The sequence below is a fragment of the Oncorhynchus clarkii genome, chromosome 28 (assembly GCF_045791955.1).
Source record: "Oncorhynchus clarkii lewisi isolate Uvic-CL-2024 chromosome 28, UVic_Ocla_1.0, whole genome shotgun sequence".
In the NCBI taxonomy this organism is placed as follows: domain Eukaryota; kingdom Metazoa; phylum Chordata; class Actinopteri; order Salmoniformes; family Salmonidae; genus Oncorhynchus; species Oncorhynchus clarkii.
In genome coordinates this window covers 38900068-39044246 of record NC_092174.1, presented here as the reverse complement: position 1 = coordinate 39044246, position 144179 = coordinate 38900068, and the positions used below count along the sequence as shown (strand labels likewise).

The following is a 144179-nucleotide window of genomic DNA, read 5'->3' as shown; positions in this document are numbered from 1 at the left end:
ATCCTCATGACCCTGATCTCTACTACCTCATCCTCATAACCCTGACTCTGTTACCTCATCCTCATAACCCTGATCTCTGTTACCTCATCCTCATAACCCTGATCTCTGTTACCTAATCCTCATAACCCTGATCTCTGTTACCTCATCCTCATAACCCTGATCTGTTACATCATCCTCATAGCCCTGATCTGTTACCACATCCAAAGGACCCTGATCTCTGTTACCTCATCCTCATACTCATGATCTCTGGTCCTCATCCACTTGACCCTGATCTCTGTTACCTCATCCTCATAACCCTGATCTCTCTGTTTCCACATCCTCATGACCCTGATCTATGTTACCTCATCCTCATAACCCTGATCTCTGTTACCTCATCCTCATAACCCTGATCTCTGTTACCTCTTCCTCATAACCTTGATCTCTGTTACCTCATCCTGATAACCCTGATCTGTTACCTCATCCTCGTAACCCTGATATCTGTTACCTCATCCTCATAACCCTGATCTCTGTCACCTCAGCCTCATAACCCTGATCTCTGGTCCTCAGCCACATGACCCTGATCTCTGTTACCTCATCTTCATAACCCTGATCTCTGTTACCTCATCCTCATAACCCTGATCTCTGTTACCTAATCCACATGACCCTAATCGCTGTTACCTCATCCTCATTACCCTGATCTGTTACCTCATCATCATAACTCTGATCTCTGTTACCTCATCCTCATAACCCTGATCTCTGGTCCTCATCCAAATGACCCTGATCTCTGTTACCTTATCCTCATAACCCTGATCTGTTACCTCATCCTAATAACTCTGATCTCTGTTACCTCATCCTCATAACCCTGATCTTAGGTCCTCATCCACATGACCCTGATCTCTGTTACCTCATCCTCATAACCCTGATCTCTGTTACCTCATCCTCATAACCCTGATCTATGTTACCTGATCCAAAGCACCCTGATTGCTGTTACCTCATCCTCATAACCCTGATCTCTGTTACCTCTTCCTCATAACCTTGATCTCTGTTACCTCATCCTGATAACCCTGATCTCTGTTACCTCATCCTCGTAACCCTGATATCTGTTACCTCATCCTCATAACCCTGATCTCTGTCACCTCAGCCTCATAACCCTGATCTCTGGTCCTCAGCCACATGACCCTGATCTCTGTTACCTCATCTTCATAACCCTGATCTCTGTTACCTCATCCTCATACTCATGATCTCTGGTCCTCATCCACATGACCCTGATCTCTGTTACCTCATCCTCATAACCCTGATCTCTCTGTTCCCTCATCCTCATAACCCTGATCTGTTACCTCATCCTCATAACCCTGATCTGTTACCTAATCCACATGACCCTGATCTCTGCTACCTCATCCTCATAACCCCGATCTCTGTTCCCTCATCTTCATAACCCTGATCTCTGGTCCTCATCCACATGACCCTGATCTCTGTTACCTCATCCTCATTACCCTGATCTGTTACCTCATCATCATAACTCTGATCTCTGTTACCTCATCCTCATAACCCTGATCTCTGGTCCTCATCCACATGACCCTGATCTCTGTTACCTCATCCTCATTACCCTGATCTGTTACCTCATCATCATAACTCTGATCTCTGTTACCTCATCCTCATAACCCTGATCTCTGGTCCTCATCCACATGACCCTGATCTCTGTTACCTCATCCTCATACTCATGATCTCTGGTCCTCATCCACTTGACCCTGATCTCTGTTACCTCATCCTCATAACCCTGATCTCTCTGTTTCCTCATCCTCATAACCCTGATCTCTGTTACCTCATCCTCATAACCTTGACCTCTGTTACCTCATCCTCATAACCCTGATCTCTGTTACCTCATCCTCATAACCCTGATCTCTGTTATCTAATCCACGTGACTCTGATCCCTGTTACCTCATCCTCATAACCCTGATCTGTTACTTCATCCTCATAACCCTGATCTGTTACCTCTTCCGCATAACCCTGATCTGTTACCTCATCCACATGACCCTGATCTCTGCTACCTCGTCCTCATAACCCTGATCTCTGTTACCTCATACTCATAACCCTGATCTGTTACCTCATCCTCATAACCCTTATCTGTTACCTCATCCTCATAACCCTGATCTCTGTTACCTCATCCTCATAACCCTGATCTATGTTACCTGATCCAAAGCACCCTGATTTATGTTACCTCATCCACATGACCCTGATCTCTACTACCTCATCCTCATAACCCTGATCTCTGTTACCTCATACTCATAACCCTGATCTATGTTACCTCATCCTCATAACCCTGATCTCTGTTACCTCATCCTCATAACCCTGATATCTGGTCCTCATCCACATGACCCTGATCCCTGTTACCTCATCCTCATAACCCTGATCTCTGTTACCTCATCCTCATAACCCTGATCTGTTACATCATCCTCATAGCCCTGATCTGTTACCACATCCAAAGGACCCTGATCTCTGTTACCTCATCCTCATAACCCTGATATCTGGTCCTCATCCACATGACCCTGATCCCTGTTACCTCATCCTCATAACCCTGATCTCTGTTACCTCATCCTCATAACCCTGATCTCTGTCCCCCATCTTCATAACCCTGATCTGTTACCTCATACTCATAACCCTGATCTATGTTACCTCATCCTCATAACCCTGATCTCTGTTACCTCATCCTCATAACCCTGATATCTGGTCCTCATCCACATGACCCTGATCCCTGTTACCTCATCCTCATAACCCTGATCTCTGTTACCTCATCCTCATAACCCTGATCTGTTACATCATCCTCATAGCCCTGATCTGTTACCACATCCAAAGGACCCTGATCTCTGTTACCTCATCCTCATAACCCTGATATCTGGTCCTCATCCACATGACCCTGATCCCTGTTACCTCATCCTCATAACCCTGATCTCTGTTACCTCATCCTCATAACCCTGATCTATGTTACCTGATCCAAAGCACCCTGATTTATGTTACCTCATCCACATGACCCTGATCTCTACTACCTCATCCTCATAACCCTGATCTCTGTTACCTCATACTCATAACCCTGATCTATGTTACCTCATCCTCATAACCCTGATCTCTGTTACCTCATCCTCATAACCCTGATATCTGGTCCTCATCCTCATAACCCTGATCTGTTACATCATCCTCATAGCCCTGATCTGTTACCACATCCAAAGGACCCTGATCTCTGTTACCTCATCCTCATAACCCTGATATCTGGTCCTCATCCACATGACCCTGATCCCTGTTACCTCATCCTCATAACCCTGATCTCTGTTACCTCATCCTCATAACCCTGATCTCTGTCCCCCATCTTCATAACCCTGATCTGTTACCTCATCCTCATAACCCTGATCTGTTACCTCATCCACATGACCCAGATCTCTGCTACCTCATCCTCATAACCCCGATCTCTGTTCCCTCATCTTCAAGACCCTGATCTGTTACCTCATCCTCATAACCCTGATCTGTTACCTCATCCTCATAACCCTGATCTGTTACCTCATCCACATGACCCTGATCTATGTTACCTCATCCTCATAACCCTGATCTCTGTTACCTCATCCTCATAACCCTGATCTATGTTACCTCATCCTCATAACCCTGATCTATGTTACCTCATCCTCATAACCCTGATCTATGTTACCTGATCCAAAGCACCCTGATTGCTGTTACCTCATCCTCATGACCCTGATCTCTACTACCTCATCCTCATAACCCTGACTCTGTTACCTCATCCTCATAACCCTGATCTCTGTTACCTCATCCTCATAACCCTGATCTCTGTTACCTAATCCTCATAACCCTGATCTCTGTTACCTCATCCTCATAACCCTGATCTGTTACATCATCCTCATTGCCCTGATCTGTTACCACATCCAAAGGACCCTGATCTCTGTTACCTCATCTTCATACTCATGATCTCTGGTCCTCATCCACTTGACCCTGATCTCTGTTACCTCATCCTCATAACCCTGATCTCTCTGTTTCCTCATCCTCATAACCCTGATCTCTGTTACCTCATCCTCATAACCTTGACCTCTGTTACCTCATCCTCATAACCCTGATCTCTGTTACCTCATCCTCATAACCTTCATCTCTGTTATCTAATCCACGTGACTCTGATCCCTGTTACCTCATCCTCATAACCCTGATCTGTTACATCATCCTCATAACCCTGATCTGTTACTTCATCCTCATAACCCTGATCTGTTACCTCATCCGCATAACCCTGATCTGTTACCTCATCCGCATAACCCTGATCTCTGTTACCTCATACTCATAACCCTGATCTTTTACCTCATCCTCATAACCCTTATCTGTTACCTCATCCTCATAACCCTGATCTCTGTTACCTCATCCTCATAACCCTGATCTATGTTACCTGATCCAAAGCACCCTGATTTATGTTACCTCATCCACATGACCCTGATCTCTACTACCTCATCCTCATAACCCTGATCTCTGTTACCTCATACTCATAACCCTGATCTATGTTACCTCATCCTCATAACCCTGATCTCTGTTACCTCATCCTCATAACCCTGATATCTGGTCCTCATCCACATGACCCTGATCCCTGTTACCTCATCCTCATAACCCTGATCTCTGTTACCTCATCCTCATAACCCTGATCTGTTACATCATCCTCATAGCCCTGATCTGTTACCACATCCAAAGGACCCTGATCTCTGTTACCTCATCCTCATAACCCTGATATCTGGTCCTCATCCACATGACCCTGATCCCTGTTACCTCATCCTCATAACCCTGATCTCTGTTACCTCATCCTCATAACCCTGATCTCTGTCCCCCATCTTCATAACCCTGATCTGTTACCTCATCCTCATAACCCTGATCTGTTACCTCATCCACATGACCCAGATCTCTGCTACCTCATCCTCATAACCCCGATCTCTGTTCCCTCATCTTCAAGACCCTGATCTGTTACCTCATCCTCATAACCCTGATCTGTTACCTCATCCTCATAACCCTGATCTGTTACCTCATCCACATGACCCTGATCTATGTTACCTCATCCTCATAACCCTGATCTCTGTTACCTCATCCTCATAACCCTGATCTATGTTACCTCATCCTCATAACCCTGATCTCTGTTACCTCATCCTCATAACCCTGATCTATGTTACCTGATCCAAAGCACCCTGATTGCTGTTACCTCATCCTCATGACCCTGATCTCTACTACCTCATCCTCATAACCCTGACTCTGTTACCTCATCCTCATAACCCTGATCTCTGTTACCTCATCCTCATAACCCTGATCTCTGTTACCTAATCCTCATAACCCTGATCTCTGTTACCTCATCCTCATAACCCTGATCTGTTACATCATCCTCATAACCCTGATCTGTTACTTCATCCTCATAACCCTGATCTGTTACCTCATCCGCATAACCCTGATCTGTTACCTCATCCACATGACCCTGATCTCTGCTACCTCGTCCTCATAACCCTGATCTCTGTTACCTCATACTCATAACCCTGATCTGTTACCTCATCCTCATAACCCTTATCTGTTACCTCATCCTCATAACCCTGATCTCTGTTACCTCATCCTCATAACCCTGATCTATGTTACCTGATCCAAAGCACCCTGATTTATGTTACCTCATCCACATGACCCTGATCTCTACTACCTCATCCTCATAACCCTGATCTCTGTTACCTCATACTCATAACCCTGATCTATGTTACCTCATCCTCATAACCCTGATCTCTGTTACCTCATCCTCATAACCCTGATATCTGGTCCTCATCCACATGACCCTGATCCCTGTTACCTCATCCTCATAACCCTGATCTCTGTTACCTCATCCTCATAACCCTGATCTGTTACATCATCCTCATAGCCCTGATCTGTTACCACATCCAAAGGACCCTGATCTCTGTTACCTCATCCTCATAACCCTGATATCTGGTCCTCATCCACATGACCCTGATCCCTGTTACCTCATCCTCATAACCCTGATCTCTGTTACCTCATCCTCATAACCCTGATCTCTGTCCCCCATCTTCATAACCCTGATCTGTTACCTCATCCTCATAACCCTGATCTGTTACCTCATCCACATGACCCAGATCTCTGCTACCTCATCCTCATAACCCCGATCTCTGTTCCCTCATCTTCAAGACCCTGATCTGTTACCTCATCCTCATAACCCTGATCTGTTACCTCATCCTCATAACCCTGATCTGTTACCTCATCCACATGACCCTGATCTATGTTACCTCATCCTCATAACCCTGATCTCTGTTACCTCATCCTCATAACCCTGATCTATGTTACCTCATCCTCATAACCCTGATCTCTGTTACCTCATCCTCATAACCCTGATCTATGTTAAAGCACCCTGATTGCTGTTACCTCATCCTCATGACCCTGATCTCTACTACCTCATCCTCATAACCCTGACTCTGTTACCTCATCCTCATAACCCTGATCTCTGTTACCTCATCCTCATAACCCTGATCTCTGTTACCTAATCCTCATAACCCTGATCTCTGTTACCTCATCCTCATAACCCTGATCTGTTACATCATCCTCATTTCCCTGATCTGTTACCACATCCAAAGGACCCTGATTTCTGTTACCTCATCCTCATACTCATGATCTCTGGTCCTCATCCACTTGACCCTGATCTCTGTTACCTCATCCTCATAACCCTGATCTCTCTGTTTCCACATCCTCATGACCCTGATCTATGTTACCTCATCCTCATAACCCTGATCTCTGTTACCTCATCTTCATAACCCTGATCTGTTACCTCATCCTCATAACCCTGATCTGTTACCTCATCCTAATAACTCTGATCTCTGTTACCTCATCCTCATAACCCTGATCTTAGGTCCTCATCCACATGACCCTGATCTCTGTTACCTCATCCTCATTACCCTGATCTGTTACCTCATCATCATAACTCTGATCTCTGTTACCTCATCCACAGGACCCTGATCTCTGGTCCTCATCCACATGACCCTGATCTCTGTTACCTCATCCTCATAACCCTGAAGTGTTACCTCATCCTCATAACTCTGATCTCTGTTACCTCATCCTCATAACCCTGATCTCTGGTCCTCATCCACATGACCCTGATCTCTGTTACCTCATCCTCATAACTCTGATCTCTGTTACCTCATCCTCATAACCCTGACCTCTGTTACCTCATCTTCATAACCCTGATCTCTGTTACCTCATCCTCATACTCATGATCTCTGGTCCTCATCCACATGACCCTGATCTCTGGTCCTCATACACATGACCCCGATCTCTGTTCCCTCATCCTCATAACCATGATCTGTTACCTCATCCTTATAACCCTGATCTGTTACCTAATCCACATGACCCTGATCTCTGTTACCTCATCCTCATAACCCTGATCTGTTACCTCATCCTCATAACCCTGATCTGTTACCTAATCCACATGACCCTGATCTCTGCTACCTCATCCTCATAACCCCGATCTCTGTTCCCTCATCTTCATAACCCTGATCTCTGGTCCTCATCCACATGACCCTGATCTCTGTTACCTCATCCTCATTACCCTGATCTGTTACCTCATCATCATAACTCTGATCTCTGTTACCTCATCCTCATAACCCTGATCTCTGGTCCTCATCCACATGACCCTGATCTCTGTTACCTCATCCTCATAACCCTGATCTGTTACCTCATCCTAATAACTCTGATCTCTGTTACCTCATCCTCATAACCCTGATCTTAGGTCCTCATCCACATGACCCTGGTCTCTGTTACCTCATCCTCATAACCCTGATCTGTTACCTCATCCTAAAAACTCTGATCTCTGTTACCTCATCCTCATAACCCTGATCTTAGGTCCTCATCCTCATAACCCTGATCTGTTACCTCATCCTCATAACCCTGATCTGTTACCTCATCCACATGACCCTGATCTCTGCTACCTCGTCCTCATAACCCTGATCTCTGTTACCTCATACTCATAACCCTGATCTGTTACCTCATCCTCATAACCCCGATCTCTGTTACCTCATCCTCATAACCCTGATCTATGTTACCTCATCCTCATAACCCTGATCTCTGTTACCTCATCCTCATAACTCTGATCTATGTTACCTGATCCAAAGCACCCTGATTTATGTTACCTCATCCTCATAGCCCTGATCTGTTACCACATCCAAAGGACCCTGATCTCTGTTACCTCATCCTCATAACCCTGATCTCTGTTACCTCATACTCATAACCCTGATCTGTTACCTCATCCTCATAACCCTTATCTGTTACCTCATCCTCATAACCCCGATCTCTGTTACCTCATCCTCATAACCCTGATCTATGTTAACTCATCCTCATAACCCTAATCTCTGTTACCTCATCCTCATAACTCTGATCTATGTTACCTGATCCAAAGCACCCTGATTTCTGTTACCTCATCCTCATAGCCCTGATCTGTTACCACATCCAAAGGACCCTGATCTCTGTTACCTCATCCTCATACTCATGATCTCTGGTCCTCATCCACATGACCCTGATCTGTGGTCCTCATACACATGACCCCGATCTCTGTTCCCTCATCCTCATAACCATGATCTGTTACCTCATCCTTATAACCCTGATCTGTTACCTAATCCACATGACCCTGATCTCTGTTACCTCATCCTCATAACCCTGATCTGTTACCTCATCCTCATAACCCTGATCTGTTACCTAATCCACATGACCCTGATCTCTGCTACCTCATCCTCATAACCCTGATCTATGTTACCTGATCCAAAGCACCCTGATTTATGTTACCTCATCCACATGACCCAGATCTCTGCTACCTCATCCTCATAACCCCGATCTCTGTTCCCTCATCTTCAAGACCCTGATCTGTTACCTCATCCTCATAACCCTGATCTGTTACCTCATCCTCATAACCCTGATCTGTTACCTCATCCACATGACCCTGATCTATGTTACCTCATCCTCATAACCCTGATCTCTGTTACCTCATCCTCATAACCCTGATCTATGTTACCTCATCCTCATAACCCTGATCTCTGTTACCTCATCCTCATAACCCTGATCTATGTTACCTGATCCAAAGCACCCTTATTGCTGTTACCTCATCCTCATGACCCTGATCTCTACTACCTCATCCTCATAACCCTGACTCTGTTACCTCATCCTCATAACCCTGATCTCTGTTACCTCATCCTCATAACCCTGATCTCTGTTACCTAATCCTCATAACCCTGATCTCTGTTACCTCATCCTCATAACCCTGATCTGTTACATCATCCTCATTGCCCTGATCTGTTACCACATCCAAAGGACCCTGATCTCTGTTACCTCATCCTCATACTCATGATCTCTGGTCCTCATCCACTTGACCCTGATCTCTGTTACCTCATCCTCATAACCCTGATCTCTCTGTTTCCACATCCTCATGACCCTGATCTATGTTACCTCATCCTCATAACCCTGATCTCTGTTACCTCATCTTCATAACCCTGATCTGTTACCTCATCATCATAACTCTGATCTCTGGTACCTCATCCTCATAACCCTGATCTCTGGTCCTCATCCACATGACCCTGATCTCTGTTACCTCATCCTCATTACCCTGATCTGTTACCTCATCATCATAACTCTGATCTCTGTTACCTCATCCTCATAACCCTGATCTCTGGTCCTCATCCACATGACCCTGATCTCTGTTACCTCATCCTCATACTCATGATCTCTGGTCCTCATCCACTTGACCCTGATCTCTGTTACCTCATCCTCATAACCCTGATCTCTCTTTTTCCTCATCCTCATAACCCTGATCTCTGTTACCTCATCCTCATAACCTTGACCTCTGTTACCTCATCCTCATAACCCTGATCTCTGTTACCTCATCCTCATAACCCTGATCTCTGTTATCTAATCCATGTGACTCTGATCCCTGTTACCTCATCCTCATAACCCTGATCTGTTACATCATCCTCATAACCCTGATCTGTTACTTCATCCTCATAACCCTGATCTGTTACCTCATCCGCATAACCCTGATCTGTTACCTCATCCACATGACCCTGATCTCTGCTACCTCGTCCTCATAACCCTGATCTCTGTTACCTCATACTCATAACCCTGATCTGTTACCTCATCCTCATAACCCTTATCTGTTACCTCATCCTCATAACCCTGATCTTTGTTACCTCATCCTCATAACCCTGATCTATGTTACCTGATCCAAAGCACCCTGATTTATGTTACCTCATCCACATGACCCTGATCTCTACTACCTCATCCTCATAACCCTGATCTCTGTTACCTCATACTCATAACCCTGATCTATGTTACCTCATCCTCATAACCCGGATCTCTGTTACCTCATCCTCATAACCCTGATATCTGGTCCTCATCCACATGACCCTGATCCCTGTTACCTCATCCTCATAACCCTGATCTCTGTTACCTCATCCTCATAACCCTGATCTGTTACATCATCCTCATAGCCCTGATCTGTTACCACATCCAAAGGACCCTGATCTATGTTACCTGATCCAAAGCACCCTGATTTATGTTACCTCATCCACATAACCCTGATATCTGGTCCTCATCCACATGACCCTGATCCCTGTTACCTCATCCTCATAACCCTGATCTCTGTTACCTCATCCTCATAACCCTGATCTCTGTCCCCCATCTTCATAACCCTGATCTGTTACCTCATCCTCATAACCCTGATCTGTTACCTCATCCACATGACCCAGATCTCTGCTACCTCATCCTCATAACCCCGATCTCTGTTCCCTCATCTTCAAGACCCTGATCTGTTACCTCATCCTCATAACCCTGATCTGTTACCTCATCCTCATAACCCTGATCTGTTACCTCATCCACATGACCCTGATCTATGTTACCTCATCCTCATAACCCTGATCTCTGTTACCTCATCCTCATAACCCTGATCTATGTTACCTCATCCTCATAACCCTGATCTCTGTTACCTCATCCTCATAACCCTGATCTATGTTAAAGCACCCTGATTGCTGTTACCTCATCCTCATGACCCTGATCTCTACTACCTCATCCTCATAACCCTGACTCTGTTACCTCATCCTCATAACCCTGATCTCTGTTACCTCATCCTCATAACCCTGATCTCTGTTACCTAATCCTCATAACCCTGATCTCAGTTACCTCATCCTCATAACCCTGATCTGTTACATCATCCTCATTGCCCTGATCTGTTACCACATCCAAAGGACCCTGATTTCTGTTACCTCATCCTCATACTCATGATCTCTGGTCCTCATCCACTTGACCCTGATCTCTGTTACCTCATCCTCATAACCCTGATCTCTCTGTTTCCACATCCTCATGACCCTGATCTATGTTACCTCATCCTCATAACCCTGATCTCTGTTACCTCATCTTCATAACCCTGATCTGTTACCTCATCCTCATAACCCTGATCTGTTACCTCATCCTAATAACTCTGATCTCTGTTACCTCATCCTCATAACCCTGATCTTAGGTCCTCATCCACATGACCCTGATCTCTGTTACCTCATCCTCATTACCCTGATCTGTTACCTCATCATCATAACTCTGATCTCTGTTACCTCATCCACAGGACCCTGATCTCTGGTCCTCATCCACATGACCCTGATCTCTGTTACCTCATCCTCATAACCCTGAAGTGTTACCTCATCCTCATAACTCTGATCTCTGTTACCTCATCCTCATAACCCTGATCTCTGGTCCTCATCCACATGACCCTGATCTCTGTTACCTCATCCTCATAACTCTGATCTCTGTTACCTCATCCTCATAACCCTGACCTCTGTTACCTCATCTTCATAACCCTGATCTCTGTTACCTCATCCTCATACTCATGATCTCTGGTCCTCATCCACATGACCCTGATCTCTGGTCCTCATACACATGACCCCGATCTCTGTTCCCTCATCCTCATAACCATGATCTGTTACCTCATCCTTATAACCCTGATCTGTTACCTAATCCACATGACCCTGATCTCTGTTACCTCATCCTCATAACCCTGATCTGTTACCTCATCCTCATAACCCTGATCTGTTACCTAATCCACATGACCCTGATCTCTGCTACCTCATCCTCATAACCCCGATCTCTGTTCCCTCATCTTCATAACCCTGATCTCTGGTCCTCATCCACATGACCCTGATCTCTGTTACCTCATCCTCATTACCCTGATCTGTTACCTCATCATCATAACTCTGATCTCTGTTACCTCATCCTCATAACCCTGATCTCTGGTCCTCATCCACATGACCCTGATCTCTGTTACCTCATCCTCATAACCCTGATCTGTTACCTCATCCTAATAACTCTGATCTCTGTTACCTCATCCTCATAACCCTGATCTTAGGTCCTCATCCACATGACCCTGGTCTCTGTTACCTCATCCTCATAACCCTGATCTGTTACCTCATCCTAAAAACTCTGATCTCTGTTACCTCATCCTCATAACCCTGATCTTAGGTCCTCATCCACATAACCCTGATCTGTTACCTCATCCTCATAACTCTGATCTGTTACCTCATCCACATGACCCTGATCTCTGCTACCTCGTCCTCATAACCCTGATCTCTGTTACCTCATACTCATAACCCTGATCTGTTACCTCATCCTCATAACCCCGATCTCTGTTACCTCATCCTCATAACCCTGATCTCTGTTACCTCATCCTCATAACCCTGATCTCTGTCCCCCATCTTCATAACCCTGATCTGTTACCTCATCCTCATAACCCTGATCTGTTACCTCATCCACATGACCCAGATCTCTGCTACCTCATCCTCATAACCCCGATCTCTGTTCCCTCATCTTCAAGACCCTGATCTGTTACCTCATCCTCATAACCCTGATCTGTTACCTCATCCTCATAACCCTGATCTGTTACCTCATCCACATGACCCTGATCTATGTTACCTCATCCTCATAACCCTGATCTCTGTTACCTCATCCTCATAACCCTGATCTATGTTACCTCATCCTCATAACCCTGATCTCTGTTACCTCATCCTCATAACCCTGATCTATGTTAAAGCACCCTGATTGCTGTTACCTCATCCTCATGACCCTGATCTCTACTACCTCATCCTCATAACCCTGACTCTGTTACCTCATCCTCATAACCCTGATCTCTGTTACCTCATCCTCATAACCCTGATCTCTGTTACCTAATCCTCATAACCCTGATCTCTGTTACCTCATCCTCATAACCCTGATCTGTTACATCATCCTCATTTCCCTGATCTGTTACCACATCCAAAGGACCCTGATTTCTGTTACCTCATCCTCATACTCATGATCTCTGGTCCTCATCCACTTGACCCTGATCTCTGTTACCTCATCCTCATAACCCTGATCTCTCTGTTTCCACATCCTCATGACCCTGATCTATGTTACCTCATCCTCATAACCCTGATCTCTGTTACCTCATCTTCATAACCCTGATCTGTTACCTCATCCTCATAACCCTGATCTGTTACCTCATCCTAATAACTCTGATCTCTGTTACCTCATCCTCATAACCCTGATCTTAGGTCCTCATCCACATGACCCTGATCTCTGTTACCTCATCCTCATTACCCTGATCTGTTACCTCATCATCATAACTCTGATCTCTGTTACCTCATCCACAGGACCCTGATCTCTGGTCCTCATCCACATGACCCTGATCTCTGTTACCTCATCCTCATAACCCTGAAGTGTTACCTCATCCTCATAACTCTGATCTCTGTTACCTCATCCTCATAACCCTGATCTCTGGTCCTCATCCACATGACCCTGATCTCTGTTACCTCATCCTCATAACTCTGATCTCTGTTACCTCATCCTCATAACCCTGACCTCTGTTACCTCATCTTCATAACCCTGATCTCTGTTACCTCATCCTCATACTCATGATCTCTGGTCCTCATCCACATGACCCTGATCTCTGGTCCTCATACACATGACCCCGATCTCTGTTCCCTCATCCTCATAACCATGATCTGTTACCTCATCCTTATAACCCTGATCTGTTACCTAATCCACATGACCCTGATCTCTGTTACCTCATCCTCATAACCCTGATCTGTTACCTCATCCTCATAACCCTGATCTGTTACCTCATCCTAATAACTCTGATCTCTGTTACCTCATCCTCATAACCCTGATCTTAGGTCCTCATCCACATGACCCTGATCTCTGTTACCTCATCCTCATTACCCTGATCTGTTACCTCATCATCATAACTCTGATCTCTGTTACCTCATCCACAGGACCCTGATCTCTGGTCCTCATCCACATGACCCTGATCTCTGTTACCTCATCCTCATAACCCTGAAGTGTTACCTCATCCTCATAACTCTGATCTCTGTTACCTCATCCTCATAACCCTGATCTCTGGTCCTCATCCACATGACCCTGATCTCTGTTACCTCATCCTCATAACTCTGATCTCTGTTACCTCATCCTCATAACCCTGACCTCTGTTACCTCATCTTCATAACCCTGATCTCTGTTACCTCATCCTCATACTCATGATCTCTGGTCCTCATCCACATGACCCTGATCTCTGGTCCTCATACACATGACCCCGATCTCTGTTCCCTCATCCTCATAACCATGATCTGTTACCTCATCCTTATAACCCTGATCTGTTACCTAATCCACATGACCCTGATCTCTGATACCTCATCCTCATAACCCTGATCTGTTACCTCATCCTCATAACCCTGATCTGTTACCTAATCCACATGACCCTGATCTCTGCTACCCCATCCTCATAACCCCGATCTCTGTTCCCTCATCTTCATAACCCTGATCTCTGGTCCTCATCCACATGACCCTGATCTCTGTTACCTCATCCTCATTACCCTGATCTGTTACCTCATCATCATAACTCTGATCTCTGTTACCTCATCCACATGACCCTGATCTCTGTTACCTCATCCTCATAACCCTGATCTGTTACCTCATCCTAATAACTCTGATCTCTGTTACCTCATCCTCATAACCCTGATCTTAGGTCCTCATCCACATGACCCTGGTCTCTGTTACCTCATCCTCATAACCCTGATCTGTTACCTCATCCTAAAAACTCTGATCTCTGTTACCTCATCCTCATAACCCTGATCTTAGGTCCTCATCCACATAACCCTGATCTGTTACCTCATCCTCATAACTCTGATCTGTTACCTCATCCACATGACCCTGATCTCTGCTACCTCGTCCTCATAACCCTGATCTCTGTTACCTCATACTCATAACCCTGATCTGTTACCTCATCCTCATAACCCCGATCTCTGTTACCTCATCCTCATAACCCTGATCTCTGTTACCTCATCCTCATAACCCTGATCTCTGTCCCCCATCTTCATAACCCTGATCTGTTACCTCATCCTCATAACCCTGATCTGTTACCTCATCCACATGACCCAGATCTCTGCTACCTCATCCTCATAACCCCGATCTCTGTTCCCTCATCTTCAAGACCCTGATCTGTTACCTCATCCTCATAACCCTGATCTGTTACCTCATCCTCATAACCCTGATCTGTTACCTCATCCACATGACCCTGATCTATGTTACCTCATCCTCATAACCCTGATCTCTGTTACCTCATCCTCATAACCCTGATCTATGTTACCTCATCCTCATAACCCTGATCTCTGTTACCTCATCCTCATAACCCTGATCTATGTTAAAGCACCCTGATTGCTGTTACCTCATCCTCATGACCCTGATCTCTACTACCTCATCCTCATAACCCTGACTCTGTTACCTCATCCTCATAACCCTGATCTCTGTTACCTCATCCTCATAACCCTGATCTCTGTTACCTAATCCTCATAACCCTGATCTCTGTTACCTCATCCTCATAACCCTGATCTGTTACATCATCCTCATTTCCCTGATCTGTTACCACATCCAAAGGACCCTGATTTCTGTTACCTCATCCTCATACTCATGATCTCTGGTCCTCATCCACTTGACCCTGATCTCTGTTACCTCATCCTCATAACCCTGATCTCTCTGTTTCCACATCCTCATGACCCTGATCTATGTTACCTCATCCTCATAACCCTGATCTCTAATACCTCATCTTCATAACCCTGATCTGTTACCTCATCCTCATAACCCTGATCTGTTACCTCATCCTAATAACTCTGATCTCTGTTACCTCATCCTCATAACCCTGATCTTAGGTCCTCATCCACATGACCCTGATCTCTGTTACCTCATCCTCATTACCCTGATCTGTTACCTCATCCTCATAACCCCGATCTCTGTTACCTCATCCTCATAACCCTGATCTCTGTTACCTCATCCTCATAACCCTGATCTCTGTCCCCCATCTTCATAACCCTGATCTGTTACCTCATCCTCATAACCCTGATCTGTTACCTCATCCACATGACCCAGATCTCTGCTACCTCATCCTCATAACCCCGATCTCTGTTCCCTCATCTTCAAGACCCTGATCTGTTACCTCATCCTCATAACCCTGATCTGTTACCTCATCCTCATAACCCTGATCTGTTACCTCATCCACATGACCCTGATCTATGTTACCTCATCCTCATAACCCTGATCTCTGTTACCTCATCCTCATAACCCTGATCTATGTTACCTCATCCTCATAACCCTGATCTCTGTTACCTCATCCTCATAACCCTGATCTATGTTAAAGCACCCTGATTGCTGTTACCTCATCCTCATGACCCTGATCTCTACTACCTCATCCTCATAACCCTGACTCTGTTACCTCATCCTCATAACCCTGATCTCTGTTACCTCATCCTCATAACCCTGATCTCTGTTACCTAATCCTCATAACCCTGATCTCTGTTACCTCATCCTCATAACCCTGATCTGTTACATCATCCTCATTTCCCTGATCTGTTACCACATCCAAAGGACCCTGATTTCTGTTACCTCATCCTCATACTCATGATCTCTGGTCCTCATCCACTTGACCCTGATCTCTGTTACCTCATCCTCATAACCCTGATCTCTCTGTTTCCACATCCTCATGACCCTGATCTATGTTACCTCATCCTCATAACCCTGATCTCTGTTACCTCATCTTCATAACCCTGATCTGTTACCTCATCCTCATAACCCTGATCTGTTACCTCATCCTAATAACTCTGATCTCTGTTACCTCATCCTCATAACCCTGATCTTAGGTCCTCATCCACATGACCCTGATCTCTGTTACCTCATCCTCATTACCCTGATCTGTTACCTCATCATCATAACTCTGATCTCTGTTACCTCATCCACAGGACCCTGATCTCTGGTCCTCATCCACATGACCCTGATCTCTGTTACCTCATCCTCATAACCCTGAAGTGTTACCTCATCCTCATAACTCTGATCTCTGTTACCTCATCCTCATAACCCTGATCTCTGGTCCTCATCCACATGACCCTGATCTCTGTTACCTCATCCTCATAACTCTGATCTCTGTTACCTCATCCTCATAACCCTGACCTCTGTTACCTCATCTTCATAACCCTGATCTCTGTTACCTCATCCTCATACTCATGATCTCTGGTCCTCATCCACATGACCCTGATCTCTGGTCCTCATACACATGACCCCGATCTCTGTTCCCTCATCCTCATAACCATGATCTGTTACCTCATCCTTATAACCCTGATCTGTTACCTAATCCACATGACCCTGATCTCTGTTACCTCATCCTCATAACCCTGATCTGTTACCTCATCCTCATAACCCTGATCTGTTACCTAATCCACATGACCCTGATCTCTGCTACCTCATCCTCATAACCCCGATCTCTGTTCCCTCATCTTCATAACCCTGATCTCTGGTCCTCATCCACATGACCCTGATCTCTGTTACCTCATCCTCATTACCCTGATCTGTTACCTCACCATCATAACTCTGATCTCTGTTACCTCATCCTCATAACCCTGATCTCTGGTCCTCATCCACATGACCCTGATCTCTGTTACCTCATCCTCATAACCCTGATCTGTTACCTCATCCTAATAACTCTGATCTCTGTTACCTCATCCTCATAACCCTGATCTTAGGTCCTCATCCACATGACCCTGGTCTCTGTTACCTCATCCTCATAACCCTGATCTGTTACCTCATCCTAAAAACTCTGATCTCTGTTACCTCATCCTCATAACCCTGATCTTAGGTCCTCATCCTTATAACCCTGATCTGTTACCTCATCCTCATAACCCTGATCTGTTACCTCATCCACATGACCCTGATCTCTGCTACCTCGTCCTCATAACCCTGATCTCTGTTACCTCATACTCATAACCCTGATCTGTTACCTCATCCTCATAACCCCGATCTCTGTTACCTCATCCTCATAACCCTGATCTATGTTACCTCATCCTCATAACCCTGATCTCTGTTACCTCATCCTCATAACTCTGATCTATGTTACCTGATCCAAAGCACCCTGATTTATGTTACCTCATCCTCATAGCCCTGATCTGTTACCACATCCAAAGGACCCTGATCGCTGTTACCTCATCCTCATAACCCTGATCTCTGTTACCTCATACTCATAACCCTGATCTGTTACCTCATCCTCATAACCCTTATCTGTTACCTCATCCTCATAACCCCGATCTCTGTTACCTCATCCTCATAACCCTGATCTATGTTAACTCATCCTCATAACCCTAATCTCTGTTACCTCATCCTCATAACTCTGATCTATGTTACCTGATCCAAAGCACCCTGATTTCTGTTACCTCATCCTCATAGCCCTGATCTGTTACCACATCCAAAGGACCCTGATCTCTGTTACCTCATCCTCATACTCATGATCTCTGGTCCTCATCCACATGACCCTGATCTGTGGTCCTCATACACATGACCCCGATCTCTGTTCCCTCATCCTCATAACCATGATCTGTTACCTCATCCTTATAACCCTGATCTGTTACCTAATCCACATGACCCTGATCTCTGTTACCTCATCCTCATAACCCTGATCTGTTACCTCATCCTCATAACCCTGATCTGTTACCTAATCCACATGACCCTGATCTCTGCTACCTCATCCTCATAACCCTGATCTATGTTACCTGATCCAAAGCACCCTGATTTATGTTACCTCATCCACATGACCCAGATCTCTGCTACCTCATCCTCATAACCCCGATCTCTGTTCCCTCATCTTCAAGACCCTGATCTGTTACCTCATCCTCATAACCCTGATCTGTTACCTCATCCTCATAACCCTGATCTGTTACCTCATCCACATGACCCTGATCTATGTTACCTCATCCTCATAACCCTGATCTCTGTTACCTCATCCTCATAACCCTGATCTATGTTACCTCATCCTCATAACCCTGATCTCTGTTACCTCATCCTCATAACCCTGATCTATGTTACCTGATCCAAAGCACCCTGATTGCTGTTACCTCATCCTCATGACCCTGATCTCTACTACCTCATCCTCATAACCCTGACTCTGTTACCTCATCCTCATAACCCTGATCTCTGTTACCTCATCCTCATAACCCTGATCTCTGTTACCTAATCCTCATAACCCTGATCTCTGTTACCTCATCCTCATAACCCTGATCTGTTACATCATCCTCATTGCCCTGATCTGTTACCACATCCAAAGGACCCTGATCTCTGTTACCTCATCCTCATACTCATGATCTCTGGTCCTCATCCACTTGACCCTGATCTCTGTTACCTCATCCTCATAACCCTGATCTCTCTGTTTCCACATCCTCATGACCCTGATCTATGTTACCTCATCCTCATAACCCTGATCTCTGTTACCTCATCTTCATAACCCTGATCTGTTACCTCATCATCATAACTCTGATCTCTGGTACCTCATCCTCATAACCCTGATCTCTGGTCCTCATCCACATGACCCTGATCTCTGTTACCTCATCCTCATTACCCTGATCTGTTACCTCATCATCATAACTCTGATCTCTGTTACCTCATCCTCATAACCCTGATCTCTGGTCCTCATCCACATGACCCTGATCTCTGTTACCTCATCCTCATACTCATGATCTCTGGTCCTCATCCACTTGACCCTGATCTCTGTTACCTCATCCTCATAACCCTGATCTCTCTTTTTCCTCATCCTCATAACCCTGATCTCTGTTACCTCATCCTCATAACCTTGACCTCTGTTACCTCATCCTCATAACCCTGATCTCTGTTACCTCATCCTCATAACCCTGATCTCTGTTATCTAATCCATGTGACTCTGATCCCTGTTACCTCATCCTCATAACCCTGATCTGTTACATCATCCTCATAACCCTGATCTGTTACTTCATCCTCATAACCCTGATCTGTTACCTCATCCGCATAACCCTGATCTGTTACCTCATCCACATGACCCTGATCTCTGCTACCTCGTCCTCATAACCCTGATCTCTGTTACCTCATACTCATAACCCTGATCTGTTACCTCATCCTCATAACCCTTATCTGTTACCTCATCCTCATAACCCTGATCTTTGTTACCTCATCCTCATAACCCTGATCTATGTTACCTGATCCAAAGCAACCTGATTTATGTTACCTCATCCACATGACCCTGATCTCTACTACCTCATCCTCATAACCCTGATCTCTGTTACCTCATACTCATAACCCTGATCTATGTTACCTCATCCTCATAACCCTGATATCTGGTCCTCATCCACATGACCCTGATCCCTGTTACCTCATCCTCATAACCCTGATCTCTGTTACCTCATCCTCATAACCCTGATCTGTTACATCATCCTCATAGCCCTGATCTGTTACCACATCCAAAGGACCCTGATCTCTGTTACCTCATCCTCATAACCCTGATATCTGGTCCTCATCCACATGACCCTGATCCCTGTTACCTCATCCTCATAACCCTGATCTCTGTTACCTCATCCTCATAACCCTGATCTCTGTCCCCCATCTTCATAACCCTGATCTGTTACCTCATCCTCATAACCCTGATCTGTTACCTCATCCACATGACCCAGATCTCTGCTACCTCATCCTCATAACCCCGATCTCTGTTCCCTCATCTTCAAGACCCTGATCTGTTACCTCATCCTCATAACCCTGATCTGTTACCTCATCCTCATAACCCTGATCTGTTACCTCATCCACATGACCCTGATCTATGTTACCTCATCCTCATAACCCTGATCTCTGTTACCTCATCCTCATAACCCTGATCTATGTTACCTCATCCTCATAACCCTGATCTCTGTTACCTCATCCTCATAACCCTGATCTATGTTAAAGCACCCTGATTGCTGTTACCTCATCCTCATGACCCTGATCTCTACTACCTCATCCTCATAACCCTGACTCTGTTACCTCATCCTCATAACCCTGATCTCTGTTACCTCATCCTCATAACCCTGATCTCTGTTACCTAATCCTCATAACCCTGATCTCAGTTACCTCATCCTCATAACCCTGATCTGTTACATCATCCTCATTGCCCTGATCTGTTACCACATCCAAAGGACCCTGATTTCTGTTACCTCATCCTCATACTCATGATCTCTGGTCCTCATCCACTTGACCCTGATCTCTGTTACCTCATCCTCATAACCCTGATCTCTCTGTTTCCACATCCTCATGACCCTGATCTATGTTACCTCATCCTCATAACCCTGATCTCTGTTACCTCATCTTCATAACCCTGATCTGTTACCTCATCATCATAACTCTGATCTCTGGTACCTCATCCTCATAACCCTGATCTCTGGTCCTCATCCACATGACCCTGATCTCTGTTACCTCATCCTCATTACCCTGATCTGTTACCTCATCATCATAACTCTGATCTCTGTTACCTCATCCTCATAACCCTGATCTCTGGTCCTCATCCACATGACCCTGATCTCTGTTACCTCATCCTCATACTCATGATCTCTGGTCCTCATCCACTTGACCCTGATCTCTGTTACCTCATCCTCATAACCCTGATCTCTCTTTTTCCTCATCCTCATAACCCTGATCTCTGTTACCTCATCCTCATAACCTTGACCTCTGTTACCTCATCCTCATAACCCTGATCTCTGTTACCTCATCCTCATAACCCTGATCTCTGTTATCTAATCCATGTGACTCTGATCCCTGTTACCTCATCCTCATAACCCTGATCTGTTACATCATCCTCATAACCCTGATCTGTTACTTCATCCTCATAACCCTGATCTGTTACCTCATCCGCATAACCCTGATCTGTTACCTCATCCACATGACCCTGATCTCTGCTACCTCGTCCTCATAACCCTGATCTCTGTTACCTCATACTCATAACCCTGATCTGTTACCTCATCCTCATAACCCTTATCTGTTACCTCATCCTCATAACCCTGATCTTTGTTACCTCATCCTCATAACCCTGATCTATGTTACCTGATCCAAAGCACCCTGATTTATGTTACCTCATCCACATGACCCTGATCTCTACTACCTCATCCTCATAACCCTGATCTCTGTTACCTCATACTCATAACCCTGATCTATGTTACCTCATCCTCATAACCCGGATCTCTGTTACCTCATCCTCATAACCCTGATATCTGGTCCTCATCCACATGACCCTGATCCCTGTTACCTCATCCTCATAACCCTGATCTCTGTTACCTCATCCTCATAACCCTGATCTGTTACATCATCCTCATAGCCCTGATCTGTTACCACATCCAAAGGACCCTGATCTCTGTTACCTCATCCTCATAACCCTGATATCTGGTCCTCATCCACATGACCCTGATCCCTGTTACCTCATCCTCATAACCCTGATCTCTGTTACCTCATCCTCATAACCCTGATCTCTGTCCCCCATCTTCATAACCCTGATCTGTTACCTCATCCTCATAACCCTGATCTGTTACCTCATCCACATGACCCAGATCTCTGCTACCTCATCCTCATAACCCCGATCTCTGTTCCCTCATCTTCAAGACCCTGATCTGTTACCTCATCCTCATAACCCTGATCTGTTACCTCATCCTCATAACCCTGATCTGTTACCTCATCCACATGACCCTGATCTATGTTACCTCATCCTCATAACCCTGATCTCTGTTACCTCATCCTCATAACCCTGATCTATGTTACCTCATCCTCATAACCCTGATCTCTGTTACCTCATCCTCATTACCCTGATCTATGTTAAAGCACCCTGATTGCTGTTACCTCATCCTCATGACCCTGATCTCTACTACCTCATCCTCATAACCCTGACTCTGTTACCTCATCCTCATAACCCTGATCTCTGTTACCTCATCCTCATAACCCTGATCTCTGTTACCTAATCCTCATAACCCTGATCTCAGTTACCTCATCCTCATAACCCTGATCTGTTACATCATCCTCATTGCCCTGATCTGTTACCACATCCAAAGGACCCTGATTTCTTTTACCTCATCCTCATACTCATGATCTCTGGTCCTCATCCACTTGACCCTGATCTCTGTTACCTCATCCTCATAACCCTGATCTCTCTGTTTCCACATCCTCATGACCCTGATCTATGTTACCTCATCCTCATAACCCTGATCTCTGTTACCTCATCTTCATAACCCTGATCTGTTACCTCATCCTCATAACCCTGATCTGTTACCTCATCCTAATAACTCTGATCTCTGTTACCTCATCCTCATAACCCTGATCTTAGGTCCTCATCCACATGACCCTGATCTCTGTTACCTCATCCTCATTACCCTGATCTGTTACCTCATCATCATAACTCTGATCTCTGTTACCTCATCCACAGGACCCTGATCTCTGGTCCTCATCCACATGACCCTGATCTCTGTTACCTCATCCTCATAACCCTGAAGTGTTACCTCATCCTCATAACTCTGATCTCTGTTACCTCATCCTCATAACCCTGATCTCTGGTCCTCATCCACATGACCCTGATCTCTGTTACCTCATCCTCATAACTCTGATCTCTGTTACCTCATCCTCATAACCCTGACCTCTGTTACCTCATCTTCATAACCCTGATCTCTGTTACCTCATCCTCATACTCATGATCTCTGGTCCTCATCCACATGACCCTGATCTCTGGTCCTCATACACATGACCCCGATCTCTGTTCCCTCATCCTCATAACCATGATCTGTTACCTCATCCTTATAACCCTGATCTGTTACCTAATCCACATGACCCTGATCTCTGTTACCTCATCCTCATAACCCTGATCTGTTACCTCATCCTCATAACCCTGATCTGTTACCTAATCCACATGACCCTGATCTCTGCTACCTCATCCTCATAACCCCGATCTCTGTTCCCTCATCTTCATAACCCTGATCTCTGGTCCTCATCCACATGACCCTGATCTCTGTTACCTCATCCTCATAACCCTGAAGTGTTACCTCATCATCATAACTCTGATCTCTGTTACCTCATCCTCATAACCCTGATCTCTGGTCCTCATCCACATGACCCTGATCTCTGTTACCTCATCCTCATAACCCTGATCTGTTACCTCATCCTAATAACTCTGATCTCTGTTACCTCATCCTCATAACCCTGATCTTAGGTCCTCATCCACATGACCCTGGTCTCTGTTACCTCATCCTCATAACCCTGATCTGTTACCTCATCCTAAAAACTCTGATCTCTGTTACCTCATCCTCATAACCCTGATCTTAGGTCCTCATCCACATAACCCTGATCTGTTACCTCATCCTCATAACTCTGATCTGTTACCTCATCCACATGACCCTGATCTCTGCTACCTCGTCCTCATAACCCTGATCTCTGTTACCTCATACTCATAACCCTGATCTGTTACCTCATCCTCATAACCCCGATCTCTGTTACCTCATCCTCATAACCCTGATCTATGTTACCTCATCCTCAAAACCCTGATCTCTGTTACCTCATCCTCATAACTCTGATCTATGTTACCTGATCCAAAGCACCCTGATTTATGTTACCTCATCCTCATAGCCCTGATCTGTTACCACATCCAAAGGACCCTGATCTCTGTTACCTCATCCTCATAACCCTGATCTCTGTTACCTCATACTCATAACCCTGATCTGTTACCTCATCCTCATAACCCTTATCTGTTACCTCATCCTCATAACCCCGATCTCTGTTACCTCATCCTCATAACCCTGATCTATGTTAACTCATCCTCATAACCCTAATCTCTGTTACCTCATCCTCATAACTCTGATCTATGTTACCTGATCCAAAGCACCCTGATTTCTGTTACCTCATCCTCATAGCCCTGATCTGTTACCACATCCAAAGGACCCTGATCTCTGTTACCTCATCCTCATACTCATGATCTCTGGTCCTCATCCACATGACCCTGATCTGTGGTCCTCATACACATGACCCCGATCTCTGTTCCCTCATCCTCATAACCATGATCTGTTACCTCATCCTTATAACCCTGATCTGTTACCTAATCCACATGACCCTGATCTCTGTTACCTCATCCTCATAACCCTGATCTGTTACCTCATCCTCATAACCCTGATCTGTTACCTAATCCACATGACCCTGATCTCTGCTACCTCATCCTCATAACCCTGATCTATGTTACCTGATCCAAAGCACCCTGATTTATGTTACCTCATCCACATGACCCAGATCTCTGCTACCTCATCCTCATAACCCCGATCTCTGTTCCCTCATCTTCAAGACCCTGATCTGTTACCTCATCCTCATAACCCTGATCTGTTACCTCATCCTCATAACCCTGATCTGTTACCTCATCCACATGACCCTGATCTATGTTACCTCATCCTCATAACCCTGATCTCTGTTACCTCATCCTCATAACCCTGATCTATGTTACCTCATCCTCATAACCCTGATCTCTGTTACCTCATCCTCATAACCCTGATCTATGTTACCTGATCCAAAGCACCCTGATTGCTGTTACCTCATCCTCATGACCCTGATCTCTACTACCTCATCCTCATAACCCTGACTCTGTTACCTCATCCTCATAACCCTGATCTCTGTTACCTCATCCTCATAACCCTGATCTCTGTTACCTAATCCTCATAACCCTGATCTCTGTTACCTCATCCTCATAACCCTGATCTGTTACATCATCCTCATTGCCCTGATCTGTTACCACATCCAAAGGACCCTGATCTCTGTTACCTCATCCTCATACTCATGATCTCTGGTCCTCATCCACTTGACCCTGATCTCTGTTACCTCATCCTCATAACCCTGATCTCTCTGTTTCCACATCCTCATGACCCTGATCTATGTTACCTCATCCTCATAACCCTGATCTCTGTTACCTCATCTTCATAACCCTGATCTGTTACCTCATCATCATAACTCTGATCTCTGGTACCTCATCCTCATAACCCTGATCTCTGGTCCTCATCCACATGACCCTGATCTCTGTTACCTCATCCTCATTACCCTGATCTGTTACCTCATCATCATAACTCTGATCTCTGTTACCTCATCCTCATAACCCTGATCTCTGGTCCTCATCCACATGACCCTGATCTCTGTTACCTCATCCTCATACTCATGATCTCTGGTCCTCATCCACTTGACCCTGATCTCTGTTACCTCATCCTCATAACCCTGATCTCTCTTTTTCCTCATCCTCATAACCCGGATCTCTGTTACCTCATCCTCATAACCTTGACCTCTGTTACCTCATCCTCATAACCCTGATCTCTGTTACCTCATCCTCATAACCCTGATCTCTGTTATCTAATCCATGTGACTCTGATCCCTGTTACCTCATCCTCATAACCCTGATCTGTTACATCATCCTCATAACCCTGATCTGTTACTTCATCCTCATAACCCTGATCTGTTACCTCATCCGCATAACCCTGATCTGTTACCTCATCCACATGACCCTGATCTCTGCTACCTCGTCCTCATAACCCTGATCTCTGTTATCTCATACTCATAACCCTGATCTGTTACCTCATCCTCATAACCGTTATCTGTTACCTCATCCTCATAACCCTGATCTCTGTTACCTCATCCTCATAACCCTGATCTATGTTACCTGATCCAAAGCACCCTGATTTATGTTACCTCATCCACATGACCCTGATCTCTACTACCTCATCCTCATAACCCTGATCTCTGTTACCTCATACTCATAACCCTGATCTATGTTACCTCATCCTCATAACCCTGATCTCTGTTACCTCATCCTCATAACCCTGATATCTGGTCCTCATCCACATGACCCTGATCCCTGTTACCTCATCCTCATAACCCTGATCTCTGTTACCTCATCCTCATAACCCTGATCTGTTACATCATCCTCATAGCCCTGATCTGTTACCACATCCAAAGGACCCTGATCTCTGTTACCTCATCCTCATAACCCTGATATCTGGTCCTCATCCACATGACCCTTATCCCTGTTACCTCATCCTCATAACCCTGATCTCTGTTACCTCATCCTCATAACCCTGATCTCTGTCCCCCATCTTCATAACCCTGATCTGTTACCTCATCCTCATAAACCTGATCTGTTACCTCATCCACATGACCCAGATCTCTGCTACCTCATCCTCATAACCCCGATCTCTGTTCCCTCATCTTCAAGACCCTGATCTGTTACCTCATCCTCATAACCCTGATCTGTTACCTCATCCTCATAACCCTGATCTGTTACCTCATCCTCATAACCCTGATCTCTGTTACCTCATCCTCATAACCCTGATCTATGTTAAAGCACCCTGATTGCTGTTACCTCATCCTCATGACCCTGATCTCTACTACCTCATCCTCATAACCCTGACTCTGTTACCTCATCCTCATAACCCTGATCTCTGTTACCTCATCCTCATAACCCTGATCTCTGTTACCTAATCCTCATAACCCTGATCTCTGTTACCTCATCCTCATAACCCTGATCTGTTACATCATCCTCATTGCCCTGATCTGTTACCACATCCAAAGGACCCTGATTTCTGTTACCTCATCCTCATACTCATGATCTCTGGTCCTCATCCACTTGACCCTGATCTCTGTTACCTCATCCTCATAACCCTGATCTCTCTGTTTCCACATCCTCATGACCCTGATCTATGTTACCTCATCCTCATAACCCTGATCTCTGTTACCTCATCTTCATAACCCTGATCTGTTACCTCATCCTCATAACCCTGATCTGTTACCTCATCCTAATAACTCTGATCTCTGTTACCTCATCCTCATAACCCTGATCTTAGGTCCTCATCCACATGACCCTGATCTCTGTTACCTCATCCTCATTACCCTGATCTGTTACCTCATCATCATAACTCTGATCTCTGTTACCTCATCCACAGGACCCTGATCTCTGGTCCTCATCCACATGACCCTGATCTCTGTTACCTCATCCTCATAACCCTGAAGTGTTACCTCATCCTCATAACTCTGATCTCTGTTACCTCATCCTCATAACCCTGATCTCTGGTCCTCATCCACATGACCCTGATCTCTGTTACCTCATCCTCATAACTCTGATCTCTGTTACCTCATCCTCATAACCCTGACCTCTGTTACCTCATCTTCATAACCCTGATCTCTGTTACCTCATCCTCATACTCATGATCTCTGGTCCTCATCCACATGACCCTGATCTCTGGTCCTCATACACATGACCCCGATCTCTGTTCCCTCATCCTCATAACCATGATCTGTTACCTCATCCTTATAACCCTGATCTGTTACCTAATCCACATGACCCTGATCTCTGTTACCTCATCCTCATAACCCTGATCTGTTACCTCATCCTCATAACCCTGATCTGTTACCTAATCCACATGACCCTGATCTCTGCTACCTCATCCTCATAACCCCGATCTCTGTTCCCTCATCTTCATAACCCTGATCTCTGGTCCTCATCCACATGACCCTGATCTCTGTTACCTCATCCTCATTACCCTGATCTGTTACCTCATCATCATAACTCTGATCTCTGTTACCTCATCCTCATAACCCTGATCTCTGGTCCTCATCCACATGACCCTGATCTCTGTTACCTCATCCTCATAACCCTGATCTGTTACCTCATCCTAATAACTCTGATCTCTGTTACCTCATCCTCATAACCCTGATCTTAGGTCCTCATCCACATGACCCTGGTCTCTGTTACCTCATCCTCATAACCCTGATCTGTTACCTCATCCTAAAAACTCTGATCTCTGTTACCTCATCCTCATAACCCTGATCTTAGGTCCTCATCCTCATAACCCTGATCTGTTACCTCATCCTCATAACCCTGATCTGTTACCTCATCCACATGACCCTGATCTCTGCTACCTCGTCCTCATAACCCTGATCTCTGTTACCTCATACTCATAACCCTGATCTGTTACCTCATCCTCATAACCCCGATCTCTACTACCTCATCCTCATAACCCTGATCTCTGTTACCTCATACTCATAACCCTGATCTATGTTACCTCATCATCATAACTCTGATCTCTGTTACCTCATCCTCATAACCCTGATCTCTGGTCCTCATCCACATGATCCTGATCTCTGTTACCTTATCCTCATAACCCTGATCTGTTACATCATCCTAATAACTCTGATCTCTGTTACCTCATCCTCATAACCCTGATCTTTGGTCCTCATCCACATGACCCTGATCTCTGTTACCTCATCCTCATAACCCTGATCTGTTACCTCATCCTAATAACTCTGATCTCTGTTACCTCATCCTCATAACCCTGATCTTAGGTCCTCATCCACATGACCCTGGTCTCTGTTACCTCATCCTCATAACCCTGATCTGTTACCTCATCCTAAAAACTCTGATCTCTGTTACCTCATCCTCATAACCCTGATCTTAGGTCCTCATCCTCATAACCCTGATCTGTTACCTCATCCTCATAACCCTGATCTGTTACCTCATCCACATGACCCTGATCTCTGCTACCTCGTCCTCATAACCCTGATCTCTGTTACCTCATACTCATAACCCTGATCTGTTACCTCATCCTCATAACCCTTATCTGTTACCTCATCCTCATAACCCCGATCTCTGTTACCTCATCCTCATAACCCTGATCTATGTTAACTCATCCTCATAACCCTAATCTCTGTTACCTCATCCTCATAACTCTGATCTATGTTACCTGATCCAAAGCACCCTGATTTCTGTTACCTCATCCTCATAGCCCTGATCTGTTACCACATCCAAAGGACCCTGATCTCTGTTACCTCATCCTCATACTCATGATCTCTGGTCCTCATCCACATGACCCTGATCTGTGGTCCTCATACACATGACCCCGATCTCTGTTCCCTCATCCTCATAACCATGATCTGTTACCTCATCCTTATAACCCTGATCTGTTACCTAATCCACATGACCCTGATCTCTGTTACCTAATCCTCATAACCCTGATCTGTTACCTCATCCTCATAACCCTGATCTGTTACCTAATCCACATGACCCTGATCTCTGCTACCTCATCCTCATAACCCCGATCTCTGTTCCCTCATCTTCATAATCCTGATCTCTGGTCCTCATCCACATGACCCTGATCTCTGTTACCTCATCCTCATTACCCTGATCTGTTACCTCATCATCATAACTCTGATCTCTGTTACCTCATCCTCATAACCCTGATCTCTGGTCCTCATCCACATGATCCTGATCTCTGTTACCTTATCCTCATAACCCTGATCTGTTACATCATCCTAATAACTCTGATCTCTGTTACCTCATCCTCATAACCCTGATCTTTGGTCCTCATCCACATGACCCTGATCTCTGTTACCTCATCCTCATAACCCTGATCTGTTACCTCATCCTAATAACTCTGATCTCTGTTACCTCATCCTCATAACCCTGATCTTAGGTCCTCATCCTCATAACCCTGATCTGTTACCTCATCCTCATAACCCTGATCTGTTACCTCATCCACATGACCCTGATCTCTGCTACCTCGTCCTCATAACCCTGATCTCTGTTACCTCATACTCATAACCCTGATCTGTTACCTCATCCTCATAACCCTTATCTGTTACCTCATCCTCATAACCCCGATCTCTGTTACCTCATCCTCATAACCCTGATCTATGTTACCTCATCCTCATAACCCTGATCTCTGTTACCTCATCCTCATAACTCTGATCTATGTTACCTGATCCAAAGCACCCTGATTTCTGTTACCTCATCCTCATAGCCCTGATCTGTTACCACATCCAAAGGACCCTGATCTCTGTTACCTCATCCTCATAACCCTGATCTCTGTTACCTCATACTCATAACCCTGATCTGTTAGCTCATCCTCATAACCCTTATCTGTTACCTCATCCTCATAACCCCGATCTCTGTTACCTCATCCTCATAACCCTGATCTATGTTAACTCATCCTCATAACCCTGATCTCTGTTACCTCATCCTCATAACTCTGATCTATGTTACCTGATCCAAAGCACCCTGATTTCTGTTACCTCATCCTCATAGCCCTGATCTGTTACCACATCCAAAGGACCCTGATCTCTGTTACCTCATCCTCATACTCATGATCTCTGGTCCTCATCCACTTGACCCTGATCTCTGTTACCTCATCCTCATAACCCTGATCTCTCTGTTTCCACATCCTCATGACCCTGATCTATGTTACCTCATCCTCATAACCCTGATCTGTTACCTCATCCTCATAACCCTGATCTCTGTTACCTCTTCCTCATAACCTTGATCTCTGTTACCTCATCCTCATAACCCTGATCTGTTACCTCATCCTCGTAACCCTGATATCTGTTACCTCATCCTCATAACCCTGATCTCTGTCACCTCAGCCTCATAACCCTGATCTCTGGTCCTCATCCACATGACCCTGATCTCTGTTACCTCATCCTCATAACCCTGACGTGTTACCTCATCCTCATAACTCTGATCTCTGTTACCTCATCCTCATAACCCTGATCTCTGGTCCTTATCCACATGACCCTGATCTCTGTTACCTCATCCTCATAACTCTGATCTCTGTTACCTCATCCTCATAACCCTGACCTCTGTTACCTCATCTTCATAACCCTGATCTCTGTTACCTCATCCTCATACTCATGATCTCTGGTCCTCATCCACATGACCCTGATCTCTGGTCCTCATACACATGACCCCGATCTCTGTTCCCTCATCCTCATAACCATGATCTGTTACCTCATCCTTAAAACCCTGATCTGTTACCTAATCCACATGACCCTGATCTCTGTTACCTCATCCTCATAACCCTGATCTGTTACCTCATCCTCATAACCCTGATCTGTTACCTAATCCACATGACCCTGGTCTCTGCTACCTCATCCTCATAACCCCGATCTTTGTTCCCTGATCTTCATAACCCTGATCTCTGGTCCTCATCCACATGACCCTGATCTCTGTTACCTCATCCTCATTACCCTGATCTGTTACCTCATCATCATAACTCTGATCTCTGTTACCTCATCCTCATAACCCTGATCTCTGGTCCTCATCCACATGACCCTGATCTCTGTTACCTCATCCTCATAACCCTGATATGTTACCTCATCCTAATAACTCTGATCTCTGTTACCTCATCCTCATAACCCTGATCTTAGGTCCTCATCCTCATAACCCTGATCTGTTACCTCATCCTCATAACCCTGATCTGTTACCTCATCCACATGACCCTGATCTCTGCTACCTCGTCCTCATAACCCTGATCTCTGTTACCTCATACTCATAACTCTGATCTGTTACCTCATCCTCATAACCCTTATCTGTTACCTCATCCTCATAACTCCGATCTCTGTTACCTCATCCTCATAACCCTGATCTATGTTACCTCATCCTCATAACCCTGATCTCTGTTACCTCATCCTCATAACTCTGATCTATGTTACCTGATCCAAAGCACCCTGATTTATGTTACCTCATCCTCATAGCCCTGATCTGTTACCACATCCAAAGGACCCTGATCTCTGTTACCTCATCCTCATAACCCTGATCTCTGTTACCTCATACTCATAACCCTGATCTGTTACCTCATCCTCATAACCCTTATCTGTTACCTCATCCTCATAACCCCGATCTCTGTTACCTCATCCTCATAACCCTGATCTATGTTAACTCATCCTCATAACCCTAATCTCTGTTACCTCATCCTCATAACTCTGATCTATGTTACCACATCCAAAGGACCCTGATCTCTGTTACCTCATCCTCATACTCATGATCTCTGGTCCTCATCCACATGACCCTGATCTCCGGTCCTCATACACATGACCCCGATCTCTGTTCCCTCATCCTCATAACCATGATCTGTTACCTCATCCTTATAACCCTGATCTGTTACCTCATCCTCATAACCCTGATCTGTTACCTCATCCTCATAACTCTGATCTCTGTTACCTCATCCTCATAACCCTGATCTCTGGTCCTCATCCACATGACCCTGATCTCTGTTACCTCATCCTCATAACTCTGATCTCTGTTACCTCATCCTCATAACCCTGACCTCTGTTACCTCATCTTCATAACCCTGATCTCTGTTACCTCATCCTCATACTCATGATCTCTGGTCCTCATCCACATGACCCTGATCTCTGGTCCTCATACACATGACCCCGATCTCTGTTCCCTCATCCTCATAACCATGATCTGTTACCTCATCCTTAAAACCCTGATCTGTTACCTAATCCACATGACCCTGATCTCTGTTACCTCATCCTCATAACCCTGATCTGTTACCTCATCCTCATAACCCTGATCTGTTACCTAATCCACATGACCCTGGTCTCTGCTACCTCATCCTCATAACCCCGATCTTTGTTCCCTGATCTTCATAACCCTGATCTCTGGTCCTCATCCACATGACCCTGATCTCTGTTACCTCATCCTCATTACCCTGATCTGTTACCTCATCATCATAACTCTGATCTCTGTTACCTCATCCTCATAACCCTGATCTCTGGTCCTCATCCACATGACCCTGATCTCTGTTACCTCATCCTCATAACCCTGATATGTTACCTCATCCTAATAACTCTGATCTCTGTTACCTCATCCTCATAACCCTGATCTTAGGTCCTCATCCTCATAACCCTGATCTGTTACCTCATCCTCATAACCCTGATCTGTTACCTCATCCACATGACCCTGATCTCTGCTACCTCATCCTCATAACCCTTATCTGTTACCTCATCCTCATAACCCCGATCTCTGTTACCTCATCCTCATAACCCTGATCTATGTTACCTCATCCTCATAACCCTGATCTCTGTTACCTCATCCTCATAACTCTGATCTATGTTACCTGATCCAAAGCACCCTGATTTATGTTACCTCATCCTCATAGCCCTGATCTGTTACCACATCCAAAGGACCCTGATCTCTGTTACCTCATCCTCATAACCCTGATCTCTGTTACCTCATACTCATAACCCTGATCTGTTACCTCATCCTCATAACCCTTATCTGTTACCTCATCCTCATAACCCCGATCTCTGTTACCTCATCCTCATAACCCTGATCTATGTTAACTAATCCTCATAACCCTAATCTCTGTTACCTCATCCTCATAACTCTGATCTATGTTACCACATCCAAAGGACCCTGATCTCTGTTACCTCATCCTCATACTCATGATCTCTGGTCCTCATCCACATGACCCTGATCTCTGGTCCTCATACACATGACCCCGATCTCTGTTCCCTCATCCTCATAACCATGATCTGTTACCTCATCCTTATAACCCTGATCTGTTACCTAATCCACATGACCCTGATCTCTGTTACCTCATCCTCATAACCCTGATCTGTTACCTCATCCTCATAACCCTGATCTGTTACCTAATCCACATGACCCTGATCTCTGCTACCTCATCCTCATAACCCCGATCTCTGTTCCCTCATCTTCATAATCCTGATCTCTGGTCCTCATCCACATGACCCTGATCTCTGTTACCTCATCCTCATTACCCTGATCTGTTACCTCATCATCATAACTCTGATCTCTGTTACCTCATCCTCATAACCCTGATCTCTTGTCCTCATCCACATGATCCTGATCTCTGTTACCTTATCCTCATAACCCTGATCTGTTACATCATCCTAATAACTCTGATCTCTGTTACCTCATCCTCATAACCCTGATCTTTGGTCCTCATCCACATGACCCTGATCTCTGTTACCTCATCCTCATAACCCTGATCTGTTACCTCATCCTAATAACTCTGATCTCTGTTACCTCATCCTCATAACCCTGATCTTAGGTCCTCATCCACATGACCCTGGTCTCTGTTACCTCATCCTCATAACCCTGATCTGTTACCTCATCCTAAAAACTCTGATCTCTGTTACCTCATCCTCATAACCCTGATCTTAGGTCCTCATCCTCATAACCCTGATCTGTTACCTCATCCTCATAACCCTGATCTGTTACCTCATCCACATGACCCTGATCTCTGCTACCTCGTCCTCATAACCCTGATCTCTGTTACCTCATACTCATAACCCTGATCTGTTACCTCATCCTCATAACCCTTATCTGTTACCTCATCCTCATAACCCCGATCTCTGTTACCTCATCCTCATAACCCTGATCTATGTTACCTCATCCTCATAACCCTGATCTCTGTTACCTCATCCTCATAACTCTGATCTATGTTACCTGATCCAAAGCACCCTGATTTCTGTTACCTCATCCTCATAGCCCTGTTCTGTTACCACATCCAAAGGACCCTGATCTCTGTTACCTCATCCTCATAACCCTGATCTCTGTTACCTCATACTCATAACCCTGATCTGTTAGCTCATCCTCATAACCCTTATCTGTTACCTCATCCTCATAACCCCGATCTCTGTTACCTCATCCTCATAACCCTGATCTATGTTAACTCATCCTCATAACCCTGATCTCTGTTACCTCATCCTCATAACTCTGATCTATGTTACCTGATCCAAAGCACCCTGATTTCTGTTACCTCATCCTCATAGCCCTGATCTGTTACCACATCCAAAGGACCCTGATCTCTGTTACCTCATCCTCATACTCATGATCTCTGGTCCTCATCCACTTGACCCTGATCTCTGTTACCTCATCCTCATAACCCTGATCTCTCTGTTTCCACATCCTCATGACCCTGATCTATGTTACCTCATCCTCATAACCCTGATCTGTTACCTCATCCTCATAACCCTGATCTCTGTTACCTCTTCCTCATAACCTTGATCTCTGTTACCTCATCCTCATAACCCTGATCTGTTACCTCATCCTCGTAACCCTGATATCTGTTACCTCATCCTCATAACCCTGATCTCTGTCACCTCAGCCTCATAACCCTGATCTCTGGTCCTCATCCACATGACCCTGATCTCTGTTACCTCATCCTCATAACCCTGACGTGTTACCTCATCCTCATAACTCTGATCTCTGTTACCTCATCCTCATAACCCTGATCTCTGGTCCTCATCCACATGACCCTGATCTCTGTTACCTCATCCTCATAACTCTGATCTCTGTTACCTCATCCTCATAACCCTGACCTCTGTTACCTCATCCTCATAACCCTGATCTCTTGTCCTCATCCACATGATCCTGATCTCTGTTACCTTATCCTCATAACCCTGATCTGTTACATCATCCTAATAACTCTGATCTCTGTTACCTCATCCTCATAACCCTGATCTTTGGTCCTCATCCACATGACCCTGATCTCTGTTACCTCATCCTCATAACCCTGATCTGTTACCTCATCCTAATAACTCTGATCTCTGTTACCTCATCCTCATAACCCTGATCTTAGGTCCTCATCCACATGACCCTGGTCTCTGTTACCTCATCCTCATAACCCTGATCTGTTACCTCATCCTAAAAACTCTGATCTCTGTTACCTCATCCTCATAACCCTGATCTTAGGTCCTCATCCTCATAACCCTGATCTGTTACCTCATCCTCATAACCCTGATCTGTTACCTCATCCACATGACCCTGATCTCTGCTACCTCGTCCTCATAACCCTGATCTCTGTTACCTCATACTCATAACCCTGATCTGTTACCTCATCCTCATAACCCTTATCTGTTACCTCATCCTCATAACCCCGATCTCTGTTACCTCATCCTCATAACCCTGATCTATGTTACCTCATCCTCATAACCCTGATCTCTGTTACCTCATCCTCATAACTCTGATCTATGTTACCTGATCCAAAGCACCCTGATTTCTGTTACCTCATCCTCATAGCCCTGTTCTGTTACCACATCCAAAGGACCCTGATCTCTGTTACCTCATCCTCATAACCCTGATCTCTGTTACCTCATACTCATAACCCTGATCTGTTAGCTCATCCTCATAACCCTTATCTGTTACCTCATCCTCATAACCCCGATCTCTGTTACCTCATCCTCATAACCCTGATCTATGTTAACTCATCCTCATAACCCTGATCTCTGTTACCTCATCCTCATAACTCTGATCTATGTTACCTGATCCAAAGCACCCTGATTTCTGTTACCTCATCCTCATAGCCCTGATCTGTTACCACATCCAAAGGACCCTGATCTCTGTTACCTCATCCTCATACTCATGATCTCTGGTCCTCATCCACTTGACCCTGATCTCTGTTACCTCATCCTCATAACCCTGATCTCTCTGTTTCCACATCCTCATGACCCTGATCTATGTTACCTCATCCTCATAACCCTGATCTGTTACCTCATCCTCATAACCCTGATCTCTGTTACCTCTTCCTCATAACCTTGATCTCTGTTACCTCATCCTCATAACCCTGATCTGTTACCTCATCCTCGTAACCCTGATATCTGTTACCTCATCCTCATAACCCTGATCTCTGTCACCTCAGCCTCATAACCCTGATCTCTGGTCCTCATCCACATGACCCTGATCTCTGTTACCTCATCCTCATAACCCTGACGTGTTACCTCATCCTCATAACTCTGATCTCTGTTACCTCATCCTCATAACCCTGATCTCTGGTCCTCATCCACATGACCCTGATCTCTGTTACCTCATCCTCATAACTCTGATCTCTGTTACCTCATCCTCATAACCCTGACCTCTGTTACCTCATCCTCATAACCCTGACGTGTTACCTCATCCTCATAACTCTGATCTCTGTTACCTCATCCTCATACTCATGATCTCTGGTCCTCATCCACATGACCCTGATCTCTGGTCCTCATACACATGACCCCGATCTCTGTTCCCTCATCCTCATAACCATGATCTGTTACCTCATCCTTAAAACCCTGATCTGTTACCTAATCCACATGACCCTGATCTCTGTTACCTCATCCTCATAACCCTGATCTGTTACCTCATCCTCATAACCCTGATCTTTGTTCCCTGATCTTCATAACCCTGATCTCTGGTCCTCATCCACATGACCCTGATCTCTGTTACCTCATCCTCATTACCCTGATCTGTTACCTCATCATCATAACTCTGATCTCTGTTACCTCATCCTCATAACCCTGATCTCTGTTCCTCATCCACATGACCCTGATCTCTGTTACCTCATCCTCATAACCCTGATATGTTACCTCATCCTAATAACTCTGATCTCTGTTACCTCATCCTCATAACCCTGATCTTAGGTCCTCATCCACATGACCCTGATCTCTGTTACCTCATCCTCATAACCCTGATCTGTTACCTCATCCTAAAAACTCTGATCTCTGTTACCTCATCCTCATAACCCTGATCTTAGGTCCTCATCCTCATAACCCTGATCTGTTATCTCATCCTCATAACCCTGATCTGTTACCTCATCCACATGACCCTGATCTCTGCTACCTCGTCCTCATATCCCTGATCTCTGTTACCTCATACTCATAACCCTGATCTGTTACCTCATCCTCATAACCGTTATCTGTTACCTCATCCTCATAACCCCGATCTCTGTTACCTCATCCTCATAACCCTGATCTATGTTACCTCAACCTCATAACCCTGATCTCTGTTACCTCATCCTCATAACTCTGATCTATGTTACCTGATCCAAAGCACCCTGATTTCTGTTACCTCATCCTCATAGCCCTGATCTGTTACCACATCCAAAGGACCCTGATCTCTGTTACCTCATCCTCATAACCCTGATCTCTCTGTTTCCTCATCCTCATAACCCTGATCTCTGTTACCTCATCCTCATAACCTTGACCTCTGTTACCTCATCCTCATAACCCTGATCTGTTACCTCATCCTCGTAACCCTGATATCTGTTACCTCATCCTCATAACCCTGATCTCTGTTACCTCAGCCTCATAACCCTGATCTCTGGTCCTCAAGCACATGAACCTGATCTCTGTTACCTCATCCTCATAACCCTGATCTGTTACCTCATCCTAAAAACCCTGATCTCTGTTACCTCATCCTCATAACCCTAATCTGTTACCTCATCCTAATAACCCTGATCTCTGTTATCTCAATGTCATAACCCTGATCTGTTACCTCATCCTCATAACCCTGACGTGTTACCTCATCCTCATAACTCTGATCTCTGTTACCTCATCCTCATAACCCTGATCTCTGGTCCTCATCCACATGACCCTGATCTCTGTTACCTCATCCTCATAACTCTGATCTCTGTTACCTCATCCTCATAACCCTGACCTCTGTTACCTCATCTTCATAACCCTGATCTCTGTTACCTCATCCTCATACTCATGATCTCTGGTCCTCATCCACATGACCCTGATCTCTGGTCCTCATACACATGACCCCGATCTCTGTTCCCTCATCCTCATAACCATGATCTGTTACCTCATCCTTAAAACCCTGATCTGCTACCTAATCCACATGACCCTGATCTCTGTTACCTCATCCTCATAACCCTGATCTGTTACCTCATCCTCATAACGCTGATCTGTTACCTAATCCACATGACCCTGGTCTCTGCTACCTCATCCTCATAACCCCGATCTTTGTTCCCTGATCTTCATAACCCTGATCTCTAGTCCTCATCCACATGACCCTGATCTCTGTTACCTCATCCTCATTACCCTGATCTGTTACCTCATCATCATAACTCTGATCTCTGTTACCTCATCCTCATAACCCTGATCTCTGGTCCTCATCCACATGACCCTGATCTCTGTTACCTCATCCTCATAACCCTGATATGTTACCTCATCCTAATAACTCTGATCTCTGTTACCTCATCCTCATAACCCTGATCTTAGGTCCTCATCCACATGACCCTGATCTCTGTTACCTCATCCTCATAACCCTGATCTGTTACCTCATCCTAAAAACTCTGATCTCTGTTACCTCATCCTCATAACCCTGATCTTAGGTCCTCATCCTCATAACCCTGATCTGTTACCTCATCCTCATAACCCTGATCTGTTACCTCATCCACATGACCCTGATCTCTGCTACCTCGTCCTCATAACCCTGATCTCTGTTACCTCATACTCATAACCCTGATCTGTTACCTCATCCTCATAACCGTTATCTGTTACCTCATCCTCATAACCCCGATCTCTGTTACCTCATCCTCATAACCCTGATCTCTGTTACCTCATCCTCATAACTCTGATCTATGTTACCTGATCCAAAGCACCCTGATTTCTGTTACCTCATCCTCATAGCCCTGATCTGTTACCACATCCAAAGGACCCTGATCTCTGTTACCTCATCCTCATAACCCTGATCTCTCTGTTTTCTCATCCTCATAACCCTGATCTCTGTTACCTCATCCTCATAACCTTGACCTCTGTTACCTCATCCTCATAACCCTGATCTGTTACCTCATCCTCGTAACCCTGATATCTGTTACCTCATCCTCATAACCCTGATCTCTGTTACCTCAGCCTCATAACCCTGATCTCTGGTCCTCATCCACATGACCCTGATCTCTGTTACCTCATCCTCATAACCCTGATCTGTTACCTCATCCTCATAGCCCTGATCTGTTACCTCATGCTCATAACCCTGATCTCTGTTACCTCATCATCATAACCCTGATCTGTTACCTCATCCTAATAACTCTGATCTCTGTTACCTCATCCTCATAACCTTGATCTTAGGTCCTCATCCACATGACCCTGATCCCTGTTACCTCATCCTCATAACCCTGATCTGTTACCTCATCCTAAAAACCCTGATCTCTGTTACCTCATCCTCATAACCCTAATCTGTTACCTCATTCTAATAACCCTGATCTCTGTTATCTCATTGTCATAACCCTGATCTGTTACCTCGTCTTCATAACGCTGATCTCTGTTACCTCATCCTCATAACCCTGATCTCTGTTACCTCATCCTCATAACCCTGATCTCTGTTACCTCATCCTCATACTCATGATCTCTGGTCCTCATCCACATGACCCTGATTTCTGGTCCTAATAAAAATGACCCCGATCTCTGTTCCCTCATCCTCATAACCCTGATCTCTATTACCTCATCCTCATTACCCTTATCTGTTACCTCATCCTCATAACCCTGATCTGTTACCTCATCCACATGACCATGATCTCTGCTACCTCATCCTCATAACCCTGATCTCTGTTACCTCATCCTCATAACCTTGACCTCTGTTACCTCATCCTCATAACCCTGATCTGTTACCTCATCCTCGTAACCCTGATATCTGTTACCTCATCCTCATAACCCTGATCTCTGTTACCTCAGCCTCATAACCCTGATCTCTGGTCCTCATCCACATGACCCTGATCTCTGTTACCTCATCCTCATAACCCTGATCTGTTACCTCATCCTAAAAACCCTGATCTCTGTTACCTCATCCTCATAACCCTAATCTGTTACCTCATCCTAATAACCCTGATCTCTGTTATCTCAATGTCATAACCCTGATCTGTTACCTCATCCTCATAACCCTGACGTGTTACCTCATCCTCATAACTCTGATCTCTGTTACCTCATCCTCATAACCCTGATCTCTGGTCCTCATCCACATGACCCTGATCTCTGTTACCTCATCCTCATAACTCTGATCTCTGTTACCTCATCCTCATAACCCTGACCTCTGTTACCTCATCTTCATAACCCTGATCTCTGTTACCTCATCCTCATACTCATGATCTCTGGTCCTCATCCACATGACCCTGATCTCTGGTCCTCATACACATGACCCCGATCTCTGTTCCCTCATCCTCATAACCATGATCTGTTACCTCATCCTTAAAACCCTGATCTGCTACCTAATCCACATGACCCTGATCTCTGTTACCTCATCCTCATAACCCTGATCTGTTACCTCATCCTCATAACGCTGATCTGTTACCTAATCCACATGACCCTGGTCTCTGCTACCTCATCCTCATAACCCCAATCTTTGTTCCCTGATCTTCATAACCCTGATCTCTAGTCCTCATCCACATGACCCTGATCTCTGTTACCTCATCCTCATTACCCTGATCTGTTACCTCATCATCATAACTCTGATCTCTGTTACCTCATCCTCATAACCCTGATCTCTGGTCCTCATCCACATGACCCTGATCTCTGTTACCTCATCCTCATAACCCTGATATGTTACCTCATCCTAATAACTCTGATCTCTGTTACCTCATCCTCATAACCCTGATCTTAGGTCCTCATCCACATGACCCTGATCTCTGTTACCTCATCCTCATAACCCTAATCTGTTACCTCATTCTAATAACCCTGATCTCTGTTATCTCATTGTCATAACCCTGATCTGTTACCTCATCTTCATAACGCTGATCTCTGTTACCTCATCCTCATAACCCTGATCTCTGTTACCTCATCCTCATAACCCTGATCTCTGTTACCTCATCCTCATACTCATGATCTCTGGTCCTCATCCACATGACCCTGATTTCTGGTCCTAATAAACATGACCCCGATCTCTGTTCCCTCATCCTCATAACCCTGATCTCTATTACCTCATCCTCATTACCCTTATCTGTTACCTCATCCTCATAACCCTGATCTGTTACCTCATCCACATGACCATGATCTCTGCTACCTCATCCTCATAACCCTGATCTCTGTTACCTCATCCTCATAACCTTGACCTCTGTTACCTCATCCTCATAACCCTGATCTGTTACCTCATCCTCATAGCCCTGATCTGTTACCTCATGCTCATAACCCTGATCTCTGTTACCTCATAATCATAACCCTGATCTGTTACCTCATCCTAATAACTCTGATCTCTGTTACCTCATCCTCATAACCTTGATCTTAGGTCCTCATCCACATGACCCTGATCCCTGTTACCTCATCCTCATAACCCTGATCTGTTACCTCATCCTAAAAACCCTGATCTCTGTTACCTCATCCTCATAACCCTAATCTGTTACCTCATTCTAATAACCCTGATCTCTGTTATCTCATTGTCATAACCCTGATCTGTTACCTCGTCTTCATAACGCTGATCTCTGTTACCTCATCCTCATAACCCTGATCTCTGTTACCTCATCCTCATAACCCTGATCTCTGTTACCTCATCCTCATACTCATGATCTCTGGTCCTCATCCACATGACCCTGATTTCTGGTCCTAATAAAAATGACCCCGATCTCTGTTCCCTCATCCTCATAACCCTGATCTCTATTACCTCATCCTCATTACCCTTATCTGTTACCTCATCCTCATAACCCTGATCTGTTACCTCATCCACATGACCATGATCTCTGCTACCTCATCCTCATAACCCTGATCTCTGTTACCTCATCCTCATAACCTTGACCTCTGTTACCTCATCCTCATAACCCTGATCTGTTACCTCATCCTCGTAACCCTGATATCTGTTACCTCATCCTCATAACCCTGATCTCTGTTACCTCAGCCTCATAACCCTGATCTCTGGTCCTCATCCACATGACCCTGATCTCTGTTACCTCATCCTCATAACCCTGATCTGTTACCTCATCCTAAAAACCCTGATCTCTGTTACCTCATCCTCATAACCCTAATCTGTTACCTCATCCTAATAACCCTGATCTCTGTTATCTCAATGTCATAACCCTGATCTGTTACCTCATCCTCATAACCCTGACGTGTTACCTCATCCTCATAACTCTGATCTCTGTTACCTCATCCTCATAACCCTGATCTCTGGTCCTCATCCACATGACCCTGATCTCTGTTACCTCATCCTCATAACTCTGATCTCTGTTACCTCATCCTCATAACCCTGACCTCTGTTACCTCATCTTCATAACCCTGATCTCTGTTACCTCATCCTCATACTCATGATCTCTGGTCCTCATCCACATGACCCTGATCTCTGGTCCTCATACACATGACCCCGATCTCTGTTCCCTCATCCTCATAACCATGATCTGTTACCTCATCCTTAAAACCCTGATCTGCTACCTAATCCACATGACCCTGATCTCTGTTACCTCATCCTCATAACCCTGATCTGTTACCTCATCCTCATAACGCTGATCTGTTACCTAATCCACATGACCCTGGTCTCTGCTACCTCATCCTCATAACCCCAATCTTTGTTCCCTGATCTTCATAACCCTGATCTCTAGTCCTCATCCACATGACCCTGATCTCTGTTACCTCATCCTCATTACCCTGATCTGTTACCTCATCATCATAACTCTGATCTCTGTTACCTCATCCTCATAACCCTGATCTCTGGTCCTCATCCACATGACCCTGATCTCTGTTACCTCATCCTCATAACCCTGATATGTTACCTCATCCTAATAACTCTGATCTCTGTTACCTCATCCTCATAACCCTGATCTTAGGTCCTCATCCACATGACCCTGATCTCTGTTACCTCATCCTCATAACCCTAATCTGTTACCTCATTCTAATAACCCTGATCTCTGTTATCTCATTGTCATAACCCTGATCTGTTACCTCATCTTCATAACGCTGATCTCTGTTACCTCATCCTCATAACCCTGATCTCTGTTACCTCATCCTCATAACCCTGATCTCTGTTACCTCATCCTCATACTCATGATCTCTGGTCCTCATCCACATGACCCTGATTTCTGGTCCTAATAAACATGACCCCGATCTCTGTTCCCTCATCCTCATAACCCTGATCTCTATTACCTCATCCTCATTACCCTTATCTGTTACCTCATCCTCATAACCCTGATCTGTTACCTCATCCACATGACCATGATCTCTGCTACCTCATCCTCATAACCCTGATCTCTGTTACCTCATCCTCATAACCTTGACCTCTGTTACCTCATCCTCATAACCCTGATCTGTTACCTCATCCTCGTAACCCTGATATCTGTTACCTCATCCTCATAACCCTGATCTCTGTTACCTCAGCCTCATAACCCTGATCTCTGGTCCTCATCCACATGACCCTGATCTCTGTTACCTCATCCTCATAACCCTGATCTGTTACCTCATCCTAAAAACCCTGATCTCTGTTACCTCATCCTCATAACCCTAATCTGTTACCTCATCCTAATAACCCTGATCTCTGTTATCTCAATGTCATAACCCTGATCTGTTACCTCATCCTCATAACCCTGACGTGTTACCTCATCCTCATAACTCTGATCTCTGTTACCTCATCCTCATAACCCTGATCTCTGGTCCTCATCCACATGACCCTGATCTCTGTTACCTCATCCTCATAACTCTGATCTCTGTTACCTCATCCTCATAATCCTGACCTCTGTTACCTCATCTTCATAACCCTGATCTCTGTTACCTCATCCTCATACTCATGATCTCTGGTCCTCATCCACATGACCCTGATCTCTGGTCCTCATACACATGACCCCGATCTCTGTTCCCTCATCCTCATAACCATGATCTGTTACCTCATCCTTAAAACCCTGATCTGCTACCTAATCCACATGACCCTGATCTCTGTTACCTCATCCTCATAACCCTGATCTGTTACCTCATCCTCATAACGCTGATCTGTTACCTAATCCACATGACCCTGGTCTCTGCTACCTCATCCTCATAACCCCAATCTTTGTTCCCTGATCTTCATAACCCTGATCTCTAGTCCTCATCCACATGACCCTGATCTCTGTTACCTCATCCTCATTACCCTGATCTGTTACCTCATCATCATAATTCTGATCTCTGTTACCTCATCCTCATAACCCTGATCTCTGGTCCTCATCCACATGACCCTGATCTCTGTTACCTCATCCTCATAACCCTGATATGTTACCTCATCCTAATAACTCTGATCTCTGTTACCTCATCCTCATAACCCTGATCTTAGGTCCTCATCCACATGACCCTGATCTCTGTTACCTCATCCTCATAACCCTGATCTGTTACCTCATCCTAAAAACTCTGATCTCTGTTACCTCATCCTCATAACCCTGATCTTAGGTCCTCATCCTCATAACCCTGATCTGTTACCTCATCCTCATAACCCTGATCTGTTACCTCATCCACATGACCCTGATCTCTGCTACCTCGTCCTCATAACCCTGATCTCTGTTACCTCATACTCATAACCCTGATCTGTTACCTCATCCTCATAACCGTTATCTGTTACCTCATCCTCATAACCCCGATCTCTGTTACCTCATCCTCATAACTCTGATCTATGTTACCTGATCCAAAGCACCCTGATTTCTGTTACCTCATCCTCATAGCCCTGATCTGTTACCACATCCAAAGGACCCTGATCTCTGTTACCTCATCCTCATAACCCTGATCTCTCTGTTTTCTCATCCTCATAACCCTGATCTCTGTTACCTCATCCTCATAACCTTGACCTCTGTTACCTCATCCTCATAACCCTGATCTGTTACCTCATCCTCGTAACCCTGATATCTGTTACCTCATCCTCATAACCCTGATCTCTGTTACCTCAGCCTCATAACCCTGTTCTCTGGTCCTCATCCACATGACCCTGATCTCTGTTACCTCATCCTCATAACCCTGATCTGTTACCTCATCCTCATAGCCCTGATCTGTTACCTCATGCTCATAACCCTGATCTCTGTTACCTCATCATCATAACCCTGATCTGTTACCTCATCCTAATAACTCTGATCTCTGTTACCTCATCCTCATAACCTTGATCTTAGGTCCTCATCCACATGACCCTGATCCCTGTTACCTCATCCTCATAACCCTGATCTGTTACCTCATCCTAAAAACCCTGATCTCTGTTACCTCATCCTCATAACCCTAATCTGTTACCTCATTCTAATAACCCTGATCTCTGTTATCTCATTGTCATAACCCTGATCTGTTACCTCATCTTCATAACGCTGATCTCTGTTACCTCATCCTCATAACCCTGATCTCTGTTACCTCATCCTCATAACCCTGATCTCTGTTACCTCATCCTCATACTCATGATCTCTGGTCCTCATCCACATGACCCTGATTTCTGGTCCTAATAAACATGCCCCCGATCTCTGTTCCCTCATCCTCATAACCCTGATCTCTATTACCTCATCCTCATTACCCTGATCTGTTACCTCATCCTCATAACCCTGATCTGTTACCTCATCCACATGACCATGATCTCTGCTACCTCATCCTCATAACCCTGATCTCTAGTCCTCATCCAAAGGACCCTGATCTCTGTTACCTCATCCTCATACTCACGATCTCTGGTCCTCATCCACTTGACCCTGATCTCTGTTACCTCATCCTCATAACCCTGATCTCTCTGTTTCCACATCCTCATGACCCTGATCTATGTTACCTCATCCTCATAACCCTGATCTGTTACCTCATCCTCATAACCCTGATCTCTGTTACCTCTTCCTCATAACTTTGATCTCTGTTACCTCATCCTCATAACCCTGATCTGTTACCTCATCCTCGTAACCCTGATATCTGTTACCTCATCCTCATAACCCTGATCTCTGTCACCTCAGCCTCATAACCCTGATCTCTGGTCCTCATCCACATGACCCTGATCTCTGTTACCTCATCCTCATAACTCTGATCTCTGTTACCTCATCCTCATAACCCTGACCTCTGTTACCTCATCTTCATAACCCTGATCTCTGTTACCTCATCCTCATACTCATGATCTCTGGTCCTCATCCACATGACCCTGATCTCTGGTCCTCATACACATGACCCCGATCCCTGTTCCCTCATCCTCATAACCATGATCTGTTACCTCATCCTTATAACCCTGATCTGTTACCTAGTCCACATGACCCTGATCTCTGTTACCTCATCCTCATAACCCTGATCTGTTACCTCATCCTCATAACCCTGATCTGTTACCTAATCCACATGACCCTGGTCTCTGCTACCTCATCCTCATAACCCCGATCTTTGTTCCCTGATCTTCATAACCCTGATCTCTGGTCCTCATCCACATGACCCTGATCTCTGTTACCTCATCCTCATAACCCTGATCTGTTACCTCATTCTAATAACTCTGATCTCTGTTACCTCATCCTCATAACCCTGATCTTAGGTCCTCATCCACATGACCCTGATCTCTGTTACCTCATCCTCATAACCCTGATCTGTTACCTCATCCTAAAAACTCTGATCTCTGTTACCTCATCCTCATAACCCTGATCTTAGGTCCTCATCCTCATAACCCTGATCTGTTACCTCATCCTCATAACCCTGATCTGTTACCTCATCCACATGACCCTGATCTCTGCTACCTCGTCCTCATAACCCTGATCTCTGTTACCTCATACTCATAACCCTGATCTGTTACCTCATCCTCATAACCCTGATCTCTGTTACCTCATCCTCATAACTCTTATCTATGTTACCTGATCCAAAGCACCCTGATTTCTGTTACCTCATCCTCATAGCCCTGATCTGTTACCACATCCAAAGGACCCTGATCTCTGATACCTCATCCTCATAACCCTGATCTCTCTGTTTCCTCATCCTCATAACCCTGATCTCTGTTACCTCATCCTCATAACCTTGACCTCTGTTACCTCATCCTCATAACCCTGATCTGTTACCTCATCCTCATAACCCTGATCTCTGTTACCTCAGCCTCATAACCCTGATCTCTGGTCCTCATCCACATCACCCTGATCTCTGTTACCTCATCCTCATAACCCTGATCTGTTACCTCATCCTCATAGCCCTGATCTGTTACCTCATCCTCATAACCCTGATCTCTGTTACCTCATCCTCATAACCCTGATCTGTTACCTCATCCTAATAACTCTGATCTCTGTTACCTCATCCTCATAACCTTGATCTTAGGTCCTCATCCACATGACCCTGATCCCTGTTACCTCATCCTCATAACCCTGATCTGTTACCTCATCCTAAAAACCCTAATCTGTTACCTCATCCTAATAACCCTGATCTCTGTTATCTCATTGTCATAACCCTGATCTGTTACCTCATCTTCTTAACCCTGATCTCTGTTACCTCATCCTCATAACCCTGATCTCTGTTACCTCATCCTCATAACCCTGATCTCTGTTACCTCATCGTCCTACTCATGATCTCTGGTCCTCATCCACATGACACTGATCTCTGGTCCTAATAAACATGACCCCGATCTCTGTTCCCTCATTCTCATAACCCTGATCTCTATTACCTCATCCTCATTACCCTGATCTGTTACCTCATCCTCATAACCCTGATCTGTTACCTCATCCACATGACCATGATCTCTGCTACCTCATCCTCATAACCCTGATCTCTAGTCCTCATCCACATGACCCTGATCTCTGTTACCTGATCCTCATAACCCTGATCTGCTACCTCATCCTCATAACCCTGATCTGTTACCTCATCCACATGACCCTGATCTCTGCTACCTCATCCTCATAACCCTGATCTCTGTTACCTCATACTCATAACCCTGATCTGTTACCTCATCCTCATAACCCTGATCTGTTACCTCATCCTCATAACCCTGATCTCTGTTCCCTCATCTTCATAACCCTGATCTGTTACCTCATCCTCATAACCCTGATCTCTGTTACCTCATCCTCATAACCCTCATCTCTAGTCCTTATCCACATGACCCTGATCTCTGTTACCTGATCCTCATAACCCTGATCTGTTATCACATCCACAGGACCCTGATCTCTGGTCCTGATCCACATGACCCTGATCTCTGGTCCTCATCCTCATAACCCTGATCTCTGGTCCTCATCCTCATAACCCTGATCTGTTACCTCATCCACATGACACTGATCTCTGTTACCTCATCCACACGACCCTGATCTCTGGTCCTCATCCACATAACCCTAATCTGTTACCTCATCCACAGGACCCTGATCTATGGTAATCATCCACATGACCCTGATCTCTGGTCCTCATCCTCATAACCCTGATCTGTTACCTCTTCCACATGACCCTGATCTCTGGTCCTCATCCACATAACCCTAATCTGTTACCTCATCCACAGGACCCTGATCTCTGGTCCTCATCCATATGACCCTGATCTCTGGTCCTCATCCTCATAACCCTGATCTGTTACCTCTTCCACATGACCCTGATCTCTGGTCCTCATCCACATAACCCTAATCTGTTACCTCATCCACAGGACCCTGATCTCTGGTCCTCATCCACATGACCCTGATCTCTGGTCCTCATCCTCATAACCCTGATCTCTGGTCCTCATCCTCATAACCCTGATCTGTTACCTCATCCACATGATCCTGATCTCTGGTCCTCATCCACATAAACCCTAATCTGTTACCTCATCCACATGACCCTGATCTCTGTTCCTCATCCACCTGACCCTGATCTCTGGTCCTCATCCACATGACCCTGATCTATGTTCCTCATGCACATGACCCTGATCTCTGGTCCTCATCCACATGACCCAGATCTCTGGTCCTCATCCTCATAACCCTGATCTGTTACCTCATCCACATGACCCTGATCTATGTTCCTCATCCACATGACCCTCATCTATGTTCCTCATCCACATGACCCTGATCTATGTTCCTCATCCACATGACCCTGATCTATGAACAGATATAGCCCTTGGTTCTCCCCAGACCTGACTGCCCTTAACCAAGACAAAAACATCCTATGGCGTTCTGCATTAGCATCGAACAGCCCCCGTGAAATGCAGCTTTTCAGGGAAGCTAGAAACCATTATACACAGGCAGTTAGAAAATATCCAAGGCTAGCTTTTTCAAGCAGAAATTTGCTTCCTGCAAAACTAACTCAAAAAAGTTCTGGGACACTGTAAAGTCCATGGAGAATAAGAACACCTCCTCCTAGCTGCCCACTGTCCCCACTGATAAATCCACTATAATTGAGAATTTCAATAAGCATTTTTCTACGGCTGGCCATGCTTTCCACCTGGCTACCCCTACCCCGGTCAACAGCACTGCACCCCCCACAGCAACTCGCCCAAGCCTTCCCTATTTCTCCTTCTCCCAAATCCAGTCAGCTGATGTTCTGAAAGAGCTGCAAAATCTGGACCCCTAAAAATCAGCCGGGCTGTTGATTGGAAAGCAGCTGCGGTCATCCCCCTCTTCAAAGGGGGAGACACTCTTGACCCAAACTTCTACAGACCTATATCTATCCTACCCTGCCTTTCTAAGGTCTTTGAAAGCCAAGTCAACAAACAGATTACCGACCATTTCAAATCTCACCATACCCTCTCTGCAATGCAATCTGGTTTCAGAGCTGGTCATGGGTGCACCTCAGCCATGCTCAAGGTCCTAAATGATATCTTAACCGCCATCGATAAGAAAGATTACTGTGCAGCCGTATTCATTGATCTGGCCAAGGCTTTCGACTCTGCCAATCACCACATCCTCACTCGACAGCCTTGGTTTCTCAAATGATTGCCTCGCCTGTTTCACCAACTACTTCTCTGATAGAGTTCAGTGTGTCAAATCGGAGGGTCTGCTGTCCGGACCTCTGGCAGTCTCTATGGGGGTGCCACAGGGTTCAATTCTTGGACCGACTCTCTTCTCTGTGTACATCAATGATGTCGCTCTTGCTGCTGTGAGTCTCTGATCCACATCTACGCAGACGACACCATTCGGAATACTTCTGGCCCTTCTTTGGACACCGTGTTAACAACCCTCCAGGCAAGCTTCAATGCCATACAACTCTCCTTCCGTGGCCTCCAATTGCTCTTAAATACAAGTAAAACTAAATGCATGCTCTTCAACCGATCGCTGCCTGCACCTGCCCGTCCGTCCAGCATCACTACTCTGGACGCATCTGACTTAGAATATGTGGACAACGACAAATACCTAGGTGTCTGGTTAGACTGTAAACTCTCCTTGCAGACTCACATCAAACATCTCCAATCCAAAGTTAAATCTAGAATTGGCTTCCTATTTCGCAACAAAGCATCCTTCACTCATGCTGCCAAACATACCCTTGTAAAACTGACCATCCAACCAATCCTCAACTTCGGCGATGTCATTTACAAAATTGCCTCCAATATCCTACTCAACAAATTGGATGCAGTCTATCACATTCTTCCACTGCAAATCTACCATTCCAGTGTTTTATTTGCTATATTGTATTTACTTCGCCACCATGGCCTTTTTTTGCCTTTACCTCCCTTATCTCACCTCATTTGCTCACATCGTATATAGACTTGTTTCTACTGTATTATTGACTGTATGTTTGTTTTGCTCCACTTGTAACTCTGTGTCGTTGGATGTGTCGAACTGCTTTTCGTTATCTTGGCCAGGTCGCAATTGTAAATGAGAACTGTTCTCAACTTGCCTACCTGCTAAATAAAGGTGAAATAAAAAATACAAATGTTCCTCATCCACATGACCCTGATCTATGTTCCTCATCCACAGGACCCTGATCTATGTTCCTCATCCACAGGACCCTGATCTATTTTCCTCATCCACAGGACCCTGATCTATGTTCCTCATCCACAGGACCCTGATCTATGTTCCTCATCCACATGATCCTGATCTATGTTCCTCATCCACATGACCCTGATCTCTGGTCCTCATCCACTTGACCCTGATCTCTGTTACCTCATTCTCATAACCCTGATCTCTCTGTTTCCACATCCTCATGACCCTGATCTATGTTACCTCATCCTCATAACCCTGATCTGTTACCTCATCCTCATAACCCTGATCTCTGTTACCTCTTCCTCATAACCTTGATCTCTGTTACCTCATCCTCATAACCCTGATCTGTTACCTCATCCTCGTAACCCTGATATCTGTTACCTCATCCTCATAACCCTGATCTCTGTCACCTCAGCCTCATAACCCTGATCTCTGGTCCTCATCCACATGACCCTGATCTCTGTTACCTCATCCTCATAACCCTGAAGTGTTACCTCATCCTCATAACTCTGATCTATTTTCCTCATCCAATGGACCCTGATCTATTTTCCTCATCCACAGGACCCTGATCTATTTTCCTCATCCACAGGACCCTGATCTATGTTCCTCATCCACAGGACCCTGATCTATGTTCCTCATCCACAGGACCCTGATCTATTTTCCTCATCCACAGGACCCTGATCTATGTTCCTCATCCACAGGACCCTGATCTATGTTCCTCATCCACATGACCCTGATCTATGTTCCTCATCCACATGACCCTGATCTCTGGTCCTCATCCACTTGACCCTGATCTCTGTTACCTCATTCTCATAACCCTGATCTCTCTGTTTCCACATCCTCATGACCCTGATCTATGTTACCTCATCCTCATAACCCTGATCTGTTACCTCATCCTCATAACCCTGATCTCTGTTACCTCTTCCTCATAACCTTGATCTCTGTTACCTCATCCTCATAACCCTGATCTGTTACCTCATCCTCGTAACCCTGATATCTGTTACCTCATCCTCATAACCCTGATCTCTGTCACCTCAGCCTCATAACCCTGATCTCTGGTCCTCATCCACATGACCCTGATCTCTGTTACCTCATCCTCATAACCCTGAAGTGTTACCTCATCCTCATAACTCTGATCTATTTTCCTCATCCAATGGACCCTGATCTATTTTCCTCATCCACAGGACCCTGATCTATTTTCCTCATCCACAGGACCCTGATCTATGTTCCTCATCCACAGGACCCTGATCTATGTTCCTCATCCACATGACCCTGATCTATGTTCCTCATCCACATGACCCTGATCTATGTTCCTCATCCACATGACCCCAATCTATGTTCCTCATCCACATGACCCTGATCTATGTTCCTCCGGCTAAAATTTATATTTATTCAATAGAGGTTGTGATGATGATGCAGAAGGATTATACTAACGCAGCCCATCACATACACACACAGCAAAACACACACACACACACACACACACACACACACACACACACACACACACACACACACACACACACACACACACACACACACACACACACACACACACACACACACACACACACACACACACACACACACACACACACACACACACACACACACACACACACACACACACACACACAGAGTAAAACACAAGCACATCTTCATGTGAGGCTCTTGCAAATGAATCTGTGTGCTCACGTCAGAGAGGCTCTTCAGGCCCTCTCCCTCGAGAACAGTCAGCTGACGGAATGTTAAAGCAAAACACCTCCAATAGCAGCCAAGTGAAACGTGGAGCACCTCAGGACGTGTGGAGGGAGGAATTAGTGGGTACTTGAATGGCTACAACCTTGGTGGGTATGTAAAAAGCTCAAGTTATTGTACACGATGACAGCAAGTCATGTGATGTGATGGTTATGTGAAGTGTGGAGGGCATTTCAAGGGTGAATTGTAAGAGCACTTCTGAGTGAATGCTGTGAGTTTATTGAGCTCTGAGGGAATAGTTTGAAGCACTTTAGAAGGTAGAAGGACAACGAGAAGTACTGTAGTTTGGGCATCAATGCAGGTTATATAATTGAAATGACTCAATTTGCTGAGTTTAATGAGGATCCTTAAGGTTTCAATTAATAAAAGTGTGAATACCATTAAATCATACATTACATGACCAAAAGTATGTGGACACGTGCTCGAACATCTCATTACAAAATCATGGGCGTTAACATGGAGTTGGTCCCCCCTTTGCTGCTATAACAGCCTCCACTCTTCTGGGAAGGCTTTCCACTAGATGTTGGAACATTGCTGAAGAGACTTGCTTCCATTCAGCCACAAGAGCATTAGTGAGGTTGGGCACTGATGTTGGGCGATTAGGCCTGGCTCGCAGTTGGTGTTCCAATTCATCCCAAAGTTGTTAGACGAGTTTGATGTCACTCGCTTTGTGCACGGGGGAATTCTCATGCTGAAACAGGAAAGGGCCTTCCCTAAACTGTTGCCACAAGCTGTAAACACACAATCGTCATTCTATGCTGTAGCAATAATATTTCCCTACACTAGTACTAAGGGGCCAAGCCTGAACCATGAAAAACAGCCCAAGACCATTATTCTTCCTCCACCAAACTTTACAGTTGGCACTATGCATTTGGGTAGGTAGCGTTTTCCTGGCCTACGTCAAACCCAGATTTGTCTGTTGGACTTTCAAATGGTGAAGCGTGATTCATCACTCCAGAGAAAGCTTTTCCTGCTCCAGAGTCCAATAGCGGCAAGCTTTACACGACTCCAGCCGTCGTTTGGCATTGCAAATGGTGATCTTAGGGTTGTGTGTGGCTGCTCGGCCATGGAAACCCATTTCATGAAGCTTCCGACGAACAGTTCTTGTGCTGATGTTGCTTCCAGAGGCTGTTTGGAACTCGGTAGTGAGTGTTGCAACCGAGGACAGACGATTTTCACGCGCTAAGCGCTTCAGCACTCGGTGGTCCCGTTCTGTGAGCTTGTGTGGCCTACCACTTTGCGGATGAGCAGTTGTTGCTCCTAGACTTTTCCACTTCACAATAACAGCACTTACAGTTGACCAGGACAGCTCTAGCAGGGAAGAAATTTGATGAACTGACTTGTTGAATGGTGCTACATTGAAAGTCATTGAGCTCTTCAGTAAGGCCATTCTGCTGCCAATTTTTGTCTATGGGGATTGCATGGCTGTTTACTCGATTTTATACACCTGTCAGCAATGGGTGTGGCTGAAATATAATCCACTAATTTAAAGGGGTGTCCACATACTAATGTATATACAGTGTATCTGAAATAGCGGTATTAAATTCCCTGTATACATTCCCACCAATACATATTATTACATGTCTGTAACTGGGTAGGCCTGTTGACATGTTGTTGATACGCAGCGTTATTATTTAACGCCTGCCACTGCTTTGGCGTTGACATTGCGTGCCACCAGGTCCCTGACCTGCCCGTGACGTGTTGTGATGGGCGTCCTGATCAATGGCCCGATTTTAAAAATCACTATGCCAGGAGGAGCGCGAGCCATGCCAGTAGATGCATTTACCACCGGCGGCGTCTCTTCTCTGCAGACCATAAGCGAGACAGAGAACTGCGACTGCTACTAAGATTCTGCGGCTCCTCAGTGGTGGGTTCAGGGCGTGAGTCATCACCGGTGGTTTTAACCTCTTATCTTCCGCGAGAGACGGATGTAGTAGGATAACTCCCTGTTACGCCTTATTGTTCTGATAATTCCATTAGGCTAATGCAAATCACTGCAATGCATGTCAACAGACATAGGTGATTTCTATGGGTGTAGTTTTAATGGTTAAGCTATTGCTTACTGCTTGAGTAAAGTGTGCCTCATTAGCAAATTCATATTTACAAGAACTGCAATCTGAATAGGGTGGTAAATGAAGCTATACAATTAAATGCTGTAAGAATTGATGTCACAGTGATAACTATTGGCCTTCACAAAGCTAATTGGGACAAGCCCAAAAATAACCCACCACTTTTCCAAAGGGAGTTATGAATAGCGCTTGAATAATAATTGATACAGCTAGAAACAGACAATATCCATCTCTATTTTAAGCACACTGCCTTTTCTTAGCATGCTATATCATAAGCCTAAATCATGTATTATGGATTTCCAAAGGCTGGGTATTGCGTGCGTACTGCTGTGATGACGCGCGAGTCAGGTGTTGCCATATATCACCCGGAGCTGTCCTGGTGCTGAAAACAGAATCGCTCGCGCTACGACTGGGAGGAGATGCTATACACGTTTACTACTGTCGTCTGAGCTACTTACCAAAAGGTACAAACTCATGCATGTCTTTTATTTCTCAAACAAAGATTACGATGTTTGTAAGTTATTTGTGGGCTTTCCAGCATTCCGTGTTTAGATTTTCTCTCTCAAGTTCTCATCTCTTATCAGATCTCGGCAATGGCTTGGAATTGATTTGAATAACTGATAGCCTGATAGCTGTGCGCATGTTGTTGTGATGCATGTCAAGTAGTCTGATGCATTTTGACATTGGGCAACATTGAGATGAATGAATTATTATTATATCCTTCAGGAAAGTGTTTCATCGAGATGGTTTGGAGAAAGGCAGCCACAAGCAAAAAAGGTTGCCCTGACAACTCATCCTGTGATGTAGTCTAGTCATTTAAAAACAGTGATTCACAAATATAGCCCACTTTTCCTTGGTGGGTGATTATATCCTGCTCTCGCTATAACCTACTTTTTATCATTTGTGCATTGAGTCATAGCATTCATCACTTATAAGGGTTGTCAATGAACTCTGCATGAATTGAAACGCAGATTTTTCATTAAAATAATAATTTGCATTGGAGTGTGGTGGTAACCTCCTCAAAGAGTTAGCAGATTCTAAGAATTTGGAAGATAGAATCTCAGATCAAAATGTAAAAAATGTGCAGGCATATTATTGTGTTAAACTCAGCTCTCTCTCTCTCTCTGCTATATGAAGATGCTGTCACTCCCCAAGCTATCCACGGGGAAAACTGTTGTTCTCGCCTGCCTCCTCCATGCGTGCGCGTCCCTCCCCCGCCATCACAGGCTCAGAGGCGGGGAGTCCGAGGACCGGCAACCCGCTGCATACCCGCCCAGCTCAGACATGATCAAAGCCCTGGAGTACATCGAGAGCCTGAAGCAGCGGACAGATGGGGGCAGAGAGAGAGAGGAGCCAACAAGAGACTATGATGAGGTCGAAAAGTTCCACATCCTCCTCCAGCTCGCCTCTCTCCAGGACGAAGGTGCACCTGAAAGGCAGTCTCCCTCGCCGACCCAGAGGCAGCAAGACATCCCTGCTGAGCAGCTGGTGAGAGCCTTGCTCAGGACCCTCCAGGAGCAGCCCGCTAGTCCCCTCAGACCCGTTCCCGTGGTGCCGGGGAACGAACGTCACACGCACAGGTACCAATCGGTGAACACAGGCAGCCCCGTAAACGCACCTGCCTACGGTGGCTTCCCGAGGCCACACAAGAAGTACCCGCTGATGTTCGAGGACGAGGAGAATAGGGACAGCGCCAAGCGCGCTACGGAGGACCTGGACGAACAATACACCCCTCAGAGCCTTGCCAACCTGCGCTCCATCTTCGAAGAGCTGGAGAAACTATCCACATCCAACGGCCAGAAGCGCGGAATCTTTGATGATGATGATGATTTATTCAGTCTGAGGAACCTGGCCTACGAGGATGTGGCGGGCGGGGAGGAGTGGATTCCTTTAGAGGAGCAGGTCGAGACGGAGGAAGTGGTAAACGGGAGCCACGAGGAGTTTGACAGGGCACTGGAGCAGAACTATGACGAGGATGAAGAGGAGGAAGGCAATGGAATGCAGGTGCAGCGCAGAGCCAGCCAGGACAAAGAGGACCCAGAGGACGATACTAAACTAGTGGATTATTACCTGTTGAAGATACTGGAGATGAGTGAACATGAGACAGCCAAGAGGCAAGCTGGAGAGCAAAAACATAGAGTGATTCGCCACCCCCTGGTCGACCCCCAGGCTCTGAACGAGCTGTTAGAGATCTCCCTCAAGCTCCACACCCCCCCGGAGGACCTCATCGATATGCTGATCACCGAGGAGATCAGAAAACTAGAACGTCACCCGCAAGCCTCTTCCCGCTACAGGACCAAACCGAAAATCAGATACTACAGCCGGAGACTGCCAGTCAAAAACGCTCCTGAGGACATGGACGAGGAAGACTTCTTGAAAATCATTGAAATGGAAACCATCAGCAACGACTATCCTGTAAGTCGGAGGCCGCTCAAAAGTGTCTCTGTCCCGGCCAGGGTTTCAGCACCAGCCGCCCCGGCGAGAGTTTCAGCAGCAGCACCAGCGGCTCCTCCAAAAATCCCAGCTCAGTCCGGCCGAAGGGAAAACTTATTTATGTCGGAGCTCAACAAGATGCCTTTTAGGAGAGAAGCCGATGACGATGACGAGGCGGACGAAGACGAGATAACAACCTTTCTGGCGGCCAAAATATTAACGGAGTACCCTAGCACGATCAGCAAACGCGACACCCAATCACAGGCGAACGGACAGTTTCCTTATGAGCTATACGAACAAGCCATGAAAGATTACTTTGACCAAGCGGACAGTGAGAAAGCAGGCATGCTGACAAAGAGAGATTCAGTAGCTAACGAGGAGGTAGTGGAGTCCGCTGAGACGCAGGTGAAAGATGAGGTAACGCCAGAGACCGCGGCTCCAGAGTCCGAGAAAGAGGAGGAAAGGGAGCATCGCGGAAAACCGTTTGCTGGAATGTAAAGCTAAGATTGAAGGTCACGCACGACATCCTCTACTGAAATATTAATAAGTCATGTTTATATTATCTCAAAATGACCCGTCTGCTGGGCGTACTCTGGTTTACATAAAATGTGTATATACATGAAGTAACATATATGAATTATATCAGTGTGCTGGGCATGGAGGCAAAGTGTGTTGTGTAAACATCTGGGTTTGTGACTTTCCAATCTTGTAACATTGTGAAAATGTAATTCCCTGATATAGGCTAGAGAGTAAGACCGTCACCGTCCTGCCTTTCAACCCTGTAACGCTGCAAGCTCTGTAATCGCTCAACTCTCTCTATTGATGTGGTATATATATGCTCATTTTGAAACCATTTTGTACGTGTTTAATAATGTGTGATGAGTTGGAGATGAATAAAGCGTTAGCGCCAGTTTTCTTCATGCTGCGCTGTGTGTTTTAATAAACACTGATCACTACAACAGTGATCAGAAATGCCTTCTGAATGATCATACATTGACTCACAGTGATAATTAGATATTGATGATCAGATATGCCTTCTGAATGATCATACATTGACTCACAGTGATGATTAGATATTAATGATCAGAAATGCCTTCTGAATGATCATACATTGACTCACAGTGATGATTAGATATTGATGATCAGATATGCCTTCTGAATGATCATACATTGACTCACAGTGATGATTAGATATTGATGATCAGATATGCCTTCTGAATGATCATACATTGACTCACAGTGATGATTAGAAATTGATGATAAGATATGCCTTCTGAATGATCATACATTGACTCACAGTGATGATTAGATATTGATGATCAGATATGCCTTCTGAATGATCATACATTGACTCACAGTGATGATTAGATATTGATGATCAGATATGCCTTCTGAATGAAGCTTGATTCCACAATGAAAGTGTGAGAAGTTCCTTTTTCACATCCTTCTTGAGCAAGCTTGAACCTGTGGACAATTCCCGAGGCAGAATCAACAGACTCGAGGTAAGATTATAAAGACAGTAAAAGTGTCGGTCTATAAATTCACAATTCCACTGATTGTGCTTGTTTTAATGTTTATCATCTAGTTTGTTTTTCAAACTTCAGCACCATGGACAGCTTCCGCAAATAAAACGTCAAATAATGATGAACATCAAATAGTCTAGTCTACAACAGAAACACAAATCATCAGAGGCTTCTGTATCAAAATACACATTTTAATTCCAAAGTCTTCAACATTCAAGATCCATAATTAATTATATAAAAAAAAAACTGTGACATTCACCCAGATAAATAATCACTCCCTTTCCAAGATATAATCCTACAACAAGTCACACAGAAAAAGGCTAGTCTACAAGATGCATTTAAAACACAACTTCAAATACATATTTCTAAAAAGGCACTTCTTAAAATGTCAATACAGCGTACATATTTGGGGGAAAAAAATGTGAGTATTGATTTTAATGATTGTCATAACCACAGTTTTCAGTAACCTCAATGTACATTGACGAGCAAGAGGGATGGGTGATCATACAGTATCAATATACATTTGATAATAGCTCAATCAATGAGTGTCTCCTACCAATTTATTGGTCATCATGTTATTGTCCTATTAGCAGAAACAAGATACATTTCACAGCACTTCCCTACTTAAAAACACTCCCTGCCTGCCTCAGGACACAGATTCAGACATATCATTCTAGAACTCATAACTCCATGGTTCTGTACAGTAGTAAGACTTCCAGGTCTGTAATCGTCCAGATTCCTTCTGGTGTGTGTAGATCCATTTCCCCCAGTGTTAGAATGCAGGCTTGCTCATGTATTCCTCCATGGTCTAGAGTGGAGAGACAGATGAAACGTGAGATCTCCAGATCAACAAGCCTTGTCCTAATGTGATGAATATTCATAGCCACACCTACATAACATCTAACCATAGAGGTAGAATGATTGTCATTCTAATTGAATGCATCTTACATCCGTGGAGACATAGGAGAGCAAACCGCCAACACAATACTCTGCTACGAACACAATCACAATCATTCACTTCTAACCTTTCGGTCCACATTCAAGGCCATCCAAGCTCCAGACCAAAATCACTGTTGTCAATCTCAGCCTATAGCAATGATGATGAAGGGTGGTGATGAAGATTAAAATGAGTGTGATGATGCAACAACGTCAGATAGCAAGCACGTGCATCAGACTAGATCAAACAAGTTTGTTTTATTCCCCCGAAGCAAAAAGATGGTGTGAAACCAGGGCCACGCAGAGTGGGACTCTGGCTTGGTGCGTCTATAGCGCCACCGAGAGCTGAGGATAGACGGACAATACAGAAAACAGACATACTGCCAACGCTCAGACTTACAGCAACTGAAGAATAAAGGAAATATAATCTCCATCGGTCTCTGTTTCTGAGATAGGAGAGAAAAGAGAAAAGAGGAGAGAAAAGAGAAAAGAGGAGAGAAAAGAGAAGGAGAGAAAAGAGAGAAGAGAGAAAAGAGAGAAGAGGAGAGAGAAGAGAGGAGAGAAGAGGAGAGAAGAGGAGAGAAGAGAGAGGAGAGAAAAGAGAAGAGAGAAGAGAGGAGAGAAACGAAAGAGAGAAGAGGACAGAAGAGAGGAGAGAGAGGAGAGAAAAGAGGAGAGAAGAGAAGAGAGGAGAGAGAGAAGAGAGAAAAGAGAAGAGAGAAGAGAGGAGAGAAGAGGAGAGAAGAGAGAGGAGAGAAAAGAGAAGAAAGAAGAGAGGAGAGAAACGAAAGAGAGAAGAGGACAGAAGAGAGGAGAGAGAGGAGAGAAAAGAGGAGAGAAGAGAAGAGAGGAGAGAGAGAAGAGAGAAAAGAGAAGAGAGAAGGGAGGAGAGAGAGAAGAGAGGAGAGAAAAGAGAGAAGAGGAGAGAAGAGAGGAGAGAAAAGAAAGAGAGAAGAGAGGAGAGAGAAGAGAGGAGAGAAAAGAGAGGAGAGAGGAGAGAGGAGAGAGAAGAGAGAAAAGAAAGAGAGAAGAGGAGAGAAGAGAGGAGAGAGAGGAGAGAAAAGAGAAGAGAGGAGAGAAGAGAGGAGAGAGAGAAGAGAGAGAAAAGAGAAGAGAGAAGAGAGAGAGAATAGACAGACAGGTCCATGAGTATTGGCACCAGTTAATATGGTTCATGAAGGGAAGCCTGTTAGCGGAGATTGACAGGAGAGCTCACCAGGAAGTCAGTTAGCTGCTGCACTACACATTATCAACCCATGCTGAAACAGTAACACTTTTTCAACAGTCCACTTTCACCTGGTATTACTAAGGAATTATAGGGTAAAATGGCTACTTTAGAGTACCTACTATAAATCATTCATTAAAATTGTTAACTACTTGTTACAAAATGGTATAGCTATGCGTGTGTGTTCAATCTCCAATAAACAAGAGGTTAATTATAGCTAATTATTATATAATTACATATGTAAATACAAGATAAATATCACATAGTCTCAGCTAAGATCGGAGGCAGAAATACTGATCCTAGATCAGATCGGAGGCAGAAATACTGATCCTAGATAAGATGGGAGGCAGAAATTCTGATCCTAGATAAGATCGGAGGCAGAAATACTGATCCTAGATCAGATCGGAGGCAGAAATACTGATCCTAGATCAGATCGGAGGCAGAAATTCTGATCCTAGATCAGATCGGAGACAGAATTCTGATCCTAGATCAGTCCCTACGGGGCAGGTTCTATCCTGAGCGTGGCGTTTCTCTCACCTCCTGTAGCATGTCCGAGGCCTCGACGGAGCGGGCCACCACTAGTTTGGAAGTCTCCTGTACCTCTCCCCCTAATAGAAACTCATCCAGGATGAAGTAGGCCTTTTCAAAGTTAAAGATAATGTCCAGCTCACACACCTGCATGGGTAAAGGAAGAGGAAATCACCCAATGTTCAAGAGGTACTGTCCAGTCTAGCAGGAATCATTTCCAAGTTTGGGAAGAAATAGGTTGAAAGAGAAGGGAAGGAAATATGTGAGAGAAAGACAGAAAGACATAGTGAGAGAGAATGAGAGATCGACTGAAATAAAGCGAGTGCTAGGTGAAAGAAAATAAATGTCGTCCCTTACGCACGTTGCCAAAGTACTTGTCCAACAGCTCCACATAGCGATGCAGCATCTCCAAGGCCAGAAGTTCATTCTCCTCAGCATCCAGACCACAGCAGAAATACAGACTGGCATACCTACAATGAGAGAGTAGTAGGGGGTAACAGGGCAATACAGCATTACAGTTAGAGAGTGGTGGTGGTGGTGGGGGGGGGGGGGGGGGGGGGGGGGGGGGTAACAGGGCAATACAGCATTACAGTTAGAGAGTGGTGGTGGTGGGGGGGGGGGGGGGGGGGGGGGGTAACAGGGCAATACAGCATTACAGTTAGAGAGTGGTGGTGGTGGTGGGGGGGGGGGGGGGGGGGGGGTAACAGGGCAATACAGCATTACAGTTAGAGAGTGGTGGTGGTGGTGGGGGGTAACAGGGCAATACAGCATTACAGTTAGAGAGTGGTGGTGGTGGTGGGGGGGGGGGGGGGTAACAGGACAATACAGCATTACAGTTAGAGAGTGGTGGTGGTGGTGGGGGGGGGGGGGGGTAACAGGGCAATACAGCATTACAGTTAGAGAGTGGTGGGGGGGGGGGGGGGTAACAGGGCAATAAAACATAACAGTTAGAGAGTGGTGGGGGGGGGTAACAGGGCAATACAACATTACAGTTAGAGAGTGGTGGGGGGGGGGGGGGGGGTAACAGGGCAATAAAACATAACAGTTAGAGAGTGGTGGTGGGGGTGGGGGGTAACAGGGCAATACAACATTACAGTTAGAGAGTGGTGGGGGGGGGGGGGGGGTAACAGGGCAATACAACATTACAGTTAGAGAGTGGTGGGGGGGTAACAGGGCAATACAACATTACAGTTAGAGAGTGGTGGTGGGGGGGGGGGGTAACTGGGCAATACAACATTACAGTTAGAGAGTAGTGGGGGGGGGGAGGTAACAGGGCAATACAGCATTACAGTTAGAGAGTGGTGGTGGGGGGGGGGAGGTAACAGGGCAATACAGCATTACAGTTAGAGAGTGGGGGGGGGGGGAGGTAACAGGGCAATACAGCATTACAGTTAGAGAGTGGTGGTGGGGGGGGGGGGTAACAGGGCAATACAACATTACAGTTAGAGAGTGGTGGGGGGGGGTAACAGGGCAATACAGCATTACAGTTAGAGAGTGGTGGGGGGGAGCTAACAGGGCAATACAGCATTACAGTTAGAGAGTGGTGGTGGGGGGGGGGGGGGTAACTGGGCAATACAACATTACTGTTAGAGAGTGGTGGTGGGGGGGGGGGGGTAACAGGGCAATACAGCATTACAGTTAGATAGTGGTGGGGGGGTAACAGGGCAATACAACATTACAGTTAGAGAGTGGTGGGGGGGTAACAGGGCAATACAACATTACAGTTAGAGAGTGGTGGGGGGGGGGGTAACAGGGCAATACAGCATTACAGTTAGAGAGTGGTGGGGGGGTAACAGGGCAATACAACATTACAGTTAGAGAGTGGTGGTGGGGGGGGGGTAACAGGGCAATACAACATTACAGTTAGAGAGTGGTGGGGGGGGGGGGGGGAACAGGGCAATACAGCATTACAGTTAGAGAGTGGTGGGGCGGGGGGGTAACAGGGCAATACAGCATTACAGTTAGAGAGTGGTGGTGGGGGGGTAACAGGGCAATACAACATTACAGTTAGAGAGTGGTGGTGGGGGGAGGGGGGTAACAGGGCAATACAACATTACAGTTAGAGAGTGGTGGGGGGGGGGGGGGGTAACAGGGCAATACAACATTACAGTTAGAGAGTGGTGGTGGTGGGGGGGGGGTAACAGGGCAATACAACATTACAGTTAGAGAGTGGTGGTGGGGGGGGGTAACAGGGCAATACAGCATTACAGTTAGAGAGTGGTGGTGGGGGGTAACAGGGCAATACAACATTACAGTTAGATAGTGGTGGGGGGGTAACAGGGCAATACAGCATTACAGTTAGAGAGTGGTGGTGGGGGGTAACAGGGCAATACAACATTACAGTTAGAGAGTGGTGGTGGGGGGTAACAGGGCAATACAACATTACAGTTAGAGAGTGGTGGGGGGGGGGGGGGGTAACAGGGCAATACAACATTACAGTTAGAGAGTGGTGGTGGGGGGGGGGGGGGGTAACAGGGCAATACAGCATTACAGTTAGATAGTGGTGGGGGGGTAACAGGGCAATACAACATTACAGTTAGAGAGTGGTGGGGGGGGGGGTAACAGGGCAATACAACATTACAGTTAGAGAGTGGTGGTGGGGGGGGGGGGGTAACAGGGCAATACAACATTACAGTTAGAGAGTGGTGGGGGGGTAACAGGGCAATACAACATTACAGTTAGAGAGTGGTGGGGGGGGGGGTAACAGGGCAATACAACATTACAGTTAGATAGTGGTGGTGGGGGGGGGGGTTAACAGGGCAATACAACATTACAGTTAGAGAGTGGTGGTGGGGGGGGGGGTAACAGGGCAATACAACATTACAGTTAGATAGTGGTGGTGTGGGGGGGGTTAACAGGGCAATACAACATTACAGTTAGAAAGTGGTGGGGGGGGGGGGTAACTGGGCAATACAACATTACAGTTAGAGAGTGGTGGTGGGGGGGGGGGTAACAGGGCAATACAGCATTACAGTTAGAGAGTGGTGGGGGGGTAACAGGGCAATACAACATTACAGTTAGAGAGTGGTGGTGGGGGGGGGGGTAACAGGGCAATACAGCATTACAGTTAGAGAGTGGTGGGGGGGTAACAGGGCAATACAGCATTACAGTTAGAGAGTGGTGGGGGGTAACAGGGCAATACAACATTACAGTTAGAGAGTGGTGGGGGGGGGGTAACTGGGCAATAAAACATAACAGTTAGAGAGTGGTGGTGGGGGGGGGGGGGTTAACAGGGCAATACAACATTACAGTTAGAGAGTGGTGGGGGGGGGGGGGGGGGGTAACAGGGCAATACAGCATTACAGTTAGAGAGTGGTGGGGGGGTAACAGGGCAATACAACATTACAGTTAGAGAGTGGTGGTGGGGGGGGGGGTAACAGGGCAATACAGCATTACAGTTAGAGAGTGGTGGGGGGGTAACAGGGCAATACAGCATTACAGTTAGAGAGTGGTGGGGGGTAACAGGGCAATACAACATTACAGTTAGAGAGTGGTGGGGGGGGGGTAACTGGGCAATAAAACATAACAGTCAGAGAGTGGTGGTGGGGGGGGGGGGTTAACAGGGCAATACAACATTACAGTTAGAGAGTGGTGGGGGGGGGGGGGTAACAGGGCAATACAGCATTACAGTTAGAGAGTGGTGGTGGGGGGTAACAGGGCAATACAACATTACAGTTAGAGAGAGGTGGGGGGGGGGGGGGGGGGTAACAGGGCAATACAAAATTACAGTTAGAGAGTATTGGGGGGGGGGGGGGGTAACAGGGCAATACAAAATTACAGTTAGAGAGTGGTGGGGGGGGGGTTAACAGGGCAATACAATATTACAGTTAGAGAGTATTTGGGGGGGGGGGGGGGGTAACAGGGGAATACAACATTACAGTCAGAGAGTGGTGGGGGGGGGTAACAGGGCAATACAGCATTACAGTTAGAGAGTGGTGGGGGGGAGATAACAGGGCAATACAGCATTACAGTTAGAGAGTGGTGGTGGGGGGGGGGGGTAACTGGGCAATACAACATTACTGTTAGAGAGTGGTGGTGGGGGGGGGGGGGTAACTGGGCAATACAACATTACTGTTAGAGAGTGGTGGTGGGGGGGGGGGGGGGGTAACAGGGCAATACAGCATTACAGTTAGATAGTGGTGGGGGGGTAACAGGGCAATACAACATTACAGTTAGAGAGTGGTGGGGGGGTAACAGGGCAATACAACATTACAGTTAGAGAGTGGTGGGGGGGGGGTAACAGGGCAATACAGCATTACAGTTAGAGAGTGGTGGGGGGGTAACAGGGCAATACAACATTACAGTTAGAGAGTGGTGGTGGGGGGGGGGGGTAACAGGGCAATACAACATTACAGTTAGAGAGTGGTGGGGGGGGGGGGGGGAACAGGGCAATACAGCATTACAGTTAGAGAGTGGTGGGGCGGGGGGGTAACAGGGCAATACAGCATTACAGTTAGAGAGTGGTGGTGGGGGGGTAACAGGGCAATACAACATTACAGTTAGAGAGTGGTGGTGGGGGGGGGGTAACAGGGTAATACAACATTACAGTTAGAGAGTGGTGGGGGGGGGGGGGGGGTAACAGGGCAATACAACATTACAGTTAGAGAGTGGTGGTGGGGGGGGGGGGGGGGTAACAGGGCAATACAACATTACAGTTAGAGAGTGGTGGTGGGGGGGGGGGTAACAGGGCAATACAGCATTACAGTTAGAGAGTGGTGGTGGGGGGTAACAGGGCAATACAACATTACAGTTAGATAGTGGTGGGGGGGTAACAGGGCAATACAGCATTACAGTTAGAGAGTGGTGGTGGGGGGTAACAGGGCAATACAACATTACAGTTAGAGAGTGGTGGTGGGGGGTAACAGGGCAATACAACATTACAGTTAGAGAGTGGTGGGGGGGGGGGGGTAACAGGGCAATACAACATTACAGTTAGAGAGTGGTGGTGGGGGGGGGGGGGGGGGGTAACAGGGCAATACAGCATTACAGTTAGATAGTGGTGGGGGGGTAACAGGGCAATACAACATTACAGTTAGAGAGTGGTGGGGGGGGGGGGGGTAACAGGGCAATACAACATTACAGTTAGAGAGTGGTGGTGGGGGGGGGGGTAACAGGGCAATACAACATTACAGTTAGAGAGTGGTGGGGGGGTAACAGGGCAATACAACATTACAGTTAGAGAGTGGTGGGGGGGGGGGGGGGTAACAGGGCAATACAACATTACAGTTAGATAGTGGTGGTGGGGGGGGGGGGGTTAACAGGGCAATACAACATTACAGTTAGAGAGTGGTGGTGGGGGGGGGGGTAACAGGGCAATACAACATTACAGTTAGATAGTGGTGGTGTGGGGGGGGTTAACAGGGCAATACAACATTACAGTTAGAAAGTGGTGGGGGGGGGGGTAACTGGGCAATACAACATTACAGTTAGAGAGTGGTGGTGGGGGGGGGGGGGGGGTAACAGGGCAATACAGCATTACAGTTAGAGAGTGGTGGGGGGGTAACAGGGCAATACAACATTACAGTTAGAGAGTGGTGGTGGGGGGGGGGGGGGTAACAGGGCAATACAGCATTACAGTTAGAGAGTGGTGGGGGGGTAACAGGGCAATACAGCATTACAGTTAGAGAGTGGTGGGGGGTAACAGGGCAATACAACATTACAGTTAGAGAGTGGTGGGGGGGGGGTAACAGGGCAATAAAACATAACAGTTAGAGAGTGGTGGTGGGGGGGGGGGGGTTAACAAGGCAATACAACACTACAGTTAGAGAGTGGTGGGGGGGGGGGGGGGTAACAGGGCAATACAGCATTACAGTTAGAGAGTGGTGGTGGGGGGTAACAGGGCAATACAACATTACAGTTAGAGAGAGGTGGGGGGGGGGGGGGTAACAGGGCAATACAAAATTACAGTTAGAGAGTATTGGGGGGGGGGGGTAACAGGGCAATACAAAATTACAGTTAGAGAGTGGTGGGGGGGGGGGGGGTAACAGGGGAATACAACATTACAGTCAGAGAGTGGTGGGGGGGGGGGGGGGGGGGTAACAGGGCAATACAGCATTACAGTCAGAGAGTGGTGGGGGGGGGGGGGGGGTAACAGGGCAATACAACATTACAGTTAGAGAGTGGTGGGGGGGGGGTAACTGGGCAATACAACATTACAGTTAGAGAGTGGTGGTGGGGGGGTAACTGGGCAATACAACATTACAGTTAGAGAGTGGTGGTGGGGGGGGGGGGGGTAACAGGGCAATACAAAATTACAGTTAGAGAGTGGTGGGGGGGGGGGGGGGGGGGGGTAACAGGGCAATACAGCATTACAGTTAGAGAGTGGTGGGGGGGGGGGTAACTGGGCAATACAGCATTACAGTTAGAGAGTGGTGGTGGTGGGGGGGGGGGGGGGGGGGGGGGTAACAGGGCAATACAGCATTACAGTTAGAGAGTGGTGGGGGGGTAACAGGGCAATACAACATTACAGTTAGAGAGTGGTGGTGGGGGGGGGGGGTAACAGGGCAATACAGCATTACAGTTAGAGAGTGGTGGGGGGGGGGGGTAACAGGGCAATACAACATTACAGTTAGAGAGTGGTGGTGGGGGGGGGGTAACAGGGCAATACAACATTACAGTTAGAGAGTGGTGGGGGGGTAACAGGGCAATACAACATTACAGTTAGAGAGTGGTGGGGGGGGGGGGTAACAGGGCAATACAACATTACAGTTAGATAGTGGTGGTGGGGGGGGGGGTTAACAGGGCAATACAACATTACAGTTAGAGAGTGGTGGGGGGGGTAACAGGGCAATACAACATTACAGTTAGAGAGTGGTGGTGGGGGGGGGGGTAACAGGGCAATACAACATTACAGTTAGAGAGTGGTGGGGGGGTAACAGGGCAATACAACATTACAGTTAGAGAGTGGTGGGGGGGGGGGGGGGGGGTAACAGGGCAATACAACATTACAGTTAGATAGTGGTGGTGGGGGGGGGGGGGGGTTAACAGGGCAATACAACATTACAGTTAGAGAGTGGTGGTGGGGGGGGGGGGGTAACAGGGCAATACAACATTACAGTTAGATAGTGGTGGTGTGGGGGGGGTTAACAGGGCAATACAACATTACAGTTAGAAAGTGGTGGGGGGGGGTAACTGGGCAATACAACATTACAGTTAGAGAGTGGTGGTGGGGGGGGGGGGTAACAGGGCAATACAGCATTACAGTTAGAGAGTGGTGGGGGGGTAACAGGGCAATACAACATTACAGTTAGAGAGTGGTGGTGGGGGGGGGGGGGTAACAGGGCAATACAGCATTACAGTTAGAGAGTGGTGGGGGGGTAACAGGGCAATACAGCATTACAGTTAGAGAGTGGTGGGGGGTAACAGGGCAATACAACATTACAGTTAGAGAGTGGTGGGGGGGGGGGGTAACAGGGCAATAAAACATAACAGTTAGAGAGTGGTGGTGGGGGGGGGGGGTTAACAGGGCAATACAACATTACAGTTAGAGAGTGGTGGGGGGGGGGGGTAACAGGGCAATACAGCATTACAGTTAGAGAGTGGTGGTGGGGGGTAACAGGGCAATACAACATTACAGTTAGAGAGAGGTGGGGGGGGGGGGGTAACAGGGCAATACAAAATTACAGTTAGAGAGTATTGGGGGGGGGGGGGGTAACAGGGCAATACAAAATTACAGTTAGAGAGTGGTGGGGGGGGGGGGTTAACAGGGCAATACAATATTACAGTTAGAGAGTATTTGGGGGGGGGGGGTAACAGGGGAATACAACATTACAGTCAGAGAGTGGTGGGGGGGGGGGGGGGGGGGTAACAGGGCAATACAGCATTACAGTTAGAGAGTGGTGGGGGGGTAACAGGGCAATACAACATTACAGTTAGAGAGTGGTGGGGGGGTAACAGGGCAATACAACATTACAGTTAGAGAGTGGTGGTGGGGGGGGGGGGTAACAGGGCAATACAGCATTACAGTTAGAGAGTGGTGGGGGGGTAACAGGGCAATACAGCATTACAGTTAGAGAGTGGTGGGGGGTAACAGGGCAATACAACATTACAGTTAGAGAGTGGTGGGGGGGGGTAACAGGGCAATAAAACATAACAGTTAGAGAGTGGTGGTGGGGGGGGGGGGGGGGTTAACAGGGCAATACAACATTACAGTTAGAGAGTGGTGGGGGGGGGGGGTAACAGGGCAATACAGCATTACAGTTAGAGAGTGGTGGTGGGGGGTAACAGGGCAATACAACATTACAGTTAGAGAGAGGTGGGGGGGGGGGGGTAACAGGGCAATACAAAATTACAGTTAGAGAGTATTGGGGGGGGGGGGGTAACAGGGCAATACAAAATTACAGTTAGAGAGTGGTGGGGGGGGGGGTTAACAGGGCAATACAATATTACAGTTAGAGAGTATTTGGGGGGGGGGGTAACAGGGGAATACAACATTACAGTCAGAGAGTGGTGGGGGGGGGGGGGGGGGGGGGTAACAGGGCAATACAGCATTACAGTCAGAGAGTGGTGGGGGGGGGGGGTAACAGGGCAATACAACATTACAGTTAGAGAGTGGTGGGGGGGGGGTAACTGGGCAATACAACATTACAGTTAGAGAGTGGTGGTGGGGGGGTAACTGGGCAATACAACATTACAGTTAGAGAGTGGTGGTGGGGGGGGGGGGGGTAACAGGGCAATACAAAATTACAGTTAGAGAGTGGTGGGGGGGGGGGGGGGGTAACAGGGCAATACAGCATTACAGTTAGAGAGTGGTGGGGGGGGGTAACTGGGCAATACAGCATTACAGTTAGAGAGTGGTGGTGGTGGGGGGGGGGGGGGTAACAGGGCAATACAGCATTACAGTTAGAGAGTGGTGGGGGGGTAACAGGGCAATACAACATTACAGTTAGAGAGTGGTGGTGGGGGGGGGGTAACAGGGCAATACAGCATTACAGTTAGAGAGTGGTGGGGGGCGTAACAGGGCAATACAACATTACAGTTAGAGAGAGGTGGGTGGGGGGGTAACATGGCAATACAGCATTACAGTTAGAGAGTGGTGGTGGTGGGGGGGGGGGTAACAGGGCAATACAGCATTACAGTTCGAGAGTGGTGGGGGGGGGGGGTAACAGGGCAATACAGCATTACAGTCAGAGAGTGGTGGGGGGGTAACTGGGCAATACAAAATTACAGTTAGAGAGTGGTGGGGGGGGAGGTAACAGGGCAATACAGCATTACAGTTAGAGAGTGGTGGTGGGGGGGGTAACAGGGCAATACAGCATTACAGTTAGAGAGTGGTGGGGGGGGTAACAGGGCAATACAACATTACAGTTAGAGAGTGGTGGGGGGGGGGGTAACAGGGCAATACAGCATTACAGTTAGAGAGTGGTGGGGGGGGGGGGTAACTGGGCAATACAGCATTACAGTTAGAGAGTGGTGGTGGTGGGGGGGGGGGGGGTGTAACAGGGCAATACAGCATTACAGTTAGAGAGTGGTGGGGGGTGTAACAGGGCAATACAACATTACAGTTAGAGAGAGGTGGGGGGGGGGGGTAACAGGGCAATACAGCATTACAGTTAGAGAGTGGTGGTGGGGGGGGGGGGGGGGTAACAGGGCAATACAGCATTACAGTTCGAGAGTGGTGGGGGGGGGGGGTAACAGGGCAATACAGCATTACAGTCAGAGAGTGGTGGGGGGGTAACTGGGCAATACAAAATTAAAGTTAGAGAGTGGTGGGGGGGGAGGTAACAGGGCAATACAGCATTACAGTTAGAGAGTGGTGGTGGGGGGGTAACAGGGCAATACAGCATTACAGTTAGAGAGTGGTGGGGGGGGGTAACAGGGCAATACAACATTACAGTTAGAGAGTGGTGGTGGTGGGGGGGTAACAGGGCAATACAACATAACAGTTAGAGAGTGGTGGGGGGGGGGGTAACAGGGCAATACAACATAACAGTTAGAGAATGGTGGGGGGGGGGTAACTGGGCAATACAGCATTACAGTTAGAGAGTGGTGGGGGGGGTAACTGGGCAATACAGCATTACAGATAGAGAGTGGTGGGGGGGTAACAGGGCAATACAACATTACAGTTAGAGATTGGTGGGGGGGTAACAGGGCAATACAACATTAGAGTTAGAGATTGGTGGGGGGGTAACAGGGCAATACAACATTACATTTAGAGAGTGGTGGGGGGGGGGGGGGTAACAGGGCAATACAGCATTACAGTCAGAGAGTGGTGGGGGGGGGGTAACAGGGCAATACAACATTACAGTTAGAGAGTGGTGGGGGGGGAGGTAACAGGGCAATACAGCATTACAGTTAGAGAGTGGTGGGGGGTAACTGGGCAATACAACATTACAGTTAGAGAGTGGTGGGGGGGGGGGGGGGGTAACAGGGCAATACAACATAACAGTTAGAGAGTGGTGGGGGGGGGGGTAACTGGGCAATACAGCATTACAGTTAGAGAGTGGTGGTGGGGGGGGGGGTTACAGAGCAATACAGCATTACAGTTAGAGAGTGGTGGGGGGGGGGGTTAACAGGGCAATACAACATAACAGTTAGAGATTGGTGGTGGGGGGGGGGGGGGTTAACAGGGCAATACAACATTACAGTTAGAGAGTGGTGGGGGGGGGGAACAGAGCAATACAACATTACAGTTAGAGAGTGGTTGGAGGGGTAACAGGGCAATACAGCATTACAGTTAGAGAGTGGTGGGGGGGGGGGGGGTAACAGGGCAATACAACATTACAGTTAGAGAGTGGTGGTGGGGGGGTAACAGGGCAATACAACATTACAGTTAGAGAGTGGTGGTGGGGGGGTAACAGGGCAATACAGCATTACAGTTAGAGAGTGGTGGTGGGGGGGGGGGGGTAACAGGGCAATACAACATTACAGTTAGAGAGTGGTGGGGGGGGGGTAACAGGGCAATACAACATTACAGTTAGAGAGTGGTGGTGGGGGGGGGGGGGGGAGGTAACAGGGCAATACAACATTACAGTTAGAGAGTGGTGGGGGGGGGGGGTAACAGGGCAATACAATATTACAGTTAGAGAGTGGTGGTGGGGGGGGGGTAACAGGGCAATACAATATTACAGTTAGAGAGTGGTGGTGGGGGGGGTATCAGGGCAAATCAACATTACAGTTAGAGAGTGGTGGGGGGGTAACACGGCAATACAGCATTACAGTTAGAGAGTGGTGGTGGTGGGGGGTAAGAGGGCACTACAACATTACAGTTAGAGAGTGGTGGTGGGGGGGGTAACAGGGCAATACAGCATTACAGTTAGAGAGTGGTGGGGGGGGGGGGGGTAACAGGGCAATACAACATTACAGTTAGAGAGTGGTGGGGGGGGAGGTAACAGGGCAATACAGCATTACAGTTAGAGAGTGGTGGGGGGGGGGGGGGGGGGGGGTAAGAGGGCACTACAACATTACAGTTAGAGAGTGGTGGGGGGGGGGGGTAACAGGGCAATACAGCATTACAGTCAGAGAGTGGTGGGGGGTAACAGGGAAATACAACATTACAGTTAGAGAGTGGTGGGGGGGGGGGGGGGTAACAGGGCAATACAACATTACAGTTAGAGATTGGTGGTGGGGGGGTGGGGGTAACAGAGCAATACAACATTACAGTTAGAGAGTGGTGGGGGGGTAACAGGGCAATTCAACATAACAGTTAGAGAGTGGTGGGGGGGGGGGGGTAACAGGGCAATACAACATTACAGTTAGAGAGTGGTGGGGGGGGGGGGTAACAGAGCAATACAACATTACAGTTAGAGAGTGGTTGGAGGGGTAACAGGGCAATACAGCATTACAGTTAGAGAGTGGTGGGGGGGGGTAACAGGGCAATACAACATTACAGTTAGAGAGTGGTGGTGGGGGGGGGGGGGGTAACAGGGCAATACAACATTACAGTTAGAGAGTGGTGGGGGGGGGGGTAACAGGGCAATACAACATTACAGTTAGAGAGTGGTGGGGGGGGGGGGGGTAACAGGGCAATACAATATTACAGTTAGAGAGTGGTGGTGGGGGGGGGTAACTGGGCAATACAACATTACAGTTAGAGAGTGGTGGGGGGGGGGGTTAACAGGGCAATACAACATAACAGTTAGAGATTGGTGGTGGGGGGGGGGGGTAACAGGGCAATACAACATTACAGTTAGAGAGTGGTGGGGGGGTAACAGGGCAATACAACATTACAGTTAGAGAGTGGTGGTGGTGGGGGGTAACAGGGCAATACAACATAACAGTTAGAGAGTGGTGGGGGGGGGGGTAACAGGGCAATACAACATTACAGTTAGAGAGTGGTGGGGGGGGGGGTAACAGAGCAATACAACATTACAGTTAGAGAGTGGTTGGAGGGGTAACAGGGCAATACAGCATTACAGTTAGAGAGTGGTGGGGGGGGTAACAGGGCAATACAACATTACAGTTAGAGAGTGGTGGTGGGGGGGTAACAGGGCAATACAGCATTACAGTTAGAGAGTGGTGGGGGGGGGTAACAGGGCAATACAACATTACAGTTAGAGAGTGGTGGGGGGGGGGGGGTAACAGGGCAATACAGCATTACAGTTAGAGAGTGGTGGGGGGGTAACACGGCAATACAGCATTACAGTTAGAGAGTGGTGGTGGTGGGGGGTAAGAGGGCACTACAACATTACAGTTAGAGAGTGGTGTGGGGGGGGGGGTAACAGGGCAATAAAACATTACAGTTAGAGAGTGGTGGGGGGGGGGGGTAACAGGGCAATACAGCATTACAGTTAGAGAGTGGTGGGGGGGGGGGGTAACAGGGCAATACAACATTACAGTTAGAGAGTGGTGGTGGTGGGGGGGGGGGGGGGGGTAACAGGGCAATACAGCATTACAGTTAGAGAGTGGTGGGGGGGGGGTAAGAGGGCACTACAACATTACAGTTAGAGAGTGGTGGTGGGGGGGGGGGAGGTAACAGGGCAATACAGCATTACAGTTAGAGAGTGGTGGTGGGGGGGGGTAACAGGGCAATACAACATTACAGTTAGAGAGTGGTGGGGGGGGGGGTAAGAGGGCACTACAGCATTACAGTTAGAGAGTGGTGGGGGGGGGGGTAACAGGGCAATACAGCATTACAGTTAGAGAGTGGTGGGGGGGGGGGGGGGGTAACAGGGCAATACAACATTACAGTTAGAGAGTGGTGGGGGGGGAGGTAACAGGGCAATACAGCATTACAGTTAGAGAGTGGTGGTGGGGGGGGGGGGTAACAGGGCAATACAACATTACAGTTAGAGAGTGGTGGGGGGGTGGGGGGGGGTAACAGGGCAATACAGCATTACAGTTAGAGAGTGGTGGGGGGGTAACTGGGCAATACAACATTACAGTTAGAGAGTGGTGGTGGGGGTAACAGGGCAATACAACATTACAGTTAGAGAGTGGTGGGGGGGTAACTGGGCAATACAACATTACAGTTAGAGAGTGGTGGTGGGGGTAACAGGGCAATACAGCATTACAGTTAGAGAGTGGTGGTGGGGGGGGGGGGTAACAGGGCAATACAACATTACAGTTAGAGAGTGGTGGGGGGGTAACAGGGCAATACAGCATTACAGTTAGAGAGTGGTGGGGGGGTAACTGGGCAATACAACATTACAGTTAGAGAGTGGTGGTGGGGGGTAACAGGGCAATACAACATTACAGTTAGAGAGTGGTGGGGGGGTAACTGGGCAATACAACATTACAGTTAGAGAGTGGTGGTGGGGGTAACAGGGCAATACAGCATTACAGTTAGAGAGTGGTGGTGGGGGGGGGGGTAACAGGGCAATACAACATTACAGTTAGAGAGTGGTGGGGGGGTAACAGGGCAATACAGCATTACAGTTAGAGAGTGGTGGTGGGGGGGGTAACAGGGTAATACAGCATTACAGTTAGAGAGTGGTGGTGGGGGGGGGGGGGGGTAACAGGGCAATACAACATTACAGTTAGAGAGTGGTGGGGGGGGGGTAACAGGGCAATACAGCATTACAGTTAGAGAGTGGTGGTGGTGGTGGGGGGGGGGGGGTAACAGGGCAATACAGCATTACAGTTAGAGAGTGGTGGTGGTGGTGGGGGGGGGGGTAACAGGGAAATACAACATTACAGTTAGAGAGTGGTGGTGGTGGTGGGGGGGGGGGGGGGTAACAGGGCAATACAGCATTACAGTTAGAGAGTGGTGGTGGTGGTGGGGGGGGTAACAGGGCAATACAACATTACAGTTAGAGAGTGGTGGGGGGGGAGGGGGGTAACAGGGCAATACAGCATTACAGTTAGAGAGTGGTGGGGGGGGGGGTAACAGGGCAATACAACATTACAGTTAGAGAGTGGTGGGGGGGTGGGGGGGGGGGTAACAGGGCAATACAACATTACAGTTAGAGAGTGGTGGGGGGTGGTGGGGGGGGGGGGTAACAGGGCAATACAACATTACAGTTAGAGAGTGGTGGTGGTGGGGGGTAACAGGGCAATACAACATTACAGTTAGAGAGTGGTGGGGGGGGGGGGTAACAGGGCAATACAACATTACAGTTAGAGAGTGGTGGTGGGGGGGTAACAGGGCAATACAACATTACAGTTAGAGAGTGGTGGTGGGGGGGGGGGGTAACAGGGCAATACAACATTACAGTTAGAGAGTGGTGGGGGGGGGTAACAGGGCAATACAACATTACAGTTAGAGAGTGGTGGTGGGGGGTAACAGAGCAATACAACATTACAGTTAGAGAGTGGTTGGAGGGGTAACAGGGCAATACAGCATTACAGTTAGAGAGTGGTGGGGGGGGTAACAGGGCAATACAACATTACAGTTAGAGAGTGGTGGTGGGGGGGGGGGGGGGGTAACAGGGCAATACAACATTACAGTTAGAGAGTGGTGGGGGGGGGGGTAACAGGGCAATACAACATTACAGTTAGAGAGTGGTGGGGGGGGGGGGGGGTAACAGGGCAATACAATATTACAGTTAGAGAGTGGTGGTGGGGGGGGGTAACTGGGCAATACAACATTACAGTTAGAGAGTGGTGGGGGGGGGGGTTAACAGGGCAATACAACATAACAGTTAGAGATTGGTGGTGGGGGGGGGTAACAGGGCAATACAACATTACAGTTAGAGAGTGGTGGGGGGGTAACAGGGCAAAACAACATTACAGTTAGAGAGTGGTGGTGGTGGGGGGTAACAGGGCAATACAACATAACAGTTAGAGAGTGGTGGGGGGGGGGGGTAACAGGGCAATACAACATTACAGTTAGAGAGTGGTGGGGGGGGGGGGGGGTAACAGAGCAATACAACATTACAGTTAGAGAGTGGTTGGAGGGGTAACAGGGCAATACAGCATTACAGTTAGAGAGTGGTGGTGGGGGGGTAACAGAGCAATACAACATTACAGTTAGAGAGTGGTGGGGGGGGTAACAGGGCAATACAACATTACAGTTAGAGAGTGGTGGTGGGGGGGTAACAGGGCAATACAGCATTACAGTTAGAGAGTGGTGGGGGGGGGTAACAGGGCAATACAACATTACAGTTAGAGAGTGGTGGGGGGGGGGGGTAACAGGGCAATACAGCATTACAGTTAGAGAGTGGTGGGGGGGGTAACACGGCAATACAGCATTACAGTTAGAGAGTGGTGGTGGTGGGGGGTAAGAGGGCACTACAACATTACAGTTAGAGAGTGGTGTGGGGGGGGGGTAACAGGGCAATAAAACATTACAGTTAGAGAGTGGTGGGGGGGGGGGTAACAGGGCAATACAGCATTACAGTTAGAGAGTGGTGGGGGGGGGGGGGGGGGTAACAGGGCAATACAACATTACAGTTAGAGAGTGGTGGTGGGGGGGGGGGGGTAACAGGGCAATACAGCATTACAGTTAGAGAGTGGTGGGGGGGGGGGTAAGAGGGCACTACAACATTACAGTTAGAGAGTGGTGGTGGGGGGGGGGAGGTAACAGGGCAATACAGCATTACAGTTAGAGAGTGGTGGTGGGGGGGGGGGGTAACAGGGCAATACAACATTACAGTTAGAGAGTGGTGGGGGGGGGGGGGGGTAAGAGGGCACTACAGCATTACAGTTAGAGAGTGGTGGGGGGGGGGGGTAACAGGGCAATACAGCATTACAGTTAGAGAGTGGTGGGGGGGGGGGGGTAACAGGGCAATACAACATTACAGTTAGAGAGTGGTGGGGGGGAGGTAACAGGGCAATACAGCATTACAGTTAGAGAGTGGTGGTGGGGGGGGGGGTAACAGGGCAATACAACATTACAGTTAGAGAGTGGTGGGGGGGTGGGGGGGGGTAACAGGGCAATACAGCATTACAGTTAGAGAGTGGTGGGGGGGTAACTGGGCAATACAACATTACAGTTAGAGAGTGGTGGTGGGGGTAACAGGGCAATACAACATTACAGTTAGAGAGTGGTGGGGGGGTAACTGGGCAATACAACATTACAGTTAGAGAGTGGTGGTGGGGGTAACAGGGCAATACAGCATTACAGTTAGAGAGTGGTGGTGGGGGGGGGGGTAACAGGGCAATACAACATTACAGTTAGAGAGTGGTGGGGGGGTAACAGGGCAATACAGCATTACAGTTAGAGAGTGGTGGTGGGGGGGGTAACAGGGCAATACAGCATTACAGTTAGAGAGTGGTGGTGGGGGGGGGGGGGGGGTAACAGGGCAATACAACATTACAGTTAGAGAGTGGTGGGGGGGGGGGGGGGTAACAGGGCAATACAGCATTACAGTTAGAGAGTGGTGGTGGTGGTGGGGGGGGGGGGTAACAGGGCAATACAACATTACAGTTAGAGAGTGGTGGTGGTGGTGGGGGGGGGGGGGGTAACAGGGCAATACAGCATTACAGTTAGAGAGTGGTGGTGGTGGTGGGGGGGGTAACAGGGCAATACAACATTACAGTTAGAGAGTGGTGGGGGGGGAGGGGGGTAACAGGGCAATACAGCATTACAGTTAGAGAGTGGTGGGGGCTAACAGGGCAATACAACATTACAGTTAGAGAGTGGTGGGGGGGGGGGGTAACAGGGCAATACAACATTACAGTTAGAGAGTGGTGGGGGGGTGGGGGGGGGGTAACAGGGCAATACAACATTACAGTTAGAGAGTGGTGGGGGGTGGTGGGGGGGGGTAACAGGGCAATACAACATTACAGTTAGAGAGTGGTGGTGGGGGGGGGGGGTAACAGGGCAATACAACATTACAGTTAGAGAGTGGTGGTGGGGGGGTAACAGGGCAATACAACATTACAGTTAGAGAGTGGTGGTGGGGGGGGGGGGGGGGTAACAGGGCAATACAACATTACAGTTAGAGAGTGGTGGGGGGGGGGGTAACAGGGCAATACAGCATAACAGTTAGAGAGTGGTGGGGTGGGGGGGGGGTAACAGGGCAATACAGCATTACAGTTAGAGAGTGGTGGGGGGGGAGGTAACAGGGCAATACAACAATACAGTTAGAGAGTGGTGGTGGGGGGGTAACAGGGCAATACAACATTACAGTTAGAGAGTGGTGGGGGGGTGGGGGGGGGGGGGTAACAGGGCAATACAACATTACAGTTAGAGAGTGGTGGTGGGGGGGTAACAGGGCAATACAACATTACAGTTAGAGAGTGGTGGGGGGGGGGGGGGTAACAGGGCAATACAACATTACAGTTAGAGAGTGGTGGGGGGGGGGTAACAGGGCAATACAGCATAACAGTTAGAGAGTGGTGGGGTGGGGGGGGGGGGGGTAACAGGGCAATACAGCATTACAGTTAGAGAGTGGTGGGGGGGGAGGTAACAGGGCAATACAACAATACAGTTAGAGAGTGGTGGTGGGGGGGTAACAGGGCAATACAACATTACAGTTAGAGAGTGGTGGGGGGGTGGGGGGGGGGTAACAGGGCAATACAACATTACAGTTAGAGAGTGGTGGTGGGGGGGTAACAGGGCAATACAACATTACAGTTAGAGAGTGGTGGGGGGGGGGGGGGGGTAACAGGGCAATACAGCATTACAGTCAGAGTTTGTGGGGGGGAGGGGGTAATAGGGCTGGGGTCATTTAATATGAAGAAGAGGAAACCACTTGAATACTTAGGTTTTGACATGCAACCTGTGATAAATAGTAAGCAAATAGAGTTCTCCTCTTCACTTCCTCTCCTCCCCACTTCCTGTAGATGATTTTCAGGTCTTTCCTCCCTCTCCTCCCCTCCTCACCTCTTGTAGACGATCTTTAGGTCTTACGTCCCCCTCCTCCCTTCCTCACCTCTTGTAGACGATCTTTAGGTCTTTCCAGTGCAGGAAGTTGCAGGAGCGTGGTTTCCGTGCCAACACCATGGTGGTCATGTCCCTGGTGATCTTCTTCTTCTCTCGCTCGGGGATGGGCGTGAACCACTTCTGGAGACGGAGCTTGCCCTGGCGACTGAAGAGGAGCAGGAAACGCATCTAAAAGGGCGAGATGGGTTAGGAGAGGACATGCAGAGAGGAGAGAAAAATATAGGGCAGAACGCTGGGTTCCAATATTTATCTTTCAAACCTTCATTCAGGTAGTTGGGTGAAAACCCTGGAATGAGTAGGTGTGTCCAAACTGTTGACTGGTACTGTACACAGTTGAAGTCGGAAGTTTACATACACCTTAGCCAAATACATTTAAACTCAGTTTTTCACTATTTCTGACATTTAATCCTAGTAGAAATTGTATGTCTTAGGTCAGTTAGGATCACCACTTTACTTGTGAAAGATTGCGAAATGTCAGAATAATAGTAGAGAGAATGATTTATTTCAGCTTTTATTTCTTTCATCACATTTCCAGTGGGTCAGAAGATAACATACACTCAATTAGTATTTGGTAGCCTTCCACAATAAGTTGGGTGAATTTTGGCCCATTCCTCCTGACAGAGCTGGTGTAACTGAGTCAGGTTTGTAGGCCTCCTTGCTCGCACACGCGTTTTCAGTTCTGCCAACAGACTTTCTATAAGATTGAGGTCAGGGCTTTGTGATGGCCATTTCAATACCTTAACTTTGTTGTCCTTAAGCAATTTTGCCACAACTTTGGAAGTATGCTTGGGGTCATTGTCCATTTGGAAGACCCATTTGTGACCAAGCTTTAATTTCCTGACTGATGTCTTGAGATGCTGCTTCAATATATCCACATAATTTTCCTTCCTCATGTTGCCATCTATTTTGTGACGTGCACCAGTCCCTCCTGCAGCAAAGCACCCCCACAACATGATGCTACCACCCCCGTGCTTCACGGTTGGGATGGTGTTCTTCGGCTTGCAAGCCTCCCCCTTTTTCCTTCAAACATAACGATGGTCATTATGGCCAAACAGTTCTAGTTTTGTTTCATCGGACCAGAGGACATTTTCTCCAAAAACTACGATCTTTGTCCCCATGTGCAGTTGCAAACCGTAGTCTGGCGTTTTTATGGCGGTTTTGGAGCAGTTGCTTCTTCCTTGCTGAGCGGCCTTTCAGGTTATGTCGATATAGGACTCGTTTTACTGTGGATATAGATACTTTGTACCTGTTTCCTCCAGCAAGGTCGCCTTTCTGAGCTGTATGACGGCTGTGTGGTCCCATGGTGTTTATACTTGCGTACTATTGTTTGTACAGATGAATGTGGTACCTTCAGTCGCTTGGAAATTGCTCCCAGGGATGAACCAGACTTGTTTTTTAACTGAGGTCTTGGCTGATTTATTTTGATTTTCCCATGATGTCAAGCAAAGAGGAACTGAGTTTGAAGGTAGGCCTTGAAATACATCCACAGGTACACCTCCAATTGACTCAAATGATGTCAATTAGCCCATCAGAAGCTTCTAAAGCCATGACATCATTTTCTGGAATGTTCCAAGCTGTTTAAAGGCACAGTCAACATAGTGTATGTAAACTTCTGACCCACTGGAATTGTGATAGAGTGAATTATAAGTGAAATAATCTGTCTGTAAACAATTGTTGGAAAAATGACTTGTAGATGCACAAAGTAGATGTCCTAACCGACTTCCCAAAACTATAGTTTGTTAACAAGAAATTTGTGGAGTGGTTGAAAAACAAGTTTTAATGACTCCAACCTAAGTGTATGTAAACTTCTGACTTCAACTGTATAGTACTGTATATAGTACCAGCTTGGACACACCTACTCATTCAAAGGTTTTTCTTTATTTTGATTCTGATTACAGTGACAGTGTTTTTGTAATCGGATTACATGTAAACTGATGAGATGTAATCATTACTCCCCTGTACCCTACCTCTTTCATTTAGTAATATTGTTTTGCTTCCAAGAGAACTCAAGAGACGTGCTAGTGCTGTTTAGAGAGTGTGTTTCCTTGCTTTGTTCAGCTGGATGTCCAATTTGATATTCATTAGAACTAAGCCAATGGGGCCAAGGGATCTCTGGTTTCATCTTCCTGTTATTGTTGATTTCAGAGGACCACTGGACTGACTGGCTGGAATATCTGGACAAGCTTTCTCTGAGGACATGTATTGTTGTCAACTGTTAAACTGAGACGGCGACGCCAGCAAAGCCATACAGAATACACAATATAGAAATGAATTAACTTAACATAAATGTGTTTCCTTCTTAACCTTGCACTGCAGATGTGTATAGTTGTTAATGAATGGCAGCAAAGCCATTGATATTTCAGGGACTTGAGGCATCGTTGGTCTGACAGTAGGACAGAGATTAGGATATATAAATAACATAGGATTAGAAGTTCTGCAATTAAAACGTTATACCTTTCTAAATTTAGGGAGACGTACAGTGCATTCAGAAAGTATTTACACCCCTTGATTTTTTTCCACATCTTGTTGTGTTACAGCCTGAAATTAAAATGGATCAAATTGAGACTGTGTGTCACTGGACTACACAATATACATACATGTCAAAGCGGAATGATGTTTTTAGAAACTTAAAAAAATGTTTTAAACATGTAAATCTGAAATGTCTTTGAATCAATAAGTATTGAACCCATTTGTTATGGCAAGCCTAAATATGCTGAACAAGTCACATAATAAGTTGCATGGACTCTATAATAGTGTAACATGTTTTTTGAATGACAACCTCATCTCTGTACCCAACACATGTATCTGTAAGGGCCCTCTGTTGAGCAGTGAATTTACAACACAGATTCAACCACAAAGACCAGGGAGGTTTTCCAATGCCTCACAAAGATGGGCACCTATTGGTAGATGGGTCAAAATAAATCAAACATTGAATATGGCTTTGTGCATGGTGAAGTTATTAATTACACTTTGGATGGTGTATCAATACACTCAGTCACCACAAAGATCAAATCAAATTTTATTTGTACCAGATCAAAGTGGAGCTATATACAGGGAGTATCAGTACCAGATCAATGTGGAGCTATATACAGGGAGTACCAGATCACTGTGGAGCTATATACAGGGAGTACCAGTACCAGATCGATATGGAACTATATACAGGGTGTACCAGTACCAGATCAAAGTGGAGCTACAGTGCCTTGCGAAAGTATTCGGCCCCCTTGAACTTTGCGACCTTTTGCCACATTTCAGGCTTCAAACATAAAGATATAAAACTGTATTTTTTTGTGAAGAATCAACAACAAGTGGGACACAATCATGAAGTGGAACGACATTTATTGGATATTTTAAACTTTTTTAACAAATCAAAAACTGAAAAATTGGGCGTGCAAAATTATTCAGCCCCTTTACTTTCAGTGCAGCAAACTCTCTCCAGAAGTTCAGTGAGGATCTCTGAATGATCCAATGTTGACCTAAATGACTAATGATGATAAATACAATCCACCTGTGTGTAATCAAGTCTCCGTATAAATGCACCTGCACTGTGATAGTCTCAGAGGTCCGTTAAAAGCGCAGAGAGCATCATGAAGAACAAGGAACACACCAGGCAGGTCCGAGATACTGTTGTGAAGAAGTTTAAAGCCGGATTTGGATACAAAAAGATTTCCCAAGCTTTAAACATCCCAAGGAGCACTGTGCAAGCGATAATATTGAAATGGAAGGAGTATCAGACCACTGCAAATCTACCAAGACCTGGCCGTCCCTCTAAACCACATATGTCAGAGTCAAGGCCCGCGGGCCACATCCGGCCCGCAAGAAGGTTTTTTACGGCCCCTGGGATGATCTTGATTTATTATTAGAACCGGCCCGCAGCAAGCCGGCAGCCCGCAGATCTTTTACACGCACCAATACTACATTTCCCACAATGCAAAGGTGACGCACCGAGCAGTAGGCTGCTTCATTTCAATATTTATTGGCACAGCAGTCGTCAGCATCACAGTAAAATTAACTTTCAGATACCCATCAAAAATGGCAAAACGGAAGGTGGATACTGAGAACCGGGGGTTTCAAACAAGGTGGGAGTCGGAGTATATGTTCACGAAGGTAGCTGGAAAACCTGTGTGTCTTCTGTGTGGAGAAAGTGTGGCGGTACTGAAAGAGTATAATCTGAGACGACATTATGAAACGAAACACGCGGACAAAAACAAGAATATGGACATGGAACAAAGGCTACAAAAGGCAGAGGAATTAAAACGAGGCCTCAAATCTCGACAGGCTCTGTTCAAAAAAGCCAAATCACAAGGCCAGGCTGCTGTCAAGGCCAGTTTTATTTTGGCAGAAGAGATCGCTAAATCAGCCCGGCCATTTACGGAGGGGGATTTCATCAAAAACTGCATGATTAAAGTTTGTGACGAAGTTTGCCCAGAAAAAAGGCAACTCTTTTTAAATGTGAGTCTGAGCAGAAACACCATTGCCGAGAGAGTAGACCAGTTGTCCATCAATCTAAAAGAGCAGCTTGTGAAAAAGGGAAAAGATTTTATTGCATATTCCTTGGCTGTGGATGAGAGCACCGACATTTCTGACATTGCCCAGTTGTCAATTTTCATCCGCGGAGTGGACTCCAACCTAAGCGTGACAGAGGAGTTTTTGGCTTTACGTCCTATGCATGGCACAACTACGGGGCATGATTTGTATGAAGAGGTGTCAAGATGTGTAAATGAGATGGAGCTGCCTTGGGAAAAACTCGTGGGTTTGACAACCGACGGAGCACCTGCGATGTGTGGACACAGGAGCGGACTGGTGGCGAAGATACGGGAAAAGATGCAAGAGGAAAACGCGACAGGTGAGCTGACAGCTTATCATTGTATCATACACCAGGAAGCGTTGTGCGGTAAAGCCTTGAAAATGGAGCATGTAATGAGCATCATCACGCGCACAGTTAACTTTATCAGAGCCAAAGGTTTGAATCACCGCCAGTTCAAGGCATTTCTGACGGAGTTAGAAACGGAGCATGGTGATTTGCCTTATCACACAGAGGTGCGATGGCTAAGCCAGGGAAAGGTGCTTCAAAGATGTTTCGAGCTTCGTGAGGAGATTTGTCTGTTCTTGGACAGCAAAGGGAAAGACACAACACAACTCCGAGACGAAATGTTTCTGTGTGAAATGGCTTTTCTGTGTGACATTACGAGTCATCTGAATGCAATAAACTTGCAGCTGCAGGGTCGGGATCGTGTCATCTCTGATATGTACAGTACAGTGAAGGCATTTAAAACCAAACTGACTCTGTGGGAGACGCAGATGCGGAAAGAAAATTTGAGCCACTTTCCCAGCTGCCAGACCATGAAAGAGAAGCTCTCTACCAGTGCGTTCCCGAGCACACAGTTGGCTGATAAAATAGGTATGCTTGCCGCTGACTTTCGACGCCGATTTGCTGACTTTGAAGCACAAAAAAGCAGGTTGGAACTGCTCGGTAACCCATTTGCTGTTGACGTGGAAAGCTCACCACCAAACCTCCAAATGGAGTTGATTGACCTCCAATGCAATGATGCACTGAGGGCAAAATATGCGGCAGTGGGTGCTGCGGAGTTCGCCCGTTTCCTCCCCGGCACAATGCCCCAGCTGCGCATCCAGGCTGCTCAAACGTTGTCTATGTTTGGCAGCACATACCTGTGTGAACAACTGTTTTCTTTGATGAACCTGAACAAAACATCACACAGAAGTCGACTTACTGCTGAACACCTCCACTCAATTCTGAGGATTTCTTCAGCTCAGAGCCTTACCCCGAACATTGATGAACTTGTGGAAAAGATGGGACACCACCAAGTATCACCCTCAACCTCAAACAAGTGAACATTACTGTGCAATCACATATTTAGAGTTTTTACTCAGTTCAAGTTTAAAAGTTAAAATTTAATATTTGTTTTCACTGCATGTTACTTCTCCTTAAACAAAGTGTTGTTTTTGATTAATAGATTTTTGCACTTTATTTTTTTGTATTTCAATCCAATTATATTTTAAAAATATTTCAGTTGAGTGGATGATAGAAAATTGCTATTATTGTTTTTTCTTTGAAGTAAATTTAGCCCACTTTTGCTAAAATAGAAAATATAGTCTACTGATGGTGCCTTGAATACCGGTTTCTTTCATTTAATGTTCATGTTATGGGGATATTTATATAAAGGAAATTTGTCTTTTGTGTCTGTTGAAAATTAAAGATTACTGACAGAGCCATAAGAAAATATTGCTTTATTTATCTGATCATATTGTAATATATTTGTTAGGTTTTCAGTAGGTTCAATTAGGTTCACTAGACTATATGCGTCATTTAAAAATTTTTCAATGAACATTCGAACAGTCCGGCCCTCGTCTTGTAGCTGATTTTTTTATTTGGCCCTCCGTCCATTTGACTTTGACACCCCTGCTCTAAACCTTCAGCTCATACAAGGAGAAGACTGATCAGAGATGCAGCCAAGAGGCCCATGATCACTCTGGATGAACTGCAGAGATCTACAGCTGAGGTGGGAGACTCTGTCCATAGGACAACAATCAGTCGTATATTGCACAAATCTGGCCTTTATGGAAGAGTGGCAAGAAGAAAGCCATTTCTTAACGATATCCATAAAAAGTGTAATTTAAAGTTTGCCACAAGCCACCTGGGAGACACACCAAACATGTGGAAGAAGGTGCTCTGGTCAGATGAAACCAAAATTGAACTTTTTGGCAACAATGCAAAACGTTATGTTTGGCGTAAAAGCAACAAACCTGAACACACCATCCCCACTGTCAAACATGGTGGTGGCAGCATCATGGTTTGGGCCTGCTTTTCTTCAGCAGGGACAGGGAAGATGGTTAAAATTGATGGGAAGATGGATGGAGCCAAATACAGGACCATTCTGGAAGAAAACCTGATGGAGTCTGCAAAAGACCTGAGACTGGGACGGAGATTTGTCTTCCAACAAGACAATGATCCAAAACATAAAGCAAAATCTACAATGGAATGGTTCAAAAATAAACATATCCAGGTGTTAGAATGGCCAAGTCAAAGTCCAGACCTGAATCCAATCGAGAATCTGTGGAAAGAACTGAAAACTGCTGTTCACAAATGCTCTCCATCCAACCTCACTGAGCTCGAGCTGTTTTGCAAGGAGGAATGGGAAAAAATGTCAGTCTCTCGATGTGCAAAACTGATAGAGACATACCTCAAGTGACTTACAGCTGTAATCGCAGCAAAAGGTGGCGCTACAAAGTATTAATTTAAGGGGGCTGAATAATTTTGCACGCCCAATTTTTCAGTTTTTGATTTGTTAAAAAAGTTTGAAATATCCAATAAATGTCGTTCCACTTCATGATTGTGTCCCACTTGTTGTTGATTCTTCACAAAAAAATACAGTTTTATATCTTTATGTTTGAAGCCTGAAATGTGGCAAAAGGTCGCAAAGTTCAAGGGGGCCGAATACTTTCGCAAGGCACTGTATATACAGGGAGTACCAGTACAAGATCAATGTGGAGCTATATACAGGGAGTACCAGATTAATGTGGAGCTATATACAGGGAGTACCAGTACAAGATCAATGTGGAGCTATATACAGGGAGTACCAGTACCAGATCAATGTGGAGCTATATACAGGGAGTACCAGTACAAGATCAATGTGGAGCTATATACAGGGAGTACCAGATTAATGTGGAGCTATATACAGGGAGTACCAGATCAATGTGGAGCTATATACAGGGAGTACCAGTACAAGATCAATGTGGAGCTATATACAGGGAGTACCAGATTAATGTGGAGCTATATACAGGGAGTACCAGTACCAGATCAATGTGGAGCTATATACAGGGAGTAACAGTACCAGATCAATGTGGAGCTATATACAGGGAGTACCAGATTAATGTGGAGCTATATACAGGGAGTATCAGTACCAGATCAATGTGGAGCTATATACAGGGAGTACCAGATCAATGTGGAGCTATATACAGGGAGTACCAGTACAAGATCAATGTGGAGCTATATACAGGGAGTACCAGATTAATGTGGAGCTATATACAGGGAGTACCAGTACCAGATCAATGTGGAGCTATATACAGGGAGTACCAGTACCAGATCAATGTGGAGCTATATACAGGGAGTAACAGTACCAGATCAATGTGGAGCTATATACAGGGAGTACCAGTACCAGATTAATGTGGAACTATATACAGGGAGTACCAGATCAATGTGGAGCTATATACAGGGAGTACCAGTACCAGATCAATGTGGAGCTATATACAGGGAGTACCAGATCACTGTGGCGCTATATACAGGGAGTACCAGATCACTGTGGCGCTATATACAGGGAATTCTAGTACCAGATCAAAGTGGAGCTATATACAGGGAGTAACAGTACCAGATCAATGTGGAGCTATATACAGGGAGTACCAGATCACTGTGGCGCTATATACAGGGAGTACCAGATCACTGTGGAGCTATATACAGGGAGTACCAGATCACTGTGGAGCTATATACAGGGAGTACCAGATCACTGTGGAGCTATATACAGGGAATACCAGATCGATATGGAGCTATATACAGGGTGTACCCGTACCAGATCAAAGTGAAGCTATAAACAGGGAGTACCAGATCAATGTGGAGCTATATACAGGGAATACCAGATCGATATGGAACTATATACAGGGAGTATCAGTACCAGATCAAAGTGGAGCTATATAAAGGGAATACCAGATTGATATGGAACTATATACAGGGAGTACCAGTACCAGATCAAAGTGGAGCTATAAACAGGGAGTACCAGATCAATGTGGAGCTATATACAAGGAGTACCAGGGCCAGATCAATGTGGAGCTATATACAGGGAGAACCAGATCAATGTGGAGCTACAGTGGGGCAAAAAAGTATTTAGTCACCCACCAATTCCTCCATGCAGATCTTCTCTAGAGCAGTGATGTTTTGGGGCTGTTGCTGGGCAACACGGACTTTCAACTCCCTCCAAAGATTTTCTATGGGGTTGAGATCTGGAGACTGGCTAGGCCACTCCAGGACCTTGAAATGCTTCTTACGAAGCCACTCCTTCATTGCCCGGGGGGTGTGTTTGGGATCATTGTCATGCTGAAAGACCCAGCCATGTTTCAACTTCAATGCCCTTGCTGATGGAAGGAGGTTTTCACTCAAAATCTCACGATACATGGTCCCATTCATTCTTTCCTTTACACGGATCAGTCGTCCTGGTCCCTTTGCAGAAAAACATCCCCAAAGCATGATGTTTCCACCCCCATTCTTCACAGTAGGTATGGTGTTCTTTAGATGCAACTCAGCATTCTTTGTCCTCCAAACACGACGAGTTGAGTTTTTACCAAAAAGTTATATTTTGGTTTTATCTGACCATATGACATTCTCACAATCTTCTTCTGGATCATCCAAATGCTCTCTAGCAAACTTCGGACAGGCCTGGACATGTACTGGCTTAAGCAGGGGGACACATCTGGCACTGCAGGATTTGAGTCCCTGGCGGCGTAGTGTGTTACTGATGGTAGGCTTTGTTACTTTGGTCCCAGCTCTCTGCAGGTCATTCACTAGGTCCCCCCGTGTGGTTCTGGGATTTTTGCTCACCGTTCTTGTGATCATTTTGACCCCACGGGGTGAGTTTGCGTGGAGCCCCAGATCGAGGGAGATTATCAGTGGTCTTGTATGTCTTCCATTTCCTAATAATTGATCCCACAGTTGATTTCTTCAAACCAAGCTGCTTACCTATTGCAGATTCAGTCTTCCCAGCCTGGTGCAGGTCTATAATTGTGTTTCTGGTGTCCTTTGACAGCTCTTTGGTCTTGGCCATAGTGGAGTTTGGAGTGTGGCTGTTTGAGGTTGTGGACAGGTGTCTTTTATACTGATAACAAGTTCAAACAGGTGCCATTAATACAGGTAACGATTGGAGGACAGAGGAGCCTCTTAAAGAAGAAGTTACAGGTCTGTGAGAGCCAGAAATCTTGCTTGTTTGTAGGTGACCAAATACTTATTTTCCACCCTAATTTGCAAATAAATAAATTAAAAATCCTACAATGTGATTTTCTGGATTTTTTTTTCTCATTTTGTCTGTCATAGTTGAAGTGTACCTATGATGAAAATTACAGGCCTCTCTCATCTTTTTAAGTGGGAGAACGTGCACAATTGGTGGCTGACTAAATACTTTTTTGCCCCACTGTATACTGCTTCCTATACTATTCTATAGTATCTCATTCACTTAATAATGCAAACATATCTTGCATTACTCATCTCATGTGTATATACTGTTTCCTATACTATTTTTCTGTATCTTAGTCCGTTCCTCTCTGACATTGCTCATCCAAATGTATATAGTCTTAATTCATTCCTACTTAGATTTGTGTGTATTGGGTATATGTTGGGTAATTTGTTAGATATTACTTGTTAGACTTTACTTCTCTGTCAGAGCTAGAAGCACGAGCATTTAGCTACACCGGCAATAACATCTGCAAATCACGTGTATGTGACCAATAAAATTAGATTTGGATTAATTGCTGTGATAGGAGAAAACTGAGGATGGATCAACAACATTGTAGTTACTCCACAATACTAACCTAAATGACAGAGTGAAAAGAAGGATGCCTGTACTGAACATACATATTCCAAAACATGCATCTTGTTTACAATAAGGAACTAAAAAAAGTTCAACTGCAAAAAAAAATGGCAAAGAAATAAACTTTCTGCCCTGAATACAAAGTGTTATGTTATTCAACACACCACTGAGTACCAATTCATATTTCAAGCATGGTGGTGGCTGTATCATGCTTGTCAGCGGCAAGGACTAGGGAGTTTTTTTGTTGTTGATAAAAAATAAAAGAATATAGCGCAAGCAAAATCCCAGCAGAAAACTTGGTTCAGTCTGCTTTCCACCAGACACTGGGAGACACATTCATCATTCAGCAGGACAATAACCTAAAAATCAAGGACAAATATACATTGGAGTTGCTTACCGAAATAACATTGGCCTAGTTATGACTTAAATCGGCTTGAAAATCTATGGCAAGACTTGAAAATGGCTGTCTGGCAATGTTCAACAACCAATGTGATTTTTTTTTGTACAATCCAGGTGTGCAAAGCTCTCAGAGAGTTATCCAGAAAGAACCACAGCTGTAATCACTGACAAATGTGATTCTAACATGTATTGACTCAGGGGTGTGTTACTTATGTAAATGGGTTTTTTCCATATTTAATTATCAATACATTTACTAAAATGTCTAAAAACATGTTTTCACTTTGTCATTATGGAGTTTCGTGTGTAGATGGGTGAGATTTTTTATTTATTTAATCCATTTTGAATTCAGGCTGTAACGCAACAAATGTGGAATAAGTCAAGGGGTATAAATACTTTATGAAAACACTACTTACAGTTATTGAAAGGGCAAGGCAGTCCCAAATAGGCTATGACGCCTAAACTGTATAAACATATCCCAGGTTGCCACTGTCACCGGGGCTGTGCAGAGTCACCTGCCAAGCGACAAGTGACGGAATATGTTCCACAGGAGGGAAATACCCCTTACTTCCGACTGTCCCTTCCGCAGAAATACTGTAGCATACCCATTCAAAGCCCATCAAACATTTAGAATGAAACGATGTATTTATAATCAATATATTTATAGTGTATAGAGAGGGCAAACGATAAATGACAAATATACAGTTGAAACTGACTCAGAAATCCTAAACAAACACCTGGCAGCTAATGTACAGGTACAGTCTAGTGACTGTCAGAATAGTCTGACTCAATACTAAATTAGAACAGCGCGTCATGCACCGAAAGAAAAACGGAAACAAACACTAACTCACCACTTTGAGGATTTTTTGGGGATCGTTTTTAGTAAATAAAAGTTAGTAAAATAGTTTCACCTCGCAAAGCGTGTCTGACAACTGAAAGGGCGCATATCTGTCGTTGTTCCTCCAGAACGCTCGCTGACCTCGGAGCTGAACGGGTACAACTCCTCCCTTCTGGAGCCTGTGGGGATTAGCCCCTACGTCACCAGACCTCTTTTTCTGGATTGGATGTGAGTTTTACACCTGTTCAATGCTGTACCGGAGGTGGTTACTGTACCAGGCTAGGCCTATTAGCATACTGATACAAAATTAGCTCAATTAAAAGTGTTTAAAAAAAACATTGCCAGTGTGGCTACTGAGTGGGAGGCTAAAGGTTATTAAGCAGTTTTGCTGCGTTGTTTTAGCGTTCATAAACTGTTCATGTACAGGCGTTCCCCAAGACATTAAAAAATTAGCCTAAAGAATCAATGAATGAACGTGTCACCTGACATGGTGTTTCAGAGGCCTGTGCACCTCTTGTTCTTGGAAAAGACTTGAGGGGGCAGCACTACACAAATGAACTAGTAGGCACGCTGCTTTTTTTCCTGTCGCGTTTTGCCTGGCCACAACTCAGCTGGCCTTAGAGAGCAGAAGCCAGTGTTGCCAACTCCTCAGTAAGGAAAGTAGCTAGCTATTGGCTGTCCTAAAAGTCGCTAGAAGTCGCTAAATGACGTCATCACCTAATGTCGCTATATTGGCAACACTGAGCAGAACACTTGAACATGAGAAGCCGTGTCTTTCTATTGCAATATCGTCTGGTTTCTCATAGGAATTCACAAGGTCAGTTATTTGCAAAATGTTGACATACATACTGTAAATGTGTTGTATTTTGTTTTGTGGGGAAATTAGAAGGTTATTGAGGGTGCAGAAACTGTTTGCAAAGTCAAAGCTTTTAACACTAACCTATGTGTGAGAGTATTCTATGCTGGTCCTCGTTTCAAGATCATGATGAAATATTTGTCTGTTTATGATCATCTGTAATTGTCAGGCTACTACTCTCACTGTAGGCTATATATTCATTTAGATCACCATATGGCACTACCAGACATACACAACCCCTGTTTTAACTCACATTACAATAGTCCCATTGACAGATGAAGTGCCTTGTCATGTGAGGTTGGTTTCTCCTTCAGTCACACAGCAGCTGACCCATTCTATAAAGGTGTCTGTCACACAGCAGCTGACCCATTCTATAAAGGTGTCACACAGAAGCTGACCCATTCTATAAAGGTGTCACACAACAGCTGACCCATTCTATACACACAGCAGCTGACCTGTTCTATAAAGGTGTCACACAGCAGCTGACCCATTCTATAAAGGTGTCACACAGCAGCTGACCCATTCTATAAAGGTGTCACACAGCAGCTGACCCATTTTATAAAGGTGTCACACAGTTATGGGACCAGAGACTGGTCAAGAAGAAAAACCCACTCTGCCCCTCTATGCTGCTGTCTTAAACTACACAAATTAAACCCTCCCCCTCTCTCTCTATGCTGCTGTCTTAAACTACACAAATTAAACCATCCCCCTCTCTCTCTATGCTGCTGTCTTAAGCTACACAAGTTAAACCCTCCCTCTCTATGCTGCTGTCATAGGCTACATAAATTAAACCCTCCCCCTGCCTCTACGCTGCTGTCATAGGCTACACAAATTAAACCCTCCCCCTGCCTCTCTATGCTGCTGTCATAGGCTACACAAATTAAACCCTCCCCCTCTCTCTCTATGCTGCTGTCTTAAACTACACAAATTAAACCATCCCCCTCTCTCTCTATGCTGCTGTCTTAAGCTACACAAGTTAAACCCTCCCTCTCTATGCTGCTGTCATAGGCTACATAAATTAAACCCTCCCTCTGCCTCTCTATGCTGCTGTCATAGGCTACACAAATTAAACCCTCCCCCTGCCTCTACGCTGCTGTCATAGGCTACACAAGTTAAACCCTCCCCCTTCCTCTCTATGCTGCTGTCATAGGCTAGACAAATTAAACCCTCCCCTGCCTCTCTACGCTGCTGTCATAGGCTACACAAGTTAAACCCTCCCCCTGCCTCTCTACGCTGCTGTCATAGGCTACACAAGTTATCTGGTTAAAAAAAGGTACTACATTACCAAAACGTTGGTTAATAGGTTTACCCATTGAATTGTTGGGTGTGACTTTCTTTGTATAGGCTACAGAACTATCAGGATTCTGTTTTACCAACATCCCATCTGTTTGTCCAGGTGGTACAGTCCACATGGTACGCAGGAACAAGGAGAGAGCTGAGAGAGAGAGAGATTGCTCATGTGTGTTTGTGAACTCAGCTTCCGCATAAAGATCAACATCTGACCATACTGGTTTATTGTATTATTTTAAATTACTTTTCAATCTAGGAAGTATACGGTCACCATCTGGATATATCTGAGACACAAGGTCTGGGATCCTTTCAGATGCAATATATACTAACCTGTAATACCCCACCATCAACGTGTTGCTAGGCTCCACACAGTCTGTATACTAACCTGTAATACCCCACCATCAACGTGTTGGTAGGCTCCACACTAGAGGTTGATTAATTAGGGCCGATTTCAAGTTTTCATAATCTAGCGTGTCCTGCGTTGCATATAATCTGACTGAGCATACAAGTATCTAAGTATCTGACTGAGGGGTGGTAGGCAGAAGCAGGCGCGTAAACATTCATTCAAACAGCACTTCCAGAAGTTTTGCCAGCAGCTCTTCATTGTGCGTCAAGCATTGCGCTGTTTATGACTTAAAGCCTATCAACTCCTGAGATGAGGCTGGTGTAACCGAAGTGAAATGGCTAGCTAGTCAGCGCGCTAATAGCATTTCAAACGTCACTCGCTCTGAGCCTTCTAGTAGTTGTTCCCCTTGCTCTGCATGGGTAACGCTGCTTCGATGGTGGCTGTTGTCGTGTTGCTGGTTCGAGCCCAGGGAGGAGCGAGGAGAGGGACGGAAGCTATACTGTTACACTGGCAATACTAAAGTGCCTATAAGAACATCCAATAGTCAAAGGTTAATGAAATACAATTGGTATAGAGGGAAATAGTCCTATAATTCCTATAATAACTACAACCTAAAGCTTCTTACCTGGGAGTATTGAAGACTCATGTTAAAAGGAACCACCATATGTTCTCATGTTCTGAGCAAGGAACTGAAACGTTAGCTTTCTTACATAGCACATATTGCACTTTTACGTTCTTCTTTTTGCATTATTTAAACCAAATTAAAAATGTTTCATTATTTATTGAGGCTAAATTGATTTTATTGATGTATTATATTAAGTTAAAATAAGTGTTAATTCAGTATTGTTGTAATTGTCATTATTACAAATAAAAAAATAAATAAAATCAGCCGATTAATTGGTATCGGCTTTTTGGGTCCTCCAATAATCGGTATCGGCTTTTTGGGTCCTCCAATAATCGGTATCGGCGTTGAAAAATCATAATCGGTCGACCTCTAATATAGACTTTCTTTTTTTCTATTGTGTTATTGACTGTACGCTTGTTTATTCCATGGGTAACTCTGTGTTGTTGTTTCCTTCACACTGCTTTGCTTTATCTTGGCCAGGTCGCAGTTGTAAATGAGAACTTACCTGGTTAAATAAAGGTGAAATAAAAAAAAGTAATACAAAATTCCACTGCAGAAGAGTTAGGACCCAAGGGTGGTGGACACCTGCACAGTAGACATAACAAACCAATGGTCTGGATATTCCTTGGGGCTATGCCATGGTAGTTTCTGCAATAAAAAAATATCTGTCAACATCAACTGTTTTGTCCATTCTGGCATGTCCATGTACTGACTACCCCGTTCTCATCCTCTTTCCCCCCAGATTAGTTACATCAGGGGGCATGCAGGTCCAGAAGCTCCGACCTGATGACCTCCAGTCTGCAAAAGGTCACTTTGATGGATCCATGGTCTAGGTAGAAGTAGAGAACAGGGTTCACATGGTGGGGATACCTTGCTTGGAGGTGCTTGGCTACAGTAGTTATGTACAACACACTATAAGATTGTATTCATCGCATACGAATGTCAAAAGTTGCTTAAGTTATTGTGTGACCCAGCCACACCATATCAACATAAGCTAGTATTTTCCAGTCTCAAGCTGTGACCCCAATGGAACCAAACACACACAACCATTTGATAAACTCTTTCTTACCTAAAGAACCAATTCTAATACTAGCTGAAATGATTTGGCTCTAAGGCTGAACAAAAATAAAAAGGCAACATGCAAAAATGTAAAAGATTTTACTGAGTTATAGTTCATATAAGGAAATCAGTCAATTGAAAAATTAATTTGGCTCTAATCTTTGGATTTCACATGACTGGGAATACAGATATGCATCTGTTGGTCACAGGTACCTTAAAAAAAAGGAAGGAGCATGGATCAGAAAACCAGTCAGTATCTGGTGCGATCACCATTTGCCTCGTGCAGCGTGACATCTCCTTCACATCGAGTTGATCAGGCTGTTGCCTGTGGAACGTTGTCCCACTCCTCAATGTTGCTGGATATTGGCAGGAACTGAACACTACGTCGGTCCGGAGCATCCCAAACATGCTCAACATGTCTGAGTATGCAGGCCATGGAAGAACTAGGACATTTTTAGCTTCCAGGAAGTGTGTACAGATCCTTGTGACATGGAGCATTATCATGCTGAAACATGACATGATGACGGCTGATGAATGGCACGACAATGGGCCTCAAGATCTGGTCACGGTATCTCCGCATTAAAATTGCCTTGATAAAATGCAATTGTGTTCGTGGTCTGTAGCTTATGCCTGCTCATACCATAACCCCTCCGCCACCATGTTCACAACGTTGACATCATCATACCACTTGCCCACACGGCGCCATAAACGCTGTCTGCCATCTGCCTGGTACAGTTGAAACTGGGATTCATCCGTGAAGAGCACTCTTCTCCAGCGTGCCAGTGGCCATCGAAGGTGAGCATTTGCCCACTGAAGTCGGTTACGACACCAAACTGCAGTCAGGTCAATACCCTGGTGATGACGAGCACGTAGGTGAGCTGCCCTGGGACGGCTTCTGACAGTTTGTACAGAAATTCTTCAGTTGTGCGAACCCAGTGTCATCAGCTGTCTGGGTGGCTGGTCTCAGATAGTCCCGCAGGTGAAGAAGCCAGATGTGGAGGTCCTGGGCTGGCGTGGTTACACCTGGTCTGCCGTATGTTAGGCCGGTTGGACTTACTGTCAAATTCTCTAAAACAACATTGGAGGTGGCTTATGGGAGGGAAACATTCGCTGGTTGACATCCCTGCAGTCAGTATGAGAATTGTATGCTCCCTCAAAACATCTGTAGCATTGTGTACATTTTAGAGTGGGATTTTGTCCCCAGCACAAGGTGCACCTATGTAATGATCATGCTGTTTAATCAGCTTCTTGATATGCCACACCTGTCACGTAGATGGATTATCTTGGCAAAGGAAAAATGCTCACTAACAGGCATGTGAACATTTGTTCACAATTTTAGAGAAATAAGCTTTTTGTGCATATGAAACATTTCTGGAATCTTTTATTTCAGCTCATGAAACCAACACTTCACATGTTGCGTTTGCATTTTTGTTCAGTGTAGAATCCCAACTTCCACTAAAGTTAAATGTTCACTTCAGTCATTGATGAACATGGAATTCTCCCCTTTGTACTTTTCACTGTGTTAAGGAAATGCAAAGCTTCAGTATGTGACCAACAGCCATGAGGTGGTAGATAGCTCATCCTGACACAGTCATTTGTCTCTTAAACTAGAATCCCAGCTGAAGGACGGGCCTGAAAAAAAAATTTAGCCACTCATTCAGACAGAGCTTATGGATGCAAGGACTGACCATCCAGGATAGCAACATTTTTAACCATGTTTTTGTTTACAAAACGGGACACAACAGCTGAACTGAGCTCATGAGGAATTTAAAACGTGTGCTTTAAGACTGAATGGGTAAAAATAAGTGGAAAAAATAGATATAGCAACTAAGCTTTAAGTATCTCTAACCAGCCCTCATTGTCTTTCATTGGTAATAAAGAACTTGGCCTTAAACACAGATTGAGTATATCCCTGTCTGAAACTCATGACACACACACACACACACACTTGAATTCAACGATTTTATAGCTAGTGTTAGCCTGAAGGATCAGCGTTAAATAATTGTTGGTTAAGAAATAAAACCTCAATATTCAATATTTTTTTATTTATTTTTGTTAGCAATCCACATTTGCTGTTTTGTTTTTAATAATTCATTCTCATTTTTATACAGTATTGAAAACCAAAAAAAAAAAAAGAAGTGGTGCATTCACATCTTTCCCAAGGGATTCTTTTAAGGTCGATCTCTACAAGGGTAAAACGGTGAAAAGCTGGAATCCATCCATGTTGAAATTCTCACAGGGAGCAAGAGTAATAGTAGTTGGCCTGATAAAAAAAAATCTACAACACTTCATGGATTTTTTTTTTTGTATATTTTTTTTGCCATTTACTTCTGGTTTTTGTCATTTTTGTAAAGGGAGGAGTCAGCTTCCCAGCATTTATCTTTTAAAAAGGAACTTCCCAGTCCATGCGCACAACACTCCCCCTCCAAAAAAACCTCCCCTCAATCCATTTCTCCTCTCCCACAATGCTCCTCTCCTCTCCTCTTATGCAACGTAGGTGTAGACTTTGCGGTCCTCAGGCGTCCGTGCCAAATATTCTCTCTCTATGAGTCCTTCAATGCGCTTCTTAATGACCACGGGGCTGGGGAGGAACCGGGCCCTCAGCTGCTGGGTGACCTGGGGAGAAAGGCAATACAATAACACTATTAGACACTATCGTTTCTCTGGTTCAAGAGACTGTGCTGAAAATGTCCTTGAAATATCATGTGTTAATGTCCTGTACTGAAATGTTATGTCCCGAAATATCCAAGTTCTGAGGAAGTGTATTTTCATTAAAAACCATAACATGATGGGTGAAAGAAAAGCACTGAGATGATTGCCGGTACTCATGTTGCAAAAGTTACCTCAAAGCACTCACTGAAATACTGTAGGGATAAACATTTCCATGTAAAAATTGAAAACAAAATCTTATATTCAACCAAATTGACTCAGAAATGATCTAGGGATGCAGATTATAATAATAAAAACTACCTTCCAAACCTGCTGTGTAGGGGGACTGAATGGACAACAGATGGAAATCTACCAGCTTTGCTCAGAGACAATTTATGCTTTTGATCTGAAAATGTGGTCGGTGTTTCCATATGGAGGGCGTTGCGGAGCCTCCGGAAGCATGCAGAGGCCAAATTGAGCTCCATACCGCATCGCCGTGCACCTTGCACATTTCGTAACAACGCAGAGGGCTCCGTAAAACTACGCATTGACATGATTGGTTGATGGAAGGTGAGGGCGGTCCTGTATAAACACAAACTCACTTCCTTGACAACAGCTCTGCACTGCTCTGAGAAGTACGAATGCCCTGACTTCTGCAGTGGCCCGATCACCCTTACTGCTGCACGGCCAATGCAGACAACAGATTGGCCACACAGCTCCTTTTAGTCTGAAATATTGAACAATGTGTGTTGTCCCTGTGAAATAAACCAAGTCCAGGACAGTACAGCTAGTGGAGATCAAGGCAGAGAGTTCTCTCCAGACCCCAAACAGATTCAATGGAAATTCTCCCATTGAGCTAGTTATTCTTTAGTCTAGGGCAAAGGTCCGTCCTCCACCCTTTCTCCTCTGTCCACAGTAACCCCAGAAACTGATAAGTGGTCTAGTATATGAATGTCAATTGGTTAGTAGGAGAAAGGAAGAGGCTCCTCCCCTCCTCTACAGCCACCTTTCATCGAGAAGAGTCACGTGAATAAGAGTCTTTATTGGAAGAGGTTTGAAATCTTTGAATCAGTGTTTGTTTTGTCTGAAGGAGAAAAGCACACAGACCTGTTAAAACAATATGCCTCAAGGTTTTACCTAGAAAATGTATTGCACAACCAACTTGTTTTTGTCACTTCACAGATGTATTTTTGGAATCCACCCCTGTAAACGTCACTTAACTGATGACGCACGAGAGAAGGAGCTTCTCATTTCATAAAAGCGCTTTTTTCTCTACTTTCCCCCCTCTCCTCAATTACCTTAGAACATCTTCAAAAGGAGGGGAGAGGAAGTCTCCATTTGATTTGCTCAACTGCTGAAAGGCCATCTCCATGGTAACACTACCACTTACCGTTAGAATCTCTATGGATGCCATATGGGCCTAAGCTTACTCTGTGTCCAGGAAACAACGCCTCCTCTACCCACCGGGACGCCGAGGCCTCCTCTCCCCACCGGGACGCCGAGGCCTCCTCTACCCACCGGGACGCGGAGGCCTCCTCTACCCACCGGGACGCCGAGGCCTCCTCTACCCACCGGGACGCCGAGGCCTCCTCTACCCACCGGGACGCCGAGGCCTCCTCTCCCCACCGGGACGCCGAGGCTTCCTCTACCCACCGGGACGCCGAGGCCTCCTCTACCCACCGGGACGCCGAGGCCTCCTCTACCCACCGGGACGCCGAGGCCTCCTCTACCCACCGGGACGCCGAGGCCTCCTCTACCCACCGGGACGCCGAGGCCTCCTCTACCCACCAGGACGCCGAGGCCTCCTCTACCCACCGGGACGCCGAGGCCTCCTCTACCCACCGGGACGCCGAGGCCTCCTCTACCAGGACGTCGAGGCCTCCCCTACCAGGACGTCGAGGCCTCCCCTACCAGGACGTCGAGGCCTCCCCTACCAGGACGTCGAGGCCTCCCCTACCAGGACGTCGAGGCCTCCCCTACCAGGACGTCGAGGCCTCCTCTACCAAGACGTCGAGGCCTCCTCTACCAGGACGTCGAGGCCTCCCCTACCAGGACGTCGAGGCCTCCCCTACCAGGACGTTAAGGCCGCACCCACCTCTGCTACCAGGACGTTGTGCTGCATCCTCTTTCTGGACTTCATGATGCGGACGATGGCCGCCTCGATCTCATGCTTCCTGTCGTCATCCACCTTCTGCCGCGTCTCCTTCCTCTCTGGGTCCGACTCGCCCTGCTTAGCAGCGACTGGAGGGAGGGAGAGAGAGAGACAGCAACCTTAGCACGGCGGAGGGAGGGCTGGCAACCTCGGCGGAGGGGGCTGGGGGGGGCCGCAACCTCAGCACAAGGCCACGTTCAGTAGCCGAACGTTGCAGATAGAAATACCACAAATAGAGCCAATTATTTTGCAAAACACGACATGTCAGAGAAGCATGTTTGTTCTAAATAGCATATCTCTATCTGCGCGTCCTGCTGAACACATCTCAGGTCATCAGGGCAAAGTCAAAGGTCAACATGCCCAGATGAGCAATAGTTGGAAGATGACCCCCTAAGCCTGTAGCTCCCCAGACCAGAAGACCACTGTGATATGGGTCCTTTTATCATTTAGAATAACAGACAGACACACTCACCCGTCTGTATTTTGACTCTGTGCAGCTTGGAGGTAAACTGATCGTTGACTGTAAACACGTGGCCGTTCTCGATCTCCTTGGACTTGGGCTCCTTGGTGAGGACGCGCTGGGTGGGCTTCCCGCAGGCCAGCGACTGCAGCGCTCGCACCAGCTCCCTCTCCGGTATATCCGTCTCCTGCTGGATCTCCTACAGTGGGGACGGGAGTGGAAGAGAGCGTAAAGGAGGAGCAGAGGGAGTGGAGGAGGAAGGGGAGCAGAAAATGGGAGGAGGAGGAAAGAAGATTTTTTTTTTTTTCAGCTTGCCATCTTTATCTGTTATTTCTAACACTTTGATGTGATGGAGACTGACCTGTGTCTGGCTCTTACCTCAAACGTGGACTTTTCTCTGTTGTTGAAGAGTATGAGGATGGTCATCTGGAAGGTGGAAACCTGCAGTATGTGCTTCCTGGTGTTAGAGCCCGTCACCTGGGCTCCTCCCACTCCCACCTCCGAACCATCCTCCTGGAGAGACGGAGAGAGACTGTGACTGACCCAAACTTAAGGAAAGCTTTGACTATGTACAGACTCTGTGAGCATAGCCTTGCTATTGAGAAAGGCCGCCGAAGGCAGACATGGCTCTCAAGTGAAGACAGGTTATGTGCTCACTGCCCACAAAATGAGGTGGAAACTGAGCTGCACTTCCTAACCTCCTGTTCAATGTATGACCATATTAGAGACACATATTTCCCTCAGATTACACAGATCCACAAATAATAAAAAATAAAAAAAACAATTTTGATAAACTCCCATATCTACTGGGTGAAATACCCCAGTGTGCCATCACAGCAGCAAGATCTGTGACCTGTTGCCACAAGAAAAGTGAAGAACAAACACCATTGTAAAGACAACCCATATTTATGTTAATTTATTTCCCCTTTTGTACTTTAACTATTTGCACATCATTACAACACTGTATATATACATAATGTGACATTTGAAATGTCTTTATTCTTTTGGAACTTCTGTGAGTGTCATGTTTACTGGTCATTTTAGTTTTTCACTTTTGTTAATGATCTATTTCACTTAATTTGGCAATGTTAACATACGTTTCCCATGCCAATAAAGCCCCTTGAATTGAGACAGAGTGACCAGAGGTACAGGTAGAAAGAGATGGAGAAGGGTTAAGAGAAGGGAGAGAGAAATGTAAAACAGTATTGACATTAACATACAACAGGAAAGCTACAGTTCACGTCATTCTGAGTAGACCCCCCCATGCCTTATTGTCGACAGGAAACCTTTACCTTCTTGATGGGGCCGTGGAAGGTAGCGTTGAGGTCGGCTGAGCCCATGTGGTGCTGGAGGGTCAACTGTCTGCCACTGTGTTTGGCCAAGTAGAACCTAACAGAGGAATATATATTAAATTGACTGCACTGTGGAAGACACATGTAATAGATAACAGATCCATCGATGAGGCTCAGAGGATGGCTGGTACCTTCTGAAGACCTCGAAGGCGTGTCTTGGGGAGGGGGGGATGGTGCATTTGGGCGTGGCCGACTGTGTGGGCCAATAGCCAGTGGTGAGTACTCTTACTGTGAGGTCGACGCCCCCTAGAGACAGCTGGGAGAAACGGCAGTCACAACATGAAAAGGAGAACCAAGACACACAGGAGTCCATGGTTTAGAACACAGAAACAAGACATGTTAGGGCAATGCCAGTTTTTCATTTGATGGAAATAGGTGGTGACAATGTGGACTGTTAGGGGTGTGTGTGTGTGTTGACAATGTGGACTGTTAGGGGTGTGTGTGTATGTTGACAATGTGGACTGTTAGGGGTGTGTGTGTATGTTGACAATGTGGACTGTCAGATATGTGTGTGTTGACAATGTGGACTGTTAGGGGTGTGTGTGTATGTTGACAATGTGGACTGTTAGGGGTGTGTGTGTATGTTGACAATGTGGACTGTCAGATATGTGTGTGTTGACAATGTGGACTGTTAGGGGTGTGTGTGTGTGTGTAATGTGGACTGTTAGGAGGGTGTGTGTGTGTGTGTGTAATGTGGCCTGTTAGGAGGGTGTGTGTGTGTGTGTAATGTGGACTGTTAGGAGGGTGTGTGTGTGTGTGTAATGTGGACTGTTAGGAGGGTGTGTGTGTGTGTAATGTGGACTGTTAGGAGGGTGTGTGTGTGTGTAATGTGGACTGTTGGGAGGGTGTGTGTGTGTGTATAATGTGGACTGTTGGGAGGGTGTGTGTGTGTGTATAATGTGGACTGTTGGGAGGGTGTGTGTGTGTGTATAATGTGGACTGTTGGGAGGGTGTGTGTATAATGTGGACTGTTGGGAGGGTGTGTGTGTGTGTAATGTGGACTGTTGGGAGGGTGTGTGTGTGTGTAATGTGGACTGTTGGGAGGGTGTGTGTGTGTGTAATGTGGACTGTTGGGAGGGTGTGTGTGTGTGTAATGTGGACTGTTGGGAGGGTGTGTGTGTGTGTAATGTGGACTGTTGGGAGGGTGTGTGTGTGTGTAATGTGGACTGTTGGGAGGGTGTGTGTGTGTGTAATGTGGACTGTTGGGAGGGTGTGTGTGTGTGTAATGTGGACTGTTGGGAGGGTGTGTGTGTGTGTAATGTGGACTGTTGGGAGGGTGTGTGTGTGTGTAATGTGGACTGTTGGGAGGGTGTGTGTGTGTGTAATGTGGACTGTTGGGAGGGTGTGTGTGTGTGTAATGTGGACTGTTGGGAGGGTGTGTGTGTGTGTAATGTGGACTGTTGGGAGGGTGTGTGTGTGTGTAATGTGGACTGTTGGGAGGGTGTGTGTGTGTGTAATGTGGACTGTTGGGAGGGTGTGTGTGTGTGTAATGTGGACTGTTGGGAGGGTGTGTGTGTGTGTAATGTGGACTGTTGGGAGGGTGTGTGTGTGTGTAATGTGGACTGTTGGGAGGGTGTGTGTGTGTGTAATGTGGACTGTTGGGAGGGTGTGTGTGTGTGTAATGTGGACTGTTGGGAGGGTGTGTGTGTGTGTAATGTGGACTGTTGGGAGGGGGTGTGTGTGTGTAATGTGGACTGTTGGGAGGGTGTGTGTGTGTGTAATGTGGACTGTTAGGAGGGGGGGTGACAATGTGGACTGTTAAGGGGGGGGTGACAATGTGGACTGTTAAGGGGGGTGACAATGTGGACTGTTAAGGGGGGTGACAATGTGGACTGTTAAGGGGGGGTGACAATGTGGACTGTTAAGGGGGGGTGACAATGTGGACTGTTAAGGGGGGTGACAATGTGGACTGTTAAGGGGGGTGACAATGTGGACTGTTAAGGGGGGGTGACAATGTGGACTGTTAAGGGGGGGTGACAATGTGGACTGTTAAGGGGGGGGTGACAATGTGGACTGTTAAGGGGGGGGTGACAATGTGGACTGTTAAGGGGGGTGACAATGTGGACTGTTAAGGGGGGGGGGGGTGTGACAATGTGGACTGTTAAGGGGGGGGGTGACAATGTGGACTGTTAAGGGGGGGGGGGTGACAATGTGGACTGTTAAGGGGGGGGTGACAATGTGGACTGTTAAGGGGGGTGACAATGTGGACTGTTAAGGGGGGGGGTGACAATGTGGACTGTTAAGGGGGGGGGTGACAATGTGGACTGTTAAGGGGGGGGTGACAATGTGGACTGTTAAGGGGGGGGGGGGTGACAATGTGGACTGTTAAGGGGGGGGTGACAATGTGGACTGTTAAGGGGGGGTGACAATGTGGACTGTTAAGGGGGGGGGGGGGGGGGGGGGTGACATTTGTGGACTGTAGGGGGGGGGGTGACATTTGTGGACTGTAGGGGGGGGGGGGGGGGTGACAATGTGGACTGTAGGGGGGGGGTGACAATGTGGACTGTTAAGGGGGGGTGACAATGTGGACTGTTAAGGGGGGGGTGACAATGTGGACTGTTAAGGGGGGGTGACAATGTGGACTGTTAAGGGGGGGGGGTGGTGACATTTGTGGACTGTAGGGGGGGGGGTGACATTTGTGGACTGTAGGGGGGGGGGGTGACAATGTGGACTGTAGGGGGGGGGGTGACAATGTGGACTGTAGGGGGGGGGGTGACAATGTGGACTGTAGGGGGGGGGGTGACAATGTGGACTGTAGGGGGGGGGGGGTGACAATGTGGACTGTAGGGGGGGGGGGTGACAATGTGGACTGTAGGGGGGGGGGGTGACAATGTGGACTGTAGGGGGGGGGGTGACAATGTGGACTGTAGGGGGGGGTGTGTTTGTTTATTTTTATTGATCTGTTATTTTACCAGGTAAGTTGACTGAGAACACATTTTCATTTACAGCAACAACCTGGGGGGAATAGTTACAGGGGAGAGGAGGGGGATGAATGAGCCAATTGAAATGTAAACTGGGGATTATTAGGTGGCCATGATGGTTTGAGGGCCAGATTGGGAATTTAGCCAGGACACTGGGGTTAACACCCCATCTCTTACGATAAGTGCCATGGGAGCTTTAAATGACCTCAGAGAGTCAGGACACCCGTTTAACGTCCCATCCGAAAGACTGTGGGGGGAGAACCTGGGGCATTGGGATGTTTTTTTAGACCAGAGGAAAGAGTGCCTCCTACTGACCATCCAACACCACTTCCAGCAGCATCTGGTCTCCCATCCAGGGACCAACCAGGATCAACCCTGCTTAGCTTCAGAAGCAAGCCAGCAGTGGTATGCAGGGTGGTATGCTGCTGGCAGGGTGGACTGTTAGGGGTGTGTGTGTTGACAATGTGGACTGTTAGGGGTGTGTGTGTTGACAATGTGGACTGTTAGATATGTGTGTGTTGACAATGTGGACTGTTAGAGGTGTGTGTGTTGACAATGTGGACTGTTAGATATGTGTGTGTTGACAATGTGGACTGTTAGAGGTGTGTGTGTTGACAATGTGGACTGTTAGGGGTGTGTGTTGACAATGTGGACTGTTAGGGGTGTGTGTGTTGACAATGTGGATTGTTAGGGGTGTGTGTGTTGACAATGTGGATTGTTAGGGGTGTGTGTGTGTGTGTGTGTGTTGACAATGTGGACTGTTAGGTGTGTGTGGACTGTTAGGGTGTCTGTGAAGACAACGTGGACTGTTAGGAGTGTGTGTGTGTGTGTGTGTGGAGACAATGTGGACTGTTAGGGGTGTGTGTGTGGAGGTATAACAGTCTTACCCCCGTGGACTGTAGGTGTTGTCTGAACTCGTCCATGGTGGTGTTGGAGATGCTCATGTCTCTGAACATCCCTTCCAGTTTAGAGGTGAACTGACAGCCACACTCAGTCTACACAGAGAAGACAACACAGCGATTCACACAGCACATCGAGTCACACAGCACATCGAGTCACACAGCACAGCGAGTCACATGTTCAGGGTTGAGACCAGCACAATATGGAAAACCAGGTCAAACAACTACCAGTCCATTCTAATGCTTAGAGATGTAAGATAGTCAAGAACATCCTGAATTCCTGATTATTAATGATAATAAAGTAATAATCTAATTAAAATCAAATGAATTAGTAATATATTGGGTATGAAATGTCAATGTGTAATTGACAGCAGACTCGTTCATCTCCTCACCTTTAGCTTAGAGATCATGTTCTTTTCAGAGTCGTCAGAGACACTCTTGTTGGTGAGCAGCCTCCGGGCCAAGTGCTGTTTGTAGTACCTCTCAAACACATCCTTCTCCTGCATGAACCGGAAAAGAACCATGGCCTTGTCCAGGATGGACTCCACCTCCTGTTCTGTCAGCTGGAGACCCAAACAGACAGAGTTAGGATATTGGTTTGAATAGTTTTCCTTTAATAAAAGCGTATTTTTATGCTGTGGTCCTGTCCAGAACTAGTGCACTATGGAAGGTATGGAAGGTAGGGTAGGTATGGAAGGAAGGTAGGGTAGGTATGGAAGGTAGGGAAGGTATGGAAGATATGGTATGGAAGGTAGGGTAGGTATGGAAGGTAGGGAAGGTATGGAAGGTATGGTATGGAAGGTAGGGTAGGTAAGGAAGGTAGGGAAGGTATGGAAGATATGGTATGAAAGGTAGGGTAGGTATGGAAGGTAGGGAAGGTATGGAAGATATGGTATGGAAGGTAGGGTAGGTATGGAAGATATGGAAGGTAGGGTAGTTATGGAAGGTAGGGTAGGTATGGAAGGTAGGGTAGTTATGGAAGGTAGGGTAGTTATGGAAGGTAGGGTAGTTATGGAAGGTATAGAAGGTAGGGTAGGTATGGAAGGTAGGGTAGGTATGGAAGGTGTGGAAGGTAGGGAAGTTATGGAAGGTAGGGTAGGTATGGAAGGTAGGGTAGTTATGGAAGGTAGGGTAGTTATGGAAGGTAGGGTAGTTATGGAAGGTAGGGTAGTTATGGAAGGTAGGGTAGTTATGGAAGGTATGGAAGGTATAGAAGGTAGGGAAGGTAGGGAAGGTATGGAAGGTAGAGTAGGTATAGAAGGTATGGAAGGTAGGGTAGGTATGGAAGGTAGGGTAGGTATGGAAGGTAGAGTAGGTATAGAAGGTATGGAAGGTAGGGAAGGTATAGAAGGTATGGAAGGTATGGAAGGTAGGGTAGGTATGGAAGGTAGGGAAGGTAGGGTAGGTATGGAAGGTAGAGTAGGTATAGAAGGTATGGAAGGTAGGGAAGGTATAGAAGGTATGGAAGGTATGGAAGGTAGGGAAGGTAGGGAAGGTATGGAAGGTAGGGTAGGTATGGAAGGTAGAGTAGGTATGGAAGGTAGAGTAGGTAGGGTAGGTATGGAAGGTAGGGTAGGTATGGAAGGTAGGGTAGGTAGGGAAGGTAGGGTAGGTATGGAAGGTATGGAAGGTAGGGAAGGTATGGAAGGTAGAGTAGGTATAGAAGGTATGGAAGGTAGGGTAGGTATGGAAGGTAGAGTAGGTATAGAAGGTAGGGAAGGTAGGGAAGGTAGGGGAGGTAGGGTAGGTATGGAAGGTAGGGTAGGTATGGAAGGTAGGGAAGCTAGGGTAGGTATGGAAGGTAGGGTAGGTATGGAAGGTAGGGAAGGTAGGGTAGGTATGGAAGGTAGAGTAGGTATAGAAGGTATGGAAGGTAGGGTAGGTATGGAAGGTATGGAAGGTAGGGAAGGTATGGAAGGTAGGGAAGGTAGGGAAGGTAGAGTAGGTATAGAAGGTATGGAAGGTATGGAAGGTATGGAAGGTAGAGTAGGTATAGAAGGTATGGAAGGTAGGGTAGGAATAGAAGGTAGGGAAGGTAGAGTAGGTATGGAAGGTAGAGTAGGTATGGAAGGTAGGGTAGGTATGGAAGGTAGGGTAGGTAGGGTAGGAATAGAAGGTAGGGAAGGTAGAGTAGGTATGGAAGGTAGGGAAGGTAGAGTAGGTAGGGTACTACATGAGATTAGTCCATTGAGTGTAACATTTAGCAGGTTGAACACTAACATACCCCTTTGACTCCCTTCTTGAGCTTGTCGTCGATGAAGAGGGAGAGGTACTCTGGGGAGCGGGAGTTGAGGTTGAGGAAGTACTCAAAGTCTCCGGCGATGGTCTGCTTGAAGAGCCGGTCGTTGTTGAACGACTCCAAGAGGAAACGGTCGAACCGCGTCTTCAGGTCCAACAGGCCCTATAGGACAGAGAATCAAATCCAACTTTATTTAAAGGGAATTTAAAATAACAGCACACTTTATAATAAGTAATAACACACAAACACTATAGAGATTGCAAGAGGTTTACATGTTATAGTGGGGCAAAAAAGTATTTAGTCAGCCACCAATTGTGCAAGTTCTCCCACTTAAAAAGATGAGGCCTGTAATGTTCATCATTGGTACACTTCAACTATGACAGACAAAATGAGAGAAAATCCAGAAAATCACATCGTAGGATTTTTTATGAATTTATTTGCAAATTATGGTGGAAAATAAGTATTTGGTCAATAACAAAAGTTTCTCAATACTTTGTTATATACCCTTTGTTGGCAATGACAGAGGTCAAACGTTTTCTGTAAGTCTTCACAAGGTTTTCACACACTGTTGCTGGTATTTTGGCCCATTCCTCCATGCATATCTCCTCTAGAGCAGTCATGTTTTGGAGCTGTTGCTGGGCAACACGTACTTTCAACTCCCTCCAAAGATTTTCTATGGGGTTGAGATCTGGAGACTGGCTAGGCCACTCCAGGACCTTGAAATGCTTCTTACGAAGCCACTCCTTCGTTGCCCGGGCGGTGTGTTTGGGATAATTGTCATGCTGAAAGACCCAGCCATGTTTCATCTTCAATGCCCTTACTGACGGAAGGAGGTTTTCACTCAAAATCTCACGATACATTGCCCCATTCATTCTTTCTTTACACGGATCAGTCGTCCTGGTCCTTTGCCGAAAAACAGCTCCAAAGCATGATGTTTCCACCCCCATGCTTCACAGTAGGTATGGTGTTCTTTGGATGCAACTCAGCATTCTTTGTCCTCCAAACACGACGAGTTGAGTTTTTACCAAAAAGTTATATTTTGGTTTCATCTGACATTCTCCCAATCTTCTTCTGGATCATCCAAATGCTCTCTAGCAAACTTCAGACGGGCCTGGCTTAAGCAGGGGGACACGTCTGGCACTGCAGGATTTGAGTCCCTGGCGGCGTAGTGTGTTACTGATGGTAGGCTTTGTTACTTTGGTCCCAGCTCTCTGCAGGTCATTCACTAGGTCCCCCCGTGTGGTTCTGGGATTTTTGCTCACCGTTCTTGTGATCATTTTGACCCCACGGGGTGAGTTTGCGTGGAGCCCCAGATCGAGGGAGATTATCAGTGGTCTTGTATGTCTTCCATTTCCTAATAATTGCTCCCACAGTTGATTTCTTCAAACCAAGCTGCTTACCTATTGCAGATTCAGTCTTCCCAGCCTGGTGCAGGTCTACAATTTTGTTTCTGGTGTCCTTTGACAGCTCTTTGGTCTTGGCCATAGTGGAGTTTGGAGTGTGGCTGTTTGAGGTTGTGGACAGGTGTCTTTTATACTGATAACAAGTTCAAACAGGTGCCATTAATACAGGTAACGAGAGGAGGACAGAGTAGCCTCTTAAAGAAGAAGTTACAGGTCTTTGAGAGCCAGAAATCTTGCTTGTTTGTAGGTGACCAAATACTTATTTTCCACCATAATTTGCAAATAAATTCATAAAAAATCCTACAATGTAATTCCCTGGATTTTTTAAAATCATTTTGTCTGTCATAGTTGAAGTGTACCAATGATGAAAATGACAGGCCTCATATTTTTAAGTGGGAGAACTTGCACAATTGGTGACTGACTAAATACCTTTTTGCCCCACTGTAACTCTTGGTGATGCCCTAAAAAGATAATTGGTATTGTGGTCAACAATTATTTTTCTTCTGTACTGAAATTCCAAATACTGTAGCACTTGGCAGTTATGTACATAGTTTTTTATTCCTTTTGCTTATTTTCTGAATAACTGTAAGATGTACATATTGTGTCGTTTCTGGAAGCTGTTGCCGTAGTGATAACCAAAAGATACTCCCTAAAAAGAGTGGGCTGGAACCTTAGCTTCAATGCTTATTGGGGTAGTTACCAATGTTACTATTTTAAACACGCTTCAGATTTAAGTTCTTTCTGGTCAGGAAATAGTCTGTGCCCTGATTGTTATGGACATGTTCTGAGAATAAAAATGCCAGACAGTCTTTGATTTGAGGTTAGGCCCAGCATACCTGGATGTAGTCGACAGGGTTCTTGCCCTCTCCCTCCTCTGACACCAGAGCCTTGCCCTGCTCCCTCAGGTAGGAGCTCATACACTCACACATGGTCTTCAGGCCGTTAGGCACACGGCTGAACAGCTTGTACATACAGCCCAGGTCTGGAGCGCAAGAGAAAGAGAGAAGGAGAGGAAGAGATGGGGGAGAGGAAGAGGGGGGGGAGAGGAAAATGGAGAATAGATAAGTTTATGAAGGAAGTTCAAACCAATACACAGATCTACAGTCAGAACTTGACATTGGTTTAGATGTCAAAGATTCACTGGCTCTGTCTTGTCAGTATTTCTGCGTGTCTGGTTTCAGAGTTAATCTGTGAGGTAAATGCAGAGCTCAGGAAATGCGCTTGAAGCAAATTCCGGTAAAAGAAAGAGAACTGACGTGAACCAGTAAATACATGAGTGACAGAGTTAACTTATTTGTCTCTCCGATTTGAAAATCATCAACACGAGGGTTTGATTCAGTCAACTCATCTATAATAGGTCTTGTACTATCTAGTATTTGTATCCCTGTCTGATAGTATGACATCTAGTGGCCCTTTTGGGTACTTCAGACTAACAAGTGTTTAATTATCTCTGGCTCTCAGTGTGGCCTTCTACCCCACTATTGTTTGTGGAGATGTGCTCTGATTGGTCGACTGACCAAAAGCTCAGCTATAATTAAATTAAATGTGGATCTGACTGAGAGTGTGCAGAGAATTTATTTCTCCCCGTTTCACTTTTGTCTCCAGTAGCTTCACTAATCAGCTTTGGGTGTCCGGTAGGTTGTGCCTAATTGGCTACGGTTACATAGGCAACCCATTCAGATCCCAATCTGATATTTTTCCTAATGTATGAACAGCAACAACAAGTCATATATTGAATATGATCTTTTGCCTGAAGATTCATACCATGTCCATACGTGTGGACCTCAATCCTAACGCAATTCTGATGCTTCAATATGTGGCCTCATTTGTATGATCTAAAAGTTATTTTTGTTTGTGTGCACATGACTTGCCGTTATCAACCACCCCGAAAATGTTATGTAACAGTGACAGGAAATGAGCGTTACATCTGTGTGCTACTTCAGAGGCTACATCAGTGGGAATGTGCAAATCTGATATGAGTGTGGACAGTCAAAAAAATAAGACTGGATAGAAGACAATTGCTAGGTCTGGAGAATCATTGATTCACCCTGGATAACATGCCTATGTCCGGGCAAGAACGGGAACGCTGATCTAGGATTACGTTTTCCTCTTTTAGACCACAGTGAAAAAGATTCTATGGACAGGATGATGTGTTCAGCACTGTTCAACACAGGATGATGTGTTCAGCTTTTTGAGAGAGAGAGAAAAAAAAAAAAAAGAGCCCAGGTCTCCAGATATAATTAAACACACAAGTTCTCATTAGTCTTGATTATAACTCAATTCAGTCTTAATCCGTTGCCTGTAAAACAAGCCTGTTTTCCACGTTCACCTTCTGTCTTTCCGTTCTTGAGCATGTGAACCAGGCCGGAATTCTCCATCTCCACGATGGTCTTCATGTGTTTGGAGATGAGCTCCCGTTCCACCACCTTGACGATGGGCTCCTCTGTGGACTTGTCCAGGCAGTGCAGCACCCGCTCTATCTCCTCGTTGATCCTGGCCTCCACCTTCTTGATGTACACACTGGCACTGTTCTCCGCTAGGAACTTCTGGCTCTCCATCTGAGGGGTAGGACAGGGTACGGTTTGAGGAGGAGGGGGTAGGACAGGGTACGGTTTGAGGAGGAGGGGGGTAGGACAGGGTACGGTTTAAGGAAGAGGGGGGTAGGACAGGGTACGGTTTGAGGAGGAGGCGGGTAGGACAGGGTACGGTTTGAGGAGGGGGGTAGGACAGGGTACGGTTTGAGGAGGACGGGGGTAGGACAGGGTACGGTTTGAGGAGGACGGGGGTAGGACAGGGTACGGTTTGAGGAGGAAGGGGGTAGGACAGGGTGCGGTTTGAGGAGGAGGGGGGTAGGACAGGGTACGGTTTGAGGAGGAGGGGGGTAGGACAGGGTACGGTGTGAGGAGGAGGGGGGTAGGACAGGGTACGGTTTGAGGAGGAGGGGGGTAGGACAGGGTACGGTTTGAGGAGGAGGGGGGTAGGACAGGGTACGGTTTGAGGAGGAGGGGGTAGGACAGGGTACGGTTTGAGGAGGAGGGGGTAGGACAGGGTACGGTTTGAGGAGGAGGGGGTAGGACAGGGTACGGTTTGAGGAGGAGGGGGTAGGACAGGGTACGGTTTGAGGAGGAGGGGGTAGGACAGGGTACGGTTTGAGGAGGAGGGGGTAGGACAGGGTACGGTTTGAGGAGGAGGGGGTAGGACAGGGTACGGTTTGAGGAGGAGGGGGTAGGACAGGGTACGGTTTGAGGAGGAGGGAGGTAGGACAGGGTACGGTTTGAGGAGGAGGGGGTAGGACAGGGTACGGTTTAAGGAGGAGGGGGGTAGGACAGGGTACGGTTTGAGGAGGAGGGGGGTAGGACAGGGTACGGTTTGAGGAAGAGGGGGTAGGACAGGGTACGGTTTGAGGAGGGGGTAGGACAGGGTACGGTTTGAGGAGGAGGGGGGTAGGACAGGGTACGATTTGAGGAGGAGGGGGTAGGACAGGGTACGGTTTGAGGAGGAGGGGGGTAGGACAGGGTACGGTTTGAGGAGGAGGGGGTAGGACAGGGTACGGTTTGAGGAGGAGGGGGGTAGGACAGGGTACGGTTTGAGGAGGAGGGGGGTAGGACAGGGTACGGATTGAGGAGGAGGGGGTAGAACAGGGTACGGATTGAGGAGGAGGGGGTAGAACAGGGTACGGATTGAGGAGGAGGGGGTAGAACAGGGTACGGTTTGATGTGAGATAGAGGTATTTCAGATACAGAACAAAGTGGAAGTTGGAAGAGGTTTATAGGGCAATAAATGTATGTAAAACTGAAAAATAAAAAGCATTTTATTAGTGTGGACAATTGTTGAGGAGCACAAAATGGCGAACTGATGGGCATCGACTCATGAACAGGATTTGGATGACCACAAACCAAGAGGTCACCTATGTTGGAATGTTGCTATATGGGGTTAGATGAGGATAGAGAGAAGCTCCACTGACTAAATGTAGCTTAACGTTTTGTAATAGCTTGGTTAGGTATTTTTGTGGTTTTAGCATCCATGCCAACATTATAAAACAAATCTCAGCAGTCACAATGACTGGACAAAAAAACAAAAGAGCGTGTAAAATGTTGCCCAACCCACCTGGAAGAATTCTGCAGACATTTCTAAGAAGGGGGACTCAAAGTCTTCCTCGTACACAGACCTACCCTCCAGACCCAGAATCATCAGCATCTGACAGGCGTTCCTGATCGCTCCCCTGTGCACGCACGCGCACACACACACACACACACACACACACACACACACGGAATAAACATATGATCTAGATTTTTGGGAGGGGATTTCGCTCTTTGAAGAGATAACAACCATATGATAGGATTTATAGTTTTATGACTCCTTAAAACAAACATTTTTTTTTAAAGAAGTAACATTGAGTAAAACCTATTTGCCAGAGTGGTGATGAGTTGGGTATTAATGTAGTAGTTAATCTCCCAAGTTGAAAGGTCAGTTCTCTGTGAATAGGATGTGCTACTGCCCTTATCATAGGCAAACATTTTTTTAAAACAGCCAAAGAGAAAGATGGAGTGGTTTCAGGGGCTTAAGCCTCACATCACAGATCGCCATTGTCCCCTAGGATATGACTTATGCACCAGCCTCACCAAATAACCACTATCTGATCAACAGTAGCAGGGACTGTATACACAAAGCAAGTCAGTCATCATGATCGGAAAGGCAAAACTGATCCCAGATCAGCACTAATACTCAAGTGACTGAATAGATACAGGTCTTTATTTTGTTAGACAGATCCCAGAACAGTCCTTACCTGTCCACCACCTCTCCTTTCCTCTCCCGTGCGATCATGTCCAGCAGGGTCTGTCGCAGGTGGTCTCGGATGCAGCCGTAGCGCACCACCTGGTCTCTGAAGATGATCAGGCCCAGGTTGTAGACGTTCTCCACGTTGTTCTGCTGCACGTACACCCGGTCCTGGAGCCAAGGGGAGTACAGCGCGTTAGAGCGGCCGGTAAGTTAGAATAAAACCCATCTGAATACTTTGTCCTCCGAAGAGAAAATTCTTTGCACAGTTAAGAGTTTACTCAAATTAAAAATTCAGGAACGGGTAAGGACTCCAAAAAGTCATATTTTTTGCACTGAAAAGCCATATGATACCTGATAGGCTGGTGTCCTTGGTACTTGGTTACACTCACCAATACTAATCTATAGCCTACTAGGCAGACACAAAATAAATATGTCTGAAATCTCAGTTCTGGGATTAGATGTATACCAAAATAACACTACATCATCTTCCCATTTCTGCACCTAACACTGAGCAAGCCAGGCAACTAACTGGAGACCCAGGATGCAGGGAAAGGTCAAACTTCCTTCCTTTTTGAGCGTGCTCTTTACTGTTCGTTTTATATTGTTTATTTCACTTCAGTTTATTATCCTTGTCACTTGCTTTGGCAATGTTAACATATGCCACTAAAGCCCTTTGAATTGAGGAGAGAGATTGAGCCCTTTAAATTGAGAAGGGGGGGGGGGGGGGAGAAGGAGAGAGAAAAACAAAAGAACCCCGAGAGAATTCTGCAGTCTCCATAGCGGCTGTGTCACTGGATTGTCCCCCACCTCATACAGCACACAGACAGTTGGCCTTACTGTTACAGTAAATCAAGCAGAGTTACCACTAGTTGCCCAAAAAACTGGAGAAATAAAACACAAGTTCTTTGTTCTGCCCAGGGAAAACAGGGCAAACAGCAACTAGAAGGCTGGCCCGCCCAACACCCGCCATGACATGTCGTTGAGGAGAGTCTTCCCAGGGAAAACAGGGCAAACAGCAACTAGAAGGCTGGCCCGCCCAACACCCGCCATGACACGTTGTTGAGGAGAGTCTGCCCAGGGTAAACAGCAACTAGAAGGCTGGCACGCCCAACCCCCACCATGACGTGTCGTTGAGGAGAGTCTTCCCAGAGAAAACAGCAACTAGAAGGCTGGCACGCCCAACCCCCACCATGACGTGTCGTTGAGGAGAGTCTTCCCAGGGTAAACAGGGCAAACAGCAACCAGAAGGCTGGCCCGCCCAATCCCCACCATGACGTGTCGTTGAGGAGAGTCTGCCCAGGGTAAACAGGGCAAACAGCAACTAGAAGGCTGGCACGCCCAACCCCCGCCATGACACGTTGTTGAGGAGAGTCTGCCAGGGCCATTCTTTCATACGAGGAAACTATTATTTACACTTTAGGGAAACCACTGGAGACAAAACTCCACAACTTTCTGGAGAAGCAATACTACTGATTAGGCCTGTCTGGGGTTAAAAAGACATCTGGAGAATCCTTCAGGACCGGGGTTTGGGAATTCTGCAGATCCATGTAAATGCGGCATATTTTCCAGCATATCCCTGGTATACAGACAGTAGTTGTGCTTCTTGACATGGTCGACATGGACTGGACACTTCCAATTCAGTGTAACAACAAAACTGTTGTTCTTCCCTCAATAACCACAGAACACACTAGAACAGGAGTGTCAAAATTTCAATTAAGACCCAGGTGAGGGGAGTTCTTTACTAGTTAGTGACCTTAATTCATCAATCAAGTACAAGGGTGGGGCGAAAACCTGCAGACACTCGGCCCGCCGTGGATTGAGTTTGACACGTGAACTAGACCTAAAGCAGTCCACCTACCATGTACATCAGGATGTCTCTGATCATGACCATGGCTGTCTGGTGGTCGTTCCACGCTTGATTCAAAGTCTGCAGAAAGTTATTGTTTAACGAGTTTAGGACATCTTCCCGTACCTGCGGAAAGACATAAGATAAGTACTGAGAGTCTTAGTAAAGATATAAGATAAGTACTGAGAGTCTTAGTAAAGATATAAGATAAGTACTGAGAGTCTTAGTAAAGATATAAGATAAGTACTGAGAGTCTTAGTAAAGATATAAGATAAGTACTGAGAGTCTTAGTAAAGATATAAGATAAGTAGTGAGAGTCTTAGTAAAGATATAGCTTCTGTCTATGTTGAAGTTGCCTGTAGACACTGATCCAAGGCAAAGACATTTGAGATCAGTGTCTCCATTTTTTTGGAGTTTCCAAACTAATGGTGTAAGTTAGGAATGAGATTGAATGAACTGATCCTAGATCTGTACCTATGGGCAATGTCTACCCAGGGCTCTGTGTTAGAACAGCTGGAGACGGACAACATGTGGACATACAGGTTATGACCCCAGCTATCTGGCCTGCTGTATGCTAAATGTTATATTCATGAGAGAAGGCGATGCCAAATACTAAAATCCAGTGCAGACCAGCTGGTGGTTCATATGAATCAGCCTAGTCCCCAGACATAAGACTGCTACAGCTCCCATACTCATCAATCACAAGAGTTTAATCAAGTCTGTCTGGTTCTGTTTTGAGTGTGGTGAGTTTTCATGTAGGCTATATAGCTCTATCATCCGTATATCTATATTTTAGCTGAACGGGGGATTGTTTCATTGCGTACGTACTTAATTTACAAAGTGGATTGCACTGTGTTGTGTGTGTACAGGTTCTCTGCTGATTTTGCATATCAAATTGTGTCCGTTACAAAAGGTAAACGTTACAGCGAAGGCCAGGAGTTTCTCTTGACCACATGGTCACGTGACCAGGAGAAACTCCTGGGCCTAATTCGCTGTGTAAGTCAACACCTATTCACTATTTTTTTTAAATTTGATTTAAAAATATATTTTAACATTTTTCCCCAATTTTGTGGTATCCAATTATTAGCAGTTACTATCTTGTCTCATCGCTACAACTCCCGTACGGGAGAGACGAAGGTGGAAAGCCATGCGTCCTCCGAAACACAACCCAACCAAGCCGCACTGCTTCTTAACACAGCGCGCATCCAACCCGGAAGCCAGCCGCACCAATGTGGCGGAGGAAACACCGTGCACCTGGCTACCTGGTTAGCGTGCACTGCGCCCGGCCCGCCACAGGAGTCGCTAGTGCGCGATGAGACAAGGACATCCCTACCGGCCAAACCCTCCCTAACCCGGACGACGCTAGGCCAATTGTGAGTCGCCCCATGGACCTCCCGGTCGCGGCCGGCTGCGACAGAGCCTGGGCTCGAACCCAGAGTCTCTGGTGGCACAACCTTAGCATTATGGTGATTACGGATTAAATTGACTTCTACCAGATGCCTCTTATTAAGATTTTCATATACATACACATGCTTTTGAAGAAGATAAAAACCAAACTACAAGGCGTGAGGGATGGTCACCTTCACAGCGTATTATGGGAAATTATTTATAGAAGATAAACAGTGGTGCATTGTGGGAGGCGTAGTCCTTTACTTTGTTGACGAGGTGCTCGGTGACGACCTCACGCAGGCCCGTGTAGAGCTTCTCGCCGTGTTTGTGCAGCACCATTGTGTAGGCGTTCCTGTAGAGCTCCTCGAAGCTCAGCCCGCTGTTGTTCTTCCTCTGGATCTCCTGGATAGCGTTCTTCAGAAGGTCCCAGATATTGTTGACATACTTCTCATCCATTGTCATCTAGGGAGAGAGAAATCGGACACAATGAAGAAACAATGACAACGGAACTGTTGTTCAACCCTTTTCACCCTGTGTCCGTTCATTCTTAGTAAGGATTGTTTCCTCATTCTGCAAATCTGAACAGATGACACATCTTTGTCAATTGATATATGACAGCAGTGCACAGACGTTGGTAATTCATGTAGAGGTTGATATCGGGTTAGAACAATGATGCAAGTTTATAAGTATCTTACAGTGTTTCATACAGTCTGAAAAGTTGTTTAGGTATGGCTATGACTCCCCGACAAGCCCTGCACCTAGTATGCATGTTTGTGATTTGCGTGAGGATTTGAAGCCTTCACTTAAACATGTTCTAAGGGCTTTCTTCGATAAACCACAGGTGCAGCTAGGGCCTAAAAACTTAAATTATGACTTCACAGTGACTCAATCATGGCGGTTGAAACACACCTCGTCTCGACACATTTGAAACAAAGAGAAAACGCCATTTGCCTATTATTAGGGATGTCCGTGTTTCTCATTGGTAGAGAGAAGGTAGGAGTTGGTGCATTAGGAAATCAAGCGACTAGGCTTATTGTAGTCAGAACATCTGTATTAGGACTATTGTGTAGGTTGTGATGGTACGACACACGATAAGTCAAATACAAAACAATAATATATTTATTCCAGTTAGGGATTTTCGTTATACAGATCATCCCAAAGACGCTTAAAAACAAAAGTACATGTAGTTCTTGGGCTGGACGATGGTCATCAACAGAGGCTGACGTGTCCAGGTCACATCTCCTCCGGTGGGTTAGAAATAGCATGACGTCGGTCTAAGCCTAGGTGTTTTCATATTTGAAGTATTGGTAATTATCAATAGTAGAACGAGTAGGGTGTACATAGCAGTAAATGATATATTTGCTTGCGTCAGCCTACATGATCATAATCTGACATTATTAATGCAGATAGGGTCTAGAACTACAACAAAGTGAACAGACCAGGAGTTGTTATGCTAGCCTGTCTGTATAAACACATTAATGAATGAGAGAATTTGTTGTGGGAAAGTATCTTGTCTTTCCCTAGGCAGGTGCAAAAGAATGGAAAATTCCAAGATGAGGTGAGGGGGAAAAAATATGCAGACAATAACATTTGTTTTAATCAACTACAGATATGATTCTGATTCAAATTAATGTGGGCACAGCAGAGGCACCAAGATGAGTCAAGTCTTTTTGCCCCGTAGCTTATTAGTATTACAACAGCTTAGCTAGCTATCAAACCCTGTCAAGATGTCCATTATTTTGGCCATTCAAACCTCAGGGATCCAGTCACCTGACCAGAGAGCACATTAACACTCCAGCCACAACCATACACCTATTAGACAGGCAAGGAGAGGGCTGGAACCTGTAACTTTGATTGACTTCATTGCCGTTTGTCCGCCAGAAATGGAGGTTCAACTCACACATTGACATGAGCAGTAATTGAGGGAGATTGACTCAGCCTAAGAGTTTAGAATGAGAGAGAGAGAGGGGGCCATGCCATCAAGTCATTATTCTACACTGAGTGCCTCCCCTCCACAAAGTAATTACATAATCTGTTTTATTATATTAGGGCCAACAACTGAACTGAGGGGTACAGGATGCACCAACATGTGCAAAGGGGAAAACTGCCTAAAATAGAATCCAGTTCTTCATGGCAGTCTAAATGAAAGCCTGCCCAAGCATGCAGAGATGCAAGCAAACACATAGGCCCTAAACACACACACTACACTGAAAGTCACTTTGGTGGGCCTAAATTTGGAACATGGGACAAATAAACTGGGTGGCAAGTAGTTGTGTAAGATGAAAAGCTTATCCCTTCTCAGTTATTATTAGGTGGGGCTGCTGCAGGTATGCAAGCAACAAAACTGCATATCCCATACCCTGGCTACTGTCCAGGTGCACAGACTGAGTGCGTGGTCACAGAAGCACTCGCACGGCCATTCCGCTGCTATTATTCCTGCAGCATTCAAGCAGTCAGTGTAACACTGTGCGTGTGTGCGAGATATTCAGGGGATGAGAGAGTATATTTCTGTCTGAGCCCAGGGCCCTGACTGCAATGTCATTCCTTCACACATACAGCCAATGTCTGACATCCAACAGTGTAGGGCTGCTCTCATAAAAAGACTAACGTTAACTAACTAACGTACAGCAATCGGTATACATGTTTAGCTAGTTCTGCAACATAGTCAGGCTAAATATTGGCATGCTAAATATCTACAAATCATGACACTGATTTTTAAAAAACAACAACAAAAATTCACAGACAAATTAGTTTAGAAACTCTGGTTATACCCTTTCTGAGTTAGTAAGTTAGGCCTGCGCTACAGGCAGTTTTTACGGGTGGGCAGTTGGCTACACAGCTAAAGAACTAGATAACGTTAGTACGTTAGCCGGTAGCTTACTAGCTAACGATAGATAGTTGACTTAAAAGTGTAGTTAACCAGGTAGGTAGTTAGTTACCAAGCTAGGTTTCTGCTAACTAGCTAATAAGGTTAGCTGGCTGCCAATGTATATAGCTAGCCAACGACCAAGCTAGAAACTAGTTTGTCAGCAACACCGCAAGTTAGCTAACGAACAGTTATCTAGTGGATATTTTCCAATGTGCACTGCACAAATAACAGACACTTATCGAATCAAAGCTAGCTAGAAAACTAGATAGCTAGCTAGTTGTTGTTAGCTGACAGTGACATTTTCAAAGTATATAGTTTAGCTAACTAGCCAGGCCCGTCTTTAGCAAATGACATCCCCGGTGCTCGCGTCTCAGCGTACCCGGCCAATACTTACAGGAAAGGCTCTTATCCTCATCTTGGTGTCCTTCTTGACGCCGCCTTTGAGGTTGGACATGATTAGTTAGTACGTCCGTCTTCTCTACGTTATCATGAAATACTATTTTAGGCTGCAACAGGGATGCCTGCAAATGGAAAGTGGTAAAGATCCCCCTCGACCTTCCCCTTGGGCTTGGGTCCGTCTCTCTGCGCTGTTGTTGTCACTCCTCTTCTCCCAATTTTTGCCTAGCTTCTCCTTGCAGTGATGGCGGACAAGCTTCTACAGGGCAGTGGTAACTGCGAACCGAAATCACGCGAGATGAACCATGGAAAACATAACGTTGCAAAAAGATATAGCACGTTCATCCTCATTCTACCAGTTGGATATATATCCAATTAACTTTAACCCAGTATCAAGTCTGGACAATGTATGTGTATACAGTCTATTCAGTTCATATCATATTGCATTTTATCAGGTGGCCAAAATTGGAAGTGACATGGATTTTTTTTTAAATATTACACAAACGTGCACAGTTCAACATCTAGCATTCTTTCTTTGTGCTCACTAGATACTTACCTAGCTACATTATTGAGTAGTCAGTACCCATGCACTAGGCCTGTCAACTATGATGAGTTGGCCAAGTCTCAGTCTCAATCACATGATATCCATGCTGTTTTGTTATTTAAATACCAGTGTGCATGTACACATAAAGCCTTGACACAGTGCTATTGTAAACTGAGGGACATGTGATGTCACTAGGCCTAATTGTGTGACAGGGTAGGAACCATGGCATCTGTTCCTTTAAGGAGACCCTTAGTTACCATGTGAAATGTATAAAAGCAACCTTTTTTTCAGGTAGGCCTAAAATATTTTGTCCTAAAGGTCCTGAGAAGTCGTTGTGATTTGTTGTTTCTGAACCCTCCAGGTGACTGTTAAAGTAAATATAGGCCTATGTGTGTTATTTAGTCTTACTGCCAAGTCTAACTGTTATTTTACTGTTCTCTTACTGCCTAGCCTAACTGTTATTTTACTGTTCTCTTACTGCCTAGCCTAACTGTTATTTTACTGTTCTCTTACTGCCTAGTCTAACTGTTATTTTACTGTTCTCTTACTGCCTAGTCTAACTGTTATTTTACTGTTCTCTTACTGCCTAGTCTAACTGTTATTTTACTGTTATCTTACTGCCTAGTCTAACTGTTATTTTACTGTTCTCTTACTGCCTAGTCTAACTGTTATTTTACTGTTCTCTTACTGCCAAGTCTAACTGTTATTTTATTGTTCTTTTACTGCCTAGTCTAACTGTTATTTTACTGTTCTCTTATTGCCAAGTCTAACTGTTATTTTACTGTTCTCTTACTGCCAAGTCTAACTGTTTAGAGGTAGGTTATGTTTGTCACTGTTGTTGATCTGTTTGTTGTTTTGTAACCTGTAGTCCTGTGAAAGCACTATCGCACTTCAGGAAGGCACTTCGATCTAAAAAGCCTTTTGTGTAGGTGTTTTGTACATTATTACAAGGAAATCTCAACCTTGAACCTTTAATAAATTACTTGTCCCCCCCCCCATATTTGCCTCAGATCGTTTCCTTAAAAATGGGCCTGGAACCTGTTGTTACTGTAGGCCTAAATATTAGGCTATGTCTAGATGTTACACTAGGCCTTATACAAAATCAGATGATGAAATGAAAATGGAAGACGGGTGATATTTTAAAGAATTACTTTAATTCTTTTGGCTATGCACAAAAATAATTGTGTTACAATTACTGTTGGAATTAGCTCAGAGAATTAAAGAAGCCGGTGATGGCTACATGCGTGATAATGAGCCTCCACTGCAATACAGTAAACACCCACAAGAGGGTAACGTTGCGCTCTTATCAATTCAAGGCTATAGTTATTTATTTAACCTTTATTTAACTAGGCAAGTCAGTTAAGAACATTAAGAACAAATTCTTATTTACAATGGCGGCCTACCAAAAGGCAAAAGGCAAAAGGCCTCAAGCGGGGACAGAGGCTGGGATTAAAAATAAAAATAAAAATAAATATAGGACAAAACACACATCACGAGAAGATGAGGGTCAGGCGAGGGTCAGGTGATGAACGGATGAACTAAGTAAATGTCACCCTTCACATGTCACATTATGCTGTCCAGTGTCCACCATGCCTCCGTCAGAGGGCTATTCCATCTCTCTCTCTCTCTGCACCCTGGTCACATTAAAATCTCCTGGGTGATGATGGCCCAAGGACTGGAAGATGGAATATCTTCTCACAGTCATGACGATGCTCTCTGAATAAGGCAATAGACAGATTGTAAAATAATGTTGTGTAGCGAAATGCATTGCATTATCCCATGTATTCTTCACATGAGGATACAAACAAAAAATATAACTGCAAGCAGCAATGAACAGTGTTCACAGGATAACAGAAAGAACACAAGATCAGTTGGATAACAAAGCAAGCACATCGTGTAGGAACTATCTTCCTTTATGTGAAAGCATTACCATGTTTATTTTTCAATACCACAAGGATGACACAAGTTAAGTTTTGTGTAGTGCTGTAGGATGCAGCAGGTAATCCTTCTTAAAGTCATTACTTAATGTATTGAGGTTATATATGAATATTTATATATATATACTGCATATATATATGCTGACTGTGCAAGCAGCAAGACTCTCAATTTCACATTTTCCAGAATAAAACATACTAATTTCACTAAATTCAGACCAATAATAGGGCTAGTATTAATATACATATACATGTATACTAATAACAATAATTCACATAGTTTATATGCATAATTTAAATCGAACATTAATTTGCACGAGACAAAGTCCACTTGATCACTAGTTATTGCCCTAGTATCCTATGGTGCCACTGGTGCCAATGACATCTATAGTGCCACCAATTGGTCTGGTGCAGTGACTTTATAGTCACAAAGCTTCTAAGGACATATACATAAGGTTTACATACCAAATTTCATGGCCCCATGTCCATTGGTTCAGTTCTTGTAGCCCTGTTGTGATTTGGTGCCATCTAGTAGTGTAAGGTGGCTGACTTTGAATGCAGCAACTAATCAATCTCAAATTCATTAGAGGCTAATTCATTGAGTCTATATACCCATTCTGTAGTCAATATGGTTCATGAGAAGAAGAATTTTAATAAGTATTTTTATCATTGGTATACATGCTTTAAAAATATCTATATTTTGAATTGAACCTTTATTTAACTAGGCATGCTAACGTGCATCTAGATGTACAGTGTAGCTATATTTTAATGGAGCAACTATTCTGATGTAATGAGTCTAAATGCAGAATCTGGAGTGAATCTGACGTACGGTTCATGAGGAAAAGATGATTGCATATGATTTTGAACATTAACATTACACATATAAAGAATGAGTTAGTTAACTTTTTTATTTTTTATATATCAATAACAAATTCAGTGTGGTTTATCTTAGGGATATCCCTGACAGCGATGACAAGTTCAAGTTGATAGGCCACTGTGGAGTGGATTTACAGTGGTTTAAATTGACATATATTTTGGGGGTATTATCTCAAACTCAGTTAAGACATGTCCATGTGCCTACATTCCAAATTTGATCTTCCATGAGAAGATTTTTATAGCATTTTTAGCATATTTGAGCATATTAGCGTATGTGCTAAGTTAAGAGATGTGCCATGGGCCTACATTCTAAATTGGGTGTTATTTGGTCTTATGTTTCATGAGAATATGTTTTTAAAATGTTTTCCGAAATTTCCAAGATGGAGGAAAATCTATCCTGATGGACCTTATGGGTCCTTGAGGCAGATTGGTCCAGCATAAGGAAAGACACCTACATACAACGTTTCAAGTCTCTAGGTCAAACGGGCCTATAGATGTGAGAGTTTAAGTGATATGAGAGTTTAAGTGTGCTTATAACAACTCCACCTATAGGCCAATCGGTGCCATTCTTTTTGACCAAGTTAATCATGGCCTCTTGTTTCTGTGTGCCAAATTAGAAAACAAGTTACCAATCCCTGCTTTAGTTATTTGACCATGTCAAGGGAAACAAATGATAAGAATACAGAAAATAACAATATGCTTCAACCCCTAAAAACAGTGAGAAAAAAGGAAAACGTGAAGGTTTGACTCACTTTTGTATTCGGCCACTAATGTAGGGGAGGTAGTACTCCTTCTTAACTTGTTTCCAACTCTTCTCAGCCCCATGTTCTCTAACTCCAATTTCCGGATTTCCGACCGCATTTCTATGATTACCTGCGTGAGTCTCCGTTCGCTATCCATGGTGCTGAAACGACTGACTAATGTCCGCGCGTAAAGTGCCATAGGGACAGAATATCTTACCCTTGGCCACTTGCCTCATCTGACCTGGTAAATAGATATCATGCTCTCCTAAACTGTTTTCCTCTGTACATACACTATTTCAGTCACATGGTAGGCCTAGTTTTTCCTCCCCTCATCTCGGTTGTCAATGTGATTGTTGCGCGCGGAACCGGTTAGTGAACCATGTGGAGCAACGTTTTTTTCCTCTCACTTTTTTTAAATGAACAAAATAAACAATTACCCTGTCATCGCACCATTGATAACACAGCCACATGACGTAGGCCAACTAGTGTCATTTTCTTCTCTGAGACCCGATCCCACCCACTTTCTCTGCGACAGTTAAATATTTATCCATTCTGTCAACGTAAAGCAGCAATAGGCAATCTAGTACGGGTCAGTGACACGTAGGACGACACGGCAACGTTGTGGTGATTTCATTAAATCACTTTCATTTTCTGTCTCTTGTTTACTGTCGTCTGCCATTCACCTGCATCTGTATGCTCTCCATCCGTTCCAGTCACTAAAAGTAATTTGAAAATAAAATAAAATGTTATTGTCACATACACGTGTTTAGCAGATGTTATTGCGGGTGTAACGAAACGCTTGTGTTTCTAGCTCCAACAGTGCAGTAATATCTAACAAGTAATATCTAACAATACACACAATCTAAAGTAAAGGAATTGGATTAAGAATATATAAATATCTAGATCTATAGGTGATTCCTATAATATAAAATGTGTATACTTTTATAGACTTTTGTAGACAATTTTCTTGCAGGCCTAGAAAGTCTCTATCAATTTTTGAAAGTTGTGAAAAATAGGGACCTTTAAGTTAGATCTAGGTCAAAATGGATCCTTGAGAAGTCCAAAACATATTTTCCAGTTCCCACACTGCTATCATTATCTGCTGTTACATACACTGAGTGTACAAAATATTAGGAACACCTGCTCTTTCCATGACATAGACTGACCAGGTGAATCCAGGTGAAAGCTATGACCCCCCTCATCTGTTTAATCAAATCAAATCAAATGTATTTATATAGCCCTTTGTACATCAGCTGATATCTCAAACTGCTGTACAGAAACCCAGCCTAAAACCCCAAACAGCAAGCAATGCAGGTGTAGAAGCACGGTGGCTAGGAAAAACTCCCTAGAAAGGCCAAAACCTAGGAAGAAACCTAGAGAGGAACCAGGCTATGAGGGGTGACCAGTCCTCTTCTGGCTGTGCCGGGTGGAGATTATAACAGAACATGGCCAAGATGTTCAAATGTTCATAAATGTCCAGCATGGTCAAATAATAATAATCACAGTAGTTGTCGAGGGTGCAGCAAGTCAGCACCTCAGGAGTAAATGTCAGTTGGCTTTTCATAGCCGATCATTAAGAGTATCTCTACCGCTCCTGCTGTCTCTAAAGAGTTGAAAACAGCAGGTCTGGGACAGGTAGCACGTCCGGTGAACTGGTCAGGGTTCCATAGCCACAGGCAGAACAGTTGAAACTGGAGCAGCAGCACGGCCAGGTGGACTGGGGACAGCAAGGAGTCATCATGTCAGGTAGTTCTGAGGCATGGTCCTAGGGCTCAGGTCCTCCGAGAGAGAGAAAGAAAGAGAGAAAGAGAGAATTAGAGAGAGCATACTTAAATTCATACAGGACACCAGATAGGACAGGAGAAGTACTCCAGATATAACAAACTGACCCTAGCCCCCCCCGACACATAAACTACTGCAGCATAAATACTGGAGGCTGAGACAGGAGGGGTCAGGAGACACTGTGGCCCCATCCGATGATACCCCCGGACAGAGCCAAACAGGCAGGATATAACCCCACCCACTTTGCCAAAGCACAGCCCCCACACCACTAGAGGGATATCTTCTATAATCCAATTCAATCAGTGTAGATGAAGGAGAGATTAGGTTAAGGTTAATTAAGTCTTTTTTAGCCTTGAGACAATTGAAACATGGATTGTATATGTGTACCATTCAGAGGGTAAATGGGCAATACAAAATATTTAACCGGTTTGAGTGTGTCAAGAACCTCAACGCTGCTGGGTTTTTCACACTCCACAGTTTCCCTTGTGTATCAAGAATGGTCCACCACCCAAAGGACATCCAGCCAACTTGACACAACTGTGGGAAGCATTGGAGTCAACATGGGCCAGCATCCCTGTGGAACACTTTTGACACCTTGCAGAGTGCACGACCCAATGAATTGAGGCTGTTCTGGGTGTGCAACTCAGTATTAGGAAGGTGTTCCTAATGTTTTGTACATTCAGTGTATACAGTGTAACACTGTATAAATGGCTTTCTTGGCTGTCATGTTGACACTTACATTGTATCGATGGCAATTTGAATGCACAGATATACCGTGATGAGATCCTGAGGCCCATTGTCGTGCCATTCAACTGCCTCCATCACCTCATGTTTCAGCATGATAATGCACGGCCCCATGTCACAAGGATCTGTACAACATTCCTGGAAGCTGAAAATGTCCCAGTTCTCCCATGGCCTGCATACTCGCCAGACATGTAGCCCATTGAGCATGTTTGGGATGCTCTGGATTGACGTGTATGACAGCGTGTTCCAGTTCCCGCCAATATCCAACAACTTCGCACAGCCATTGAAGAGGAGTGGGACAACATTCCACAGGCCACAATCAACAGCCTGATCAACTATATGTGAAGGAGATGTGTCAAGCTACATGAGTCAAATGGTAATCACAGCAGATACTGACTGGTTTTCTGATACATGCCCCTACCTTTTAAGGTATCTGTGACCAACAGCATCATATCTCTATTCCCATTCATGTGAAATCCACAAATTAGGGCCTAATGCATTTAAAAAAAAATGTGTCATTCAACATAAAAACAACAATACATCTGGATTCAAAATGTTTCACAATTAAATTCAACTTAATCCTAAACCCCTTTCATCATAACCCTAACCCACAACAACATCCAGAGGTTTTCTACCTACGACATGGACCACGACAGCATGTGAACTGTACTGAGAGTTACCTGGGAGGTTTCTGGTACTACAGGTGCTACACCGTTAACCCCAATGGTGTGTACAGCCAGAAGAGACCGTCTAGGAGGGACATCGGATTCCTCTGGTCGAGAAGAAGCTCTCTGAAGGCGTCGGGCGATTGACATGAATATACAACCTGTAAGTCAAACAGAGTCTTTCACATTATAGTCATAGACATTACTGTGTCATATTCCTCAAAGTAAGCAGTGATAATGTACTACAATGTAGGCCAGAGGTGTCACATGTATTTTCCCCAGTGGCTGCATTTGGTCTTCACAGAGGTCCAGAGGGCCACACCTGAAATGCATTATATTTCCTTGAAGTCAAAATTTGCCAAAAGTAGTCTTCTGTTCATCACTTTTAGAATTTGTGATGCTCCCTGACTGTCTAGCTTTGTTCAATGACTATTAGCTAGCTGGATATAGTGAAGAGACTATAGATGACTGTTATCTAGCTGGACAGAGTGAAGAGACTATAGATGACTGTTATCTAGCTGGACAGAGTGAAGAGACTATAGATTACTGTTATCTAGCTGGACAGAGTGAAGAGACTATAGATGACTGCTATCAAGCTGGACAGAGTGAAGAGACTATAGATGACTGTTAGGACAGAGTGAAGAGACTACAGATGACTGTTAGCTAGCTGGACATAGTGAAGAGACTATAGATGACTGTTATCAAGCTGAACAGAGTGGATGAGACTATAGATGACTGTTATCTAGCTGGACAGAGTGAAGAGACTATAGATGACTGTTATCAAGTTGAACAGAGTGGAGGAGACTATAGATGACTGTTATCTAGCTGGACAGAGTGAAGAGACTATAGATGATTGTTATCAAGCTGGACAGAGTGAAGAGACTATAGATGACTGTTAGCTAGCTGGACAGAGTGAAGAGACTATAGATGACTGTTATCAAGCTGGACAGAGTGAAGAGACTATAGATGACTGTTAGAACAGAGTGAAGAGACTATAGATGATTGTTAGGACAGAGTGAAGAGACTATAGATGACTGTTATCAAGCTGGACAGAGTGAATATACTATAGATGACTGTTAGGACAGAGTGAAGAGACTATAGATGACTGTTAGGACAGAGTGTAGAGACTATAGATGACTGTTATCAAGCTGAACAGAGTGGAGAGACTATAGATGACTGTTATCTAGCTGGACAGAGTGAAGAGACTATAGATGACTGTTAGGACAGAGTGAAGAGACTATAGATGACTGTTATCTAGCTGGACAGAGTGTAGAGACTATAGATGACTGTTATCAAGCTGGACAGAGTGAAGAGACTATAGATGACTGTTAGGACAGAGTGGAGAGACTATAGACGATTGTTATCTAGCTGGACAGTGAAGAGACTATATATGACTGTTATCTAGCTGGGCAGAGTGAAGAGACTATAGATGACTGTTATCTAGCTGGACAGAGTGAAGAGACTATAGATGACTGTTATCAAGCTGGACAGAGTGAAGAGACTATAGATGACTGTTATCTAGCTGGACAGAGTGAAGAGACTACAGATGACTGTTATCTAGCTGGACAGAGTGAAGAGACTATAGATGACTGTTATCAAGCTGGACAGAGTGAAGAGACTACAGATGACTGTTATCTAGCTGGACAGAGTGAAGAGACTACAGATGACTGTTATCTAGCTGGACAGAGTGAAGAGACTGTAAATGTACAGTAGGTCCATTATCATTCCTACACATTTTCAAATGTGGTTTTAGTCCTTTCAATGTCAATTGGGCCACATGAGCACATAGATACAGTGCCTTGAGAAAGTATTCGCCCCCCTTGAACTTTGCGACCTTTTGCCACATTTCAGGCTTCAAACATAAAGATATAAAACTGTATTTTTTTGTGAAGAATCAACAACAAGTGGGACACAATCATGAAGTGGAACGACATTTATTGGATATTTCAAACTTTTTTAACAAATCAAAAACTGAAAAATTGGGCATGCAAAATTATTCAGCCCCTTTACTTTCAGTGCAACAAACTATCTCCAGAAGTTCAGTGAGGATCTCTGAATGATCCAATGTTGACCTAAATGACTAATGATGATAAATACAATCCACCTGTGTGTAATCAAGTCTCCGTATAAATGCACCTGCACTGTGATAGTCTCAGAGGTCCGTTAAAAGCGCAGAGAGCATCATGAAGAACATGGAACACACCAGGCAGGTCCGAGATACTGTTGTGAAGAAGTTTAAAGCCGGATTTGGATACAAAAAGATTTCCCAAGCTTTAAACATCCCAAGGAGCACTGTGCAAGCAATAATATTGAAATGGAAGGAGTATCAGACCACTGCAAATCTACCAAGACCTGGCCGTCCCTCTAAACTTTCAGCTCATACAAGGAGAAGACTGATCAGAGATGCAGTCAAGAGGCCCATGATCACTCTGGATGAACTGCAGAGATCTACAGCTGAGGTGGGAGACTCTGTCCATAGGACAACAATCAGTCGTATATTGCACAAATCTGGCCTTTATGGAAGAGTGGCAAGAAAGCCATTTCTTAAAGATATCCATAAAAAGTGTTGTTTAAAGTTTGCCACAAGCCACCTGTGAGACACACCAAACATGTGGAAGAAGGTGCTCTGGTCAGATGAAACCAAAATTGAACTGTTGTGTCCCACTTGTTGTTGATTCTTCACAAAAAAATACAGTTTTATATCTTTATGTTTGAAGCCTGAAATGTGGCAAAAGGTCGCAAAGTTCAAGGGGGCCGAATACTTTCGCAAGGCACTGTATGTGTGTACATGGTGTTTAAGCATGTGTGTGTGCTGCCTGTGACCCCGTTCCAAATGATACACAATTCTCTATTGAGTGCACTACTTTTGACCAGGGTCCATACGTTTCTGGTCAAAAGTAATGTACTAAATAGTGAATAGGGTGTGTGTACATAGTGGCATGTTTCAACACTGTGGCCCAGTGGTTCCCAAACAGGGGGACTAGGATCCCTGGGGGTACTTGTCCTAACCACAGGGGTTACTGGAGAAGACTCACAGACCATAGGTCTACTCAGGGCCGGTTCCAGGCAGAAGCGACATAAGCTTTTTATTTATCACATCTTTGGGGGAACTCAGTGGGGTCTCAATTTACTATTGTGAGTTAGAATAGTAGAATACATCAGGGGCAATTTAGAAATGTGCTTGTACATCAGCAGTTTCTCTCTTGTTATGTCAGTCCCTGACAGTCACTCAATGAGCAATGTCAGCTAAATGTTTTTAGATTGGTAGTTAGTCTAGCCAGCCCTGATGTCCAAGGGACCCCCATTGAGTTTGTTAGTAATTCTCACTCAGAAATCTTATTAACATGAAACAAGTCATTATAAAATGGTAGAATTGCAGGAAATTAGCTGTAAATGGGTCCCCCAAAACATATCTAGCTTCGGGCCCCCAAAAGGCTAGTTGGCCCTGAGCCTACTGGTAAAATGCACATGAGGGGGTGCTTCAGGCGTACTTCTGGCAGAGCAAAATTCAGTTGGTGGTACAGTCATCGAAAAATGTTGGGAACCACCACTGTAGCCTGTACTCTGCATTCCTCCCATTCCACAAAACAGTGTCTCAGCTGCTGTTTGCTTGCTGATAACAACCCTTACAGCAACTGACAGATAGACTAACCTCCTTCCTCTTTCTGTGTCATGGTGTTGAGTAAACACAGGAAGTTAACCTCTGAAGTCTGAAAGCATCTGTAGATAAAGGCTATATCGTTCTGCTATTACAGGACTAGTAAAGGCCCAGTGCACTCCTTTGTGGGATTTTTTTAATATAGATATATTTTTTATTTCCTGACATTTTTCTTCTTCGATTTTTTTAGGGGGTTCTGCAGCACCCTCGACAGCCCTACTTCCCGCGGTTCTGTACATCATTTAAAATGTTGAGTCCTTAATTTATGAACTGAAGTACCAAAATCAACCTACAGATGTCAGTGTTGTGTGCTATTCTTTGGCTGCAGGCCTAGCTGGCAATCTGAATCTGCTGTCTTTCGTTGAGGAAGCATACAAATGTCGAACTCAGGACAGGTAAGAGACACATGAAAAGTATGTGCAAAGATTATAGAACAAACGTTTTCCCCTGTTAAAGTTAACGTTAACCGGCAGATGCACGTTGTGCTACCTGTCGTTTTTTCCCCAGTAATGCTGATAGGTGCACTGCTGCTGCGGTTGATTTATGCTACGTTGGCCCAACGTTATTCACGGTGCATGGGCGCTGATGCCAAAAGCGCTGACATTAAGGAAGGTCAAGAAAACAAACGCTGCTGACAACCGTATCCCTGTTTCATCATTTTAGCAAGTCACTTTTGTCTATGTGCCAACAGCACAATATTGGAGGAAATTAATCCCATAATGGTGTTGACCTTGAAACAGTTTATTGTCCACATTGGCTACTGAGAAAATATATCCAGGGATATATTCAGTGAAACAGGGATCAGATGTATTGTCAGCTTGTCCTCTGTTTAATGGCCATGAGTTTCTCCCTGAACCTGGCCTTCTGTGTTGTCAATTCTAGGGAGCTACTGTGAAAGTAAAATACATATCTTTGCTTACTTTCATTCACAGGGGTTAATACAAAGAAAACATCCTTAGTTCTTATATAACTTAAGTAGACCTAGTACATCAATAGCAGTGGAGGTCAATACATTTTTTCATGATCATGGCCTTCTTTCTATTACAGCATATGTGATGACTGTCATTCATTTTCCATTCACCCAGTTCAATATAACAATGATAGGTTTAGGCTACTACATGATACTTGAATTTGCTCTATACCCATCATGAGGTTGCTACAACCTAACCTACAAACATATATACAGTTGAAGTCAGAAGTTTACGTACACCTTAGCCAAATACATTTAAACTCAGATTTTCACCATTCCTGACATTTAATCCTAGTAAAAATTCCCTGTCTTGGGTCAGGTTAGGATCCCCACTTTATTTTAAGAATGTGAAAGGTCAGAATAATAGCAGAGAGAATTATTTATTTCAGCTTTAATTTCTTTCATCACAATCCCAGTGGGTCAGAAGTTTACATACACTCAATTAGTATTTGGTAGCATTGCCTTTAAATTCTTTAACTTGGGTCAAATGTTTCGGTTAGCCTTCCACAAGCTTCCCACAATAAGTTGGGTGAATTTTGGCCCATTCCTCCTGACAGAGCTGGTGTAAGGTTTGGAGACCTCCTTGCTTGCACACGCTTTTTCAGTTCTGCCCACTTATTTTCTATGGGATTGAGGTTAGGGCTTTGTGATGGCCACTCCAATACCTTGTCTTTGTTGTCCTTAAGCCATTTTGCCACAACTTTGGAAGTATGCTTGGGGTCATTGTCCATTTGGAAGACCATTTGCTACCAAGCTTTAACTACCTGACTGATGTCTTGAGATGTTTCTTCAATATATCCACATCATTTTCCTCCCTCATGTTGCCATCTATTTTGTGATGTGCACCAGTCCCTCCTGCAGCAAAGCACCCCCACACATGATGCTGCCACTCCCGTGCTTCACGGTTGGGATGGTGTTCTTCGGCTTGCAAGCCTCCCCCTTTATCCTCCAAACATAATGATGGTCATTATGGCCAAACAGTTCTATTTTTGTTTCATCAGACCAGAGGACTTTTCTCCAAAAACTACGATCTTTGTCCCCATGTGCAATTGCAAACCCTAGTCTGGCTTTTTTTATGGCGGTTTTGGAGCAGTGGCTTCTTCCTTGCTGAGTGGCCTTTCAGGTTATGTCGATATAGGACTTGTTTTACTGTGGATATAGATACTTTTGTACCTGTTTCCTCCAGCATCTTCACAAGGTCCTTTGCTGTTGTTCTGGGATTGATTTGCACTTTTCGCACCAAAGTACGTTCATCTCTAAGAAACAGAACGCATCTCCTACCTGAGTGGTATGACGGCTGCGTGGTCCCATGGTGTTTATACTTGCATACTATTGTTTGTGCAGATGAACGTGGTACCTTCAGGCGTTTGGAAAATTGCTCCCAAGGATGAACCAGACTTGTGGAGGTCTACAATTTTGTTTCTGAGGTCTTGGCTGATTTCTTTTGATATTCAAGCAGAAGAGGCACTTGAAATACATCCACAGGTAAAACTCCAATTGACTAAAATGGTGTCAATTCGTCTATCAGAAGCTTCTAAAGCCATGACATAATTTTATGGAATTTTCCTAGCTGTTTAAAGGCACAGTCAACATAGTGTATGTAAACGTCTGACCCACTGGAATTGTGATACAGTGGATTATAAATTAAATAATCTGTCTGTAAACAATTGTTGGAAAAATTACTTGTGTCATGCACAAAGTAGATGTCCTAACCGACTTGCCAAAACTATAGTTTATTAACAATAAATTTGTGAAGTGGTTGAAAAACAAGTTTTAATGACTCCAACCTAAGTGTATGTAAACTTCTGACTTCAACTGTACGTAAAGTAGGGGTGCTGAGGGAGCTGCAGCCCCTGAAAAATCAGAATAAAAAAATACATAAAAATAATAAAATATATATATATATATTTTTCGCACAAAAGTAATGCACTGGGACTTACTAGTACTAGTCCTGTATTAGTGGACTTATACAGTGGGGCAAAAAAGTATTTAGTCAGCCACCAATTGTGCAAGTTCTCCCACTTAAAAAGATGAGAGAGGCCTGTAATTTTCATCATAGGTACACTTCAACTAAGACAGACAAAATGAGAAAAAAAATCCCAAAAATCACATTGTAGGATTTTTAATGAATTTATTTGCAAATTATGGTGGAAAATAAGTATTTGGTCACCTACAAACAAGCAAGATTTCTGGCTCTCACAGACCTGTAACATCTTCTTTAAGAGGCACCTCTGTCCTCCACTCGTTACCTGTATTAATGGCACCTGTTTGAACTTGTTATCAGTATAAAATACACCTGTCCACAACCTCAAACAGTCACACTCCAAACTCCACTATGGCCAAGACCAAAGAGCTGTCAAAGGACAACAGAAACAAAATGGTAGACCTGCACCAGGCTGGGAAGACTGAATCTGCAATAGATAAGCAGCTTGGTTTGAAGAAATCAACTGTGGGAGCAATTATTAGGAAATGGAAGACATATAAGACCACTGATAATCTCCCTCGATCTGGGGCTCCACGCAAGATCTCAACCCGTGGGGTCAAAATGATCACAAGAACGGTGAGCAAAAATCCCAGAACCACACGGGGGAACCTAGTGAATGACCTGCAGAGAGCTGGGACCAAAGTAACAAAGCCTACCATCAGTAACACACTACGCCGCCAGGGACTCAAATCCTGCAGTGCCAGACGTGTCCCCCTGCTTAAGCAAGTACATGTCCAGGCCCGTCTGAAGTTTGCTAGAGAGCATTTGGATGATCCAGAAGAAGATTGGGAGAATGTCAGATGAAACCAAAATATAACTTTTTGGTAGAAACTCCACTCGTCATGTTTGGAGGACAAAGAATGCTGAGTTGCATCCAAAGAACACCATACCTACTGTGAAGCATGGGGGTGGAAACATCATGCTTTGGAGCTGTTTTTCGGCAAAGGGACCAGGACGACTGATCCGTGTAAAGAAATAATGAATGGGGCAATGTATCGTGAGATTTTGAGTGAAAACCTCCTTCCATTAGTAAGGGCATTGAAGATGAAACGTGGCTGGGTCTTTCAGCTCGACAATGATCCCAAACACACCGCCCGGGCAACATAGGAGTCGCTTCGTAAGAAGCATTTCAAGGTCCTGGAGTGGCCTAGCCAGTCTCCAGATCTCAACCCCAGAGAAAATCTTTGGAGGGAGTTGAAAGTACGTGTTGCCCAGCAACAGCCCCAAAAAATGACTGCTCTAGAGGAGATCTGCATGGAGGAATGGGCCAAAATACCAGCAACAGTGTGTGAAAACCTTGTGAAGACTTACAGAAAACGTTTGACCTCTGTCATTGCCAACAAAGGGTATATAACAAAGTATTGAGAAACTTTTGTTATTGACCAAATACTTATTTTCCACCATAATTTGCAAATAAATTCATAAAAAATCCTACAATGTGATTTGCTGGATTTTTTTTTCTCATTTTGTCTGTCATAGTTGAAGTGTACCTATGATGAACATTACAGGCCTCTCATCTTTTTACGTAGGAGAACTTGCACAATTGGTGGCTGACTAAATATTTTTTTGCCCCACTGTATAAGTAGCTGCTACTAGCTGTAAGTAGCACATGCAAAAAAAAGTTTTGTCTCTTTGTCCAGTATGAAGGAAGTTAGAAATAATTTTGTGAGTCATTGCTAATTAGCCTTTAGCACAATGCTATCCTGGATCTACGTGCTCTCCTCTTCATACCATTTCCCTTCACTTGTGGAGTTCAGTGCACAACACAACAGCTGTCTGTGACCTGGCAAAAAAACTCTCTAAGCCAAACCTTTATACCATAACCGCTAACCACAGCACAGTCTACATCGTTGTCACCATATTAACATTAAACTTAACCAACTAGAACTAATGCGTGTGCAATCATGCAGTACGGTATACAGCAAGCAGTTTAGCAGCTACACCATTGGTCCCCGGTGGCAATGAATGAATAAAAACGAAAGCTTACCTTGTCTTGGAAGAGTTGCCGAGTTGGATAGCCTTAGCCAGCTAGATAACATAGCATCTCTCTCTGTTGGATAGCCTTAGCATCTCTCTCTGTTGGATAGCCTTAGCCAGCTAGATAACATAGCATCCCTCTCTGTTTGAGTCCGGTTTTTGAGTAGGCTAAATTAACTGTTTAGAAGCCTCTTGCACCTAGACTTGGCGCTCCGGTACCGCTTGCCGTGCGGTAGCAGAGAGAACAGTCTATGACTAGGGGGGCTGGAGTCTTTGACAATTTTGGACACCGACTTGTATAGAGGTCCTGGATGGCAGGAAGCTTGGCCCCAGTGTTGTACTGGGTCATACGCACTACCCTCTGTAGTGCCTTGCGGTCAGAGTCCAAGCAGTTGCCATACCAGGCAGTGATGCAACCCATCAGGATGCTCTCGATGGTGCAGCTGTAAAACCTTTTGAGGATCTGAGGACCCATGCCAAATCTCTTGAGGGGGAATAGGTCTTGTCATGCCCTCTTCACAACTGTCTTGATGTATTTGAACCATGTTAGTTTGTTGGTGATGTGGACACCAAGGAACTTAATGCTCTCAACCTGCTCCACTACAGCAAAACAGTATGTTTTAATCAGTTACTTGGTGACATGAATATATTTACTATAGTTCTATCTAAACAGGATACCTTGTTTCACCAGTTCATCATTTTATTATTCTGAAATTCACTGAGTAGGATGGTCCTCCCCTTCCTTCTCCGAGGAGCCTCCACTGATCAATAGAGTTGAGAACACCAACTATCAGTCACAGGATCATTTAAATTGATGCCTTCTATAGCAACAGGCCGGTCCATTACCATGCCTTCTATAGCAACGGGCCGGTCCATTACCATTCCTTCTATAGCAACGGGCCGAGCCATTACCATGCCTTCTATAGCAACGGGCCGATCCATTACAATGCCTTCTATAGCAACGGGCCGGTCCATTACCATTCCTTCTATAGCAACGGGCCGGTCCATTACCATTCCTTCTATAGCAACGGGCCGAGCCATTACCATTCCTTCTATAGCAACGGGCCGATCCATTACCATGCCTTCTATAGCAACGGGCCGATCCATTACCATGCCTTCTATAGCAACGGGCCGATCCATTACCATGCCTTCTATAGCAACGGGCCGATCCATTACCATGCCTTCTATAGCAACGGGCCGATCCATTACCATGCCTTCTATAGCAACGGGCCGATCCATTACCATGCCTTCTATAGCAACGGGCCGATCCATTACCATGCCTTCTATAGCAACGGGCCGATCCATTACCATGCCTTCTATATCAACGGGCCGATCCATTACCATGCCTTCTATATCAACGGGCCGATCCATTACCATGCCTTCCTTGGGCCAGTAACCGAAAGGTTGCTAGATCTAATCCTTGAGCCAATAAAGTAAATATATGTCATCCTTCTCCTGAGAAAGGCAGTTGACCCCCAACAACAACTGTTCTCCGGGTGCCGATCACATGTATGTGGATTAAGGAAGCCCCCTGCACCTCTCTGATTCAGAGGGGTTTGGCTTTTCAGTTGAATGCATTCAGTTGTACAAATGACTAGGTATCCCCCTTTCCCCTTTATTATCTGATAACTGCATTTCGGTGCACTGATCACACCAGTCACCATCCCTCCTCATGATCACTGATCACACCAGTCACCATCCCTCCTCGTGATCACTGATCACACCAGTCACCATCCCTCCTCGTGATCACTGATCACACCAGTCACCATCCCTCCTCATGATCACTGATCACACCAGTCACCATACCTCCTCGTGATCACTGATCACACCAGTCACCATCCCTCCTCCTGATCACTGATCACACCAGTCACCATCCCTCTTCATGATCACTGATCACACCAGTCACCATACCTCCTCCTGATCATTCACACAAGTCACCATCCCTCTTCATGATCACTGATCACACCAGTCACCATCCCTCCTCCCGATCACTCACAGGGTATTTCAGTGTGGTTGCTGTAGCTACAGGATCATGTGACATCATTGTCACATGTGTACTGTAACGTAATGTTATGGCTGCATCAAGAATGCAATGACCCTAGTGCCTAGACCAGTGAACTTAATTCCTGGTAGGCCTGCAGGTTTTTGCTCCAACCCAACACTAATCAATCAGATTGAACTAATCAGATTGAACTAATCAAGAGCTTTATGATTAATTGATTTGAGGGATGTTAGTGTAATGTTGGAACAAAAGCCTGCACGCCCAATGGCTCTCCAGGTTCAGTACTGAAGAACATTGCGGCCTAGACTGTAGCCTAAAAATGGATTCACTCTGGAAATGTGCACAGGAAAAACAGTGGTCATTGCCAAAACAGGTTAAGTATTGAGATGCCAACGCCCTGAAACGAAAAGCTGGGCTTTGGAATCTTTGGAAAGGCATTATTACACTTTAAGGGTCTTCATATTCATACACCTCACCAACTCTTATCTTTCAGCACCCAGACAACATCTTTAGCTAAATATTTCTCCAGAAATAAATATGTCTCCAGCAACCCAAGCTTTAACCCATGTGATGTTGTGAAGTGATAGTAATTGTGGTCGTAACTTCTTGCCCCGTCAACAGTGACACCTTAGATCACTCTGATGAAAATGTCTTGGGGTGGAAATTCAATATTGATCGTAAAATCTAAAGATAGTTCCCAAAGGGTCAAGGGATCATTTCTCAGAACATTTGATACATAGAAGATCTGGCATATAAGGCAATTCTACTGCCATTGAAAACCATTAACTTTAACTATAAAGCATTGTTGTCATGGTTTTAAGGCCTCATAAGCTGTTTTCTAATCGCCGCCAGTGTGTCACATCTGCTCCTGCCACGCCCTTTAGTGCTCATCCGGTGTCTCCTTGACCTGCCACCACTCCCCCAGTGCTCTCTCCCTTTCCCTCTCTCTCTGTGTGTGTGTGCGTGTGATTGTGTGGGTAGAGACGGGTGTGCTGGAGTCAGAGCAGATCCCCACCAGCTGCAACCTGTTCCATAATCAAGACCTCTACAAATAGTCAGCCCTGCCACTTCCACGCTGCCAGTTCGTAATCTCTGCGCAGTCAGTCCATGTTTCTAGCCGTTTGTTCCTGTTGTGCCTGGTTTCCCTTGCCTGACGCTGTTTTCCTCTCCGCTACAGTTCTGCCCGCTCTGACTCTGGTCCCTGTCTCCAGTCCGACTTCTCATCAGTCCTGCTTCTCTGTCCTGGATTCCCCACTCTACACTCCCTTGGATTCCCCTCTGGACCTGCTTACCCTGTCCCAACCCCTCTCGCTCCAGCCTCAGCCTCCGCACCTGGTTTCCTGCAACCCACCCGAACTTCCCCTTGCCTGCACTCAATCTTCCCCCTGTGTTTCAATAAATATCTTGGTTACCTCATCCCAGTGTCCTCATCTGCTCTTGGGTTCACTTGTTCCGCTCCGCGTGACACTGAATGTTTTTGTCACGTCCTGACCTTAGTTCCTTTTTTATATGTCTCTGTTTTATTTTGGTCAGGGGCGTGAGTTGGGGTGGGCATTCTATGTTTTGTGTTCTATGTTTTCTATCTCTATGTGTTTTGCCTGGTATGGTTCCCAACCAGGCAGCTGGCAATCGTTGTCTCTGAGAACCATACTTAGGCAGCCTGTTTTCCCATTTTGAGTTGTGGGTGATTGTTTTCTGTTTTGTGTGAGTACCTGACAGAACTGTTGCGTTTTGTTCTACTTTTGTTTTTGTTTCAGTGTTCCGGTTATAATAAACAACATGGACACTTACCACGCTGCGCATTGGTTCGATATTTCCTACTCCTCAGAAGAGGAGAATTGTTACAGTTTTGAAACCCTGAAAACGTATGTTGGCTCATCTTTATGCATTTGTGTTTTTAAATAATGACTTACAGTATAAGGCCATTATGCTAGCATGGACTTTAGTTTCTACTGCCAATGTTTTTCAGGCCTCACCCCTACTTATCATCGCCTCTGCATCATTATGATGCAGTAATCATAGGCTATCTGTTTTTCTTGTCTCTCTCTTTCTCTCCTCTCTTCCTTCTCCTCTTCTCTCTGTTGACTGGAGAAAGTGTTTGTTGACGTTTGGGCTCAGTAGAGGAGTCGTGTGTTATTTATGGAGCACAGCGCAACATGATTGGCTAAAGAGAGAGATATAATTATGCCTGGCGGGACTAGCTAGTCCGGGAAATGCAGTAGGTACTGTGTGGAGTTCGCTGGTTGCTAGGCGACGGTGGTGGGTCCTGGGGTGTATGGAGAGAATGTTTTTAGACCTAAGTGGTGCTGTGGCTGTTGCCTGGTCCCCCTTCCCTGGTTAGCTCCCCTGATAGATCCATTCACCCGTGATCCCCTATCTATTATAGCTGTGGTGCTAGCTGTCGTCATGATGCATTGGAGGGATAGTTCAAGTCTGAATCTATTTTCATGGAATTATATGGTGCAGATCTTTCCCATTTATTCTGGATTGAGGCTTGCAAATTTGTACTAATGGATTTAGGATTTACAGAAAAGATGGGCTTGGAATATGGACACAACTCCGGCTCAGCTTCCGGGTATTGGCTCATATTCCATCACACTCAGAATTTAAACCGGCAACCCTCCGGTTGCTGGCCAGTCTATCTAACCTTCAGGCTACCAAGCTGCCACCTCAAAACATTTTACAGACTTTGATTTTGGATTAAACTATCCAATTAAATCAGTTGTATTTTTGGGTGTTTAAATAACTATTACAATGCCATAGAGTTTTATAATGGATATGATTAAAGACATGGCATTGAAATGTATCAGGATGCTCTGTCACTCCAACCTACCTGACAAGATAGTATAGAATAGAATAGAATGATACTGTATTCTATACTATCATTCTATTCTATACTAACATTCTATCTATTCTATACTATCATTCTATTCGATCTATTCTATCATTCTATTCTACACTATCATGCTATTCTATACTATCATTCTATCTATTCTATACTATTCTATACTACCTATTCTATGCTACCTATTCTATCATTATATTCTATACTATCTATTCTATACTATAATTATATTTATTCTATAGTATCTATTCTATTATACCTACTCTATACTATATATGCTATTTATTCTATACTATCTATTCTATTCTATTTATTCTATACTATCTATTGAATCTTAGTCTATGCTGCTCTGACATTGCTCATCCATATATGTCTATATTATTATTCCATACGTAGATTTGTGTGTTTTAGGTAGTTGTGGAATTGTTAAATATTACCTGTTAGATATTACTGCACTGTCGGAACTAGAAGCACAAGCATTTTGCTAAACTCGCACTAAATCAAATCAAATCAAATTTATTTATATAGCCCTTAGGTGACCAATAACATCTGCTAACCATGTGTAGGTGACCAATAACATCTGCTACCCATGTGTAGCTGACCAATAACATTTGCTACCCATGTGTAGGTGACCAATAACATCTGCTACCCATGTGTATGTGACCATTAACATCTGCTACCCGTGGGTAGGAGACCAATAACATCTGCTACCCGTGGGTAGGAGACCAATAACATCTGCTACCCGTGGGTAGGAGACCAATAAC

General features: G+C 45.5%; 3 protein-coding genes across 4 annotated transcripts; 1 reads left to right on the top strand and 2 right to left on the bottom strand.

Annotated features, from left to right (window-relative positions):
* The first annotated feature begins 56884 nt into the window (after positions 1-56884).
* LOC139387039 (secretogranin-2b-like) lies at positions 56885-59832 on the top strand. Its single transcript, XM_071133011.1, has 2 exons — positions 56885-56949; positions 57623-59832. The coding sequence occupies exon 2, from the start codon at positions 57623-57625 to the stop codon at positions 59414-59416; it is 1794 nt and encodes a 597-aa protein (XP_070989112.1). The 5' UTR covers positions 56885-56949; the 3' UTR covers positions 59417-59832.
* A 779-nt stretch (positions 59833-60611) lies between these two features.
* Positions 60612-93332, bottom strand: LOC139386911 (AP-1 complex subunit sigma-3-like). Of its 2 annotated transcripts, none has more exons than XM_071132792.1 (5): positions 93172-93332; positions 81328-81506; positions 63492-63600; positions 63140-63277; positions 60612-61249 (listed from the first exon to the last, which is right to left on the bottom strand). In XM_071132792.1, exons 2-5 carry the CDS (start codon positions 81504-81506, stop codon positions 61214-61216), a joined length of 462 nt encoding a protein of 153 aa, XP_070988893.1. In that variant the 5' UTR covers positions 93172-93332; the 3' UTR covers positions 60612-61213. The 2 variants fall into 2 exon arrangements, with proteins under 2 accessions (XP_070988893.1, XP_070988894.1); XM_071132793.1 differs by having other exon boundaries at positions 93232-93312.
* A 6102-nt stretch (positions 93333-99434) lies between these two features.
* LOC139386684 (cullin-3-like) lies at positions 99435-122976 on the bottom strand. The gene is made up of 16 exons (XM_071132489.1): positions 122690-122976; positions 119691-119888; positions 118050-118163; positions 116199-116359; positions 115517-115631; positions 113739-113967; positions 112246-112391; positions 109992-110168; positions 108160-108330; positions 107756-107863; positions 104079-104203; positions 103888-103984; positions 102974-103108; positions 102608-102794; positions 102079-102224; positions 99435-99950 (listed from the first exon to the last, which is right to left on the bottom strand). The coding sequence occupies exons 1-16, from the start codon at positions 122747-122749 to the stop codon at positions 99819-99821; spliced, it is 2301 nt and encodes a 766-aa protein (XP_070988590.1). The 5' UTR covers positions 122750-122976; the 3' UTR covers positions 99435-99818.
* Positions 122977-144179: the final 21203 nt, after the last annotated feature.

Coding starts and splice junctions, on each gene's coding strand:
- LOC139387039 (XM_071133011.1), top strand. CDS start 57,623: ATGCTGTCACTCCCCAAGCTATCCACGGGGAAAACTGTTGTTCTCGCC.
- LOC139386911 (XM_071132792.1), bottom strand. CDS start 81,506: ATGCGTTTCCTGCTCCTCTTCAGTCGCCAGGGCAAGCTCCGTCTCCAG. Junction 63,278..63,491: donor TGGACAAGTACTTTGGCAAC/GTGCGTAAGGGA, acceptor TTACCCATGCAG/GTGTGTGAGCTGGACATTAT. Junction 61,250..63,139: donor CCTCGGACATGCTACAGGAG/GTGAGAGAAACG, acceptor TCTCCACTCTAG/ACCATGGAGGAATACATGAG.
- LOC139386684 (XM_071132489.1), bottom strand. CDS start 122,749: ATGTCCAACCTCAAAGGCGGCGTCAAGAAGGACACCAAGATGAGGATA. Junction 113,968..115,516: donor TGTCTGCAGAATTCTTCCAG/GTGGGTTGGGCA, acceptor CCTACCCCTCAG/ATGGAGAGCCAGAAGTTCCT. Junction 99,951..102,078: donor ACAACGTCCTGGTAGCAGAG/GTGGGTGCGGCC, acceptor CTTTCTCCCCAG/GTCACCCAGCAGCTGAGGGC.